The 110,404-nt window shown below is 43.8% G+C and overlaps 4 protein-coding genes, 1 long non-coding RNA gene and 1 pseudogene across 9 annotated transcripts; 2 read left to right on the top strand and 4 right to left on the bottom strand.

Annotated features, from left to right (window-relative positions):
• Positions 1-8,102: 8,102 nt before the first annotated feature.
• On the bottom strand, positions 8,103-12,134 carry LOC132501257 (protein FAM170A-like; the record flags this gene model as incomplete). Its single annotated transcript, XM_060116836.1, has 3 exons — positions 12,065-12,134; positions 9,581-9,721; positions 8,103-8,794 (listed from the first exon to the last, which is right to left on the bottom strand). Coding segments are annotated over exons 1-3 (903 nt in total), but the record flags the coding sequence as incomplete, so codon positions are not given.
• An 8,314-nt stretch (positions 12,135-20,448) lies between these two features.
• Positions 20,449-24,480, bottom strand: LOC132501174 (protein FAM170A-like; annotated as a pseudogene).
• Positions 24,481-55,588: 31,108 nt separating this feature from the next.
• Positions 55,589-93,281, top strand: LOC132502198 (lipoyltransferase 1, mitochondrial-like). Of its 5 annotated transcripts, none has more exons than XM_060118038.1 (3): positions 55,589-55,671; positions 61,537-61,621; positions 83,947-85,163. In XM_060118038.1, exons 2-3 carry the CDS (start codon positions 61,602-61,604, stop codon positions 85,067-85,069), a joined length of 1,143 nt encoding a protein of 380 aa, XP_059974021.1. In that variant the 5' UTR covers positions 55,589-55,671; positions 61,537-61,601; the 3' UTR covers positions 85,070-85,163. The 5 variants fall into 5 exon arrangements, 4 of the variants coding, with proteins under 4 accessions (XP_059974021.1, XP_059974020.1, XP_059974022.1 ...); XR_009534409.1 differs by lacking the exons at positions 55,589-55,671; positions 61,537-61,621; positions 83,947-85,163 and adding exons at positions 79,063-79,166; positions 89,051-89,176; positions 92,928-93,281; XM_060118037.1 differs by lacking the exon at positions 55,589-55,671 and having other exon boundaries at positions 60,683-61,621.
• LOC132502105 (protein FAM170A-like) lies at positions 67,494-77,514 on the bottom strand. The gene is made up of 3 exons (XM_060117910.1): positions 77,472-77,514; positions 69,911-70,662; positions 67,494-67,499 (listed from the first exon to the last, which is right to left on the bottom strand). Exons 1-3 carry the CDS (start codon positions 77,512-77,514, stop codon positions 67,494-67,496), a joined length of 801 nt encoding a protein of 266 aa, XP_059973893.1.
• Positions 91,429-92,799, bottom strand: LOC132502217 (uncharacterized). The gene is made up of 3 exons (XR_009534416.1): positions 92,504-92,799; positions 91,692-91,752; positions 91,429-91,590 (listed from the first exon to the last, which is right to left on the bottom strand). It is a non-coding gene; the product is annotated as an uncharacterized LOC132502217 (long non-coding RNA).
• A 1,836-nt stretch (positions 93,282-95,117) lies between the features above and the next one.
• Positions 95,118-95,396, top strand: LOC132501390 (spindle and kinetochore-associated protein 2-like). The gene has a single exon (XM_060116971.1). It carries the CDS (start codon positions 95,118-95,120, stop codon positions 95,394-95,396), a length of 279 nt encoding a protein of 92 aa, XP_059972954.1.
• Positions 95,397-110,404: the final 15,008 nt, after the last annotated feature.

Raw genomic sequence — 110,404 nt, 5'->3', positions numbered from 1 at the left:
GTTGCCAGGCGCACAGCGGAATTCTGTGACCTCAGTGCTGACATCAGAGCATTCCGTGGACCTGGGTTGAGCACAGTGTCTGCAATAGCACAGGCCCCATTTTCAAGAACAATTCCTTTTTCCCAGCCGAACCTTTCCCGTGAAAGGGAAAGGTTCATACCATATCTATTATAAATTGTATCATACCATGTCTGTTATAAAATTCACATTTTGATTGGAGATCTTTGAATGTCTTTTCTAGAGAGATTTAATATGAATATTTTAAATGGTCTCCAGTTTCCCTGTGGATTATTGACATTTTAAACTCTGCACTTCAATTTTCCCTCAATATGTGTAATTTTGTCACGGCTATTTCTGTACTTAAAGATGAGGAACTATATAATTGATTTCTTCATTTTTTCCCCATCTCTTGCCAAGGTACTGCATTTGATTGTGTCTTGCGCATGAGTGAAAAATGCTAGTCCTTGAGTCAGGACATTGGGCCCTTTACCAAGTAACTCAACCTATCTGGGCTTCAGCTTCTGTATGTGCGATCAAGAGGCTTGGACTAGCTGACTTTTCAAATGCTGTGTTTCTTTGATTCACTCTCACTTACTGATCTGCTCCTTAAGAAGAGGGTCTGTTCTCATAAAGTAACAACAGTCTTTTCCTAACCTTGGGTTGGGCGGAGTTTAACTGTTCGTACTCAGTTTGTTAGTTATATTGCCTTCTACGTATGCTTAGCTCTAAATAATTTATATGGCTCTTGTGACTATGTTTAGATCTTCTTTTTTTCTTATTTTCTTTTACAGTTTCTAATTTGTTATCGCCAGTGTAGAGGAGCCTGACTGATTTTTAAAATGTATTGATCTTGTATGTGTGTGCCTTGTTGAACCGTCTTATTCGTTCCTGCTAGTTTATCTGTGGGTTCTTTTGGGTCTCCTAGATAAATGAGCATATTAAATGTAAATAATGTGTTCTTTGGATAAAGTTTACTTTCTTGCATCTATATATATAGAAGCAATATGTTGAATTGATTTAAATATTTAAATACTTACATACCTGTTATCACAATCTAACGTTCTTTATCTTATTTTCTTTCAATCAATATTATGTTTTCAAGACTTATCCACGTGAATCCATATAGATCTAGGTCTCTGATTTTTGACTGCTTGATATTATTTCATCACATGCATATAGCATCATTTATTTTCCATTCAAGCATTATTGGACAATTGGATTGTTTCCCTCCCTTCTCTAGAACAAACAACATTTCCTAGAATATCCCTGAAGATGTCTGACAGTCGAGAAGGGCCAGGCTGCCCGAAGGATTGCTACTTGCTTTTAGCCACCTTCCAACAGGCCGTCTCCAGCCAGCAATTTGAAGCACAGCTGAAATGAAAACTGCCCCAAATGTGAAGATCTTAGGAGCTTCCTAGAAGGTGGGAGGTTAATGATAGGCATCCTGCTGGGATCCCAGGGGAGTCTGAGCTGGCCTGAAGCTCATCTTCCTCCTCCACCTCTCAAGAGAAATGTGGAGGAAAGAAGACTTCAAAAACTGTGAGTAGGGCCTCCCTGGTGGCGCAATGGTTGAGAGTCCGCCTGCCGATGCAGGGGATACGGGTTCGTGCCCCGGTCTGGGAGGATCCCATATGCCGCGGAGCGGCTGGGCCCGTGAACCATGGCCGCTGGGCCTGCGCATCCGGAGCCTGTGCTCCGCAACGGGAGAGGCCACAGCAGTGAGAGGCCCGCATACCGCAAAAAGAAAAAAAAAAAAAAAAAAAAACTGTGAGCAGGCAGAGGGAGAGAGATTGGGGGCCGAAGCTGTAACTGAGGTCTTGGAGTGGGCTGTGAGCACGCAGAGCCTCTAGAGAGCCAGGCTCTGCCTTCTGAGAACTTCTCCCCTAAGGCTGCTCATAATTCACGTGATACCAGCCATATAGAGCCGACTTGGCCCACACTGTCACAGAAAGCCTTACCAGAATCTCTTCTTCTTCATACACTCTTGTGTCTGTTACTTGGTTATTGCCTTTGGTACTCCACTGATGTGAACCACAGTCGCCAGGGGATGGAGGACACTAGTGACCCATCTTGCTCTGTGGCCTCAGTCCACAGCTTGAGGGTAAGGGAAGAGGCCAAATGAAGGTCAAGAAGGAAAGATGGAGTTTGAAGAGAAGACCTGAGTTAAGGGTGTCTTCTCAAGTCTTGACGACTGAAATGTAGCTCCAGTACCTGAAGTCCTGCTTGTTCTCAAGGCTGACCACGGGGCTGGGTGCACTCAGTGAAGGAACCGTATACACTTAGTATTTCCTTGCTTGCTCACACTTGCCCTCCTCTGATACACCCTCTGCAAGACTGATCTTCCCCTGAAACAACTTTCCACCTGCTACTGTCATCTCATGAACATCTGCTTCCCCTTCCTAGTGCCCCCCTAGAATGCCAGTGCAGCCAATTCATAATTTGATAATCATGCTGCTTACCATAGTCTCAGCAACTTCTGATACATTTTATTCACTTTATTCCATAGTCTTCACCCATCAATAATCTTCCTTAACTTCCTAGCTGCAGGTTAACCCATTCGGAATCATTTCTTTTTCTTTCTCTTCTTTGGCAAATCCTTTCTATCTTTTAAGGTCTTTTTCTTGTCTCTCTACCATCCTGCCTTCCCGAACTTCTTTGTTTTCCGTTTAAGTAACCTTTCAACCTCCTTCCCCAATTTCCTCATAAACATTGAGAGTTTATTCCTCACACGTTAGACAGCGGTTTATGAATGGCCAGGCATAATGGACTCAGAATGAGTTGGCACCCCCGAGGTACCTGTCTTGCTGGGGAGCCACAGGTGAAGGGCTGGCTGCTGGACACATGTTTGCATGGAGTCAGGCTGAGTGGCCTCAGGGTGTTTGCTCTGCACTTGTGTGTGTTTCTCCCTAGTTGGTTTCCTTGTCCAGCCACCTGTGACCTCCCTCCATCCAGCCCAGGGAATCCTTCTCATCACAGGGGTAGGATGTTTATCTCTTTTTCCATCACATCCTTTCCCCAAAGTTTGGTTGTGAGTTGTTCCCATTCCAAAGACCTTTCCTCTTTGAAGAGAAAAGAGAAAATCTTGTCTCTCCTTTCCTCTCACTTCACTTCTGCTCTATTATCTCCTCCGTCCAGAATGGCCCACTCACTCAGATGGGTGTAGATCCAAAGATGGCAAGAACTGCCAGCAATTCTGAGATAATAATACGGATGGATCAGGAAAACTTGAAAACCTTTATCCCACCACATTAAAATAGATTGCACTTCCAGTGTATTCAGAGTCTCAGTGTAGAAACACAAATGATAGAGAAATTGAAATACACTCAAGTTTTTCTTTCCTCCTTTCCTGATTTATTCTAATCCTCAATGCTAACATGATGAACTATTTGTTAGGTAAAGTTTCAGACATTTTCTACCCATGCACACTTTTCTTTTTTTCACATAAGAGTGTGAACTAGGTCACTTTCAACATGCTGTGATTCTGTGATTCACTGTCTCCCACCGAGTCATCCACTGGTAAAGTCATCTGTTTCACGGAGGAATAGTTCCAATAGCTAATAGCCAACGTCTGTGGAGTGCTTACTCTGTGTCGGTTTCTTGTAACTACTTTACAGATCATTTGTACAACGTACCCATGGACCAGGTACAATTATGACCCCCAAGTGACAGATAAGTGCAGGTAAGTACAAATAAATACAGAGGCCAAGTGACTTGCCCAAGACACTGGAGCAAATCAAAATCCATGCCTCTGTAATCATTTTGCTCTATTGCCTCTGTCTGGGAGGCTTGATGATTTGGCAACTAAAACCTTAAATATCATGTTCCATTTTTATATCTGTGACACAAGCGTGGGGCTGTGATATGGGGTAACTAACCTGACTACTTTTGAAAACCCTTATGCACCTGGATGAAAGTAAGCCAGGGACTGCAAGCTATAGATTTAAGGTTTCCTACCAACTTTGAAAAATAGCTTCTTGAATGCAATTTATGTAATGTCAAGTCTAGGATGTAGTCCAAATAGTAACAGAAAAATGGAGATATGTAGAAAAATACTTAAAGTTGACAAGTATTGGGAGTGTAGTATTTTGGGGGCCAGCGTGTAGACCACAGGAAAACTTGCTGTTTCCATCCCAAAGGGAAGAGCCCTACGTTGCAACTGCCAAGGTCCCTGGGGCAGCAAGTGTGCTCACTGCTTAGTAAAGAAGCATCCTCAGTTTGATAGAATCATATGGGAGCCTTACATTTGGTTAGCAGTTCTACATTCTTGATGTAATAATATTTTCAGGGTGTGGGAGGGTATCAAGCTCTGAAAATACCCTTGGAGAGATTTGCTTATTAAGTTTGGCTTTTTCAATCTCCCTACTACTTCTTTACTAAACACCAGGCGGTTTCCTTCACTTTTCAGAACCATGTTGTTTTTCCCTTGTCGAATGAACTTTGAAATACTTTTGGATGAGCTATTAAGTTTGGGAAAAAATAAACATCTCTTTAAAATAAGGAAGATAGGGCTTCCCTGGTGGCGCAGTGGTTGAGAGTCCGCCTGCCGATGCAGAGGACGCGGGTTTGTGCCCCGGTCTGGGAGGATCCCACGTGCCGCGGAGAGGCTGAGCCCGTGAGCCGTGGCCGCTGGGCCTGCGCGTCCGGAGTCTGTGCTCCGCAACGGGAGAGGCCACAGCAGTGAGACGCCCGCGTACCGCAAAAAAAAAAAAAAATAAAAAAAAAATAAATAAATAAAATAAAATAAAATAAAATAAGGAAGATAATAACAATGACAAGTAGAAAAAGCTCTAAAACAGAGAATATCCTCCATTCTAGCCAATGACTGGGAGTGGAAGGTTCGTGCTCGCTGTCCAGGACGTAGAAATAAAAGCTGAGGAGGCGCTGAGGCATCTCCTGGATCTCTATGAGCCTCCATCATTTCTGAAGGGTAGGGTTGACAGATAAAATATAGGCTCTTCAGTTAAATATGAATGTCAGAAAAACAACAAGTATATTTGGAAGATAAGTATGCCCCAAATAGTTCATAGGATCTACTTATACTAAAAGTGATGACTTATTATTCATGTGGAGTTCAAGTTTAACTGGGTATCCTGTACTTTTAGTTACTAAATCTGACAGCCCTACTGATGAGCCACAATGGAGGCAGTTGAGGAGCGGTACGTGCTGGCTCTCGGACAGTCAGAAATGGCTCCAGCAGACCCAGGTACAGTATGAACTGCTCTTTGGATGTAGCTCAGAAGCCATGGCCAGCCCTTGACTGCAAGTACTGCCTCGGGTTTCCCTGAGGTGGGGTAAACCTTCCTCTTAATGGCCTTTGGGTAAGTCTGGAAGACCATATCCAAGGGGAGCCCCAAAGTCAGTTTCATCCTCACAACCATGTCTCCAATTCCTGGAATTGGCTGCATGTGACTCACAAGAGCTGAGGAGGTTTGTGGAAATTGGGAGTGTCATAGCTTGAACCCTTTGTAGGTAAAGTTTTGCTGTTGTGAGAGTTTGAACAGGAGCAATGTGAAAGACTCCAGGTCCCCAGGTAGATAGAAATAATCCTGTTCTACCTGTGTGTATGTGACAAGTCTCTAATAGTTCAGAGAGCAAGTATCTGGTCTTAGAAAGACTGATCCAAGCTTGGATGTTTCTGGTGACAAGGCAAGGTCCTGAGTTTCAAGTTCACCTTTTATGGCTGAGGAGACAATAAGGTGGTCAGAAGGGAAATCATGGAGGAGACCTTGGCTTCATCCATTGTGCAGGCTTGTATATGTGGTTCTATGTAGATTGTGTTTCAAAGGTGGAGCTTGTTTACAACTATGAACATTCTCCGATGTGCTTTTTGGACCTTCATTCCCAGAGCGAGAGCAGTGCCGAGGCTCTAGAAATGCCCTGGATATTCTGAGCTGTCAGTGGCATTTCCCAGGTACTGTTGCCTTGGTGCCGCTCCTTGAAATGTCCAGAGGGATTATCATCTGTCTTGGGGCGGGTCCTAGCATTGTGAAAGGAAGCTGCTGCACCGGGCTCAGAGGATTTCGGATGTGGTGGGAGGAGGAGTAGTACTACGACTCTAAATTGTATCACAGCATATCTATTCCATCTTGAGAGTGGGGTTGGGGGGTTATGAAGGGGGGCTTTTATTGTACTTTTATACATTGTACCCTTGAAACTAATTCAATTTTTTAAAATTAATTAATTTATTTTGGGCTGCATTGGGTCTTTGTTGCTGCTAGCGGGCGTTCTCTAGTTGCAGTGAGCGGGGGCTACTCTTGGCTGTGGTGCACGGGCTTCTCATTGCAGTGGCTTCTCTTGTTGCGGAGCATGGGCTCTAGGCACGCAGGCTTCCGTAGTTGTGGCACGTGGGCTCGGTAGATGTGGCACACGGGCTCTAGAGCGCAGGCTCAGTAGTTGTGGCGCGCGGGCTGAGTTACTCCGTGGCACGTGGGATCTTCCCAGACCAGGGCTCGAACCCATGTCCCCTGCATTCGCAGGCATATTCTTAACCACTGCTCCACCAGGGAAGCCCAATAATTCAGTTTTTTACAAAGAGAAGATTCCTAATATTATTCCAAAATTTAAAAAACATGTAGTTGGAGAACACTATGAAACATTAACTGATATATTCTTTTATTATTTCTCTTTGCTCCCTGGATCTTTTTCCCCATCCAGTCAGCTAGGCACTGTGAGTTCACTGCATTAGGAAGGTAAAGACTCAGCAGAAATGAGGGAGAAAAAAAGAAAATTCTCAGCTTTGGAATGTTCACAACGGAGGCCACAGTAGAACAGGTGAGAATTCTGTGAACAAAAACTAAATGTCGTCTCAAATGCAAAAAAGTATTCTCTGCACTGGGAGGCAGGAGAGGGAGGGAGGGAAGGACTGAAGGAGAGAGATCAGTGTGGCGAGGGACATGGAGACTGTGCTTGAGGACGATATGCCCAGGAAGAGAATCAGAATCTGCAGAAGATTCAGCCTGCACGTGATCATTGCCTCCAGCCAGCCCCCTCATCTCAGACGTTGGGAAATTCAGAGAGAGAGTGGGAGTACGTCAGGAGGGCCACGCGCATAGTCTGTGTGGCAGGGGTTGTGGCCATTCCCTATTTGTGAGGAGTCCCCAGCAATTTGCAGGCCTCTTCTGGAAAATGCTGGCGGACGTCTCTAGTGCTTATGTGAAAGCTTGTTCACAAACCTTGAAAGATACAGATGTAGATGACAGGTAGATGCATAGATAGAAAAATGTAATTAAATAAAAGCTCCAGGAAAGGTTTGGAAAATGCCCTTTATTGCATAGGACGCTTCTATTGTCATATGATGTTAGACTGAGGGCCGGTCCCTTCATCCTCCTTCAGACCACGGCATTCTGTCTGCTACTCTCCCGAGGGTCCTTTCTTCTCCCTGGAAGGGATAAAGCAAATGAGGTAGAACAGGAAGAGACAAGCAGCACTCCAAGCTCTGCTGGTCAGGGTTACCCTCCAGCATTGCCTTAAAGCTCAGAGCCACACACACCACAGGGAGCTTGGCTCCAGATCAACGACCACGCAACGGAGGTTCTGGAACATTTCCATATCTCGGGGGACCTCATTTCCACGTGACTCTCTTTCATATTCCCCTTTGTCACAGAAGGCTAGGTCCAGTGGTCCGGGTGAGATCTCGGCTCAGGCCCAAGGCTCTCAGACCTCAAAGTTCTGGTCCTGCAAGGGCCCCTGTCCTCTCTTGAGACCACTCCTGGCTCTCTCTGCCGAGAAGGAGCTGCTGGCAGTACGTCCTCTGAGAGTTGAGGTCCATCGTGCAGACCCTGAGAAAGCGCCTAGGAAAAGGCTCCACCTTCTTGTTGACGTCAACAGAGGTCAACGCCTTTGGTAGTGCTGGGTGTGTCCCATCGGATGCAACTGCAGAGCCATTAGGTCAACCAGCACATGTGTGCGGCCCCTTCCCTTAGACTCCTCTGGGCCCTCGTGACATAGGCTCAGAAGACTGCCAGCCTCAAGCCTTACCTCTTCCAAGGGACGGCCACACCGTCTTCCAGGATCTTCTGTCCCATGAATCTCAGTTGCTGTTTGCAACTCAAAGGAGAGAAAAGAGCCTGCCTGCGGGGTCTCTTTGGGCTGGGGCCTTCCCCCGTGGGCTGCTCTCCCTCATTCTCCTTTTCTTCTTGCTTCTCTTCCTCCTCCTCCTCCTCCTCCTCCTCCTCCTCCTCCTCAGAGGTGCTCCCGGATTCCACATTGCCCATCAGCTGGGCCATGGCGAGATGAAAGACACGGCAGCTGAAGCCCTCCAGGACGCCGCCCTTCACGTGCTGCTGGAGGATCTCCAAGGTGGGGAAGACCCGGCAGCAGGCCATGCACCTGAAGCCGGTCTTCATGGTCACCATCCAGTCCGGTGTCTTGGCCCTGGGTCTCTCCTCGACGGCAGGTGACCCTGATGGGCTGCCTGGCTCTGCCCTTTCCTCATACTCTTTCTCCTCCCCAGTGGGCTCACTGTCAGACAGGAGGCTTTCGGTGAACACATCAGAGGGGCACGTGCCTACTGTGCACGCATCCTCAGGAAGGGTCACTTCTTCTATCCTCAGCTGCTTTTCAGGCAACTCCAAGGGTTTCTTTGTCTTCCAGGAGACAGCGACACCCTTGTTCACTTGTACCTGCATGTAGTATATTTTCATGCCCCTTTCCTCTTTGTCTGGGTGCAGATCGTTCTTACAGGGTGAAGAGGGCGAGGAGGAGACACAGTGTGATGGGGGAGCGGTCTCCCCTTCTTCCTGAACCTGGGCTAGGGGTGCTGTAAGCCAGGCAGTGTCTCGAAATCTCCGCATTGCTGAAAAAGGAAATTAAAACCATAATAACATGCATGGGCCGTGCCGGAAGCTGAGGGAGCAGGTGTGGTAGACGAGAGAGGGACATTTGCATGACGTAGCTATGTCGTGAGCTTGGTGTCTGTTGGCCGTAGGATGGAGCGGTGTATCTGGTGTCATCTGTGGGCTTTTCATGTGCGTGGGGGGGATACTGGAGCGGTGTCTGTATACAGGGGTGTGGAGTATGGTGGTGAGGGCTGTGGTATGAGAGGGATGCGGCTGGATGCGTGTATGACAAGGAGTGTGAGTTTGGGAATATCGGTGGTGCATTCCTTGTGGAATGGGGCTGTGGTGCTTGGGGCTTCTGTGTGCTCTCAGAAGGGCTGTGCCTGGAGGGCGGATGTATGTGTGAGCTGTGTGGACCTGAGCTGGATGGTCCTGCTCTCAGGCTGGAGGTGTATGATGCAGAACTCTGTCCTTCTCTGGAAGCAAAGGCAAAGGCAAAGACAATGCCTACATTTTCCTCTGAAGATGCTTCATCTGGTCCCTCTTCCCTCCACCTCAAGCCCAGACCTTTCCGGCCCCTGCTCCTTGACTTCCCCACCATGGTACTACCAGTATTCACACCGCCCCCCCAGACTCAGCTGGCATCCACTCCCTCGGAACAGCTCAGCCATCCTGCCCAGGCTCTTCCACAGAGCCCTCATCACCTCTGATGACCCTGGATTTCCTCTCAGCCTCCCTGGGATCTGTGTGCCTCCTGCCTCACAGCCAAGCACCCCCTCACCTGAGGAGCCCCGCGCCCTTACCAGCGTAGCTGAGCTTGAGCGGAGTAGAAGTACAGAAGAAGTATTTAGAGGCAGAGGAGACCTCCCCTGACCCTGGGCTGCAGCCTTGGGCCACCACAGTGGATCCAAGCCGAGGGGGATCCTCTTGTGACTTCGAGATTCCTGAGGGAGGAATGAAAGGCTCAGGGTGGGTTCATCAGTCCTCTGTCCACAAATATTTACTGAGTGTGTGACACGTGTCAGGTGCAGTGAATACACACAGTTGAGAGTGTGGTTCCCAGTGGATCCTCCAGGATTTAATTCTAATCAATACTTATTCTCTCACTGTCTAGTTGGTAATGTAGGCCTCGGTGGTGACTGTGAGTGTGTGGGAAGAGTGAGTGATGTGTATCAGTTAAGTCTGTGGTAAGTGTGGGGTTGGCATGGGGAGCACAGTGCAGATGTGTCTATGTGTGTCTGGCCTTTGTGTGCATGGTTTCTGTTCACAAGTCAGGAATTCTGGGACATGTAACTTTTCCTCATTACATGGTGTGGCTTGTATTTATGGTGCGTGTTCATTCATTCATTCACCAAGATTCAGTAAGCAGCTACTCCTGTGTATCCGGCACTCTTCTATTGTTGTAGTCTTTGGTAACGCTGCACATTCTAATAGGGGAAGATACACACTAAACAAAACTTCAATAAATATATAATACATCAGCTGGTGGTAAGTATATAAGGCTTGCCAGACTTAGCGAACAAGAATACAAGGCACCCAGTTAAATTTCAGTTTCAGATAAACCCAGAATAATTTTTTAGTGTAAGTATTCCCATGCAGTATTTGGCCTGACTTAGTTTTAGTGTGAGTATGGCCCATACAATATGTGGGACATACTGATACTGAAAAATTACTTGTTCTTTATCTGGAATTCAAATTGAACTGGATAGCCCATATTTTCTCTGGCAACCCTGACATGGGTTAGTGAGACTGTGGTTTACTGTGGTTTGTACAAAGCGGGTCTGGCATTACTCAAGAATGTGTTACAAGTGTGGTGGGTATGACACGTGACTGATTCTTACAGAGGTATTTAGCGATGGCTGAAGTTAGCTGTGTTTGTGCAAGAGTTGAGGAGATACATATATATATATAGTGTGTGTGTGTGTGTGTGTGTGTCCTATATATAGTGTGTGTGTGTCTATATACATATCTCATCTCCAGCGTTTGGTGTTGGAGGAGAGGATTGTGATACAGATGGGTTGTATGAGAACGTAGTACAGGAGGGATCCGTGTATATACCTCCATGTGCTGTGTGTGGTTTACTAAGGAAGTTATATGTGGGGTGTGTGATATTTTTGCTGTATCAGAGTGTACATGGGTGTATGAGTTACTGTCTCATAAAACACCCCTAACAAGAAATCTGTATACACTCTTACGTACACCGAGTGTCAGCCAGGTCCAGGCAGGGTGACAAGAACTTTACCACGCAGACTTTATATCTGGTAAGCACTCTACCCCCATTCATCCCGCACTTCTCTGCACTACCACACACACACACACACACACACACACACACACACGCACACACACACAGGAACATAGAGCAAAATATTCTGAATGGTCAGGGGCAGTCATTGCCTTCCCCAGCCTGTCCCAGCCACTGCCTGGAAATCTGCCTGCTGTCTAGACCTCCATTCCCAGGGCCCATCCTACAGTCTCCAGGGCCCTGGGCCTGGTAGGAGCTACTGGGCTCTAATCTGGGGCAGAGGCCTCTAGCTGGAGCTCTGGGGTGACCACCCCTCTCCCAGGGCAAGCTACTCGCCTACATTTAATGCACTCAGACACCACGTGGCCCGTGGCTCTCAGAGCTCCCCCCAGGACCCTGAGGCCCTTTCTCACCCCCGCCCACGCGGTCTCAGTCTCTGGAAAACCCTTCCCTTCCCTTGATCTCCTTTGGGAAATTCTTCCTGTTGAAGGAATAAAACCTCCTTGCTTTCAATATGACACCATCCCTAGACAAACAATCTTCTTTCAAAGTGCATTCCACTTGTCAAGATATTTTTCAACAGGGCCTTCAACTCATGGGGCTTCTCTTTCCACTTTGGTAAAAGAGGCCAAGCAATTCATGGGTCTCTCTCAGCATCCTTGCATCCTTCACATCCCCCACCTCATGACCCCAGGGAAAGATCCAAGAGCATAAGAGAGAAATCGGGGACTGAGAAAAGCTGCACCTCTAGGTCTGTGCAAGCAGGATGCAGCCTGCTGTGAGTGCGACAAAGCTCCAGGCCCGGCTGCCCCAGGAGAGAGTCCTCAGACCAGTGGAGCTGACCTCCCATCTCCCAGGGGGCATCTGGCCGTTCTGTGCCGTCTCACACCACAGGGACCCTCCAGATGGATACGGCAGCATCAGTGAGACCAGGTCTCTCGCTCCCTGCTTCACAGGTGACACGTTCTCAGTCCCCCGCTTCCTAGAGAAGGTTCAGTTTGGCAGAAACCCATGTGCCCCAGACAAGTTGCCCCCCACATACCTCCTCCGTGCTCGGCAGTTTCCTGGGACTCTTCATTTTCCAGATGTTTCCTCTTTTGTCGCCGTTCCATCGTACCAACTAGAAGTCTCCCTTAGAAGATGCCTCAAGAGATGTCCAACTCCTCCTCTTCCCTACAGGTTGGCCCTTGTTGGCTCTTGGGCAATCCGTTGAAATGATTCAATACAAACAAAAATAGTCAAGTCTCCTAAATGGCTGAAAAACTTGTGCCACGTAGTGAACCAGCAGTACTGCCTAGTGCTCACCAGGGCTGTTATGTTTGCAAGGTTGCCAGGCGCACAGCGGAATTCTGTGACCTCAGTGCTGACATCAGAGCATTCCGTGGACCTGGGTTGAGCACAGTGTCTGCAATAGCACAGGCCCCATTTTCAAGAACAATTCCTTTTTCCCAGCCGAACCTTTCCCGTGAAAGGGAAAGGTTCATACCATATCTATTATAAATTGTATCATACCATGTCTGTTATAAAATTCACATTTTGATTGGAGATCTTTGAATGTCTTTTCTAGAGAGATTTAATATGAATATTTTAAATGGTCTCCAGTTTCCCTGTGGATTATTGACATTTTAAACTCTGCACTTCAATTTTCCCTCAATATGTGTAATTTTGTCACGGCTATTTCTGTACTTAAAGATGAGGAACTATATAATTGATTTCTTCATTTTTTCCCCATCTCTTGCCAAGGTACTGCATTTGATTGTGTCTTGCGCATGAGTGAAAAATGCTAGTCCTTGAGTCAGGACATTGGGCCCTTTACCAAGTAACTCAACCTATCTGGGCTTCAGCTTCTGTATGTGCGATCAAGAGGCTTGGACTAGCTGACTTTTCAAATGCTGTGTTTCTTTGATTCACTCTCACTTACTGATCTGCTCCTTAAGAAGAGGGTCTGTTCTCATAAAGTAACAACAGTCTTTTCCTAACCTTGGGTTGGGCGGAGTTTAACTGTTCGTACTCAGTTTGTTAGTTATATTGCCTTCTACGTATGCTTAGCTCTAAATAATTTATATGGCTCTTGTGACTATGTTTAGATCTTCTTTTTTTCTTATTTTCTTTTACAGTTTCTAATTTGTTATCGCCAGTGTAGAGGAGCCTGACTGATTTTTAAAATGTATTGATCTTGTATGTGTGTGCCTTGTTGAACCGTCTTATTCGTTCCTGCTAGTTTATCTGTGGGTTCTTTTGGGTCTCCTAGATAAATGAGCATATTAAATGTAAATAATGTGTTCTTTGGATAAAGTTTACTTTCTTGCATCTATATATATAGAAGCAATATGTTGAATTGATTTAAATATTTAAATACTTACATACCTGTTATCACAATCTAACGTTCTTTATCTTATTTTCTTTCAATCAATATTATGTTTTCAAGACTTATCCACGTGAATCCATATAGATCTAGGTCTCTGATTTTTGACTGCTTGATATTATTTCATCACATGCATATAGCATCATTTATTTTCCATTCAAGCATTATTGGACAATTGGATTGTTTCCCTCCCTTCTCTAGAACAAACAACATTTCCTAGAATATCCCTGAAGATGTCTGACAGTCGAGAAGGGCCAGGCTGCCCGAAGGATTGCTACTTGCTTTTAGCCACCTTCCAACAGGCCGTCTCCAGCCAGCAATTTGAAGCACAGCTGAAATGAAAACTGCCCCAAATGTGAAGATCTTAGGAGCTTCCTAGAAGGTGGGAGGTTAATGATAGGCATCCTGCTGGGATCCCAGGGGAGTCTGAGCTGGCCTGAAGCTCATCTTCCTCCTCCACCTCTCAAGAGAAATGTGGAGGAAAGAAGACTTCAAAAACTGTGAGTAGGGCCTCCCTGGTGGCGCAATGGTTGAGAGTCCGCCTGCCGATGCAGGGGATACGGGTTCGTGCCCCGGTCTGGGAGGATCCCATATGCCGCGGAGCGGCTGGGCCCGTGAACCATGGCCGCTGGGCCTGCGCATCCGGAGCCTGTGCTCCGCAACGGGAGAGGCCACAGCAGTGAGAGGCCCGCATACCGCAAAAAGAAAAAAAAAAAAAAAAAAAACTGTGAGCAGGCAGAGGGAGAGAGATTGGGGGCCGAAGCTGTAACTGAGGTCTTGGAGTGGGCTGTGAGCACGCAGAGCCTCTAGAGAGCCAGGCTCTGCCTTCTGAGAACTTCTCCCCTAAGGCTGCTCATAATTCACGTGATACCAGCCATATAGAGCCGACTTGGCCCACACTGTCACAGAAAGCCTTACCAGAATCTCTTCTTCTTCATACACTCTTGTGTCTGTTACTTGGTTATTGCCTTTGGTACTCCACTGATGTGAACCACAGTCGCCAGGGGATGGAGGACACTAGTGACCCATCTTGCTCTGTGGCCTCAGTCCACAGCTTGAGGGTAAGGGAAGAGGCCAAATGAAGGTCAAGAAGGAAAGATGGAGTTTGAAGAGAAGACCTGAGTTAAGGGTGTCTTCTCAAGTCTTGACGACTGAAATGTAGCTCCAGTACCTGAAGTCCTGCTTGTTCTCAAGGCTGACCACGGGGCTGGGTGCACTCAGTGAAGGAACCGTATACACTTAGTATTTCCTTGCTTGCTCACACTTGCCCTCCTCTGATACACCCTCTGCAAGACTGATCTTCCCCTGAAACAACTTTCCACCTGCTACTGTCATCTCATGAACATCTGCTTCCCCTTCCTAGTGCCCCCCTAGAATGCCAGTGCAGCCAATTCATAATTTGATAATCATGCTGCTTACCATAGTCTCAGCAACTTCTGATACATTTTATTCACTTTATTCCATAGTCTTCACCCATCAATAATCTTCCTTAACTTCCTAGCTGCAGGTTAACCCATTCGGAATCATTTCTTTTTCTTTCTCTTCTTTGGCAAATCCTTTCTATCTTTTAAGGTCTTTTTCTTGTCTCTCTACCATCCTGCCTTCCCGAACTTCTTTGTTTTCCGTTTAAGTAACCTTTCAACCTCCTTCCCCAATTTCCTCATAAACATTGAGAGTTTATTCCTCACACGTTAGACAGCGGTTTATGAATGGCCAGGCATAATGGACTCAGAATGAGTTGGCACCCCCGAGGTACCTGTCTTGCTGGGGAGCCACAGGTGAAGGGCTGGCTGCTGGACACATGTTTGCATGGAGTCAGGCTGAGTGGCCTCAGGGTGTTTGCTCTGCACTTGTGTGTGTTTCTCCCTAGTTGGTTTCCTTGTCCAGCCACCTGTGACCTCCCTCCATCCAGCCCAGGGAATCCTTCTCATCACAGGGGTAGGATGTTTATCTCTTTTTCCATCACATCCTTTCCCCAAAGTTTGGTTGTGAGTTGTTCCCATTCCAAAGACCTTTCCTCTTTGAAGAGAAAAGAGAAAATCTTGTCTCTCCTTTCCTCTCACTTCACTTCTGCTCTATTATCTCCTCCGTCCAGAATGGCCCACTCACTCAGATGGGTGTAGATCCAAAGATGGCAAGAACTGCCAGCAATTCTGAGATAATAATACGGATGGATCAGGAAAACTTGAAAACCTTTATCCCACCACATTAAAATAGATTGCACTTCCAGTGTATTCAGAGTCTCAGTGTAGAAACACAAATGATAGAGAAATTGAAATACACTCAAGTTTTTCTTTCCTCCTTTCCTGATTTATTCTAATCCTCAATGCTAACATGATGAACTATTTGTTAGGTAAAGTTTCAGACATTTTCTACCCATGCACACTTTTCTTTTTTTCACATAAGAGTGTGAACTAGGTCACTTTCAACATGCTGTGATTCTGTGATTCACTGTCTCCCACCGAGTCATCCACTGGTAAAGTCATCTGTTTCACGGAGGAATAGTTCCAATAGCTAATAGCCAACGTCTGTGGAGTGCTTACTCTGTGTCGGTTTCTTGTAACTACTTTACAGATCATTTGTACAACGTACCCATGGACCAGGTACAATTATGACCCCCAAGTGACAGATAAGTGCAGGTAAGTACAAATAAATACAGAGGCCAAGTGACTTGCCCAAGACACTGGAGCAAATCAAAATCCATGCCTCTGTAATCATTTTGCTCTATTGCCTCTGTCTGGGAGGCTTGATGATTTGGCAACTAAAACCTTAAATATCATGTTCCATTTTTATATCTGTGACACAAGCGTGGGGCTGTGATATGGGGTAACTAACCTGACTACTTTTGAAAACCCTTATGCACCTGGATGAAAGTAAGCCAGGGACTGCAAGCTATAGATTTAAGGTTTCCTACCAACTTTGAAAAATAGCTTCTTGAATGCAATTTATGTAATGTCAAGTCTAGGATGTAGTCCAAATAGTAACAGAAAAATGGAGATATGTAGAAAAATACTTAAAGTTGACAAGTATTGGGAGTGTAGTATTTTGGGGGCCAGCGTGTAGACCACAGGAAAACTTGCTGTTTCCATCCCAAAGGGAAGAGCCCTACGTTGCAACTGCCAAGGTCCCTGGGGCAGCAAGTGTGCTCACTGCTTAGTAAAGAAGCATCCTCAGTTTGATAGAATCATATGGGAGCCTTACATTTGGTTAGCAGTTCTACATTCTTGATGTAATAATATTTTCAGGGTGTGGGAGGGTATCAAGCTCTGAAAATACCCTTGGAGAGATTTGCTTATTAAGTTTGGCTTTTTCAATCTCCCTACTACTTCTTTACTAAACACCAGGCGGTTTCCTTCACTTTTCAGAACCATGTTGTTTTTCCCTTGTCGAATGAACTTTGAAATACTTTTGGATGAGCTATTAAGTTTGGGAAAAAATAAACATCTCTTTAAAATAAGGAAGATAGGGCTTCCCTGGTGGCGCAGTGGTTGAGAGTCCGCCTGCCGATGCAGAGGACGCGGGTTTGTGCCCCGGTCTGGGAGGATCCCACGTGCCGCGGAGAGGCTGAGCCCGTGAGCCGTGGCCGCTGGGCCTGCGCGTCCGGAGTCTGTGCTCCGCAACGGGAGAGGCCACAGCAGTGAGACGCCCGCGTACCGCAAAAAAAAAAAAAATAAAAAAAAAAAAAATAAATAAAATAAAATAAAATAAAATAAGGAAGATAATAACAATGACAAGTAGAAAAAGCTCTAAAACAGAGAATATCCTCCATTCTAGCCAATGACTGGGAGTGGAAGGTTCGTGCTCGCTGTCCAGGACGTAGAAATAAAAGCTGAGGAGGCGCTGAGGCATCTCCTGGATCTCTATGAGCCTCCATCATTTCTGAAGGGTAGGGTTGACAGATAAAATATAGGCTCTTCAGTTAAATATGAATGTCAGAAAAACAACAAGTATATTTGGAAGATAAGTATGCCCCAAATAGTTCATAGGATCTACTTATACTAAAAGTGATGACTTATTATTCATGTGGAGTTCAAGTTTAACTGGGTATCCTGTACTTTTAGTTACTAAATCTGACAGCCCTACTGATGAGCCACAATGGAGGCAGTTGAGGAGCGGTACGTGCTGGCTCTCGGACAGTCAGAAATGGCTCCAGCAGACCCAGGTACAGTATGAACTGCTCTTTGGATGTAGCTCAGAAGCCATGGCCAGCCCTTGACTGCAAGTACTGCCTCGGGTTTCCCTGAGGTGGGGTAAACCTTCCTCTTAATGGCCTTTGGGTAAGTCTGGAAGACCATATCCAAGGGGAGCCCCAAAGTCAGTTTCATCCTCACAACCATGTCTCCAATTCCTGGAATTGGCTGCATGTGACTCACAAGAGCTGAGGAGGTTTGTGGAAATTGGGAGTGTCATAGCTTGAACCCTTTGTAGGTAAAGTTTTGCTGTTGTGAGAGTTTGAACAGGAGCAATGTGAAAGACTCCAGGTCCCCAGGTAGATAGAAATAATCCTGTTCTACCTGTGTGTATGTGACAAGTCTCTAATAGTTCAGAGAGCAAGTATCTGGTCTTAGAAAGACTGATCCAAGCTTGGATGTTTCTGGTGACAAGGCAAGGTCCTGAGTTTCAAGTTCACCTTTTATGGCTGAGGAGACAGTAAGGTGGTCAGAAGGGAAATCATGGAGGAGACCTTGGCTTCATCCATTGTGCAGGCTTGTATATGTGGTTCTATGTAGATTGTGTTTCAAAGGTGGAGCTTGTTTACAACTATGAACATTCTCCGATGTGCTTTTTGGACCTTCATTCCCAGAGCGAGAGCAGTGCCGAGGCTCTAGAAATGCCCTGGATATTCTGAGCTGTCAGTGGCATTTCCCAGGTACTGTTGCCTTGGTGCCGCTCCTTGAAATGTCCAGAGGGATTATCATCTGTCTTGGGGCGGGTCCTAGCATTGTGAAAGGAAGCTGCTGCACCGGGCTCAGAGGATTTCGGATGTGGTGGGAGGAGGAGTAGTACTACGACTCTAAATTGTATCACAGCATATCTATTCCATCTTGAGAGTGGGGTTGGGGGGTTATGAAGGGGGGCTTTTATTGTACTTTTATACATTGTACCCTTGAAACTAATTCAATTTTTTAAAATTAATTAATTTATTTTGGGCTGCATTGGGTCTTTGTTGCTGCTAGCGGGCGTTCTCTAGTTGCAGTGAGCGGGGGCTACTCTTGGCTGTGGTGCACGGGCTTCTCATTGCAGTGGCTTCTCTTGTTGCGGAGCATGGGCTCTAGGCACGCAGGCTTCCGTAGTTGTGGCACGTGGGCTCGGTAGATGTGGCACACGGGCTCTAGAGCGCAGGCTCAGTAGTTGTGGCGCGCGGGCTGAGTTACTCCGTGGCACGTGGGATCTTCCCAGACCAGGGCTCGAACCCATGTCCCCTGCATTCGCAGGCATATTCTTAACCACTGCTCCACCAGGGAAGCCCAATAATTCAGTTTTTTACAAAGAGAAGATTCCTAATATTATTCCAAAATTTAAAAAACATGTAGTTGGAGAACACTATGAAACATTAACTGATATATTCTTTTATTATTTCTCTTTGCTCCCTGGATCTTTTTCCCCATCCAGTCAGCTAGGCACTGTGAGTTCACTGCATTAGGAAGGTAAAGACTCAGCAGAAATGAGGGAGAAAAAAAGAAAATTCTCAGCTTTGGAATGTTCACAACGGAGGCCACAGTAGAACAGGTGAGAATTCTGTGAACAAAAACTAAATGTCGTCTCAAATGCAAAAAAGTATTCTCTGCACTGGGAGGCAGGAGAGGGAGGGAGGGAAGGACTGAAGGAGAGAGATCAGTGTGGCGAGGGACATGGAGACTGTGCTTGAGGACGATATGCCCAGGAAGAGAATCAGAATCTGCAGAAGATTCAGCCTGCACGTGATCATTGCCTCCAGCCAGCCCCCTCATCTCAGACGTTGGGAAATTCAGAGAGAGAGTGGGAGTACGTCAGGAGGGCCACGCGCATAGTCTGTGTGGCAGGGGTTGTGGCCATTCCCTATTTGTGAGGAGTCCCCAGCAATTTGCAGGCCTCTTCTGGAAAATGCTGGCGGACGTCTCTAGTGCTTATGTGAAAGCTTGTTCACAAACCTTGAAAGATACAGATGTAGATGACAGGTAGATGCATAGATAGAAAAATGTAATTAAATAAAAGCTCCAGGAAAGGTTTGGAAAATGCCCTTTATTGCATAGGACGCTTCTATTGTCATATGATGTTAGACTGAGGGCCGGTCCCTTCATCCTCCTTCAGACCACGGCATTCTGTCTGCTACTCTCCCGAGGGTCCTTTCTTCTCCCTGGAAGGGATAAAGCAAATGAGGTAGAACAGGAAGAGACAAGCAGCACTCCAAGCTCTGCTGGTCAGGGTTACCCTCCAGCATTGCCTTAAAGCTCAGAGCCACACACACCACAGGGAGCTTGGCTCCAGATCAACGACCACGCAACGGAGGTTCTGGAACATTTCCATATCTCGGGGGACCTCATTTCCACGTGACTCTCTTTCATATTCCCCTTTGTCACAGAAGGCTAGGTCCAGTGGTCCGGGTGAGATCTCGGCTCAGGCCCAAGGCTCTCAGACCTCAAAGTTCTGGTCCTGCAAGGGCCCCTGTCCTCTCTTGAGACCACTCCTGGCTCTCTCTGCTGAGAAGGAGCTGCTGGCAGTACGTCCTCTAAGAGTTGAGGTCCATCGTGCAGACCCTGAGAAAACGCCTAGGAAAAGGCTCCACCTTCTTGTTGACGTCAACAGAGGTCAACGCCTTTGGTAGTGCTGGGTGTATCCCATCGGATGCAACTGCAGAGCCATTAGGTCAACCAGCACATGTGTGCGGCCCCTTCCCTTAGACTCCTCTGGGCCCTCGTGACATAGGCTCAGAAGACTGCCAGCCTCAAGCCTTACCTCTTCCAAGGGACGGCCACACCGTCTTCCAGGATCTTCTGTCCCATGAATCTCAGTTGCTGTTTGCAACTCAAAGGAGAGAAAAGAGCCTGCCTGCGGGGTCTCTTTGGGCTGGGGCCTTCCCCCGTGGGCTGCTCTCCCTCATTCTCCTTTTCTTCTTGCTTCTCTTCCTCCTCCTCCTCCTCCTCCTCCTCCTCCTCCTCCTCAGAGGTGCTCCCGGATTCCACATTGCCCATCAGCTGGGCCATGGCGAGATGAAAGACACGGCAGCTGAAGCCCTCCAGGACGCCGCCCTTCACGTGCTGCTGGAGGATCTCCAAGGTGGGGAAGACCCGGCAGCAGGCCATGCACCTGAAGCCGGTCTTCATGGTCACCATCCAGTCCGGTGTCTTGGCCCTGGGTCTCTCCTCGACGGCAGGTGACCCTGATGGGCTGCCTGGCTCTGCCCTTTCCTCATACTCTTTCTCCTCCCCAGTGGGCTCACTGTCAGACAGGAGGCTTTCGGTGAACACATCAGAGGGGCACGTGCCTACTGTGCACGCATCCTCAGGAAGGGTCACTTATTCTATCCTCAGCTGCTTTTCAGGCAACTCCAAGGGTTTCTTTGTCTTCCAGGAGACAGCGACACCCTTGTTCACTTGTACCTGCATGTAGTATATTTTCATGCCCCTTTCCTCTTTGTCTGGGTGCAGATCGTTCTTACAGGGTGAAGAGGGCGAGGAGGAGACACAGTGTGATGGGGGAGCGGTCTCCCCTTCTTCCTGAACCTGGGCTAGGGGTGCTGTAAGCCAGGCAGTGTCTCGAAATCTCCGCATTGCTGAAAAAGGAAATTAAAACCATAATAACATGCATGGGCCGTGCCGGAAGCTGAGGGAGCAGGTGTGGTAGACGAGAGAGGGACATTTGCATGACGTAGCTATGTCGTGAGCTTGGTGACTTTTGGCCGTAGGATGGAGCGGTGTATCTGGTGTCATCTGTGGGCTTTTCATGTGCGTGGGGGGGATACTGGAGCGGTGTCTGTATACAGGGGTGTGGAGTATGGTGGTGAGGGCTGTGGTATGTGAGGGATGCGGCTGGATGCGTGTATGACAAGGAGTGTGAGTTTGGGAATATCGGTGGTGCATTCCTTGTGGAATGGGGCTGTGGTGCTTGGGGCTTCTGTGTGCTCTCAGAAGGGCTGTGCCTGGAGGGCGGATGTATGTGTGAGCTGTGTGGACCTGAGCTGGATGGTCCTGCTCTCAGGCTGGAGGTGTATGATGCAGAACTCTGTCCTTCTCTGGAAGCAAAGGCAAAGGCAAAGACAATGCCTACATTTTCCTCTGAAGATGCTTCATCTGGTCCCTCTTCCCTCCACCTCAAGCCCAGACCTTTCCGGCCCCTGCTCCTTGACTTCCCCACCATGGTACTACCAGTATTCACACCGCCCCCCCAGACTCAGCTGGCATCCACTCCCTCGGAACAGCTCAGCCATCCTGCCCAGGCTCTTCCACAGAGCCCTCATCACCTCTGATGACCCTGGATTTCCTCTCAGCCTCCCTGGGATCTGTGTGCCTCCTGCCTCACAGCCAAGCACCCCCTCACCTGAGGAGCCCCGCGCCCTTACCAGCGTAGCTGAGCTTGAGCGGAGTAGAAGTACAGAAGAAGTATTTAGAGGCAGAGGAGACCTCCCCTGACCCTGGGCTGCAGCCTTGGGCCACCACAGTGGATCCAAGCCGAGGGGGATCCTCTTGTGACTTCGAGATTCCTGAGGGAGGAATGAAAGGCTCAGGGTGGGTTCATCAGTCCTCTGTCCACAAATATTTACTGAGTGTGTGACACGTGTCAGGTGCAGTGAATACACACAGTTGAGAGTGTGGTTCCCAGTGGATCCTCCAGGATTTAATTCCAATCAATACTTATTCTCTCACTGTCTAGTTGGTAATGTAGGCCTCGGTGGTGACTGTGAGTGTGTGGGAAGAGTGAGTGATGTGTATCAGTTAAGTCTGTGGTAAGTGTGGGGTTGGCATGGGGAGCACAGTGCAGATGTGTCTATGTGTGTCTGTGGCCTTTGTGTGCATGGTTTCTGTTCACAAGTCAGGAATTCTGGGACATGTAACTTTTCCTCATTACATGGTGTGGCTTGTATTTATGGTGCGTGTTCATTCATTCATTCACCAAGATTCAGTAAGCAGCTACTCCTGTGTATCCGGCACTCTTCCATTGTTGTAGTCTTTGGTAACGCTGCACATTCTAGTAGGGGAAGACACACACTAAACAAAACTACAATAAATATGTAATACATCAGCTGGTGGTAAGTATATAAGGGTTGCCAGACTTAGCGAACAAGAATACAAGGCACCCAGTTAAATTTCAGTTTCAGATAAACCCAGAATAATTTTTTAGTGTAAGTATTCCCATGCAGTATTTGGCCTGACTTAGTTTTAGTGTGAGTATGGCCCATACAATATGTGGGACATACTGATACTGAAAAATTACTTGTTGTTTATCTGGAATTCAAATTGAACTGGATAGCCCATATTTTCTCTGGCAACCCTGACATGGGTTAGTGAGACTGTGGTTTACTGTGGTTTGTACAAAGCGGGTCTGGCATTACTCAAGAATGTGTTACAAGTGTGGTGTGTATGACACGTGACTGGTTCTTACAGAGGTATTTAGCGATGGCTGAAGTTAGCTGTGTTTGTGCGAGAGTTGAGGAGATACATATATATATATAGTGTGTGTGTGTGTCCTATATATAGTGTGTGTGTGTCTATATACATATCTCATCTCCAGCGTTTGGTGTTGGAGGAGAGGATTGTGATACAGGTGGGTTGTATGAGAACGTAGTACAGGAGGGATCCGTGTATATACCTCCATGTGCTGTGTGTGGTTTACTAAGGAAGTTATATGTGGGGTGTGTGATATTTTTGCTGTATCAGAGTGTACATGGGTGTATGAGTTACTGTCTCATAAAACACCCCTAACAAGAAATCTGTATACACTCTTACGTACACCGAGTGTCAGCCAGGTCCAGGCAGGGTGACAAGAACTTTACCACGCAGACTTTATATCTGGTAAGCACTCTACCCCCATTCATCCCGCACTTCTCTGCACTACCACACACACACACACACACACACACACACACACACTCACACACCCACACACACACAGGAACATAGAGCAAAATATTCTGAATGGTCAGGGGCAGTCATTGCCTTCCCCAGCCTGTCCCAGCCACTGCCTGGAAATCTGCCTGCTGTCTAGACCTCCATTCCCAGGGCCCATCCTACAGTCTCCAGGGCCCTGGGCCTGGTAGGAGCTACTGGGCTCTAATCTGGGGCAGAGGCCTCTAGCTGGAGCTCTGGGGTGACCACCCCTCTCCCAGGGCAAGCTACTCGCCTACATTTAATGCACGCAGACACCACGTGGCCCGTGGCTCTCAGAGCTCTCCCCAGGACCTTGAGGCCATTTCACACCCCCACCCACGCGGTCTCAGTCTCTGGAAAACCCTTCCCTTCCCTTGATCTCCTTTGGGAAATTCTTCCTGTTGAAGGAATAAAACCTCCTTGCTTTCAATATGACACCATCCCTAGACAAACAATCATCTTTCAAAGTGCATTCCACTTGTCAAGATATTTTTCAACAGGGCCTTCAACTCATGGGGCTTCTCTTTCCACTTTGGTAAAAGAGGCCAAGCAACTCATGGGTCTCTCTCAGCATCCTTGCATCCTTCACATCCCCCACCTCATGACCCCAGGGAAAGATCCAAGAGCATAAGAGAGAAATCGGGGACTGAGAAAAGCTGCACCTCTAGGTCTGTGCAAGCAGGATGCAGCCTGCTGTGAGTGCGACAAAGCTCCAGGCCCGGCTGCCCCAGGAGAGAGTCCTCAGACCAGCGGAGCTGACATCCCATCTCCCAGGGGGCATCTGGCCGTTCTGTGCCGTCTCACACCACAGGGACCCTCCGGATGGATACGGCAGCATCAGTGAGACAAGGTCTCTCGCTCCCTGCTTCACAGGTGACACGTTCTCAGTCCCCCGCTTCCTAGAGAAGGTTCAGTTTGGCAGAAACCCATGTGCCCCAGACAAGTTGCCCCCCACATACCTCCTCCGTTCTCGGCAGTTTCCTGGGACTCTTCATTTTCCAGATGTTTCCTCTTTTGTCGCCGTTTCATGGTACCAACTAGAAGTCTCCCTTAGAAGATGCCTCAAGAGATGTCCAACTCCTCCTCTTCCCTACAGGTTGGCCCTTGTTGGCTCTTGGGCAATCCGTTGAAATGATTCAATACAAACAAAACTAGTCAAGTCTCCTAAATGGCTGAAAAACTTGTGCCACTTAGTGAACCAGCAGTACTGCCTAGTGCTCACCAGGGCTGTTATGTTTGCAAGGTTGCCAGGCGCACAGCGGAATTCTGTGACCTCAGTGCTGACATCAGAGCATTCGGTGGACCTGGGTTGAGCACAGTGTCTGCAATAGCACAGGCCCCATTTTCAAGAACAATTCCTTTTTCCCAGCCGAAGCTTTCCCGTGAAAGGGAAAGGTTCATACCATATCTATTATAAATTGTATCATACCATGTCTGTTATAACATTCACATTTTGATTGGAGATCTTTGAATGTCTTTTCTAGAGAGATTTAATATGAATATTTTAAATGGTCTCCAGTTTCCCTGTGGATTATTGACATTTTAAACTCTGCACTTCAATTTTCCCTCAATACGTGTAATTTTGTCACGGCTATTTCTGTACTTAAAGATGAGGAACTATATAATTGATTTCTTCATTTTTTCCCCATCTCTTGCCAAGGTACTGCATTTGATTGTGTCTTGCGAATGAGTGAAAAATGCTAGTCAAACAAAAAACTGTGATCAGGTAGAGGGAGAGAGATTGGGGGCCGAAGCTGTAACTGAGGTCTTGGAGTGGGCTGTGAGCACGCAGAGCCTCTAGAGAGCCAGGCTCTGCCTTCTGAGAACTTCTCCCCTAAGGCTGCTCATAATTCACGTGATACCAGCCATATAGAGCCGACTTGGCCCACACTGTCACAGAAAGCCTTATCAGAATCTCTTCTTCATACACTCTTGTGTCTGTTACTTGGTTATTGCCTTTGGTACTCCACTGATGTGAACCACAGTCGCCAGGGGATGGAGGACACTAGTGACCCATCTTGCTCTGTGGCCTCAGTCCACAGCTTGAGGGTAAGGGAAGAGGCCAAATGAAGGTCAAGAAGGAAAGATGGAGTTTGAAGAGAAGACCTGAGTTAAGGGTGTCTTCTCAAGTCTTGACGACTGAAATGTAGCTCCAGTACCTGAAGTCCTGCTTGTTCTCAAGGCTGACCACGGGGTTGGGTGCACTCAGTGAAGGAACCATATACACTTAGTATTTCCTTGCTTGCTCACACTTGCCCTCCTCTGATACACCCTCTGCAAGACTGATCTTCCCCTGAAACAACTTTCCACCTGCTACTGTCATCTCATGAACATCTGCTTCCCCTTCCTAGTGCCCCCCTAGAATGCCAGTGCAGCCAATTCATAATTTGATAATCATGCTGCTTACCATAGTCTCAGCAACTTCTGATACATTTTATTCACTTTATTCCATAGTCTTCACCCATCAATAATCTTCCTTAACTTCCTAGCTGCAGGTTAACCCATTCGGAATCATTTCTTTTTCTTTCTCTTCTTTGGCAAATCCTTTCTATCTTTTAAGGTCTTTTTCTTGTCTCTCTACCATCCTGCCTTCCCGAACTTCTTTGTTTTCCGTTTAAGTAACCTTTCAATCTCCTTCCCCAATTTCCTCCTAAACATTGAGAGTTTATTCCTCACACGTTAGACAGCGGTTTATGAATGGCCAGGCATAATGGACTCAGAATGAGTTGGCACCCCCGAGGTACCTGTCTTGCTGGGGAGCCACAGGTGAAGGGCTGGCTGCTGGACACATGTTTGCATGGAGTCAGGCTGAGTGGCCTCAGGGTGTTTGCTCTGCACTTGTGTGTGTTTCTCCCTAGTTGGTTTCCTTGTCCAGCCACCTGTGACCTCCCTCCATCCAGCCCAGGGAATCCTTCTCATCACACGGGTAGGATGTTTGTCTCATTTTCCATCACATCCTTTCCCCAAAGTTTGGTTGTGAGTTGTTCCCATTCCAAAGACCTTTCCTCTTTGAAGAGAAAAGAGAAAATCTTGTCTCTCCTTTCCTCTCACTTCACTTCTGCTCTATTATCTCCTCCGTCCAGAATGGCCCACTCACTCAGATGGGTGTAGATCCAAAGATGGCAAGAACTGCCAGCAATTCTGAGATAATAATACGGATGGATCAGGAGAACTTGAAAACCTTTATCCCGCCACATTAAAATAGATTGCACTTCCAGTGTATTCAGAGTCTCAGTGTAGAAACACAAATGATAGAGAAATTGAAGTACACTCAAGGTTTTCTTTCCTCCTTTCCTGATTTATTCTAATCCTCAATGCTAACATGATGAACTATTTGTTAGGTAAAGTTTCAGACATTTTCTACCCATGCACACTTTTCTTTTTTTCACATAAGAGTGTGAACTAGGTCACTTTCAACATGCTGTGATTCTGTGATTCACTGTCTCCCACCGAGTCATCCACTGGTAAAGTCATCTGTTTCACGGAGGAATAGTTCCAAAAGCTAATAGCCAACGTCTGTGGAGTGCTTACTCTGTGTCGGTTTCTTGTAACTACTTTACAGATCATTTGTACAACGTACCCATGGACTAGGTACAATTATGACCCCCAAGTGACAGATAAGTGCAGGTAAGTACAAATAAATACAGAGGCCAAGTGACTTGCCCAAGACACTGGAGCAAATCAAAATCCATGCCTCTGTAATCATTTTGCTCTATTGCCTCTGTCTGGGAAGCTTGATGATTTTGCAACTAAAACCTTAAATATCATGTTCCATTTTCATATCTGTGACACAAGCGTGGGACTGTGATACGGGGTAACTAACCTGACTACTTTTGAAAACCCTTATGCACCTGGATGAAAGTAAGCCAGGGACTGCAAGCTATAGATATAAGATTTCCTACCAACTTTTAATAATAGCTTCTTGAATGCAATTTATGTAATGTCAAGTCTAGGATGTAGTCCATATAGTAACAGAAAAATGGAGATATGCAGAAAAATACTTAAAGTTGACAAGTATTGGGACTGTAGTATTTTTGGGTCCAGTGTGAAGACCACAGGAAAACTTGCTGTTTCCATCCCAAAGGGAAGAGCCCTACGTTGCAACTGCCAAGGTCCCTGGGGCAGCAAGTGTGCTCACTGCTTAGTAAAGAAGCATCCTCAGTTTGATAGAATCATATGGGAGCCTTACATTTGGTTAGCAGGTTCTACATTCTTGATGTAATAATATTTTCAGGGTGTGGGAGGGTATCAAGCTCTGAAAATACCCTTAGAGAGATTTGCTTATTAAGTTTGGCTTTTTCAATCTCCCCAATACTTCTTTACTAAGCACCAGGCAGTTTCCTTCGCTTGTCAGAATCATGTTGTTTTTCCCTTGTCGAATGAACTTCCAAATACTTTTGGATGAGCTATTAAGTTTGGAAAAAAATATACATCTCTTTAAAATAAGGAAGATAATTACAGTGAGAAGTAGAAAAGACTCTAAAATGGAGAATATATGCCATTACAGGCAATTAATGGGAGTGGGAAGCTCGGGCTCACTCTCCAGGACATAGAAATAAAAGCTGAGGATGCTCTGAGGCTTCTCTTGGATCTCTATAAGCCTCCATCATTTCTGATGAGTAGGGTTGACAGGTAAAATATAGGCTGTTTAGTTAAATATGAATGTCAGAAAAACAACGAGTACATTTTTAAGATAAGTATGCCCCAAATACTACATAGGATCTACTTATACTAAAAGTGATGACTTACTATTCATGTGAAGTTCAAGTTTAACTGGGTATCCTGTACTTTTAGTTACTAAATCTGACAGCCCTACTGATGAGCCACAATGGAGGCAGTTGAGGAGCGGTACACGCTGGCTCTCGGACAGTCAGAAATGGCTCCAGCAGACCCAGGTACAGTATGAACTGCTCTTTGGATGTAGCTCAGAAGCCATGGCCAGCCCTTGACTGCAAGTACTGCCTCGGGTTTCCCTGAGGTGGGGTAAACCTTCCTCTTAATGGCCTTTGGGTAAGTCTGGAAGACCATATCCAAGGGGAGCCCCAAAGTCAGTTTCATCCTCACAACCATGTCTCCAATTCCTGGAATTGGCTGCATGTGACTCACAAGAGCTGAGGAGGTTTGTGAAAATTGGGAGTGTCATAGCTTGAACCCTTTGTAGGTAAAGTTTTGCTGTTGTGAGAGTTTGAACAGGAGCAATGTGAAAGACTCCAGGTCCCCAGGTAGATAGAAATAATCCTGTTCTACCTGTGTGTATGTGACAAGTCTCTAATAGTTCAGAGAGCAAATATCTGGTCTTGGAAAGACTGATCCAAGCTTGGATGTTTCTGGTGACAAGGCAAGGTCGTGAGTTTGAAGTTCACCTTGTATGGTTGAGGAGACAATAAGGTGGTCAGAAGGGCAATCATGGAGGAGACGTTGGCTTCATCCATTGTGCAGGCTTGTATATTTGGTTCTATCTAGATTGTGTTTCAAAGGTGGAGCTTGTTTACAATTATGAACATTCTCTGACATGCTTTTTGGACCTTCATTCCTAGACCGAGAGCAGTGTCGAGGTTCTAGAAATGCCCTGGATATTCTGAGCTGTCAATGGCCTTTCCCAGGTACTCTTCCCTTGGTGCTGCTCCTTAAAATGTGCAAAGGGATTATCATCTGTCTTGTGGCGGGTCCTAGCATTGTGAAAGGAAGCTGCTGCACCGGGCTCAGAGGATTTGGGATGTGGTTGGAGTAGATGGGCCAAATTTAGGTAACTGGTGTCACTATAGACAAGGACAACAAATTATTGGAAGTGGAGTTGTCTGGGATGGGAATGATGTTGCAATTTCACAAATGCTCCAGGACCAAGGAAGACAACCACAAGTACTGGGATTGTTTTAGGTTGCAGGTAAGAGACAGAGGGATGGACTAGAGATTGAGCTCATACAGCTGGTTAGTGTGTTGTTCATTCGTTCATTCATTCATTCATTCATCCAACATATTTACTGAGTTACTATCATGTGTCAGTTAGTCTGTTAGGTTTTGTGATACGATAGTGAAGGAAACAACTTCTCGGTCTTTAAGGAGTGTATAGTTGAGTCAGAGAGACTGATAAAGAAATAGGTAATTACAACATAGGAAATAAGTCATTTGATAGAGGAAGTAGGTGTTTGTGGGTGTAAACAGGAGGGTAAATTTAACTAAGTCCAGTTGTGGAGGTAGGGAATGGGAGACCCAGAGGGACTTCTTGAACAAAGTGATAGTGGAGATCAGCAGGGTGAGTAGCAATTTTCCAGGACCTTCCCAGGCAAAGATGGAAGGAAGGAAGGAAGTTTCAGGCAGAGGGACCACTCTGTACAAAATCCTTAAGCTAAAGAGAATATTGTATGTTCTTCAGCATGGCTGGGGCATGAACTCTGAGAAAGGGGGTTGATAGGAGATATGGCTGGAACGAGAGCCATGGCTCTGTCATTTAGACTTTGTTCTGTAATCAATGGGGATTCATTGAAGGTAAAGGCAGAGGAGTGCCTCCATCAGACTGTGTCCTAGAAAAGCCACTTAGGTGACTGTGTATAGGGTGGGTTTAACTGAGCATCAGCGTGGACAGTAAGCTCAAATTTTTCTGTGTGGGACCAGTGTCACACATGGGACTATGTAGGGCACCAGATTCAATGGGGCAATGAATGTTTTTTGGTTTTTTCCTCCTTTTTTATATGAGGCTAGGCAGATGATGCCATGCCTTCGTTCCATTAAGAGCAATGTGAAATCAGTGAAATCTCCTAAGATTCTGCAAGGCAGATTTTTCTTTGTATTATTTTAAATTCCCCCAAGACCTGAAAGGGCCATTGCTGTAGAAAAGGGGCCTGGTACATGTAACACCTGGATGGAAATAACAGCTTATGGGAAAACATGGAATTTGAGGAATTCTGGGGCAGGATGCTGGAAGTAGATGACCGCAAAAGGCCTTTCCAAGTCACAGCCTTATAGCTCCTGGTCCTCTTTACCTTCTCCTCTTCCTGACCCCAACCTCATGAGGATGAAAGTGTACTCTAGAGACCTTTGATCAAATCCTGCCCACAACAGTCTGTGGTTTGAAAGTTACAAAATTCCCTGAGAATTGGTAAGCTCTCTATCTTCCTCATTAGTCCTTTAGTACCATTTATAATTTCCAAACAGCTACTGTTTATAGAGCCCTTGCTTTCCATTTCTGAGTGTGTTTTATCATTATTCTTTTTGATCTTGGAAATGTAATCTTTAACAAACCACCAATTAACCATGAAATGTCACTGCAGCAAAACATCCGTATTCTCCATGGGGTTTGTTGTACTTGGATTTGACCTTCATTGTTCATTCTTGGACTGTCTTCCTACTTTGTGGCTTATTTGGATTCGCATTTCTTCTTTTTGTTGATTACTTGAAAGCTTTTGTGTAGAAATTAAGCTGGTAAAATAACATAGAAGGCTTTTCCCCTATGATAGTCCCTTTCTTTTGATACCAGTAATTAAAAGTGTGCTGTGATAGCATTAGAGGACTTAAAGTTTGAAGGTTTTAAGAATGACTTGGAGGGCCTCCCTGGTGGCGCAGTGGTTGAGAGTCCGCCTGCCGATGCAGGGGATACGGGTTCGTGCCCCGATCTGGGAGGATCCCATATGCCGCGGAGCGGCTGGGCCCGTGAGCCATGGCCGCTGGGCCTGCGCGTCCGGAGCCTGTGCTCCGCAACGGGAGAGGCCACGACAGTGAGAGGCCCGCATACCGCAAAAAGAAAAAAAAAAAAAAGAATGACTTGGAGACTCAGGAGTGAAAAGGGACTAATACAAGTGAGTATGAATTATTATTTTGCTCAAAATACTATTTAAAAGAGATTAGAATTTAGGTTTATTGAAGAAAATGGTTATATTTGAGCTATTTGAAGTTCTAACAGTCAGATATTCTTTGAAAATCTATTTTAAAGTTCTAACTGGTGATCGTAGAATAAAATTGCCACTTGATGGAATGTGGAATGTGAAGAGGTGAAAGAAAAGTCAGACTGGAATGATGCTACAAAAAAAGAAACTTCCCATCATGACCAGGCAGAGCAAATGGAAATCAGGTGGGAAAGGACATAGAAGCAGAGGTGGTTTTGTGATTCCTGGAGCCTGCAGCTCTTTGAAAGTGCTAACCACCATGGGGCAGGTGCAGAGCACCAAATGAGAGCCTCTCGTAAAAGTCCACGCGGCAGAGATGACGGGGCACCAGGTGGGAAGTCTCTCCATGTTTGGTACACAGGCTGGAATTTCAAAGATATGAAGACACAGGTCTTTCTCTGAAAGGGGCGGACTGTTGACATTTTTTAGATAGAATTTCCAGAGCTAATGACATACTCAAGCTAAAGAAAATATATCTGTCCATCTAGGGACACTGAAAACAGTGGGAGGCAGAAAGAGAAAATATTTTGGCAACTGAGAGACCTGGGCTGGTGTCTGTTACTTCAGTAAATTACTTAATGCCTCTGAGTCCAGCTTCCTCATCTATAAACTGGTGATGTACTAATAAGATTGTTGTGGGCATTAAATGAGATCATGGACGTTGGGCCATTGGTACAGTACCTGGCACATAAGAACTGTTTAATAAGTGGAAACCAGCACTCATTATTCAAATGATAAGAATAGTGCATCTCAGGCTCTTGTTGAGAGAGGTTTCTTATTATCTATTCTAATTGCTAAGATGACTTGTGAAGCCCTCTGAATTTGCATTTGCCAGTTGCCTGCTATTGGCAATTTGTTCAATGTCCCTCTTATATTTCTTAGACCCTACCATTTTGTGCATGTGGCAAACTTTCAATTGCCATTATTTGGCATTTTCCAGCCCAGGAACTTCTGAAGCTGTTGAAGTCTGCTCTGCCTGTGTAGATGGCAGGAAGGAAGTGAGGGGAATTAATAGCTTCCCAGCAGCAGTCCTCAACCAAGGACTGATGGGAGTGGGTATCTAAATGCCCCAGCTCCCTGGCCCTTCAAGTTGGAAGCTTGTGTTTCCCAGAGTTTCTCTGTGGATTACCTCCACTTTTCCACACTGTTACCTGGCTATAACACAGTATTTAATGCTTGCCTTCTCTTCCCTATCTCACTTTCCTATTGGAGTTTCTTCCATTTCTCATATTAACTATTTGAACTGGAATGTTTATGACTGGGTTTGATTCTGGGAGAACCCATAGGAAGTCATTTTCTTGAGAGAAAACAGTTGTCAAGTTGCCTTCTATGAAAAGATATTAAATAATAGAAAAACGTAAGCTTTCTTTATGGTCGATTCATTTTTCCCTATGCACATTAATTGGCTACAGTATTGTTTAAATAATGATATAATATAGAAGTGATTCAAAAAGCAAAAGGACACTGCTGATTTTAGAATATTTGTTTTCATGTTAAGCATCTAAGACACATCAGTTATGTGAAATGAAAACATGATGACCCAAAACCTATGGGATGCAGCAACTGCAGTTCTAAGAGGGAAGTTTAGAGCAATACAATCCTACCTCAAGAAACAGGAAAAATCTCAAATAAACAACCTAACCTTACACCTAAAGCAATTAGAGAAAGAAAAACAAAAAAGACCCAAAGTTAGCAAAAGGAAAGAAATCATTAAGATCACATCAGAAATAAACAAAAAAGAAATGAAGGAAATAGTAGCAAAGATCAATAAAACTAAAAGCTGGTTCTTTGAGAAGAGAAGCAAAATTGATAAACCATTAGTCAGACTCATCAGGAAAAAAAGGGAGAAGATGCAAATCAACAGTTAGAAATGAAGAAGGAGAAGTAACAACTGACACTGCAGAAATACAAAGGATCATGAGAGATGACTACAAGCAACTCTATGCCAATAAAATGGACAACCTGGAAGAAATGGACAAATTATTAGAAAAGCATAACCTTCCGAGACCGAACCAGGAAGGAATAGAAAATATAAACAGACCAATCACAAGTGCTGAAATTGAGACTGTGATTAAAAATCTTCCAAGAAACAAAAGCCCAGGACCAGATGGCTTCACAGGCAAATTCTATCAAACGTTTAGAGAAGAGCTAACACGTCTCCTTCTCAAGCTCTCCCAAAATGTAGCAGAAGGAGCAACACTTCCAAACTCATTCTACAAGGCCACCATCACCGTGATACCAAAACCAGACAAATATGTCACATTGATAGAAAACTACAGGCCAATATCATTGATGAACAGAGATGAAAAAATCCTCAACAAAATACTAGCAAACAGAATCCAGCAGCACATTAAAAGGATCATACACCACGATCAAGTGGGGTTTATCCCAGGATGCAAGGATTCTTCAATATACGCAAATCAATCATTGTGATAAACCATATTAACAAATTGAAGGAGTAAAACAATATGATCATCTCAATAGATGCAGAAAAAGCTTTTGACAAAATTCAACACCCATTTATGATAAAAAAGCATCCAGAAACTAGGCATAGAGGGAACTTACCTCGATATAATAAAGGCCATGTATGACAAACCCATAGCTAACATCGTTCTCAGTGGTGAGAAACTGAAACCCTTTCCTCTAAGATCAGGAACAAGACGAGGTTGTCCACTCTCACCACTGTTGTTCAACATAGTTTTGGAAGTTTTAGCCGCAGCAATCAGAGGAGAAAAAGAAATAAAAGGAATCCAAATTGGAAAAGAAGTAAAGCTGTCACTGTTTGCAGATGACATGCTACTTTACATAGAGAATCCTAAAGATGCTACCAGAAAACTACTAGAGCTAATCAATGAATTTGGTAAAGTAGCAGGATACAAAATGGACAGAAACCTCTTGCATTCCTGTACACTAATGATGAAAAATCTGAAAGAGAAATGAAGGAAACACTCCCATTTACCATTGCAACAAAAAGAATAAAATACCTAGGAATAAACCTACCTAAGGAGACAAAAGACCTGTATGCAGAAAAGTGTAAGACACTGGTGAAAGAAATTAAAGATGATTCAAACAGATGGAGAGGAATACCATGTTCTTGGATTGGAAGAATCAACATTGTGAAAATGACTATACGACCCAAAGCAATCTACAGATTCAGTGCAATTCCCATCAAACTAGCAATGGCATTTTTCACAGAACTAGAACAAAAATTTTCACAATTTGTACGGAAACACAAAAGACCCTGAATAACCAAAGCAATGTTGAGAAAGAAAAACGAGCTGGAGGAATCAGGCTCCCAGACTTCATACTATACTACAAAGCTACAGTAATCAAGACAGTATGGTACTGGCACAAAAACAGAAATATAGATCAGTGGAACAGGACAGAAAGCCCGGAGATAAAGCCACACACATATGGTCACCTTATTTTTGATAAAGGAGGCAAGAATACACAATGGAAAAAAGAGAGCCTCTTCTATAAGTGGTGCTGAGAAAACTGGACAGCTACATGTTAAAGAATGAAATTAGAACACTCCCTAACACCATGCGAAAAATAAAGTCAAAATGGATTAATGACCTAAATATACAGCCAGACACTATAAAACTTTTCAAGGAAAACATAGGCAGAACAGTCTATGACATAAATCACAGCAAGATCCTTTTTGACCCACCTCCTAGAGAAATGGAAATAAAAATAAACAAATGGGACCTAATGAAACGTAAAAGCTTTTGCACATCAAAAGAAACCCTAAACAAGATGAAAAGACCACCCTCAGAATGGGAGAAAATATTTGCAAACGAAGCAACTGACAAAGGATCAATCTCCAAAATTCACAAACATCTCATGCAACTCGATATCAAAAAAACAAAGAACCCAATCCAAAAACGGGCAGAAGGCCTAAATAGACATTTCTCCAAAGAAGATATAGAGATTGCCAACAAACACATGAAAGAATGCTCAACATCACTAATCATTAGAGAAATGCAAATCAAAGCTACAATGAGGTATCACCTCACACCAGTCAGAATGGCCATCATCAAAAAATCTACAAACCGTGAATGCTGCAGAGGCTGTGGAGAAAAGGGAAGCCTCTTGCACTGTTGTTGGGAATGTAAATGGATACAGCCACTATGGAGGTCAGTATGGAGGTTCCTTAAAAAACTAAAAATAGAGCTACCATACGACTCAGCAATCCCACTACTGGGCATATACCCTGAGAAAACCATCATTCAAAAAGAGTCATGTGCCACAATGTTCATTGCAGCTGTATTTACAACAGCCAGGGTATGGAAGCAACCTATGTGTCCATCGATAGATGAATGGATAAAGAAGATGGGGCACATACATACAATGGAATATTACTCAGCCATAAAAAGAAACAAAATTGAGTTATTTGTAGTGAGGTGAATGGAGCTAGAGTCTGTCATACAGAGTGAAGTAAGTCTGAAAGAGAAAAATAAATGCCCTATGCTAACACGTATATATGGTATCTAAAAAAAAAAAAAGGTTCTGAAGAACCTAGGGGCAGGATAGGAATAAAGACACAGATGTAGAGAATGGACTTGAGGACACGGGGAGTGGGAAGGGTAAGCTGGGACGAAGTGAGAGAGTGGCATGGACATATATACACTACCAAATGTGAAATAGATAGCTAGTGGGAAGTGGCCACATAGCAGAGGGAGATCAGCTCGGTGCTTTGTTACCACCTAGAGGGGTGGGATAGGGAGGGTGGGAGGGAGACACAAGAGGGAGGAGATACGGTGATATATGTATATATATAGCTGATTCACTTTTTAATAAAGCATGAACTAACACACCATTTTAAAGTAAGTATAACCCAATAAAGATGTTAAAAAAGAAAAGAAAAGAAAAGATTGAATCTGACCAGGACCCGTGTGTAATCACAGCTCGGCATTTAACAACTGGTTTAATTCCTTATCATAAATATACAACCAGGCCAGAGGCATCCAATATTTATAATAAATATCAGTGACATGATAGTATCATCATGAGACCTCTGTGTATTCTTTCTGATTCAGATGAAACCCAAATTTTCTGTCTCCCCACAAAACTTACTTTTTCTATTTTCATGCATTGACTGCATAATTGATTTTGGAGAGCTGTTCCATCTGTGTTTTGAGTTGGGCTGAAGTAAGCAGTCTCCCTCTCAGTGGGTATGCCTACTCATAACTCAGACAAAATACAGCATGGAATACACATTGGATGTTTTGGTTTTATCTATCAGGTTGATTTACAAATGATGCCAGCGGTTGTATCGTCAAAAGAGCAGCTTTCAAACTTTTTTCCCCCCAGTGATTGATTCCTTTTACAAATATAATTTTCTGTAGAACTCCGAAGTATAAACTATATTATGAATATACTGATCTGACAGGCAGGTCGCTGAAAATGGTAATGGACTGCTGTGTGCTCTCAGGACACTCTGCAGTTATTATTTACCCAGAAACCCATGGGAGGTATAGTAAGAAATCCCATTTCAAAATTGCATCACCAACAATGCCTAACTACTGCTTGTTTTTTTTTTCAAATTTTTATATTTTGCGGTACGCGGGCCTCTCACTGCTGTGGCCTCTCCCTTTGCGGAGCACAGGCTCCGGACGTGCAGGCTCAGTGGCCACGGCTCACGGGCCTAGCCGCTCTGCGGCACGTGGGATCTTCCCAGACCGGGGCACAAATGCGCATCCCCTGCGTTGGCAGGCGGACTCTCAACCACTGCGCCACCAGGGAAGCCCTTGTATTTCTTATCATAAGCGTCAAAGTCAGGGAAGAAGCACACAAAACTTCTAATAAGTACTAAAAGATTTATAACTAAGTAATATTAAAACATTATCTGTTAGAAATTAGTTATTGAGTAATTGACTATGATGTGATAAGACTGGGTTCCAGGTAGATGAGTCTGAATTTTACATGGTATGGAAATTGGAGGGGCATGTTATTGTAGAAGTGGGTTACTGATATGGGAAAACGGAATTCTCTTATTATATAAATCTTAGAGAAGGGACAGTTTACCGTGATAAACTTAAATGATATGTACTTAGCCAGTTGTACCAATAGGCCAGTCTGTGCGATGTTCAAGGAACATGGATTTTCCATTCTCTGAGGTCCTATCCAGTTGCATGAAACCCAGAATGGTGTCTCATCTAACCCTTTATGATCCTGAAAACTGTTTGTCACCCTGAAAATCCAGCATGATTCCCCAACATGATTGCAAAATCTGCCATTAATCAAGCAGCGCTTGTAACCTGGCTCTAGCAGTTTCTCACTATACCACTAGCACCATCTTGCCTCATTGCCCAAAGGTTGCATGATAAGACTAGGTACTGCACATGCCCAGTATGGACTGGTTTAGCATGTAGGCTTTGACAAAGGCTTTCACAGACATGAGGACTTGATTACACATCTTTAGAAATGAGAGCAAACCAGGTACTGCTGTTTTAAAAAAATGACCAGGGCCAATCGACACACTTACTAATAAATAACATATTTAAAGTAAGGTCATTTATATACACAAATTTGGTAGGAGTCTTACACTGAGATTTGCAGACAAGAATGAGTTAACCAGACATGCCTTGCAAGGGGGTTCACCAAAATGTGTTAAAACCTAATGTATATCACTTGTGAGTCAGTGACTCCTAGAATATTCCCACAGTGTTAAAATAGACATTAAAAATAAAAAATTTGGACTAAATTATTTGTATGTAACACCTGAAACAACTATGCAGAATTTTAGGGCTTCTAGAAACATAGCTTAAAAATAAATCCTAAAATGAGGTCCCTGGCTTGGAGAATTTGGATTATTGCCATTTTACCAATGGAGAAAAAGCAAACAAATCAAAAAATGACTTAGGCATGATTACATAGTAACTCAATGGCAGGCCTGAAGAGTGGAACTCAGGGTTTCTGTGCTGAAATCCAGGAATCCAATGAGCTAAACTTCCAGTAAGTAGAGTATAGCACTGAAGTTCCAGACGACAGCTATATCATTGAGTTTGGTGTAAAATAAAATTCATTTCATTCAAGTGAGAACTGTTAGTTGCTCAAAAATAATATTGGGATATAACTTCCTATTACTTTGACTTTGCTCCTAATCCATGTCTGATGGCTTGGTAACGATAAAAAATCCAAGTGTAAAGTTATGTGCAGGAATACTCATTAGACTTGGAGGACAGAACCAGTAATGGGAAGGAATTGTAGGCTACTGTCTTAGGCTGTGAAGTCATTCATAATAAGTTTCTTATTAGCTTTTGGGCCACCATGTTGTACTGAATATCAAGCGTTAATCAACTCAGCTTGTAGACTGTAAAGTGTCTATAGGAAACAGTGTCATTTGATTTTCCCTAAAGTGATGCTGAAGCACATGGGCAATAGATGAACATTTTAAAGGACCATCATTTAAAGAAATGCTTTTCCTCAAAGAGTGAAATTCAGAACAACCTATTCTAGCCTTAAAGTTCGGATGGCTCTTTGTTTGCATCCAACTTCATTCTGATGGGAAATTTTGGACAGTCCCCTTCCCTCATTGTGGAGAGTCAGGGGGAGCTCAGATAAGGTGCTTGCCTTGAAAATGCATGATGAAGTTTGTGTAGTGAAGGAAGATGTAGGGGTGAGTATTCACTAAAGGCGTTTAGTTTTCTCATTCAGAAGATAAGTTCAGATTTTCCCAAAAGGTAGGAAAAGATCTAGAAATGGAAGACAAAGCTGAGAGTAGAAGTAGGACAATGTGAGGTCAGGTGGGCATGGAGCATGGAAGGATCTCTTTTTCTTTTTGTTGATTTTCAACTGGTTTATTGGCTTTATTGGTGTATTAGTTTTGGAGAGAAGGTGTGAACGTAGGCTTTGTGTACGTACAATCTTCTCGTTTCCTTTTACTGAGAATCTCTGGTACAGGGTGGGATTAGGATCAGTGATAGTGGGTATGAGTCAGCAAAGGAACAGATCTCAAGAAATAGTTCAATTGAAGAATTTTAATAACGAACTAATAATTTCATAAGAAGATAGGGCATGTTTCAGCCCACAAAGGGAATATTTTATTGAAAAATATACTCTCTCCATAGTATGTGCTTGTACCCACTGGGGTAATTCTGGGAGTTAGATAATGCTTTGAAGTTAGTTGGGTGGTTTGAAGGTTTCTACCACTCTGTTCCTGAAAAGGTGTTTTTCATCTTTCTTTTTGATAATAATGCTTACAGGCTTTGTAGAGTAGATACAATGATGCAGAATAAACTCAATAGATAGAACAAATAGGTAGCTAAAATACCTCTCAATGGAAGGGGACCAAATGCATTGTGAATAACCAAGTGTTCATTTTATTCCAAGGAGGGGGTTGGGTAAATGACCCTGGTTCTGTGCCAGATGTTGTTTAACAACTGGAGCTAGTGGCGATGGAGTCTTGCTGTGTCACTTCAGAAAGGACGTGTTGACTACCATTGTCAGTCTCTCTGGTGGCAGTCTTTGTCGTCATTCGCCACAGCCGAGAAGGCAGGCGTCTCACACAAAGTTGTTTAGTTGACAGATGTTTCTTGCGTGGAAGCTCTGAGTTAGCTACCTTTGTAGAGTTTCCTGTCCAGCTCAAGCTGGGACTACAGGAACCATTCAGCAAACGAACACTGACTCTACCAGCTGTTCCATCTACAGCACACGGAGGCTTTTCAGCTTGTCTGAAGCCTGGTACAATTTGTCTGCACAGGTGCTGCAGGTGGAAAGGTATATTAGACTCTCATTAACGCTGGCATTTCACTAGAGGCATTCAAGCCTCCCAGAGCTGGAAAGGGTTGCACTCTTAAATGTTAGGATTCAAAGGACATTCAGATCTTAAGGAGAGAAGCAGGGACATGTAGGCAATGGCCCTCTTTGTTTATAATGTCTCCTTGGTTTCTGAACTCATTCAGTGTTTTGTCCTCCCCTGCCGCTCTGGATGCTGCCGTGCCAGATTCATTAACTGATTAACCCCCCTTTTCGTTTTCATGTGAAATGATTCTAACGTTTAAGTAATGAACCCTGGTCTCACTGGTGTGCTGCTGACCTTGGGCTTGTTTTGAATTTGCTAGGTGGCTGCAGTTTACTCTTCAAGCCTTGCCTAAAGTTATCATTCTGTGATGAGATATGAAGAAAATCGGTTAGAAATGGTCCAAAAGACTGAACCATTACAGGAATGGATGATTTTTTTCACCCAAACAGAGATGGAAGAGAGGGAAGTAGGATAACTGCATCTTGGTGGGACATGGCATGTCTGAAGTGAGTGGGAAAGGGAGACGAATATGGAAATTCTTTAGCCCTTGCAGTAGAGACGGGGGGTAGAGGGATAGCTTTAAGTTCCCTTTAGTTTATTTAAGAAATGATTTTATCCTCACATCTGAATGGTCTGAGTACAAATCCAAGTTAATTACAGTGGAACCCGTTGGACTCCTGATGTTATGGTGGGAGTCCTATACCTGCTTTATGAGTTGGCTGCATAAGATGGGTCTTTGATTCTATTCTGTGTTTCTGTTAGAAAGGATGTTAGGATAGTGACGTATCTTAGGGGTATCAGTGCATTGTGCTGTGATACTCCTTCTTGTCTTTCCTTCTCTCCCCACCTTCTTCCTTCTCCTCAGAACATATAGAAGCCAGAAATGTCCTAACCTCTTTTTACCTTCAATCTTTAAAACATTGACCATGTCCCTGGCTCTGTGCCAGGCAGTGTTGCTTCATTACCCCATTTACTATCCTCAGCAAGCAGCAGAAGTAAGCATTATCAGCACCACGTTACAGACAGGAAATTGGGGCTCAGAGAGGTAACGACACTGATGTCCGGTCGTGTAACTAACAAGTGATAAGGCTGAGATTCAGATCCATATCTCACTCCAAAAGCCGCCTTTCCCCCACGTGACTGAGGTGCATGGACTTTCAATCCGTGTTGGCTTTAGAAAACTTTGGAGAGAGACCAAGTCCTTGACTTGGGTTAGAAAGGAGTTTCATAGACCTGCATCTCAAAATGCTTAAATTACTGAAATAACAAACAGTAAGAAGTCCAGACCTTCTCCACATTTGGAATCGTTGTTCTTCCCATAGTCTTGTGTCTGTTTCATCAAATATGAGTTGATTATGTTTCAATAACAAAGGCCACTGAAACGTAAAGCTGGGTGATTTAAAGTCATCTTTCGAGGCTTGACAGTCAGTGAATGTTTTATTCTCCTCTGTTGCTATGTCACAAGGACAAACGTAGATCTGATTATAAAATGCAATTGTGTTCCTCTCCGTATTCTACACAGAAAGTGTTATTAAGCCGTGGTGACCTTTACTCCCAAGAAACGTGGTTGGCGAGTCACAGAAAGTGTGAGCAATTGCTCCCCCATGAAGCCCTGCTCCTGTGAATGGAGAGACGTCTTTTGGTAAAATGTAGCCATCTGGGAGGATTTAGGAAGGTTGAATACTGAGAAGTAAAGTGATGTGGGTCTTATGGATGGTTGTTGTGAAGTAGATCATTTGTCTAAATCCCAAACCCTGAAATGGCTATCTCTATGAAATGGAACATAGCTTTTATGATATGAATATTCAGTGACCTGACATCAATAAAAAGAGGAATAAAAAGAAGAAAAGCACATAGGTCAGTTACATTTTTCCCACCTGGAGAGGTCTTTGCCGCTGAAGCTTGGCATGTCTCTGGACGCAGAGCATCCTTCTGGTGTGTGCTTCAGGCATTGTGCGCAGGTGTCTGGTTCCCATTGTGCTGCCAGTGGGCTGGGGGGCCACTTGCTGATGGAGCTCATTGGCAGCTCTTTGTGTATCTTCCTGCTCCCACGAAGCATCATGTCTTTATCTTCTTCCTTCACTGCCTACCTCAGGCACAGCAGGGGGATTGGATCCTCTAGCACCACCATGAACTTGAGAGCTTTGCCTCTGCTCTTAAATCTTGCCAAAAGCTTAATTGACACGTTTTCTTGAAAATTCTTTTTTACGTTATAACTAAATCTTTTGGAGCTTTTTCCAGGTTACTTTGTTGGAGTTTTCTCTTACTTGCTGTGAATTTGCTCTTAGTTCTCAATTCGTGGAAGTATCAAATTTGGTCTGTCTTTTATTCATGGTTAATTTTACGTTATTCATTATCCATTGATATTGTAACTCCTTTAAGCATATTTAATGGTGGTACACGTCATGCCAAACACGTCTGAGTTTCTCAGATCCATCTGAAGCAGAGAGGATGAAAAAAAAAATCAGAATCTTCACTTTTCCAGAGGAAGGGGGGCCAGACCTTCTAATATTGTAAAATGTGTGAAATCATTGCTGTCTCCAACCGCAAGATTGTTTCAGCATCCATGAGGCAATTTTATGTGTTTTTGGAATGAGATCCTTTAGTTTCTCTCTGTATTACATTTAGTGTCTGATAAACAATCCCTACTGTCTACACTTTTGTCCTGTTAGTAGTCTAAAGACTTCATTCTCACAAACTGTACCAGTTGACTTTTATCTCCCCTGTTACAATAAGTAGTTTGATGTCTGTTATAAGTAGCCTTGCCAGTAATGTTCGAGAATCATCAGGTTCACTAAAATCCCTTTGGGCTGAAATGTTTTCAGTATTCCTGCTCACCTCATTGTGTTCAGCCAGCCCTTCTAAGCTTTCTTTAACGTTTCCATTGATTTCCTTCCTAAGTCACAGTCCCTATGACCAGTCCTGCCATTGCAGGTGCACTCAGAGTTCACCCTGGTGGATCACAGGTTCTCATGTCTATCAAATGAAGTGGGATGATATTGTAAAGAAGAAATACGTTAAGTCCGTACGGCTGGCATCTCATGAAACTCACTTGGCATGTGGGCTAACATGCTTTCATGATTTTATAGTCTTTGTTTTTAAAAAATGTTTGAAAACATTGTGGTAAAATATACATAACATGTAATTTACCATTTTAACCATTTTATAAAAAGGTATACACTTCAGTGGCATTCACACTGTTGTGCAACCATCACTACTATCCACTTCGAGGACGTTTTTCATCTCGTAAGATGGGAACCCGGTACTCATTAAACAATAACTCCTCTTTCCTCCCTTCCCCCAGCCCCTGGCAACTATCATTCTACTTTCTGTCTCTATGAATTTGACTATTCTAGGTATCGTATATAGGTGAGGTAATGTACAGTATTTGTCCTTTTGTGACTGGCTTATTTCACTTCACATACTATCTTCAAGGTTCATCCATGGTGTAGCATGTGTCAGAATTTCTTTCCTTTTTAAGGTTGCATAATATTTCACGCTAGGTGTATACCACATTTTCTTTATCCATGCATGCGTTGATGCACAATTGGGTTGTTTCCTCCTTTTGGCTATTGTGAATACTACTGCTATGAATGTGGGTGGGCAAATATGTTTTCACATCCTTGCTTTCAATTCTTTTGGGTATATATCCAAAAGTGGAATTGTTGGATCAGATAGTAACCCTATTTTTAATTTTTTGAGGAACTGCCATACTACTTTCCACAGTGTCGCACTGTTTTATATTCCCACCAGCAGCGCACAAGAGTTCCGATTTCTCCGCATCTTCACCAATAGTTATTTTCTGTTTTTTTGATAATAACCATTCTGACGAACGGGAAGTGGTGTCTCACTGTGGTTTTGATTTGTATTTCCCTAATAGTAGAGATGTAAAGCCATCTCTTCATGCGCTTATTAGATATTTGTATATTTCCTTGGAAGAAATTCCTATTCAAGTCCTTGGCCCATTTTTAAATTGAGTTGTTTGTTTGTTTTGTTGTTGAGTTGTAGGAGTTCTGTTTATATTCTTGATATTAACCCTTTGTCAGACATATAATTTGCAAATATTTTGTTTCATTCCAAGAGCTGCCTTTTCACTTTGTTGATAGTACAAAAGTTGGATGCATAAAAGTTTTAAATTTTGATATAGTCCAATTTACCTATTTTTTTCTTTTGCTGCTTCTGCAGCCTTTGTCTTTTTATATTCAATCTTTTATAGTGTTTTTATCTTGAAAGAATAATCTTGGTTATTTTACTCTTTCCTCAAGATTCATGTTATAGACCTTTACTTAACCTCACTGCTAAGCATGCTTTTCACTCTCACAGACACTAAAATCTAGCCTGGAGTGTTGCTCCACGCGGAAGGTGAGTGGGCAGGCTGCAAGGGACCTTACATCCCCATGCTTTTACTTAGGCTTTCTCTAGGTTGAAGTTGTGTTATAAACAATAACGTATGATTTGGTTTGTTGGATAGCCTCAGAATTCCACTTTCTTTTCCATCCATGTATTCACTGTTCATTGGTGCTTGTATTTTCTATTTGTGCAGTTACTTTTCTATTAGTGTTATCTGAAAAATTAATGAGTATTCTAGATACCCTCATCTAGGTCAGGGTTTTTGTAACTTCTTTCTTTAAAGCACTTGAACTCCTTTTCTAACCAAAGCTTAAGTAGAAGCTCAGTACAGTGGGTAAGAGCAGTGGTTACTCAGGAGCAGGGAATGAAGATGTTCAGCTCACTGCTTTCCCTCCTCCAGCCCTTGAACCTTTCCCTTTGAACCTGGATGGAGGCTCTGTGGAGCCGAGTTTGCTCGGGACAGAAAAGCCTGTTGATAAGGCAGGAGATGAATTACAGTCATTCACTTCCCACTTCTCCAGTCCTACTTACATCAAAGCAATTCAACTTTTGTATGGTAAATGTATTTAGGAATCCATGTACTATTCAGCTTAAACTACAGGGTTCTCTCAAACTGGAAATCAAATAAACAAACATCCCCCCACCCCCTCAAAAAAACCAGGTTTCTCTGCCTGAAATTGTTGTTCAGAAACCTCCAATCGACTTTACTGACCAAAACGATAACCCACACATGCCAAGGACTTGTAACCATGATACATGATACACTTCTTGGGACACCCCATTGTGCATAGTGACCCATTTTATTGATGAGTATTTCACATAGGAAGATTCAAAAGCCAGAGGAGAGTCCCCTGGTAAGGAGGCCACCTACTGAGACACAGGAAAGTTAATTTTGATCCACAGACATTTTAAACTAGAAAGGAACTTGGAGATCGGTAGCCCAAGAGGCAGCAAGAGTGGTGTGTTTGGTTTGCACAGAATTTAAAAAATTAGTTGCCAGCATTAAAAAAAAACCCAGCAGTGTTTATATAAACATTACAAATAAAGATAAAAATCTTGGGCCTCCCTGGTGGCGCAAGTGGTTGAGAGTCCGCCTGCCGATGCAGGGGATACGGGTTCGTGCCCCGGTCTGGGAGGATCCCATATGCCGCGGAGCGGCTGGGCCCGTGAGCCATGGCCGCTGAGCCTGCGCGTCCGGAGCCTGCGCGTCCGGAGCCTGCGCGTCCGGAGCCTGTGCTCCGCAACGGGGGAGGCCACAACAGTGAGCGGCCCGCATACCGCAAAAAAAAAAAAAAAAAAAAAAAAAAAAAAAGATAAAAATCTTGATTTTAGCCTCTCTTGGAAAAATCATAACATGTGACACTAGGCCCATGGTCCTGTATGGCACTGATGAATTACAGGAGGCCTTTAAAAACTCCCAGTGTCGGGCTTCCTTGGTGGCGCAGTGGTTGAGAGTCCGCCTGCCGATGCAGGGGACACGGGTTCGTGCCCCGGTCCGGGAAGATCCCACATGCCATGGAGCGGCTGGGCCCGTGAGCCATGGCCGCTGAGCCTGCGCCTCCGGAGCCTGTGCTCCGCAACGGGAGAGGCCACAACAGCGAGAGTCCCGCGTACCGCAAAAAAAAATTTAAAAAAATAAAATAAAATCCCAGTGTCCAGTCTGCATCCCAGACAAATTAAATGATATTCTCTGTGGTTAGCACTCAGACGTCAGTATATATTTAAAAAATTGTACTAAAAACACATGACCGTGATTATCATCTAAGTCATTTTAAGCGTACAGTTTAGTGTGTTTTTTTTGGTTTTTTTTTTGTTTTTTTTGTTTTTTTTGTTTTTTTTTTGCGGTACACGGGCCTCTCACTGCTGTGGCCTCTCCCATTGCGGAGCACAGGCTCCAGACGCGCAGGCTTAGCGGCCATGGCTCACGGGCCCAGCCGCTCCGCGGCATGTGGGATCTTCCCAGACCGGGGCACGAACCCGTGTCCCCTGCATCAGCAGGCGGACTCTCAACCACTGTGCCACCAGGGAAGCCCCAGTTTAGTGTTTTAAGTGTATTCACATTGTTGTGCAACAGACTTCTAGAACTTTTTCATCTTGCAGAACTGAAACTCGATACCCATTAAACACTAATTCCCCCACCCTCCTTCTTCCAGCCCTTCCTTGGCAACCACTTTTCTACTTTCTGTTTCTATGATTTTGAGTACTCTACATACTTCATATGAGAGGAGTCATACAGTATTTGTCCTTTTGTGACTGGCTTATTTTGCTTAGCATCATGTCCTCAGGATTCATCCATGTTGTCGCATTTGACAGGATTCCCTTCTTTTTTTTTTAAGGCTGTATAATATTTCATTGTTTGTATGTCCATTCATCTGTGCAGGAATATTTTGTTTGCTTCCACCTCCTGACTATTGTGAATAATGTTGCAGAGTGTGCAGATTTATTTCTGAGATCCTGCTTTGAATTATTTTGCATATAAACCCAGAAGTGGGATTGCTGGATCATATGGTAATTTTATTTTTAATTTTTTGAGGAACTTCTGTACTATTTTCTATAGTGGCTGCACCATTTCTCATTCCCAGCAAGAGGGCACAGGGTTCTAACCTCTCCATGTCCTCTCCAACACTTGTTATTTCTGTTCTTTTGACAGTGGCCATCCCAATGGGTGTGAGATAATGTCTCATTGTGGCCTTGAATTGCATTTCTCTTAAGTTTAGTGATGTTGAGCATCTTTTCATATGCTTGTTGACCATTTGTATATCTTCACTGGAGACTTGTCTATTCAAGTTCTTTGCACTTAAAAAATCAGTTATTTGTGGTTTTTTTTGTTGAGTTGTGGGAGTTCCTCAGATATTTTGGATATTAATCCCACATTAGATATAAGATTTTTAAATATTTTTCCCATTCCAATAGGTTGCCTTGTCATTCTGTTGATTGTTTCCTTACCTGCATGGAAGTTTTAAAATTTGATGTAGTCCTATTTGTCTACTTTTGCATTGTTGTATGTGCTTTTAGTATCATATCCCAGAAATTATTGCCAAATGTAATGTCCTAAAGTTTTTACCCTATGCTTGCTTCTAGGAGTTTTATAGTTTTGGTCCTGTACTTCTTTCTTTCTTTTTTTTTTTTTTTTTTGCGGTACGCGGGCCTCTCATTGTTGTGGCCTGTCCTCTTGTGGAGCACAGGCTCCGCACGCGCAGGCTCAGCGGCCATGGCTCACGGGCCTAGCCGCTCCGCGGCATGTGGGATCGTCCCGGACCAGGGGAACGAACCCATGTCCCCTGCATCGGCAGGTGGACTCTCAACCACTGCGCCACAGGGAACCCCTGTACTTCGTTCTTTAATTTATTCTTTTGCAAGTAGATATCCAGTTTTCCAATATCATTTGTTTAAGAGATTGTGTTTTCCCCATTGTGTATTTTTGGCACCTTTGTCAAAAATCGTTTGGCCATATAAGCAAGGGTTAATTTCTAGGCTCTCTACTCTGTTAAATTGGTCTAAATGTTTTTCTACAAGTACCATACCACTTTGATTGCTGTTGCTTTGTACTGTGTTTTGAAATCAGGAAGTGTGAGGCTTCTTTTACAAGATTGTTATGGCTACTTGAGGCTCCATAAGAATCATAAGATATTTTTCTGCTACTGAGATTTTGATCGGAATTGCATTCAATTTGTAGATTTCTTTGGGTAGCGTGGCCATTTTAACGATATTCCAATCCTTGAGCATGGGATGTCTTTCCATTTATATACAAATACAATCTTCCTTGATATCTTTAAGCAGTGTGTTGTAGTTTTCAATGTACAAGTTTTTCACCTTCTTGGCTAATTTTATACCTAAACATTTTCTCCTTCTTGATGCTGCTGTAAGTGAGATTATTTTCTTAATTCTCTTTCAGATTGATCATTGTTAATATATAAAAATGCAACTGCATTGTGTTTGTTAATTTTGTATTCTGCAACTTTGCTAAAATTATTTCTTGGGTTCAGCAGGTTTGTTTGTGTGGGTGTGTGTGTGTGTGTAATCTTTAGGAATTTTTGTGCCTAATATGTCATCTGTAAACAGAGATCATTTTACTTCTTCCTTTCAAATTTGGATGCCTTTTATTTTATTTTTGTGTGTGTCTGATTTCTCTGGCTAGGACATTTAGTACTATGTTGAATAGTAGTGATGAGAGTGGGTATCTTTTCCGTCTTCCTGGCCTTAGAGGAAAAGCTTTAAGTCTTTCACTGCTGAGTATGATGTTAGCTGTCGGTTTTTCATATATGGCTTTTATTATGTTGAAGTACTTTCCTTCTATTAATAGTTCGCTGTGTTTTTATCAGGAAAGGATATTAAACTTTTGTCAAATGTTTTTTCTACATCAGTTGATATAATCACGTGGTTTTGTCTTTCCTTCTGTTAATTTGCTGTATTACAGTGATTGATTTTCATATGTTTCATCATCACTGCATTTCATTTGGGCATGGTGTATAGTACTTTTTTTTTTTTTTTTTTTTTTTTTTTTTGGCGGTATGTGGGCCTCTCACTGTTGTGTCCTCTCCCGTTGTGGAGCACAGGCTCCGGACGCACAGGCCCAGCGGCCATGGCTCACGGGCCCAGCCGCTCCTCGGCACGTGGGATCCTCCCAGACCGGGGCACGAACCCGCCTCCCCTGCATCGGCAGGCGGACGCTCAACCACCGCGCCACCAGGGAAGCCCGTATAGTACTTTGAATGTGCTGTTAAATTCAGTTCTCAAACTTTTGGGGGTTGTGAATCCCATTGAGAATCTATGAAAGACATAGACTCTCTCTCGGGTAAATGAATTTCAGCACATAGAGTATTTTAGAAATAAGTTTGAAGGCTTCGTAGAGTGCCCGGAAGTTCTTCTTGGGGACCTCTAAGGACAACTAACCTTTGTTGTCTGATTACCATGCTAAGAACTATGTGATGCATGTTACCTGAGTCATCTCAATTAATTCCAGCAATGACCTGATGAGACAGGTTCTATGTTATACTCATTCTATAAGATGAGGAAATGGAGGAAGTAAGCAGAGGAGCTGAGATGAAAACCTAGACAGTCTGGTGCCAGAGCTGGAGACCCATGGAGTTCAGTTTGAGACCCCTTGGTTTGGAGAATTTGATTTGATTCTAGGCTGAATTCTAATCTGAAGGAGCATCAAGAGTATTGGACAATTATGGGGGTTCTGAGTCACCAAGGGACTCAACGGTGTGATCCATAGATCAGCAGCTTTTGACATCACCTGAGTGCTTGTTACAAATGCAAGCACTCAGTTAACACCCCAGAACTCTAGAATTTTAACAAGATCCTTCAGGAGATTTGTGTGCACATTAAAGTTTGAGAAGCATTGGCTTAGGCCCCGTGGCATTAACAATTTTGACACCCTCTGAGACCATTTCGAACTTAAAATTAAATTTTTGGTAGCTTTGGGTGATATTGCTTATTGGTTCCTGGTGAACTGACTGATAGTGATGGTTGTGGGGGAGGTGATATCGGGAGAGGTGGAGTCAGCCCTAAATGAGCGTGTGTGACAGCAACATATTTGCACCCAGTATGTCCCCTTTCTCCGAGGTCACTGTAAGGTCTCTTTCGAATATTCTTTTAAAATGATAGCATTCTAGAATTGAGAAACAAATGGATGAAAGTGCCATTCTGACTTGTTAGCTGCATGCCTTCCAGCAGCACAGGCTGATTCTGGGTAGTACTAGGCTATGGAGAGCCATCAAAGCTTCAAAAGGAAAAGCTTTCATCTCTCGTGAGTATTTCCTGCCAGGCACCATTGCTGTGGTAGGTCTTTAAGGACCAGTGGGGGTGTGTCACTCCTGGGGAGCAGGTGTCCTCTGAGCTGATTGCCTGCGGCCCCCTCCTGATACCCTTACTCTGTGACCCGATTTCTGACCTCCAATGTTGGCTGTTGTCTTAGAGCCCCGCTCAGCTTTGGCGTCAGTGCCTCGCTTGGAATCGATTGCCTCTTGGATTGTTACCGTCTTCAGTTGGATTCTGCAAGTAATCCCTTTCTTGTTTTTGAACTCTAATAAGTTGAACTTCCTATGGCTAAGTGATGGCATATCCCTAAGCCAGAGCTTTTACCAAGCAGTAGTTCTTACACTCAGATCTCCCCTCATGTGGGACCTTCTTTGTCATCGAGAGCAGTCATTATGATTAATTCAGAGGATCACAGGAAAGGACTTTTTTTTAACCCTTTCAGGTACATTGTGGAATGTAGGAACATCCTGTAGAATAGTGAGGTTAAATGAGTACAATGTCCTCACAGACAGGCTTTTTTGATGAGAACTCGAGTCCAGCAAAGAGTTTGTAGTTAATTTAATAGGTTCTGGGATAGAGATTGGACTTTTGGGATGATGAGTGAAGAGATTATCATTTGGAAACTAGGAGAGCTGTGTGTGCTTTTCTTTTCTCTGAGCATGGAGCGTGAAATCTATTTAGAGGTGTAACCATGAGCCCCAAATGAGAAGTCTCTTAGAACAAGAAACAAAAAAGGCACTGCTAATAATTGTGATTCCTGTACCAAGAGTGCTCTGTGAAAGCGGTGCTAAGAACTCCCCTTTAAAAGCATCATATGTCATTAGATTTTAAAGTTCAGTACAACTTCCTCAGCTGATAAAGCTGGAGGACACACAGTTTCAGAATGTTTAATATGGGGTTCTATATTTGAGTTAACTAGACGGGGAACACAGAGAGAAAATTGAAATTATAGACATTTATATGATTACCACTGAAGTATATTGATATTTGGCATGGAAATATTATCCCCTAAAATGCAAGGAAATGCACATCCTGGACATTAGACAAACACAGATACCATTGAATATGTGGGTCCTGAGAATTTTGCTTTTCCTTTAATTACTCATTTGAAACAAGTGATGACTGAAAGAGTAAGCAATATGTAGTCAGCTCTTCAGCTGGGGGAATATTTCAGTGTGAGATGTGGATCCATTAAGGTCTTTTGATGTGTAGATTAATTTTTTTTATTAACTAACCATTGTGCAGAAGTCACAGCAAATGGCTGTTTTCCACAGGAATAGAGGAACCAGTGCAAACCTTGGAAATGTCAATGTGCCAACCACCTTGAAAAGGTTGTTCAATGGAAGGTCTTTTTTAAAAGAAATTTCGGTATAGTTGATGTACAATATTATATAAGTTATGATGCAGTGTTTCACGATTTTTAAAGGTTATACTCATTTACACTTATCATAAAATATTGGCTATATCAATGGGAGATCCTAAATTGCAAGTTTACTTACAGTGCCTGGGAATGTTTCTTCATTGGGAAACACCTAATATAATTAAACTAAACTAAATTAATTCATACTCGGCTTAGTTCCAAAGAAGAGTCAAGCTGTTACAGATGTTGCTTTCCTAAAACATAGGATAATTCAAGGTTGCCTAAGGAGACAAAGCGCATCAGTTGTGGAATCATCTATGTGTCATCTGCTGATGTTTCACTAGTGATCATTGAATCATTCAGAATTCTATAAACAATATTCTTCCACCAGGGTAAAGAAGTCCGCACTGCAGTTCACTGTTTCTTGGCAGTTGTGAAAAATGCAATCGGAGAAGTTGTCAGGGACCTTAATTAAAGCTCCCTGAGTGAATCTCATGCATATGCAAATTATCCTCACTGGAGAAGCCTCTGTTTACATACTGAAGGGTCTGACAAATACTGATTGCAACTGTCCGTGTATTTGGGGGTGTTTGTCTCAAGTACCACAAACACGTTTATTCTAGTGATATTCTGAAGGGAATGGTATGAAAATAAACTCTCTAATGTTTCACAAGCTGATGTGTCAGCAGCCTTGAAATTGAGAAAAATGAGCTTTGAAAGGAAGAAATGGGTGAAGTTGGAGCAGGTGATTGGGGACCAGGAACAAGGGAAAGATAAAACATCAGTGAGTCACAGTGGTGGAAGGGCACTGACATTTTAATGGAAGAGAGTCCAAGGAAAAAGGAAATGAGAGAAACAAAGATAAATGAACAGAGAAGAAGTATTTGTCAATTTTTTCATCAGGATTTAAACTTTTTAAAAAGTATTCTTCTTTCCTTTTTGCGTTAATGTTTCTAAGCACTTGTTGATGCAACTGGCACTGTACTAGATGCTTTATTTTAAATTTTATTATTACAACCCTGTGAGGAGGCTAATAGTGTTTAAATGTGTTTAATAATGATTAAATGTGTGAGCCCTAGAGTTTGATCGTCTGGAGTTGGAATACCTGAGGTGTCACCTATTGGCTCTGTGATCTTGGGCATAGTAAGCTTTTTGTACCCCAGTTTCTTCATCTGCAGAATAGTGGCAATAATAATAATATATAATTATTATTATTATTAATAATAGAATACCAACATTATCATATTATTATGATATACTATATAACTATATATTATTATTAACCTAATCTCTTAATATTATTATATTAGTAATACTATTATTATTATGAATATTATTATTACTATATCTCGCTTTCCGGGCGGCTGGGACGCAGGTGGGCCTGGCGGGTCCGCGTGGCCTCGGGGGCCGGAACCCGGGGTCCCCGCCCGCCCCAGCGTCCGCCGCGCGCCCGCCGCGCGCCAAGCCCCACGCCCCGCGCTTCCGTCCTGGGTCCGCGGGACAGGCGGGCGCCGAGGTCGCTTGTGTTGCTGGTAGTGGTGCGGCGAGGATCCGGCGCCTCCGTGGAGCATGGCGGGTCAGGGGCTGGGGGCGCCGCGCCTTGCTCTGCCCTCCGCACTTTCCCGGCTCTGAAGCCTCGAGAATACGGCCAGGCAGCGGTAGTTTAACAGGGAGTTTGCCTGCTGGGAACTAGGGGCCTGCTGGGGTCTCAGTTCTTGGCTGGCCCCGAACACAAGGTTGCCAAGCGTGTGACGGCAGCAGGTAGGAGTGAGCCGCTGGTGCAGTGATGAGCAGGGAAGGAAGGACACTGGCTGTTGGCCTGTGAACCTAGGCAAGAATGACCAGCCAACACAATCTAGACCAAGGTCCGTGGGCCCAGCTCGGTCCTGTGCGGCTGGTCAGTGGAATAGACCTGCAGGTGTGGCTCTTGTCACTCTAGGGCTGGCTTCAGGACAGATGAGGCCAGGGAACCGTCCTGGATTCTCCAGGAGGGTGCTCCGGAGTGGAGCCGGGGGTGTGTGCCCGGCTCAGCACGGTGGCCACGCACGTCCAGTCTGCCGGCAAGGGCAGTGGGGAGCCGGGGGAAGTCATGGCCTTGGGAGTCTCCTCCTGCTGTAAAAGAACCCGCAGGCTTATCAAATAACTTGTGTGTGGAATGTTGGTGGGTTGAAAAGCAGTTCTGTGTGCTTTTCCCCCTTGGTGTGGATCAGCAGTGCTGAGGCAGCAGGCGTGACACAGAAGTGTGAGCGGAGACCGTCTGGAGTCCCCGAACTCCAGGGAAACTAGAGGGGACAGCCAGCCTAGTGAAGAGGACAGGAGCTGGGGGCGGGGGCGCTGGCAGCAGCCCAGCAGGCACCCCTCGTCTCGGGGCCCTAGTCCTGGATCCAGCCGGTTGGTCAGGGGAGTTGCAAGGTCTTCTGGGTGAGCAGAGCCCACAGTCCTGAGCGGTTCTTCGCTGTGTTTGCGTCGTCTCCCCCCATCCAAGGGGAGAAATCTAGATGAGGTTTAAGAATCAGTGCTTTTAGAATGTGGATCTCATAGGTGAAACCTCGGAACACATGTTTTCAGCACAAGGTGTTAAAGTGAATGGAAGGATTCAATGCCTTTTCCAGGAGAGTGTCTCCATGTGGGCAGAAGTTGAGAATACATGGGTCTTGAATTAAAAAAATATATATATATATATATATATATATATATATATATATATATATCTCTCATAAGGTTACGGTGAGGATTAGAAGGTTAATATATGCAAAGAGTGTACACATGGAAGCACTCAATAATGACTGGCCATTGTTATTACCATTTATATTAATATTCCAGTTAAGTGGTTGAGCATCAGAAGAATCAAGTCACATTCTTAAGGTACACCAGTTAGTTTGAGACCCAGTTGAATGTGGCTTTAGTGCCTGTGCTTTTAATCACATCCCATAAGGAGACAGCAGAGCTATTTTCTAACTGCAACGTTAACTGACTCTTTTTTAAGTTGCTTAAACTCTCTGATTTTGTTTGGGTTCCCCCCTAAAGCAGATTCTATGACAAGGGCTCGATGAATGGTCCCTAGGGAATGTGATGTTTCTTGAAGTGTATATGAACGATTTATTAATTAACGACTGTAGCCAAATCTGATAAAGCAGGATAAGCACAGCAGATTGGGAAGAGTGGAACAGGGAAGAAAGGAAGCCAATCCAAGGATGCAGTTTTAAGAGGGTGGCCGGGTGCAGCTGGGGCTCAATGCTAGCAGGGCCGCACTGGAGTTATACAGAATATGCCTCAGAATCGTCCACCAGGGATGGGGAAAGGTGAGTGTTTATTTCCCAGTTCCTATCCTATGTTAATCAAGCGTTGCTCCAGGGGTGTTAATTTCCTTGTACTTACAGTTTTGCACATGACCCATCACAGCCCAGAATCTCAGTGGACAGAGAAGCTTGGGCCAGAAAGCAAGTGACGGGCACTGCAGCAGAGGTGTGTCATTTTGTCAAAGGTTATATCTGCGGCACAGCTGGTTGCCACAGCCATTTGAGCAAAGCCGTGCGCCAAGGGGTTATAAAGGTGTTTAGCACCTTCTGCCTACTGGAATACACATATTGATTCCATGAGATATTTGCTTCACGTTTGCATAGGTAAATTTTCTGTCATTCACACTCAGTTATTGAGGTGATTCAATGAGATGTGTGTACAAGTGCTCTGAAAGCTATGTCATGTAGACTATTACACTACACATGTGATATTGAGCTCTCCAAAGCTGAAGGTCAAGCAGTGGTTGAACCATTTTTTTAACCCATTAGTCTGTAGGTACTTTTGAACTCAACACCTCTCTCATTTCATGTAAGTAATAAACCTTTCATACCTTCTTGTTGTGTGTCATCAGTCTTGACTTTCCAACCAGATTTTGGGTGGGGGGTTTATTCTGTTTCTTCAGAGTGGTTACAACACAGAGAAATCTGGATTTCAGCCGAAAAAAATCACCTCAAGACCGCAACAGGGCATACTTCACTGAATCCCAAACTGATTGCTGATGTGATCCTTTGGATTGGAAAAGTCCAAACAGTTCATCTGCCCCATCCCTGGTCATTTGGCTACTGGCTGCCTTGGATGCTGGACCCTAATATTCTAAGGTAAAAATAGAAGAGCAGAGAATAAAAGTTTATGCTGACTAGGTTAAAATCTGAGCCAGTCTGGCACTTTCTGTCTTGAGTGGAAATCAATCTGTGTTCTACTTTCAGAGCTAAAATACAGTTATGAAATGTTGAATTTTCTTTTTTAAAAAAATGTCTATCTGTCTGTCTATTTATTTGGCTGTGCCAGGTCTTAGTTGTGACCTGCAGGGTCTTTGTTGCAGCGTGTGGGATCTTTTAATTGCGGCATGCGGGATCTAGTTCCCTGACCAGGGATTGAACCTGGGGCCCCCGCACTGGGAGCAAAGAATCTCAACCGCTGGACCACCAGGGAAGTCCCGAAATGTTGAATTTTCAATGTTATTTTTCTGCTTTGTGTTTGAATTCTCACTTCTTCACTTACCTGCTGTGGGATGTTGGTCACATTACTTCACCTCTTTGGGCTTCAATTTCCTCATTGCAAACTTGAGATAATATTAATAGTAAATCCAAAGAACTGTTACGAGGATGACTGTAATGTGTTTGGAACATAAAGACATTCAATTCATGTTAGCTTCTAATATTATTGTTATTATCATTATATGTTTTGACAAAGATCTGTAGGTTTATTTTTTGAGTGTTTAAATGTAATGGTTATTTCTATTAATTGAATTTAGTGATGAGCTGCTCTAATCTGACATTTATATGAAATACAGAGGCTCTTAGAATTATCTTGATGTCTTGACTGAGAGAGAAGTTTAAATGCTTTTGACCCTCTGGGGAGCCCTCTGACATCATGAAATCACATATCCTTTCTAAAGTTGATTTTCTAAACAGAAAATTGATAGCCCAGTCCATAACTGATTTAGAAACAATTGGAAAATGTCAGGTAACTTGCAAAGGAATAATGATTTTGCTGCTGCTACTGTGTATTAATAGAGGTTGTTTCCCACTTAAAGAGCTGGAAGTGCCTTGTGTTCTTATTCCAGGTACTTGACATGTACCCTGTGAAGGTGATTTGGGCACACATGGTACCTATGTAACAGATCTCTATCTCATAGACTTATGTAAAAGAATGTAAGTGTAGCCCAGTGTAATAGTCTGACCGCATTTTTAAAGCATTTTAATTAATTTATTTTTATTTTTTAAAATTAAAAAAACTTCTAAAAATTTAAAAATTTTTCTATTTTTAACGTTTTTTAAATTAAACAAATTTTAAAAATATTTTAGATTTTATTTACTTTAAATTTTATCTGACCCCATTTATTTGATGTTTGCTGACATCTTAAACCTCATCCTTCCCTCCTCCCCTTGTGCCCCACTTCCGGGAAATCTGATAAGAAAGTCTGAGTGAGGGCTTCCCTGGTGGCGCCAGTGGTTGAGAGTCCGCCTGCCTATGCAGGGGACGCGAGTTCATGCCCCGGTCCGGGAAGATGCCACATGCCACGGAGCGGCTGGGCCCGTGAGCCATGGCCGCTGAGCCTGCGCGTCCGGAGCCTGTGCTCCGCGATGGGAGAGGCCACAACAGTGAGAGGCCCGCGTACCGCAAAAAAAAAAAAAAAAAAACAGAAAAAAAAAGAAAGTCTGAGTGCTTCCACCTTTGGTGTTGATGGGAAGTTCAAGCCACACAAGCCCCTGCCTGTGCACAGAGGCCCTCATACCAGCCTCACCCTCTAACCACCATAAAAGCCCCCGCAGGTCTTCTTCCAGCTCTCACAAACCATTTTCAGTCCAGCTTATGAAGACTACCCTGCTCTCCCCAGAAAGCCTCATTAAGTAAGTAATAAACCTTTCATACCCTCTTCCTGTGTGTCATCAGTCTTGACATTCCAACCAAATTTGGGGTGGGAGATCCATTCTGTTTCATCAGAGTGGTTACAACGCACAGATATTGGCGTGTACTGAAAGGAACCAGGGTTTCTTGGAGAACTAAGTCCAGGTTTGGGGCAAGGACAATACAAGGTAAGTCTGGGATATCTTGTCATACTGTCAAGCAGGGAAGTGCTCCAAGACTAATGGGATCATGTCAAAAGAATAACAGAAGCCAGGATGAAGGGGCTTCCACTTGTCAAAATGGGACAATTTGAGCATTGAAAAGAATAATGATGGTACGAGATTATATCACATTGAACATAAATCTAGAGTGATAGAAAGAAGAGGGGAAAGAGAGGGAGAGAGAAGAAATAAGTAGGAAAGCTCTTCTTTACAGAAGATTATAGTACATGTAGAAAAAGGAGAGAATTTTTTTAAAAATCACCATTTTGCACCTGAATGCAATTCAAGCAAAGATCATCAAAGAATACTAAAACTTTTGAGTAAAATGTTGTTGGAGGTGGCAAGAGGTATTATCCCATGGATTATGTGTTTCCATTGCCAAGGAAAATTAACCTTTAGAATAGATACCTGACCCAATGGGAGGCATACAGTGTCCCCTGTGTGCTATGTAGTACTTATGCCAAAATATTTAACCTGATTCTCGTGGTGAAGAACAATTAAATATAGAATGTGGGGCATAATATAGGACAACTGTCCTGAATTTTTCAATGTTGTGAAAATAGAAACAGAAACAAAAAGAATGCTCTTCAGGAAAAGATGTAAGATACTAAAAGACAGGGCTTCCCTGGTGGCGCAGTGGTTGGGAGTCCGCCTGCCCATGCAGGGGACACGGGTTCGTGCCCCGGTCTGGGAAGATCCCACATGCCGCGGAGCGGCTAGGCCCGTGAGCCATGGCCGCTGAGCCTGCGCGTCTGGAGCCTGTGCTCCGCAACGGGATAGGCCACAACAGTGAGAGGCCCGTGTACAGCAAAAAAAAAAAAAAAAAAGATAAGATACTAAAAGACATAATCAAAGGCAATGTGTGAACCTTGATTTGACCCTAGATTGAAAAAGTAAAACAATTAAAAAAAAAAATTTTGGTCAACTGGGGAAATTTGAATGTGGATATATGAAAGTGATACTCTGATTATATAGGAGAACACTCATTCTTAGCAGATGTGTGATATTTAGGGATGAACTGTCATGGTGTCTGGAACTTATTTTCAAATGGTAGAGCAAGAAAGTATATATATATATACATATATATATGTATATATATATATATATATATTTTTTTTTTTTTTGCGGTACACGGGCCTCTCACTGTTGTGGCCTCTCCCGTTGCGGAGCACAGTCTCCACACGTGCAGGCTCAGCGGCCACGGCCCACGGGCCCAGCTCCTCTGCGGCATGTGGGATCTTCCCGGACCAGGGCATGAACCCGCGTCCCCTGCATCGGCAGGCGGACTCTCAACCACTGCGCCACCAGGGAAGCCCTGAGTATATAATTTTGAAAAGCTCCTCCCACCCAAGGAGTTTCTTCAGACCCCGAGGAAAAGTCTCTAGTTGGGAGGGGAGATGTTTTCCCGTACATGTATTGAGCACCTCATATGTAACAGGTGCAAGTCACCATTCAAAGCGTCCTTTATGTGTGTCATTTAATCCTTAATGATGATAACACACACTTGTATAGAACTTCCTCTGTGCCAGACTCTGTTCTAGTTAGTTTACATACATTCACCCATTTAAATCCTCATCACGAAGTGTATGAAGTTGGTAATATAATGATCTTCCTTTTGCAGGTGACCACTGAACCTTAAAGGAGAAACAAACATAGTGCCCTAGGGCCTAGGGCTGATCTCAATATTCATAAACCAGGACAGGACAATCATCTTCTCTTGACAGATGAGGAAGATGGGGTTCTAACAGGCTAAGGAAAACTGCCCACAGTCACAGAACAAGTAAATAGCACACTTGGAAATCAAACTCACGTCTGATTTGTTCCAGAGCCCCCATTCTTTCCATTTTGCTGCTTTGCCTCCCAGAGACGTTTTTGCTTTGTCATAAACCGCAGAGCAGAGTGTGGCACTTTTAACGAAGGAAGAGTTTGCCAAATGAAAAGCAGATTAATGAGAGATTTGGGATGCTTTGCAGTAAATAAATCTCTTTCAGAATTCTCATGTTCTCCCACTCACATCGTTAAAGCCATAACAGTAACAATTACCTCAGCCTGGTTGAGGCCGTGTGGGAGTGTCTGTCGCCCTGGGAAGACACTGGGGACCCACAAAACTTTCCTTGAGCTGACTGAGCCATAGGTCAGAAATTGGATATATCAGAGGTTGGCTTTCCCCGTCAGAGCCTCGTCTTGCCCCTCCTGTTTCTGGCTGTGTCTTGAAACGCGGTTACCTGATTAAAATTGGGTCAACATTAAGAATATTAGACATGTCAATGTCAACCTGTTCTCCGAGACTTAGAGCACCATTTGAACACGATTGCCCAAGACTTGAGTAGAGTCTATCTTTTTTCTTTTTAATAATAGGTAATCTTAGCTATTCCCTGGGAATTAAAAAATACCCCTTTGAAACTGAGAGGCCAGAGCAGAAATGTCATTATTTCTAGATGATACACAACTGAATTTAAAGCCAAATGCTCACATTTATATTCAAGAGGAATGTGTGTCTACTTAACGCTGGTGTTGAGGGTCTGGGGGATGTGAAGACAAGCAAGTCCCGGGCCCTTTGTCTAAGAGCTAGGGAAATGGGGTGTAAGCTGTAATAATCTGTGCTGCGAGGGGAAACATAGCATTTACTGCCCATCCGCCACAGGCCAGGCATTGTGTCAAGTACTTTATACAAGGCCATGGCAAGATGGATGTCTTAGCCCCATTTCTAGGGGAGGAAAGCAAGACTCAGAAGAAGTTGTCCTGGGCCAACAGCACTTTATGCATATGGCTGAGATTCGGACTCAGGTGACTCTAATGACAGACCTGCACTCTTTCCCCTAGGATTGACTGTTAATTAGGCAGGATCCACTTAATGGTCTAACGCATTAGGTATCCTTCATGGGATTTAAAGATTCACGAAATTAGCTCACCGAGCTGCATAACGTTTTGAGATGACAATTTTTGACCTGGGGTATTTTTTTTTCTTTTCTTTTTTTTTTTTTGTTTTGGCAGTACGCGGGCCTCTCACTGTTGTGGCCTCTCCCGTTGCGGAGCACAGGCTCCGGACGTGCAAGCTCAGCGGCCATGGCTCACGGGCCCAGCCGCTCCGCGGCATGTGGGATCTTCCCGGACCGGGGCATGAACCCGTGTCCCCTGCATCGGCAGGCAGACTCTCAACCACTGCGCCACCGGGGAAGCCCCTGACCTGGGGTATTTTGAGGAGTCTTGGGCGAATCAAATAATTTTCAGCTTTTTCCAAGGAAAGTACAAAACAGAAAACTTTACCCATTTCTTGTGCTTTTATGTTGGTGGGGTGAGGCTTATGGATGGTCTTTGGGTGAGGGATAGAAGAGGTCTGGATAACCCAGATAGCTCCATTACTTGGTGAGAAATAATGGTTTTGAAGTATGACTTGGCTACTTTAAAGTGGCTGTATCAGCTCAGTAGGAGTTAGCAGTTTGATGTGGCTACCAAAAAGCCAGTCTTAAGAGAAGTATCTCTGGTGGGGGAGGTAAGAACCCCACTCTGCTTTGCCTTGGTCAGACCTTAGTTGGAATACTGTGTTAAGTTCTGGGGACTGTAGACTAAGATAAATATAAAGCAACTAGGACCCACATTCAGGAGAAAGTTTGGATCACAATGTGGAAATGAAATCTGGACGTTTAGGGAAATAGGGCTGTGCAGCTGAAGAAAAGACTTGAAGGGCTGAGATAACAGTCTTCAAATATTAGAAGGATTGTCTTGTGGAAGAGGAATGTTGATTTTTTTTTCTCTGTGGCCCTAAAAGATGCAACCAGAAGCCACAGGCTCTGGGGAAGTGGATTTGTCCTTACAAGGAAGAATTTTTTGTTCTATCTGCCTAAATATGTTTTATCTGCCTAAATATGTTGAGTTTTGTTGTTGTTTTAGAAAGTGGTGGATTCCCAGTCCCTGGAGGTCCTAGGACATGTGCCAAGTAATTACTTGGTGGAGCCATGGCAGAGGAAATTCAAAGGTACCGTGGATTGGATTTCACAAGCATCAAAGTCCTTCCCAACCCTGAGCACCTCAGTAGCTGTGGACTGTCCTTCCAGGCTTTGCCTCCACCTTTGTCACTAGGGTTGGGGTATGTTTTGCGGGGATGGATAGATGGATGGGTGATGGGGAATAGGAAGAATGTACAATGGCAAAGCAGTTACTTGGTCCATTCAAATTTGGTCTGCCATTTTTAAATTTTGCCTTTCCTATATACTCATTTGCTTGCCCTAAACTCTGGGCACCTGGAGGCCTTTGCTGTAACTGCTTGTGATCCTCAACATCGTACCCCATCTCATGCAATTGGGTTCTTATAAATGTTATTTGACAGTGATTTTTATCAGGTATCAAGTATTGTCAGGCTCCAATAGTAAGCGAATCTAGCTTCGCTGTATGTACAAACGCTAGGTTTGTAAAGCTTGTGGCTGCCTCCCCTCTCTGGGGAAAGACAGAACCTGAATTCTTTTCCAAATTTCAGTGAGATGGAAATTTTGGGACACCCATGAGACAGAGAACCAGTCAAAGGGCTTCACACTTAAAAGTAGCCTTAAAAATTACCCATATGCCAGTTGCACTACTCCCAGCCCCCTGTCAGGTAGCAATCTTCAACTGTTTTGAAAGATCTCTAGCTCTTTTTATCCAATTAAGGACTGAAAGTGATTGACAGAAGGTTTTTGCTCATAGTCTACAGCTGAACTCTTGTGTCAACAGTAAATATTCCAGCAGAAGGAGTGGGGGTTTGATCATTTTGATTACAGGAAATAGGCTTTTTCATCATGGGATTTGTGAGCATTTCATATCCCTTTCCTCATTATGGATACACTGCCCATCCTTTGGAAGAGACACTAAGGTGTTGGTCAGATCCTGTTAACCTCATTTACTTCCATGAATTCATGTCAAGTGTATTATGTTCATGGAGGAGATTGTCAAAACCCTACCAAATGGGTTTTGAGGAAGATGGGGCTAACTTCAGATGACTTCTTTAGGCCAGAGGTTTTCCTAGGCACCAGTAATCATCTGATTCTGCTTTCTAAGGCTGCTTCCCTTACTTACAATTCATACATAGAAGCTAAGTCCTTGATGCAAAGGTGTTCTTTACAGCTTTGGGTTTTACCTCAATCTCTGGGCTCCTTGAAAAATAAACTTTGAATATTCTTCTCAACCCTAGTTATTTGAACTCTCTGAGTCTCAGCTCAGTTTATTAACATGATTAATTTGCAGTGGATCTCTATGTCTTATGTCCTTAATACATTGCTTCACACAGGGGCACCAGCTCAGGAAGATTTTGTCTGTTGCAAATTTATGAGGAAGTTGAATATTTATTTTTGGTACTTTTTCACCACCTCCCCAACATCTACCTCCTGATCAGATACCATTTCTTCTTCTTCCTGTCTCTACATTTCCAATGCCATTAAAAAATGGCCCAATTCTCAGCCTGTTTTCCCCTAGTCCTTGCTAAAACAGTGGCTGATGATGGTTTAAGTTAAGGCACCACTTCTCATGAGGTTACTTGTATTTTAATAAAAATCTTTGAAGGGTAAACATTCAAAGTCCTGATTCTCTATGGTTAAATTTTAGGCAGTGTAAAAAATAGTTTTAGATGGAGACGAAGGGAGTTGGGTGGATTACACAGGACATGGGATGAACAGGGCTGTCACTTTTTTTGTTTTTTGCGGTACGCGGGCCTCTCACTGTTGTGGCCTCTCCCGTTGCGGAGCACAGGCTCCGGACGTGCAGGCCCAGCGGCCATGGCTCACGGGCCCAGTGGCTCCGCGGCATGCGGGATGCTCCCGGACCGGGGCACGAACCCGTGTCCCCTGCATGGGCAGGCGGACTCCCAACCAGTGCGCCACCAGGGAAGCCCGAGGGCTGTCACTTTTGTTCAGTTACGTGAACATGTTGACAGGCAAGCATAAATGCAGAGATGGCATTCCTGTGCTGGTATGGGGAAAAGGAAGAGAGGCCACTGGTCAGGACATTGTTTTGCCTAGGGAGGAAGAAGATCCAGTACTTTGGTAATTTATTTAAGCTTTTGTGTTTTTTTTTGCGGGATAGAGGAGCAAGTAGGGGAGCTCATACTTGAAGCCGAATCCGGCCTCCGTACCCTGACACTGAATTAAATCTCAAGACAGAGTTGTGGGTGAAGTAGAAGAGAATAGCTTTATTGCTTTGCCAGGCAAAGGGGGCTAGAGCAGGCGATTGCCCTCAAAACTCTGTGTCCCTGACCTGGAGAGGGTAGTGAGGAGTTTTATAGTAATCGTTCAAAGAGGAGAGCATGATCAGCTCATGGACATTTCTCTGATTGGTTGGTGGTGAGGTAAGTGGGTGTCAGCATCATCAACCTTACGGTTCCAACTGGTTCTGGGGTCTGCGTGTTTGTGGGTAGCACACCATTAACTTCTCCCACCTAGTGGGGGTTTCAGTACCTGCAAAACAGCTCAAAGATATTGTTATGTGTATCCCTTAAGGGGGAACCAAGACCCTGCCCCAAGGCTGCACTAGTGTTTCTTTTGACTATTCCTCCCTTGTCTCGCATCCCCTCCCTTCTCTAATTAGCAACTGTTTGAACCTGCTCCTTGGAACTCAGGGAAGGTCATGGAGGCTGAATGAAGCCTATTTCCTGTAATCAAGAAATGGGGGACACCGATACAGGCTTTGTGCCCAGGAGCCCACAGGGTCCTGCTAGGGATCATACTCAGTGCAAGGAGATGTGGAAAATCCAGAGATAAGGAATCATGGCCTCTTACTTTCCAAGGGCTCCTACTCTATGTTGTGGGGGAAATCAGACACATTCATTAAGAGTCTGCCCGATTGAAGGATGTGAAAAGAGTTATCACAGAGGTACAACTAACATGCTGGGAAAATGTGTGGTCCATTCTCACTGGGATATCTGGAAGGGCTTCCTGTAGAAAGTGGGATTTTAATTGAACTTAAAAACAATTTGTACTTTGAAAAATTATACTCTTGAAAGAAATGAGTTGAGCAAGCGCCTGTCCTCTGATGGAGGGAGGGAAGTCTGGCCTAGTTGAGTGGAGGCGGGAAGGTGAGTGTTACGCTTAGTCTGGAAAACTCGGCAGGGTCTTCAACCCTACGGGGCTTTGAACGTTCGGTTGACTATTTTCGGTTTTATTCTTCTCGCATTGGGAAGCCATTTAAGATTTAAGCAGGGGAATAATATTCTTAAAGAAAATAACTATGACCAGGATGAATTGAAGGGAGGGAGAAACGACATACTCATTTATCTACAATTTGGGGAAGAGAGGAAGATTATCTCCAATTCATTAGATGTGCATTGTATCAGCAGGAGGGAAATAAGCAGCATATCTTGATACATAAATCCTCCTCCCATATATGCATTCTTTTTCACCAGGGAGCAAGTATTTGGCAGCCAAGTTATCTTTAAAGTAATAATAAGAAAGCTATTTGGAATAAATGTTTCAGAACCATTTGTTACTTTGCACAGACCTATGAGCAAATAGGATTGAGCTAAAGCATTTACAGTGGTATGTGGTTCTGCAGGGGCCGCCACCCTATTATATATACTTATATCTTGGCTAACCTCCAGCTGTTGCCACTGCTATTAGTCAAAGAACTGAAGTGTCAACGAGCTAATCAAAATAGCAAAGTGGGAGTCAAGAGTTTTTCCGCCCGTTTCCTAAAGTCTTAGGAAGATTGTTTCCTTTTTATTCCTTCTATTCAGAACATAAAAGCCTCCCAGACATCTAATCTTTACTAGGTCAAACATTTCAAAAGGCAGTGGGATTATTTTCCAGTTGCTTTTCAGTTTAAGGCAAGTGTTTTAGGGGCTTCCAAAGCCTCCCTCCTGAATCAATTTATGAAAAAAAAACAAAAACAAAAAATGAAAGGCATTATTAACCCAACTACATTGTCTCGGTGTAAAAATCCTAACATATAGCATAGTGGGAAAAGGTTCTGAATCATGACCTAAGAGATGTGAGTTCTAGACCCAGTTTTGTGAATGCATAGCTTGGTGGTTTTGTCAAGTCTCCTATTTAACAGGGAGGGATTCGAATTTTTCTGTATGGTTTCTGTACTATTCAGTAGTAGTGTTCACAATTACTTTTGCCTAAGGAGTTTAGAGAATGGAGAGACACATGATAATGTTGCAGGAAGAGGGACCTCTTCCAGGGCCCAAGAGTGGGCTCTTGTCTACCACTCAGAAAAGAATTTTCTGAGGAGACACACGTGCTGACAAAGCAACAGACTTCATTGGGAAGGGGTGTCCGGGTGCAGAGCAGGAGGGGAGGGAACCCAGGAGACCTGCTCTGCCGTGTGGCTCGCAGGCTCAGGTGTTATGGTGATGGGGTTCGTTTCTGGGTGGTCTCCGGCCAGTCATTCTGACTCAGGATCCTTTCTGGTGGTGCACACATTGCTCAGCTAAGATAGGTTCCAGAGAGAAGGATTCTGGGAGGTTGGTAGGACATATGGACAGGAGTCTCCTCTGTCCTTTTGACCTTTCCCTAATTCTTCCGGTTGGTGGTAGTTGGTTAGTTCCGCGTTCCTTACCAGGACCTCCTGTTTTACGATAACTCGTGAAAGTGGTTACTATCGGGCCTGGTCAGGGCAGGCAGTTTTGGGCAGTGGTTTCCCTAAAAATAAGATTGTGGTCAACAATTTTGGGTAGAAGTGATGTGTGTTACTTTTGGGCGAGAACTCACACTGCCAGTGTGAGGCTCCAGAATTCTTTCTCTCTACAAAGATGACTGAGAGAGGTGGCTTTGTCAAGCTGGGGGCAGGAATAAGGAAAACGAAGAGCAGAACTCCTAGGCAGCCCATGATGGGCATGTACAACGAGTGGGAAATGAACCTTTGTTGTTTTAAACCACTGAGATTTGGAGGAATGATTCAAGCTTATTCCTTTTTGTTTGTTTGTTTGTTTGTTTTGCAATATGCGGGCCTCTTACTGCTGTGAGAGGAAGATAATAACAATGACAAGTAGCAAAACCTCTAAAATGGAGACTATACTCCATTATAGCCAATTAATGGGAGTGGGAAGCTCGGGCTCACTGTCCAGGACATGGAAATAAAAGCTGAGGATGCTCTGAGGCATCTCTTGGATCTCTATAAGCCTCCATCATTTCTGCTGAGTAGGGTTGACAGATAAAATATAGGCTCTTCAGTTAAATATGAATGTCAGAAAAACAACGAGTACATTTTTGAAGATAAGTATGCCCCAAATAGTTCATAGGATCTACTTATACTAAAAGTGATGACTTATTATTCATGTGGAGTTCAAGTTTAACTGGGTATCCTGTACTTTTAGTTACTAAATCTGACAGCCCTACTGATGAGCCACAATGGAGGCAGTTGAGGAGCGGTACGTGCTGGCTCTCGGACAGTCAGAAATGGCTCCAGCAGACCCAGGTACAGTATGAACTGCTCTTTGGATGTAGCTCAGAAGCCATGGCCAGCCCTTGACTGCAAGTACTGCCTCGGGTTTCCCTGAGGTGGGGTAAACCTTCCTCTTAATGGCCTTTGGGTAAGTCTGGAAGACCATATCCAAGGGGAGCCCCAAAGTCAGTTTCATCCTCACAACCATGTTTCCAATTCCTGGAATTGGCTGCATGTGACTCACAAGAGCTGAGGACGTTTGTGGAAATTGAGAGTGTCATAGCTTGAACCCTTTGTAGGTAAACTTTTGCTGTTGTGAGAGTTTGAACAGGAGCAATGTGAAAGACTCCAGGTCCCCAGGTAGATAGAAATAATCCTGTTCTACCTGTGTGTATGTGACAAGTCTCTAATAGTTCACAGAGCAAATATCTGGTCTTAGACTGATCCAAGCTTGGATGTTTCTGGTGACAAGGCAAGATCGTGAGTCTGAAGTTGACCTTTTATGGCTGAGGAGACAATAAGGTGGTCAGAAGGTCAATCATGGAGGAGACGTTGGCTTCATCCATTGTGCAGGCTTGTATATGTGGTTCTATGTAGATTGTGTTTCAAAGGTGGAGCTTGTTTACAAGTATGAACATTCTCTGACGTGCTTTTTGAACCTTCATACCCAGAGCTAGAGCAGTGCCGAGGCTCTAGAAATGCCCTGGATATTCTGAGCTGTCAGTGGCATTTCCCAGGTACTGTTCCCTTGGTGCTGCTCCTGGAAATGTCCAAAGGGATTATCATCTGTCTTGTGGCGGGTCCTAGCATTGAGAAAGGAAGCTGCTGCACCAGGCTCAGAGGATCTCGGATGTGGTGGGAGGAGTAGTAGTACTACGACTCTAAATTGTATCACAGCATATCTATTCCATCTTGAGAGTGGGGTTGGGGGGTTATGAAGGGGGGCTTTTATTGTACTTTTATACATTGTACCCTTGAAACTAATTCAATTTTTTAAAATTAATTTATTTTCGGCTGCATTGGGTCTTTGTTGCTGCTAACGGGCGTTCTCTAGTTGCAGTGAGCGGGGGCTACTCTTGGCTGTGGTGCACGGGCTTCTCATTGCAGTGGCTTCTCTTGTTGCGGAGCATGGACTCTAGGCACGCAGGCTTCCGTCATTGTGGCACGTGGGCTTGGTAGATGTGGCACACGGGCTCTAGAGCGCAGGCTCAGTAGTTGTGGCGCGCGGGCTTAGTTACTCCGTGGCACGTGGGATCTTCCCAGACCAGGGCTCGAACCCATGTCCCCTGCATTCGCAGGCATATTCTTAACCACTGCTCCACCAGGGAAGCCCAATAATTCAGTTTTTTACAAAGAGAAGATTCCTAATATTATTCCAAAATTTTAAAAACATGTAGTTGGATAACACTATGAAACATTAACTGATATATTCTTTTACTATTTCTCTTTGCTCCCTGGATCTTTTTCCCCATCCAGTCAGCTAGGCACTGTGAGTTCACTGCATTAGGAAGGTAAAGACTCAGCAGAAATGAGGGAGAAAAAAAGAAAATTCTCAGCTTTGGAATGTTCACAACGGAGGCCACAGTAGAACAGGTGAGAATTCTGTGAACAAAAAATAAATGTCGTCTCAAATGCAAAAAAGTATTCTCTGCACTGGGAGGCAGGAGAGGGAGGGAGGGAAGGACTGAAGGAGAGAGATCGGTGTGGCCAGGGACATGGAGACTGTGCTTGAGAACGATATGCCCAGGAAGAGAATCAGAATCTGGAGAAGATTCAGCCTGCACGTGATCATTGCCTCCAGCCAGCCCCCTCATCTCAGATGTTGGGAAATTCAGAGAGAGAGTGGGAGTACGTCAGGAGGGCCACGCGCATAGTCTGTGTGGCAGGGGTTGTGGCCATTCCCTATTTGTGAGGAGTCCCCAGCAATTTGCAGCCTCTTCTGGAAAATGCTGGCGGACGTCTCTAGTGCTTATGTGAAAGCTTGTTCACAAACCTTGAAAGATACAGATGTAGATGACAGGTAGATGCATAGATAGAAAAATGTAATTAAATAAAAGCTCCAGGAAAGGTTTGGAAAATGCCCTTTATTGCATAGGACGCTTCTGTTGTCATATGATGTTAGACTGAGGGCCGGTCCCTTCATCCTCCTTCAGACCATGGCATTCTGTCTGCTACTCTCCCGAGGGTCCTTTCTTCTCCCTGGAAGGGATAAAGCAAATGAGGTAGAACAGGAAGAGACAAGCAGCACTCCAAGCTCTGCTGGTCAGGGTTACCCTCCAGCACTGCCTTAAAGCTCAGAGCCACACACACCACAGGGAGCTTGGCTCCAGATCAACTACCACGCAACGGAGGTTCTGGAACATTTCCATATCTCGGGGGACCTCATTTCCACGTGACTCTCTTTCATATTCCCCTTTGTCACAGAAGGCTAGGTCCAGTGGTCCGGGTGAGATCTCGGCTCAGGCCCAAGGCTCTCAGACCTCAAAGTTCTGGTCCTGCAAGGGCCCCTGTCCTCTCTTGAGACCACTCCTGGCTCTCTCTGCCGAGAAGGAGCTGCTGGCAGTACGTCCTCTAAGAGTTGAGGTCCATCGTGCAGACCCTGAGAAAACGCCTAGGAAAAGGCTCCACCTTCTTGTTGACGTCAACAGAGGTCAACGCCTTTGGTAGTGCTGGGTGTGTCCCATCGGATGCCACTGCAGAGCCATTAGGTCAACCAGCACATGTGTGCGGCCCCTTCCCTTAGACTCCTGTGGGCCCTCGTGACATAGGCTCAGAAGACTGCCAGCCTCAAGCCTTACCTCTTCCAAGGCCACACCGTCTCCAGGATCTTCTGTCCCATGAATCTCAGTTGCTGTGTGGAACTCAAAAGAGAGAAAAGAGCCTGCCTGCGGGGTCTCTTCGGGCTGGGGCCTTCTACCTTCTCTTCCTCGTCCTCCTCATCCTTCTCGTCCTCCTCGTCCTCCTCGTCCTCCTCGTCCTCCTCGTCCTCCTCATCCTCCTCATCCTCCTCATCCTCAGAGGTGGTCTCGGGTTCCACACTGCCCTCCTCCTCAGGTGTGCTCCCGGATTCCACATTGCCCCTCAGCTGGGCCATGGTGAGATGAAAGACACGGCAGCTGAAGCCCTCCAGGACGCCGAACTTCACGTGCTGCTGGAGGATCTCCAAGGTGGGGAAGACCCGGCAGCAGGCCATGCACCTGAAGCCGGTCTCCATGGTCACCATCCAGTCCGGTGTCTTGGCCCTGGGTCTCTCCTCGACGGCAGGTGACCCTGATGGGCTGCCTGGCTCTGCCCTTTCCTCATACTCTTTCTCCTCCCCAGTGGGCTCACTGTCAGACAGGAGGCTTTCGGTGGACACATCAGAAGAGGTGTCAGTGGCTAATGCACACACATCCTCAGGAAGGGTCACTTCTTCTATCCTCAGCTGCTTTTCAGGCAACTCCAAGGGTTTCTTTGTCTTCCAGGAGACAGCTACACCCTTATTCACTTGTACCTGCATGTAGTATATTTTCATGCCCCTTTCCTCTTTGTCTGGGTGCAGATCGTTCTTACAGGGTGAAGAGGGTGAGGAGGAGACACAGTGTGATGGGGGAGCGGTCTCCCCTTTTTCCTGAACCTGGGCTAGGGGTGCGGTAGGCTGGGTAGTGTCTCGATGTGATCTCCGTATTCCTGAAAAAGGAAATTAAAACCATAATAACATGCATGGGCCATGCCGGAAGCTGAGGGAGCAGGTGTGGTAGACGAGGGAGGGACATTTGCATGACGTAGCTATGTCGTGAGCTTGGTGTCTTTTGGCCGTAGGATGGAGCGGTGTATCTGGTGTCATCTGTGGGCTTTTCATGTGCGTGGGGGGGATACTGGAGCGGTGTCTGTATACAGGGGTGTGGAGTATGGTGGTGAGGGCTGTGGTATGTGAGGGATGCGGCTGGATGCGTGTATGACAAGGAGTGTGATTTTGGGAATATCGGTGGTGCATTCCTTGTGGAATGGGGCTGTGGTGCTTGGGGCTTCTGTGTGCTCTCAGAAGGGCTGTGCCTGGAGGGCGGATGTATGTGTGAGCTGTGTGGACCTGAGCTGGATGGTCCTGCTCTCAGGCTGGAGGTGTATGATGCAGAACTCTGTCCTTCTCTGGAAGGAAAGGCAAAGACAAAGCCTACATTTTCTTCTGAAGGTGCTTCATCTGGTCCCTCTTCCCTCCACCTCAAGCCCAGACCTTTCCGGCCCCTGCTCCTTGACTTCCCCACCATGGTAGTACCAGGATTCACACACACCCCCAGACTCAGCTAGGATCCACACCCTCGTAACAGCTCAGCCATCCTTCCCAGGCTCCTCCACAGAGCCCTCATCACCTCTGATGACCCTGGGTTTCCTCTCAGCCTCCCTGGGATCTGTGTGCCTCCTGCCTCACAGCCAAGCACCCCCTCACCTGAGGAGCCCTGCGCCCTTACCAGCGTAGATGAGCTTGCATGGAGAAGAAGCACAGGAGAAGAATGTAGAGGCAGAGGAGACCTCCCCTGACCCTGGGCTGCAGCCTTGGGCCACCACAGTGGATCCAAGCCGAGGGGGATCCTCTTGTGACTTCGAGATTCCTGAGGGGAGAATGAAAGGCTCAGGGTGGGTTCATCAGTCCTCTGTCCAGAAGTATTTACCGAGTGTCTGGCACGTGTCAGGTGCAGTGAATACACACAGTTGAGAGTGTGGTTCCCAGTGGATCCTCCAGTATTTAATTCCAATCAGTACTTACTCTGTCACTGTCTTGTTGGTACTGTAGGCCTCGGTGGTGACTGTGAGTATGTGGGAAGAGTGAGTGATGTGTATCAGTTAAGTCTGTGGTAAGTGTGGGGTTGGCATGGGGAGCACAGTGCAGATGTGTCTTATCTGTGTCTGTGGCCATTGTGTGCATGGTTTCTGTTCACAAGTCAGGAATTCTGGGACATGTAACTTTTCCTCATTACATGGTGTGGCTTGTATTTATGGTGCGTGTTCATTCACCAAGATTCAGTAAGCAGCTACTCCTATGTATCTGGCACTCTTCCATTGTTCTAGTCTCTGGTAATGCTGCACATTCTAGTAGGGGAAGACACAGACTAAACAAAAATACAATAAATATATAATACCTGAGCTGGTGGTAAGTATATAAGGGTTGCCAGACTTAGCGAACAAGAATACAAGGCACCCAGTTAAATTTCAGTTTCAGATAAACCCAGAATAATTTTTTAGTGTAAGTATTCCCATGCAGTATTTGGCCTGACTTAGTTTTAGTGTGAGTATGGCCCATACAATATGTGGGACATACTGATACTGAAAAATTACTTGTTCTTTATCTGGAATTCAAATTGAACTGGATAGCCCATATTTCCTCTGGCAACCCTGACATGGGTTAGTGAGACTGTGGTTTACTGTGGTTTGTAGAAAGCGGGTCTGGCATTACTCAAGAATGTGTTACATGGGCTTCCCTGGTGGCGCAGTGGTTGAGAGTCCGCCTGCCGATGCAGGGGACAAGGGTTCGTGCCCCGGTCCGGGAAGATCCCGCATGCTGCAGAGCGGCTGGGACCGTGAGCCATGGCCGCTGAGCCTACGTGTCCAGAGCCTGTGCTCCGCAACGGGAGAGGCCACAACAGTGAGAGGCCCGCGTACCACAAAAAAAAAAAAAAAAAAGAATGTGTTACAAGTGTGGTGTGTATGACACGTGACTGGTTCTTATAGAGGTATTTAGCGATGGCTGAAGTTAGCTGTGTTTGTGCGAGATTTGAGGAGATAAATATATGTATATAGTGTGTGTGTGTGTCTATATACATATCTCATCTCCAGCGTTTGGTGTTGGAGGCGAGGATTGTGATACAGGTGGGTTGTATGAGAACGTAGTACAGGAGGGATCCGTGTATATATCTCCATATGCTGTGTGTGGTTTACTAAGGAAGTTATATGTGGGGTGTGTGATATTTTTGCTGTATCAGAGTGTACATGGGTGTATGAGTTACTGTCTCATAAAACACCCCTGAGAAGAATTCTGTATACACTCTTACGTACACCGAGTGTCAGCCAGGTCCAGGCAGGGTGACAAGAACTTTACCATGCAGACTTTATATCTGGTAAGCACTCTACCCCCATTCATCCCGCAGTTCTCTGCACTACCACACACACACACACACACACACACACACACACACACACTCACACACACACACACACACACACAGGAACATAGAGCAAAATATTCTGAATGGTCAGGGGCAGTCATTGCCTTCCCCAGCCTGTCCCAGCCACTGCCTGGAAATCTGCCTGCTGTCTAGAGCTCCATTCCCAGGGCCCATCCTACAGTCTCCAGGACCCTGGGCCTGGTAGGAGCTACTGGGCTCTAATCTGGGGCAGAGGCCTCTAGCTGGAGCTCTGGGGTGACCACCCCTCTCCCAGGGCAAGCTACTCGCCTACATTTAATGCACGCAGGCACCCCGTGGCCTGTGGCTCTCAGAGCACCCCCCAGGACCTTGAGGCCATTTCTCACCCCCTCCCACGCCGTCTCAGTCTCTGGAAAACCCTTCCCTTCCCTTGATCTCCTTTGGGAAATTCTTCCTGTTGAAGGAATAAAACCTCCTTGCTTTCAATATGACACCATCCCTAGACAAACAATCTTCTTTCAAAGTGCATTCCACTTGTCAAGATATTTTTCAACAGGGCCTTCAACTCATGGGGCTTCTCTTTCCACTTTGGTAAAAGAGGCCAAGCAACTCATGGGTCTCTCTCAGCATCCTTGCATCCTTCACATCCCCCACCTCATGACCCCAGGGAAAGATCCAAGAGAATAAGAGAGAAATCGGGGACTGAGAAAAGCTGCACCTCTAGGTCTGTGCAAGCAGGATGCAGCCTGCTGTGAGTGCGACAAAGCTCCAGGCCCGGCTGCCCCAGGAGAGAGTCCTCAGACCAGCGGAGCTGACCTCCCATCTCCCAGGGGGCATCTGGCCGTTCTGTGCCATCTCACACCACAGGGACCCTCCGGATGGATACGGCAGCATCAGTGAGACAAGGTCTCTCGCTCCCTGCTTCACAGGTGACACGTTCTCAGTCCCCCGCTTCCTAGAGAAGGTTCAGTTGGGCAGAAACCCATGTGCCCCAGACAAGTTGCCCCCCACATACCTCCTCCGTTCTCGGCAGTTTCCTGGGACTCTTCATTTTCCAGATGTTTCCTCTTTTGTCGCCGTTCCATCGTACCAACTAGAAGTCTCCCTTAGAAGATGCCTCAAGAGATGTCCAACTCCTCCTCTTCCCTACAGGTTGGCCCTTGTTGGCTCTTGGGCAATCCGTTGAAATGATTCAATACAAACAAAACTAGTCAAGTCTCCTAAATGGCTGAAAAACTTGTGCCACTTAGTGAACCAGCAGTACTGCCTAGTGCTCACCAGGGCTGTTATGTTTGCAAGGTTGCCAGGCGCACAGCGGAATTCTGTGACCTCAGTGCTGACATCAGAGCATTCGGTGGACCTGGGTTGAGCACAGTGTCTGCAATAGCTCAGGCCCCATTTTCAAGAACAATTCCTTTTTCCCAGCCGAACCTTTCCCGTGAAAGGGGAAGGTTCATACCATATCTATTATAAATTGTATCATACCATGTCTATTATAACATTCACATTTTGATTGGACATCTTTGAATGTCTTTTCTAGAGAGATTTAATATGAATATTTTAAATGGTCTCCAGTTTCCCTGTGGATTATTGACATTTTAAACTCTGCACTTCAATTTTCCCTCAATACGTGTAATTTTGTCACGGCTATTTCTGTACTTAAAGATGAGGAACTATATAATTGATTTCTTCACTTTTTCCCCATCTCTTGCCAAGGTACTGCATTTGATTGTATCTTATGAATGAGTGAAAAATGCTAGTCCTTGAGTCAGGACATTGGGCCCTTAACCAAGTAACTCAACCTATCTGGGCTTCAGCTTCTGTATGTGCGATCAAGAGGCTTGGACTAGCTGACTTTTCAAATGCTGTGTTTCTTTGATTCACTCTCACTTACTGATCTGCTCCTTAAGAAGAGGGTCTGTTCTCATAAAGAAACAGTCTTTTCCTAACCTTGGGTTGGGCGGAGTTTAACTGTTTGTACTCAGTCTGTTAGTTATATTTCCTTCTACGTATGCTTAGCTCTAAATAATTTATATGGCTCTTGTGACAATTTTTAGATCTTCTTTTTTTCTTATTTTCTTTTACAGTTTCTAATTTGTTATCACCAGTGTAGAGGGGCCTGATTGATTTTCAAAATTTATTGATCTTGTATGTGTGTGCCTTGTTGAACCGTCTTACTAGTTCCTGCTAGTCTATCTGTGGGTTCTTTTGGGTCTCCTAGATAAATGAGCATATTAAATGTAAATAATGTGTTCTTTGGATAAAGTTTATTTTATTTTTTTTTATTAGTTTCTGCTTTATAACAAAGTAAATCAGTTATACATATACATCTGTTCCCACAGTCCTTATCTCATGCATCTCCGTCCCTCCCACCCTCCCCATCCCACCCCTCCAGGCGGTCACAAAGAAAGGATTTCTAGTAAAAAAAAAAAAAAAACAAGCTAGATGCATGGAGGTTCCCTGGGGGAAAGAGCTTGGGAGCATGGGTTTTGGGCATACCTGTTTCTAAGGCAGACAGTTCTATGTATGGAATGAAAAAATACAAATTTTGAAGTTGTATACAGAAATGGTATCTAAAGCTATGGGAATGAAAGAGGTTGCTTATGGTGAATGTATAGTGTGAGACAAAGCAACTACAACACTTAGGAGCTGGGCAGCGCAGGGGGAGCTGGCTAAGGGGACTGAAGAGTTGGCAGAGTTGGTGGAAAACCAAGACAGGATAATGTCAAGATTGCCCACAAAAGTCTTTAAGGTGGAGGCAGTCAGCTGAAAGTGTAGATGAGGACTTGAAAGGTCCACTGGATCTAGCAACATGAATGGCACTAGTGACCTTAGCAAAACCACTTTTTTCTTTAATAGGGTCTTGGCTCAAATATTTACAGACTGGTTTTTCACCTCCATGAATGTCCAACAGGACATTTGATAGTGTGTTGGACGCTGAATTTGGGATGTCCTTCATTGTATGTGATGCCCCATGCATTGCAGGATGTCAAATGTCATAGCACAATCCAGTCATTGAGATGATAACACACGCAAACATTAATTACTCTGATTGAGAACTATTGCTGCTAAGACATCAGAGAATTGGAATCCCAAAATCCAAGCCAAGCCATAGTTTTAGCAGCACACCTGGGAATGGAAATCCACAAAGTCTTCCTGGAAGGGGTGGAATGGAACAAGTTTAATCAGGACAACAGCCTCACTTAGGTGTTTATTTGTTTTATGGAAGAATTCTACAAGCAGAATCCTAAAGTGAACATTTTTCAGAGTTCTGCCGTTGTTTCTGATGAGACACTTTCCATATAAAAATATAGTTCCGGAGAAATAAGGATGTTAGGAGACCTTAGATTCAACATACCTATAAGATAAGACCTATAACACATGCATTGGTATTGCATCTAATGGTGGTGTCATTGATGCCAGTAACAATAGTTATCATTTACTGAGCTGTTGTGTAAGTGGCTGGGTTGAGATTCCCTAGAAGCTGCTTGAGACAAGGACCCAGATGCACATGATTTTTGAGAGTGTGCTCTTTAAGGTAAGCCTGTAAGGGAGTCAGGGAAGCAGAAGGAATCATCGAAGAATGAGCGCTCAGATAAATTCATGGCCTGACTCACAGGGTGCTCTGGAGGGATTATACTGCAGAGTTGTCCCACTGTCCCACTTTGAGGCAAGAGGTGGGACTATGGTAGCCCTAGGCCAGTCAGGCATTGGTTGCCGCCTCCAAGCCAAAGTCGTTAGGCTGGTGGGCAGGGAGGCAGGGTGAATCACTCTGGTGTGCCTGTGCCTGCTAGCTCCTTCATTCACACCAGCTGGAGAATGGATGATGAATTAAGGGTAAAGGGGACCTGGGTGGGGTGCTCACAGTCTTTATTACAATGCCAGACACCTAACATACATTATTTCCCTTTTATTTTGAAACAATCTCAAATTTACAGCAAAGTTGCAAGCATAGTACAAATGGCTTTCCCTCTCCTCCCAACCATTTGAGAGTAAGTAGCTGACCTAATTCTCCATCATCCTTGAGTACTTTTTTAATGATTTACAGAATTTTATTATTTAAAAAAATTTTTTTAATTGAGATATAATTGACATATGACATTATATTAGTTCCAGGTGTGCAACATAATGATTTCATATATATTGCAAAGTGATCACTGTAAGAAGTTAACATCTATCAACACATAGTTATTTTTTTTCCTTGTGATGAGAACTTTTAAGATATATTCACTTAGCAACTTTCAAGTATACAGTACAGTATTTTTATAGTCACCATGCTGTACATTTACATCCCCAGGACTTACTTATCTTATAACTGAAAGTTTGTACATTTTAATCATCTTCACCCATTTTGCTCACCCTGCAAAAAGCACTTTTGGTGGAATAACAGGACAGAATCCATGTTGGAGTAGGTTGGAAAACAAATGGGAAGTGAGGAAGTGGATACTGGATGTGTAGCAACTCCACAAAGAAGCTCAACTCTGAAGGGGAGTAGACAGCATGAGAGATGGAAGATGAGATGGAGGTTGTGTTTGAGTGTCAGCAGAAGGATCGAGTGGAGAAGCTGAAGAAGTAGGAGAGGGGTTAAGGATGACCACAGGATGGAAGTCTAGGAGCAGGGAGGACGGATCCATTCTTGAAATACACTTCGGTAGGAAATTAGGGGGGAAAAATTGTACCACCTCAGATTCCAGAGAAATGGAATTTAGAAAGATGTAATATAAGCAAAGGGCAACAGAATTGCGTGGCTCTTTTTAATGAGAACTTGGAAAACTCCTACTGGGACTAACTATGCACGGAATCCATTCCCACCTGCATAATCCAAGAAAGACTAATTACTCAGTGACTTCAATCAAGAGGGTAATACTAAATAAATAAGGAGCCACTGTGTCTTTATTGTAGCTTTATATGGAGCCCTGGTCATCGTATCGGCATCACCAAATTGTGAACACTGGAGCTTCTTACTCCAAGATGCAAGTCTTGATGGTTTCTATTCGAAGCCAAAAGAGAGATTGATTTCTGTGGAAGACTGAAACAGATGACCACAAATTCTTTGGGCTCCTTTCATCAAGAGGTGGGGTCCATTTCTCCACCCCTTGACTCTGGGCTGCCTTTGCTGGTGCTTTGGACCACAGAATGTGGCCAAAGTGCTCCTTCCAAGGCTAGCCCTGAACGGAGGTGCCCCATCAGCCAGCCAGCACCAACCGCCAAGGGTGTGAATAAGGCCGTCCTGGACCACCCCGCTCAGCCAGCCTGTGCTGAATGAAGGAAGCCACGTGAGCAAGCCTTGACCATATACATGTTAGAATAAATCGTTGTGTTAAGCCACTGGCGTTTGAGGCAGTTTGTTACGCAGCTATAGTTACCTGGAACTTTGCCTGTCGGGGGAATTTCCCATCTGGCTAAGCCACAAGAATTTTCTTGCCAGCTGCACCGAGGGACACCCCAAGTGGTAACGTTCATTGCCCTCAGTGTGTTTGTTCTCCGACCCACTTCTTCCTACCTGTTACCATCTCTGTATTGGGAATACCAGCGTTTATTCCTTTAAATGCCATTTATCTTTTAAAACCGATTTTAGTTTCGTCCCCTTCCAAGTGGAGTTGCCTGCCCTTTGGACTATGAGACGTGCAAAGCCCCGCGCAATGCCTGGATGTTCAGTAAAGAACATCCGACCCGACTGCTCTAGGTACCAAGCGGGCGCCTCTCCAGACTGACTCAACCCCGCTCCTAACCTGTTCCCCGCTAACGCTCTGGGCTGTCACGCAGGGAACCTCCATCTGCCCTGGGGCTCTAGGACTTTCGATATTATTGATACTATTATTCGAACGTGGGCGGCGTCCCTGCCTCTCCTCTGGTTCGGCGCCAGCTCGGCCGGTCGGAAGGACCCTCCGGCACCCCCCGGCGCCGCCCCCACGCAGCGCTTCCGGTGCCCCGCCCCCCGCGGGCCGGGGTGACGGGCGGGTCGGCTGCGTGCGCAGCAGGACGGGCCTGTGGGTCGCACGCGTCCTTCCCCCACGGGCCCGCGCGCTGCTTGGCCGCGACCGGAAGCCTCAGGTGCGTGAAACCGGAGGCGGGGCAAGGCGGGGCGGGGCAGGCAGCGTGGGCCCCGAGGACAGGCAGCGGGCGGGGACCTGAGACCCTGGGGCGGTGCGCACGGCTGGCGCTGCACGCCCTGAAGTGTCCGGTCAGAGCTTGGGAAGACCTAGCTCCACGGTTAGGAACGGATTATCCGGAACACTGGAGGGTCAAAAAATTAGACATGTTGGGTGCCAGCCCTGTGCGCGCCCACCGAGAAGCAAAAAGGCGAAATCAAACAGGCACACGGCTGTCCTGAGACTGGATAAGTTATGTACTAAGAGGTGGCAAGATGGCAAGATAAAACTTGGGGAGGATTTTTTGAAGGCGCTGGGCCTGCCTCGGAGGGTAGGTGGGGTCCTGTTATTTTTTGCTTTCTGTTCGATGATGGAGAAGCAGGTTTGGTAAATGCAAAGTGGTGGTAGAAGTGTCCCCCCAACCCCTGAACATGGAAATATGATTGTCCTCTGATTCAAAAACGATAAAAATGAATAATTAAAAGGTAAGAGTAGAGATATGCCAAGTTAAAGAGACAAAATTTTATCAGGCCTTCAGGACTTGACAGTATCCTGACAACTAAAAAAAGACTGTGCATCATGCAGCTGGAGGTCTGATCTGTTTTTGAAGCATGGAGTAAAAGAGAGGTGCGCCTGACCGGATGAATCCAGGCCTCCTCTGGGAGAGACAGGGTGTCCTGGCGTTAACAGTGGGATCTCTCCGGAGCCCAGGAGCTGAGAGGCGCTTTCCTCAAGGCTCATTCCACCAGACAGTGAAGTCGTATAACTCCATCCTTTTGTCCGGATTCAGTATTCACCAAGCAAACTTATGATGAGAGGGTAGTTGGACAGGCCGATCTGAATATCCGGTTGATAGCCTATAGTTCTCTTTGTAAATTAATAAATTGGCATTCAGGTTTTCTCAGACATCCCTGTGTTCCCACTTTCTCTCACTCTGTGTGTGATTCTTTCTTGTCCTACGAGGCTCAGTGGAAATGTTACATCCTCACAGGGTCCTATTTGTTTATGTGTTCAGGTGCCTAGAACAGTTTCTGGCACATAGTAGGCGCTCAGCCTAACTCCCTTGACTTTCAGTCTGCTTCTCTCTTTTTTTTTTAATTGGAGTATAGTTGCTTTACAATGTTGTGTTAGTCTATGCTGTACAGAAAAGTGAATCCGCTATACGTATACATATATCCCCTCTTTTTTGGATTTCCTTCCTATTTAGGTCACCAAAGAGCACTGAGTAGAATTCCCTGTGCTATACAGTCGGTTCTCATTAGTTATCTGTTTTATACATAGTAGTGTATATATGTCAGTCCCAATCTATCCCACCCCCCCTTTCCCCCTTGGTGTCCATAGGTTTGTTCTCTACATCTCTGTTGATATTTCTGCTTTGCAAATAAGGTCATCTGTACCATTTTTCTAGATTCCACATATATACGTTAATATACGATATTTGTTTTTCTCTTTCTGACTTACTCTCAGTCTGCTTTTTTGGTCACTTTTTTGATGAAGCCTAGCCTGACAACCCTATATGAAATTGCAGCCTGGGGACTTCGCTGGCGGTTCAGTGGTTAAGGCTTGGTGCTTCCACTGCAGGGGGCATGGGTTCAATCCCTTGTAAGGGAACAAAGATCCCACATGCCTCGTGGCCAAAATAAATGAATGAATGAATAAATAAATAATAAATGAAATTAAATTAAATAGCAGCCCAGTTCCTCTCACATACACGTTTCCTACGTTCCCTTTCCTTTTTCATATGGTCCTCATCACCTCCCTGGATTTGGTTGACTGATGAATCCCAAGTGCCAAGAACAATGTCTGTTGCGTAGTAGATGCAAGCTCTCTTGAATTAATATCTTTGCTGTGTTTCACTCACACCGTATCCACAATGCCTGGATGAATACAGATATTTTGAGCACTATTAATACATTAATTGGATCAATTCTGGAGCCCTTAGTTACCATCTCTTCAGCTCTGTGCCATTGGCTGCTGGTAGCCAAAGACTCTCAAGTTCAATGCAGTCAAAACGGACCAGTTATCTTCACCCCATATCTCCTCTTCCTATGAAATCTGTCCTAGGAAATGTCACCTCTTTCCACCCATTTCCCAGGCCAGAAGTCAGGGTATGCATAAAATGAATAAAAGAGGTAACATCCTGTGTACTTTCTATGTGCCAGGCACTCTTAAAAGCACTTTACATGTATTAGTTCATTTAATCCTGATATGAGTCCTGTCGTTACCCACATATTACAGATAAGGGATCTGCGGCACAGAAAAGTCAACTAATCTGCCTTAGCTGGGAAGAGACAGAGTTGGGATTTGAATGCTGGCTCGTAATCATACCATAAAGGACCCTTGACTTCTTTCTGTCACCCTCACTGAACCAATGACCAAATAGCAAGATTCTCCCTGCTTAAATCTCTAGGCAATGTCTCTGAAGTATACATCTGTAAAACTCTTCAGCACCTCCTCATCACCCTCAGGGTGAAGTTCAAGTATTTAACATGGATCTTTTTGGCTGGAGGCTTGTGGGATCTTAGTTCCCGGACCAGGGATCAAACCCATGCCCCCTGCAGTGAAAGCACAGAGTCCTAACCACTGGACCACCAGGGAAGTCCCTAACGTGTATTTTAAGTCTCTTCATAATCTGATCTCTACTTCTGCCTCCTTATCTCTTGCAGCTCCCCATTCCTGCACTCTTAAATACCAGCCAATTGAATTAAATTCTTCGAATTCTTTGAATGGGTCTTCTTTTCCTCCAAGCTATTGTACTTTGTTGGAATACTTTTCCTTACCCCTTCTATGTCTCAACTTCAATGTCACTTCCAATCATGAGAAGGTTAAATGGCCTTCTAATGTACTTACCCTGTCATAGCACTTATGACACCGTATTTTAATTATCACCTTCCTTGGTTTTTAGTGTCTCCCACTAGATAGTGAGTTCCTTGAAGGCAAGGACCAGTCTGTGACCTTAATGTTCTCCTGTCCATCCCTTCTCAGTGTCTGCTACCCTCATTCAGGCCCTCATTATCTCTAACTGGGACAACTGCATGGGTCGGTTAAACCGTCTCCCTGCCCCTAGTCTATCTGTTTTTAATCCATGCTCAACACTGCCAGCAGAAGCAGTTTTGTATAATGGCTGACTTAACACTTTCCCACTTAAAACACCTCACTAGATCCAGCTGCTTTTAGAAAAAGGCCAAATGCTTTAGAATTACATGAATTTGTCTCCTCCCCTTCTTTATTCTACCTTGTGCCTAGTAGGCACTCCATAAACATTTGTTCAGTGAAGGAGGGACTGTATCAAATTTGGTCAAACAGAACCAAGAACAAAGAGTTTAACCAAAGAAACGGCATCTGGCTGCAGAGGCTTCCTAGGACAGCACAGCCAAAGATTTCAGTGGAGCTGGAAGACTGGTAGTGGAAGTCCTTTGAGGAGGGAGTCCCCAAGACATGCCTTACTGTTGGAGGACTCTCTGTCTTTGCATTTGCCTGGAACATGCTACACCCATCAACGTGGTAAAAAACATCAGATTTCGAGACTCAGTTCAAGTATCCCTTCCTCTGTTACACCTCTCCTGACCTTTCTAGATAGAGTGTAAATTGGTTCAGCTTTTCTGTAGCATAATTTATCAAGATATGTCAAGAGTGATGAAAATATGAAGACTTGTTACCCTAGGAATTGTGCATCTAGGATATAACTACAAAAGAATGTGGCCTAGTTCTGGGCTTTAATAACCCAGTCCTTCCCAGGTCTTTAACCTAAAGGAAAATTATGACCATTCTAAGAAATGAAATCGGAATAGAATGGTTTCTTTACAACCATAACTAGTCAAAATACTTCATTATTATAGCTAGTATTTTCAGCCTTTTCATCAGCACTGCTAACACAAATAATGTGTAAAGTGTCAAAACATAATAAAATTGTTCCTAGCCTTTCTATTTAACCTTGCTACTCTGACCACCTCTCCCCTGACTTCAGGGGGTCCATCCTAATTTAATATTGATCTAAATAAAACAGGCTGCCAGTAAACATGTATCTCAAAGTTAAATAGGAATTATTTTTAATGTACTACAAGGACATAATTAAAGCTTTTCAGACAGATGTTCATGAATACATTGTTAATAACATAGAAAAACTAGAGACCATCTAAACTTACAAACTGAGAGATTGGTTGAGTAAACGGTGGTGTTATCTTGACAATGGAATGTAACACGACATTAAAACGGATGTAAAAATAGGTTTAGCATTGAATGAAATGAGTATGGTTCCACTTTTGGTGGGGAAAAGTGTGTGTGTGTATTTTACACATGCACATAAAAAAAATGGGTACACACTGAAGTGTTAATTGGGATTATCTCCGGGTGGTCATGTTATGGTTTCTTTTATTTTGCTCTTTTTGCTTGTCTGTATTTTCTCATTTTTCTCAAATAATGTGTATTACCTGTGAATTCAAAATAATTTGTTTGTCTTTGAGATATATTACATAATGTATTTTCAGCTTTATTATTTGAAAAATCTGTGCCCTTATTCCACTTCAACTAAAACAGTTTGAGGTTTGTCTGATTTATTTCCTTTGAGTACTCTGTTGTACAATTTTTGCTAAAGACTAATGATAAGGCTAAAAGGCAAGAAAAGCAACCAGACTGGATACTTAAATAAGTTTGGATTAAATAACCAAGAACTGATAGCTACAAACTAGAATTTAATTTTCTTTTTCTCAATCATTAATTTGTTTGTCTTCCATTTTTAAAAGCATGCTGATCCCATTTTCAATGAAGAATTGCTTCCAGTTACTTTGTAACCTCAAGGTCCCAGCAGCTGGTTTTAAAGACACAGTTAAAAGTGGGCTCATTTTACAGTCAGTTTCCAATGATGTTTACCAAAACCTGGCTGTAGAAGACTGGATCCATGACCATATGAATCTAGAAGCCAAGCCGGTTCTTTTCTTTTGGAGGAATTCTCCCTCTGTTGTAATTGGTCGGCATCAGAACCCTTGGCAGGAATGTAACCTGAATCTGATGAGAGAAGAAGGTGTAAAACTAGCTCGGAGGAGAAGTGGAGGAGGAACAGTCTACCATGATATGGGTAACATCAACTTGACTTCTTTTACAACCAAAAAAAAGTACAATAGGATGCAAAATCTAAAATTAGTTGTTAAAGCTCTGAAGGCTGTCCAGCCGCAGCTGGATGTGCAGGCTACCAAAAGGTTTGACCTTTTCCTTGATGGACAGTTTAAAATCTCAGGAACAGCTTCCAAGATTGGCCAGACCGCTGCTTATCACCACTGCACTTTGCTATGCAGTACCAATGGGACCTTCTTGTCATCTTTGCTGAAGAGCCCTTACCAAGGGATCAGGAGCACTGCCACTGCGAGCACACCTGCCTTAGTAAAAAATCCTATGGAAAAAGATCCCACTCTGACCTGTGAAGTAGTGATAAATGCTATTGCCACAGAGTATGCTGCATCTCATCAAATCGATAATCACATTCACCTAATAAACCCAACAGACGAGACGCTGTTTCCTGGAATAAACAGCATAGCCAAAGAACTACAGGCCTGGGAATGGATATATGGCAAAACTCCAAAGTTCAGTGTAAACACTTCCTTCACTGTGTTATATGAACATTCACACTTGGAAATTAAAGTATTCCTAGACATAAAGAACGGAAGAATTGAAATCTGTAATATTGAAGCACCTGACCATTGGTTGCCACTGGAAATACGTGACAAGTTAAATTCAGGTTTTATTGGTAGTAAATTTTGCCCAATTGAAACGACTGTGCTTACAAGTATATTACATAGAACATGTCCAGAAGATGATGAACTACACAGTAAATGGAATATGCTCTGTGAAAAAATTAAGGGAATAATGTGATTCCAAGTAAATTTCTTAATATTGACAGTTTCAATGAGAGAATTTAAAATGTCTACAGTACATTGTATGTCTCTTAAAATAAAAAAGATCTAGTCTCCTTCAGTAACTTCTCCCTATTTGAAATTGTCTATCACCTATCCTAGTCCATATTTTCCATTGACCTCTAAGATACTCTCTGTCTTTATTGATTTTAATACCTGGCTGCATCTGTATTTCACCTCCTTTCTCTGTTACCATCTTGGGGTTGTATACCATATGGGACACTCTGACCTCAGAGTTAGTTCTCTTTCTTACCACTAGGGAATATAACCCCAGCTTCTTGCCACCTGATACCTTAAACTCTCAAATTCTCCCATTTCATTGTTTCCTTATCCTTCCATCCTCTCCCATTAAATCAAGCTTATTGCACTTTTCTAAGCCAATAACTTTTCCTCAGTCTCTTGCTTCAACTCCACTTCTTACCAGCATTCTCATTTGTTTCTCTTGACCTATCATAGCCACCCTTTTTTTTTTTTTTTCCAACAATTGATTTCCACTCCTATACCCAGATGGCAGGCAATGCTAGAAGAAAATTCACATCATCTATAGTTTTCAACTTGTATTTCTTTGTTCTGTTGGTGCCAGATTCGACTCACCCGTTGACTCCCCCTCATTCTTCAGAGGCCTTATTCATAAATGTTCCCACTCTTCCTAAGCTCAGAATTCCATTACTCTTGATCTGGTCGCAAACCTTGATTTATAACTTGAGAGAGTGGAGGCTTTCAGAAATGAGCTCCTTCAGCGCCCCCATGTTCTCTACTTCAACTTTTCTCATTTCATTCAATCTCAAAGAATTGGCTTGAGAATTGGCTTGTGGCTTTTTCCTCTCCAGCTTGTTTGTGCTTTGTATGTACTGTCAGTTATTTATCTCCTTTATCTTGCCTAACTCTCTCTCGACTTTTACTGGATCTTTAGCCTTAGTGAATAGACATGCTCATGTCTCCCCTTTCCCGAAGACTCCTGCTCAAGGCTTTACTCTGTTTATCTCCTACTCTGTTTATCTCCATCACTTCATTGCCAAACTTCTTCAAAGGGTACCACCACTGCCAACCATTTCCTGTCTCTACAGTTCACTCACATACTCCTCTTATTTCTACAGTAGTTCCTACATGTTTATTGAGTGTCTACTCAGGTACTTTGCTAGTTGTTGGATGTTCATGGTGAGTGAAAGCGACATGCTCACTGAGCTTAAGAACTGACAGTTTATAGTAGTGGTTTCAAACTTTTTAAAAACTGGAGTAAAAAATGTATTTTGTACTGTGCACCAGCACACACATATGTTGCCTATACCTAACAAGTTTCACAATACGATGCTTATCCTTTACTACTTACTTATCTGATATTTTATATTCAATTTTATTTCTTTAAAAATTGACTTTATGACCCATTAATAGGTCAAGACTTGAGTTTTTTAAAACTAGGGAAAGAAATCAGTAAATGCTTACAAAATGAGAAAAGTATGAAAGAAAAGTCCAGGCAGTTAGACAATACGGGCTCCCTAGCTAGAGCGATCAGGGACCTGACATTGAAGCTGAGCCCTGAGGAATGAGAAGTGGAGCAGGCAGGAGAGTAATACGGATTTACCGGTTATCTATTGCTACGTAACAAGCCACTCCAAAACTTGGTAGCTTAAAATAACAACAGTCATTTATTCAGTCCAAGATCAAGGTGACGGCAGGTTTGGTTTCTTCTTCTTTTTTTAAAAAATTATGTTTTAATTTGGCCACACCTGGCAGCTTGTGGGATCGTAGCTCCCTGACCAGGAATTGAACCCGGGCCCTAACAGTGAAAGCGCCAAGTCCTAACCACTGGACCGGCAGGGAATTCCCAGGTTTGATTTCTTCTGAGGCCTGTCTCCTTGGCTTACAGGTGGCAACTTCTTGCTGTGCCCTCACATAGTCTTTCCTCTGTGTGCGTATCTGTGTCCAGATGTCCATTTCTTATAAGGACACCAGTCATGTGGGATTAGGGCCACCCTAAAGACATCATTTTAACTTATTTCTTTGAAGACCTTATTTCCAAATATGGTTACATTCTGAGGTACCAGGGGCTGGGATTTCAACGTGTGAATTTCTTGGGGGGGGGGCCTGCGGTTTGCACAATTCAACACATAACAGGGGTTTCAGGACTCAGAGACCTTCAGACATCTTCGCCTGAAACAACCAGTGTTTGGCTATCACATTAATTTCAGTCCTCTTAGGAGATCTTCTCCTTTCATGTATCTCAGTGGATCCAGATCCCATCCTTGTTTCTGAGTGGCTGTGGGGAGCAGGGGTGGACATACAGGGTTTTGCTGCAGCTGGTTATCTCAAAATGGGAGCAGGGTAAGGGAAGGGGATTTTTCAAGTTGCTCCTGGGACAAACACAGGTGCCAGGCTAGCTGTTCTTCATTTGAGGCAGGTTTCATGGGCAGGCCCCATTGTTCTTTGCAATATTAAATACCAAGTAAACAAAATTCTGAAGGGGTTGTTCATGGGCCCGTTTTTAAGCACTACATTTGTCACAACAACTGAAAATTATTTTCTAAGAAAGGTATAAAAACCCTGACATGATGTGCTTGGTGCCATAAAGCAGCCATGATTTTCTGATACCCTTTGTTTCTCGAGAGAGAGGACGACATCAGGTGAAGGCTTCAGGTTCCAAAAGGGAAATCTGACGGGCATTCCTGGAACACATGGATTAAAGGCATGTTTTGCAGGTCGATTCTGCAGAACTTTCTGTATGTCTGCATATGAGGATGAAGGGGAGGGAGGAATCAAGAATGACTCCTAGATTTCTTACTTAAGCAACTGGACGGATGGGGGCACATGGGAGCAGTGGGGGAGTGTGTATCCAAAGTTCAGTTGGGACCTGTTATGTTTGAAATGCTTGTGTTTCTGAGGTGCCAGGTGAAATACCAAATAGGCAGCTGAATATGTGAGATTCGAATTCCAAGAAGTCTTGGCTTAATAGGAGTTGACAGCATGTAAATCGTATCGTATATCATGAAAATGGATAATTGTGGACTTTTGTAATTCATCTAAAGTTTAAAGGTTTAGCATCCAAGACCCCCATGTTTGGGGAATCCTCCAACTTACAAATCTTGGTGGGAGGTGGAGCCCACCTTTTGGAGGAGGCCATCAAGAGGATGTGACCGCCAGCTGTCCTTCAAACTGGACCCAGGCAATCAGAGGCTCCTAACCTCCTCCCCTGTCCTTGGAATGTATGTTCTGCCCACTGTTCCTGTACCAGGAGTCCACCAGGTCTGGCTTAACTCAAGCTTTCCCCTGTTGCCATGCAGAGCAGGCTGCCACCGTAAGGGCATTCGAGAAGCTGAGTACCATTTATGGATACCCTTGTCCAACATACAGTGACTGGGCAGTCACATTTTAAAGGTCATGATATGCAAGTGTAAAACAAAAAATGTTGCCCACCATCCAGCTCTACAAGGCTCAAGTCATTAGCCACTGCAGTCGCTGACTGATGGTGCACCCTGAAAGGAATTCAGGACGAAAAACAGGATGAGAACGTATATGCTTTGGAAAAACGGGCCCCTTAGATAGTTAGATACATCTCAGGAAGATTTTTAAAAGGAATTCAGGACGCAAAACAGGATGAGAATATATATGCTTTGGAAAAACGGGCCCCTTAGATAGTTAGATATATCTCAGGAAGATTTTTAGAGAACCCAGATTCTTGCATCTTCGCATACACAGAAAAAGCACTAACATCAGTAACTAATATATCTGTTCCTCATGACCAGCACTAACCTTCTGCTGAGATGTATACTTGACTGCACGGTTTCCCTGGCCAAAATTACATATATACTGGCTTCTCCCCCTGTGTCTTGGGGAGCAGTCCCCTCTGGGCTACCAAGAGGCTGTTTCCCAAGCTATAGTCCTCACTAAGTTTTCCAAATAAAACTGAAACTAACAACTCTTATGTTGTGCCTTTTTCTTTCAGTCAACACAAGATTGGGCGAAGGACCATGACACTGATGGAGGTTCTGTCTCTCCTACAAGCTACAACCAGCAGAGTCGGTAGAAAGGAAGAATGAAACATTAAGGCAGCAGATTGAATTACTCACAGGTAAAACCCACCTTGGCCAGACGGACTGAAGTACTATCCCAGGCTTTAAGATACTTGAGTGATCAACCAGTAGGGCCTGCTGCCCCACAGGCCAGATGGGAGACCCTTGCTCAGACACACGATACCCACATTAAGGTATGGAAATTGCAGGAGACAGCCATTTCCCTCTCACTGTGGATCTACGAGCTATGCTGCTGAGAACACCAAGCCCCATCACACCTGGGAAGGGAGTTTGCAGTGGGATTTGTAAAGGGACATCCCACCAAGATGGGTGAGTTACTTTGCATCCCTGTTTGAGGAGGAATGACTCATTCTCCACTGGGATGCTGATGTTCTGCTGCAAACCAGACCCATCCAGGTACTACACCTGGAACAGGACACACATCTTTGAAAAAGGGGAGAAGGTGGGAGTCCTGGCCTGGCAGATCCTGCCCTGTCCATCTCCTCACACCTGATAGTGCTTCCTCCCCCAGCCAACATGGAAGGTACACACAACTAGGTCAAGTTCCTAAAGCTGCAGCCACATTAACATCTAATTATCAGGCCACAGTGTAATTCTTTTTTACTTATTTATTAATTTTTTTCCCCATAAGTGTAATTCTTATAGGGGAAGACCTCCCCATACAAGTTCCTACTAAAAAAAAGGTTACTACCTAATACCTAGTTTAGGAGAACTCCAATATTTAAAAGGTAGGGTGGAGGAGAAGCAAAGTGTGTTACATGGAAGTTGAGGTTCAAGAAGGGAGCGGCCAGGGACTTCACTGGTGGTGCAGTGGTTACGAATCCGCCTGCCAATGCAGGGGACTTGGGTTCGAGCCCTGGTCCAGGAAGATTCCACATGCTGTGGAGCACCTAAGCCCGTGCGCCACAACTACTGAGCCTGTGCTCTAGAGCCCGCGAGCCACAACTACTGAAGCCCGCGCACCTAGAGCCTGTGCTCCGCAACAAGAGAAGCCTGCTCGCTGCAACGAAGAGTAGCCCCCACTCGCTGTAACGAAGAGTAGCCCCCACTCGCCGTAACTAGAGAAAGCCCGTGTGCAGCAGCGAAGACCCAATGCAGCCAAAAATAAATAAAATGAAATACAAATAAATTTTAAAATGCTGTGAATTCAGAACACAATGATAAAAAAAATTACAAAAAAAAAAAAGGAGTGGCCAGCTGGGTCTAATACTCCTGAAACAAGTAACACGAGGGTTAAAAAGTGTCCATTGGATATGGTGGTATGGAGGTCACTGCTGACCTTGATAAGAGCAATTTCAGTGGAGTGACTGGGTAGCCGGATAGAAGTGAATTGAAGTGTGAATAGGTGGTGAGGAAAGGGGAAAAAACTGGATAGAGAACTCCAAGAAATTTGTTCATGAAGAACAAAGAAACAGGGTGTATCTGGATGGGAATGTATGTACCACAGGAACAAGCCAGTAGAGAGAGATTGCTCAAAGGACCAAATCCTTGGTCAGGTCAAACTTGCTGAAAATGTGGCAATATTCCTTATATGTTAGGACTATTAACCCTTTTCCTGTATGTTGTAAATTTGATCTCATATGTTTTTAACTTTTTTATGGTTCCCTTTATTCAAGTTTTAAATATTTATATGATCATTTGCTCTTTACTTTCCTTGATAATTCCTGGGTTTTGTGTTATGCTTAGTACATTCAGTGGAGTTAAAAAAAAGTGTTTGGATATTTCATTTCATTAGCTCTTTAACCCATTTAGAATAATTTCTCTATGTGGCATAAGGTAGAGATCTAATGTTAGCTTTTGCAAACTTTTATTGGCTAGTCTACTCGTTTCCCACTAATTTGAAAGACCTTTATTATCTATTATGTGCCTATATATATATATATATATATATATATATAGGTAAATGTCTGCTAAAGACACAATTGTAACGAAATTTTCGGTGGTTATTTTTTTCTGGCTGTTAGACCCACAAGCCCATCTGTCTCTTAAGAGTACTCTAATTCATGATTTTTCTTCCTGGACTCTACATTCTCAGGGACAAGATTAAAGCATCCAATTCATCTTCTTAATAGGTGCTCATTACGTGTTGATTCACTCTCCAACAGGCAAATAGAGAAAATCTGGTAAAATGTTTAAATTAACCATATGACTTGAAACACTATAACTCTACTGAGTAATATATTTATAAAAATACTTAGGATTGGTCACACAACTGAACAATGAATCCATAAATTAGTAGGAATGTAAAAGTTTATTGTTAAATTCATACATTATAGGAATGATCTGTCCAAAGTAAAAAAAAAATCGAATATTCATTTAAAATAGAAATATATAATGTAAATTAGGCTACTACCCATCATATTTTTTGTGTGTGCTTATTATGAAAAATGTCCACTGTCGTTTCATGACATGGTCTTAAATCAAAATCACAATATCCAAGGGAAAAACGACTCTAAGAAGAGAAGAAAAGAAATTTTTTTAACAAAAAGGACCAAAGCCATTTTGTTAAAATAAAAAGAGTGCTCCACAGTCGCTCATAAGACTATATCCTACCTGTGGTTTCTTAAAATAATCAAGTCCCCTTCCGATCTTAATCATCCATCCATTGTTGAACCTATTGAAATTAGTATATAGTATTACACTCCAGACATTTAAGTCAGACAATGACCAAAGCTGTAATGTATTAAGTGTCAGCTAAATTTCCCCCTAACGAATAAAATCACTTCCTCCAGTGGCAAGAGTTGAACCAAACCTGGGTTTACCCATGGGCTGTGTCTACAGTGAAACAAAACGTCCATTAGCTGATAAAGAGTTTCACAATTCAATTAAACCTTCCTCCTGAATTTCACCTTGCTGGTAAAGCTTCCCAGTTCTGCTAAGAAGTGGCTTCCAAGTGTACTCAGGCAGACTGGGGTGATGTTTCAGGGGTCCCCCTGCCTAGAGGTGGGGGACATAAGCAGGGGGAGCCCTGGCAGGCATGACACGACGTCCTGTCATGCCTCCTAGAATATTTAAAAGACCATGAGAAGTACAACCACATTAAGTCAATGTTAGTATCACTGGAAAAGGAAATTATCCCAATGCCATAACACTGTGTATAGCTGAATGACAGAAAAGCACTTCCTCTTCTCACATGACACAGAACATGTAAATTTTATTCCATTAGGAAATAGGAAACTCACATACAGGACAAAATCAGCCAGATTTTTTTTTCCTTCAAAAGTGAAAAGATATGAAAATGGAGCTTTATTTAAATCTTTAATATTTAAATTGAATATTGTATGTAATTATATATAACGTATTATGAGAAATAAAAATAAGTATTTTTCAACTGCATAAAAATTAAAATATTACTATACACTAACCTAATTTCCCGGTCGTGTATCAAAGAAGAGTATTCTAATTCCAACTGCACTCCATGATTCCTGAGTGACTCTCTTATTTCTTCCAGGCCACTACTTTGCTGTTCTTTCCCACTGCCCTGTTAATAGGAAAAATACAACTTTTTGCCTCAGTTATTAATATTTTAAATTATTCCTAAACTATGCAATGTGTATCATAGGTAAATTAAAATGAAAAGATTCTATACTAGTTTCATTGTCCATTATTGCAAACAAGCAACCGAAGAAGATGAAGTAGTTTAAGAGCAACTGTTTTTATCAAAATAATTGTTTTTTTCTCTAACGTGAACATAACACAACTCTGTCCTATCTCCTAAAATGTATTTTATTACATTAGCATTCTGTGGCTTGGCAAATCTGTAAATTTTTTTTTTTTTTTTTTTTTCAGTACGCGGGCTTCTCACTGTTGTGGCCTCTCCCGCTGTGGAACATAGGCTCCGGACGCGCAGGCTCAGTGACCATGGCTCACGGGCCCAGCCGCTCCACGGCATGTGGGATCTTCCCGGACCGGGGCACGAACCCGTGTCCCCTGCATCGGCAGGCGGACTCTCAACCACTGCGCCACCAGGGAAGCCCTGTGTAAATATTTTTTATAATTTCTAGAGATGCATGCTTTTTCATAGTAAATTCTTCAGCATGGCACAGGACTCGTTTACTAATAAACCCAGATATCTTTAGTTTTTCTGTAAAAGGAAGTGAAAGTGAATAAACCTATATTCAATTAAAGAATAAATAAAATGTATTTTAATGGTGCTGTTTCGTTACTCAGATGGGGCTTCCTTCTTCTCAAATTAATCCTAGAAATATGAATTCTTTAGAAGCATTCCTATTTAAATCAAAATCAAGATGACAGAAATTGTCAATAATGCAGACAGTGTGATTGCCTCATAGAATATCCAAGAAACTGAGAAACTACTTGAACAAGAGAGTTTAGCAAAGTGGCCAAATCTTCTGGGTGAGCAGAGCCCACAGTCCTGAGCTGTTCTTCGCTGTGTTTGCGTCGTCTCCCCCCATCCAAGGGGAGAAATCTAGATGAGGTTTAAGAATCAGTGCTTTAAGAATGTGGATCTCATAGGTGAAACCTCGGAACACATGTTTTCAGCACAAGGTGTTAAAGTGAATGGAAGGATTCAATGCCTTTTCCAGGAGATTGTCTCCATGTGGGCAGAATTAGAGAATAAATGGGTCTTGAATTAAAAAAAAAAAAAATATATATATATATATATATATATATATATATATATATCTCATAAGGTCACGGTGAGGATTAGAAGGTTAATATATGCAAAGAGTGTACACATGGAAGCACTCAATAATGACTGGCCATTGTTATTACCATTTATATTAATATTCCAGTTAAGTGGTTGAGCATCAGAAGAATCAAGTCACATTCTTAAGGTACACCAGTTAGTTTGAGACCCAGTTGAATGTGGCTTTAGTGCCTGTGCTTTTAATCACATCCCATAAGGAGACAGCAGAGCTATTTTCTAACTGCAACGTTAACTGACTCTTTTTTAAGTTACTTAAACTCTCTGATTTTGTTTGGGTTCCCCCCTAAAGCAGATTCTATGACAAGGGCTTGATGAATGGTCCCTAGGGAATGTGATGTTTCTTGAAGTGTATATGAACGATTTATTAATTAACGACTGTAGCCAAATCTGATAAAGCAGGATAAGCACAGCAGATTGGGAAGAGTGGAACAGGGAAGAAAGGAAGCCAATCCAAGGATGCAGTTTTAAGAGGGTGGCCGGGTGCAGCTGGGGCTCAATGCTAGCAGGGCCGCACTGGAGTTATACAGAATATGCCTCAGAATCGTCCACCAGGGATGGGGAAAGGTGAGTGTTTATTTCCCAGTTCCTATCCTATGTTAATCAAGCGTTGCTCCAGGGGTGTTAATTTCCTTGTACTTACAGTTTTGCACATGACCCATCACAGCCCAGAATCTCAGTGGACAGAGAAGCTTGGGCCAGAAAGCAAGTGACGAGCAGTGCAGCAGAGGTGTGTCATTTTGTCAAAGGTTATATCTGCGGCACAGCTGGTTGCCACAGCCATTTGAGCAAAGCCGTGTGCCAAGGGGTTATAAAGGTGTTTAGCACCTTCTGCCTACTGGAATACACATATTGATTCCATGAGATATTTGCTTCACGTTTGCATAGGTAAATTTTCTGTCATTCACACTCAGTTATTGAGGTGATTCAATGAGATGTGTGTACAAGTGCTCTGAAAGCTATGTCATGTAGACTATTACACTACACATGTGATATTGAGCTCTCCAAAGCTGAAGGTCAAGCAGTGGTTGAACCATTTTTTTAACCCATTAGTCTGTAGGTACTTTTGAACTCAACACCTCTCTCATTTCATGTAAGTAAGAAACCTTTCATACCTTCTTGTTGTGTGTCATCAGTCTTGACTTTCCAACCAGATTTTGGGTGGGGGGTTTATTCTGTTTCTTCAGAGTGGTTACAACACAGAGCAATCTGGATTTCAGCCGAAAAAAATCACCTCAAGACTGCAACAGGGAGTAGTACGGTTTGCGGCTTAAGCGCCGCCGCGGTCTGAGGAATGTCAACTATTCAACATGGAGGCGGAGGTCGATAAGCTGGAACTGATGAAAAATCCTGTTACACTCTTAAAGGAATTGTCAGCAATAAAGTCTCGATATCAAACTTTGCACGCACGCTTTAAACCAATTGCTGTCGAGCATAAAGAGACTAAGAGCCGCATTTGTGCTACTTTCAATAAGACTATGACCTTGATACAAGAACTACAAAAGCAAACAGACCTGAAGCTGTTACCACTGACTGAAGAAGAGAAAACTGCGGCAGAGCAATTAAGAGCTCACATGTCAGACTTATGATGAAGAAATGGACTTGCAAAAGGGAACTCTAATGGGGAAGAGATCAATTCCAGAGAGATTTAGGAAGCTGTCCTGTTAGCATTTGATGACTGTTGGTGGGGGGATGACAAAGGAGATTTGGCTTGGGTTACTGGATAGTGATGCCTTCCACGAGAGAGGGGAATACAAGAAGGGCAGATATTGTACACATAATGTTCAGCCAAAGGGATGGAATGGAAATAAAGAGATTTACAAATATATATGCGTATACACTTAGTCTTGTAATTTCAGGCAAGTAAGTCTCAACACCATTTTGTATCTGTTTTTGTATAATCAGGATAACACGGATGTCCTGGCCTATTGTAAAAGAAAATTATTTACTATCAGTCAGTCAAATGTGAATGAACATGCTTTGGAAATGAAAGGATAGAAAAAAAATTTGTATTATGTTATACATATGTATATAATTTTATTATTGAAAATTCTGATTGCAGATGTGGTCACATTATTGGTGAGACTGCTAATGTGTGACTTAACAGTCTGCCATAAAACCTAACTTAGTAATAAGCTGGCTTTTCTGTGACAGCCTCACGTTTATCTTTGTCCTATTCCCTCTTCCTGCTAATGTTGAACAGCATGAGCTCTGCTTTCAAACGCGGTTTTAGATTGTCCCTGTTATACTTCAATACTACCTTTGTTCTCCTCTGGTCTGTATTACTGTAATTGTTCATTCTACTGTATATGAAAGCTAAGAAACTGAAATGAGAGGATCACTGGCAACCGCTACTTGCCAGTTTGTTTTGTGTGTGCGCGCGCGCGCGTCAACTTCCCTATTTATTAAAAAAAAGAAAAAACTAATGGCAAGTAAATATGAAAGTAAATCATGGTATATCTATACAACAGAAGGTCAAGTTACCAGTAAATTATTACTGGTATTAATGTTCTGGGAAATGCTAAAGCTATGCTAAATAGGTAAGAGGAGAAGCAGATATTGTAGCTTTGTCGTCAAGATTGGGCTTTGGGCTCATACCGGATATGTAAACACAGGTTTTAAATTCTAGCTGTACGACCCTAAGCAAACCACTTGACTTGTGTGTGTCAGGATGGCTGGAAGCACAAAAAGATGGTAAACTATTAGGGTTTGATATTTAGTAATCCTTCAATAAATATTTCTATATATGTCATAAAAACAAGGCATTGAAAGATTAGGAAAAGTGTATCAAATGTTAGTTTTACAGGTTATAGAATTATACTTTAATGTAATTTTTAAAGAATTTTTTCTGTTATTAACAAACATAATAGCTGACAGACAGGGTTGGAAGAGTAGCTTCAGTTAAAGTTGTCTTGTCTCTTCTGAATATCTGGAGAACAGAAAGTAACCGCCCCCCCTTTTAAATTACAGATAAATAAGTCACACCTTAGTAACAGATATTTTTTTTCTTCAGTACTCAGGCAATTAATATTGAGGAAGTTCCTGTCATGGTATGGCTCTGTGATGTGATGGTGATGGTGGGATTGAAAAATGGTGGTATCATGAAGAGGTCTTAACAAGTTACTGGTGTTAAAGGGTTTTGCTTTCAATCAGAAAAAAAACTAGATTGTACTGTTTTTCCACTATGACTTCCTTCACAAGTTACCTTCTAAATGTTGGTTCTTCCCCTCATCCCTCTTAAAATTGCTCTTGTTTATATATTCATTTATTGCCCTTTTGGGGAATGATTCCCAAGTATAACTTATTTCACTAGATCTAGATCCAAATTTCCAATAAAAATCTCTACCTGAATATTCAAGTTGAACATGTCCAGAATACTTAACTGATTTTCTTATTTTGTTAACAGCAACTATTCTGTTAGCTGGAATTAAAGTTTGCATCCCTTTATCTTCTTAGTTAATAAAATCTATAATTCTTTGAAATGTATAATTCTTTGAAATGTTTGTTGTATCCAACCTTCACTTTACCTTCACTCTTACTACCTAATTTAGACCTTTTTTATTTCTCATCTGGATAATTGTTTTCTCCTATGTGACTACTAGTGTTTTTATGTCTTAAGTTGTGATACAAATTAATTTTAATTAGGTTGTATTTTAAATACAACTTTAATTTTAAGAAATTAAAAAATATAAGTATGCTTATTTTCCCAAATAATTGCAACTTTTTCAGATGTTGCTACATGTATACAAATTAAAAAACATTTTAAACAAAACAAACAAACAAAAAAAAGACTGCAACAGGGCATACTTCACTGAATTCCAAACTGATTGCTGATGTGATCCTTTGGATTGGAAAAGTCCAAACAGTTCATCTGCCCCATCCCTGGTCATTTGGCTACTGGCTGTCTTGGATGCTGGACCCTAATATTCTAAGGAAAAATAGAAGAGCAGAGAATAAAAGTTTATGCTGACTAGGTTAAAATCTGAGCCAGTCTGGCACTTTCTGTCTTGAGTGGAAATCAATCTGTGTTCTACTTTCAGAGCTAAAATACAGTTATGAAATGTTGAATTTTCTTTTTAAAAAAAATATCTATCTGTCTGTCTATTTATTTGGCTGTGCCAGGTCTTAGTTGTGACCTGCAGGGTCTTTGTTGCAGCGTGTGGGATCTTTTAATTGCGGCATGCGGGATCTAGTTCCCTGACCAGGGATTGAACCTGGGGCCCCCGCACTGGGAGCAAAGAATCTCAACCGCTGGACCACCAGGGAAGTCCCGAAATGTTGAATTTTCGATGTTATTTTTCTGCTTTGTGTTTGAATTCTCACTTCTTCACTTACCTGCTGTGGGGTGTTGGTCACATTACTTCACCTCTTTGGGCTTCAATTTCCTCATTGCAAACTTGAGATAATATTAAGAGTAAATCCAAAGAACTGTTACGAGGATGACTGTAATGTGTTTGGAACATAAAGACATTCAGTTCATGTTAGCTGCTAATATTATTGTTATTATCATTATATGTTTTGACAAAGATCTGTAGGTTTATTTTTTGAGTGTTTAAATGTAATGGTTATTTCTATTAATTGAATTTAGTGATGAGCTGCTCTAATCTGACATTTATATGAAATACAGAGGCTCTTAGAATTATCTTGATGTCTTGACTGAGAGAGAAGTTTAAATGCTTTTGACCCTCTGGGGAGCCCTCTGACATCACGAAATCACATATCCTTTCTAAAGTTGATTTTCTAAACAGAAAATTGATAGCCTGGTCCATAACTGATTTAGAAACAATTGGAAAATGTCAGGTAACTTGCAAAGGAATAATGATTTTGCTGCTGCTACTGTGTATTAATAGAGGTTGTTTCCCACTTAAAGAGCTGGAAGTGCCTTGTGTTCTTATTCCAGGTACTTGACATGTACCCTGTGAAGCTGATTTGGGCACACATGGTACCTATGTAACAGATCTCTATCTCATAGACTTATGTAAAAGAATGTAAGTGTAGCCCAGTGTAATAGTCTGACCGCATTTTTAAAGCATTTTAATTAATTTATTTTTATTTTTTAAAATTAAAAAAACTTCTAAAAATTTAAAAATTTTTCTATTTTTAACGTTTTTTAAATTAAACAAATTTTAAAAATATTTTAGATTTTATTTACTTTAAATTTTATCTGACCCCATTTATTTGATGTTTGCTGACATCTTAAACCTCATCCTTCCCTCCTCCCCTTGTGCCCCACTTCCGGGAAATCTGATAAGAAAGTCTGAGTGAGGGCTTCCCTGGTGGCGCCAGTGGTTGAGAGTCCGCCTGCCTATGCAGGGGACGCGGGTTCATGCCCCGGTCCGGGAAGATGCCACATGCCGCGGAGCGGCTGGGCCCGTGAGCCATGGCCGCTGAGCCTGCGCGTCCGGAGCCTGTGCTCCGCGATGGGAGAGGCCACAACAGTGAGAGGCCCGCGTACCACACACACAAAAAAAAAAACAGAAAAAAAAAGAAAGTCTGAGTGCTTCCACCTTTGGTGTTTATGGGAAGTTCAAGCCACACAAGCCCCTGCCTGTGCACAGAGGCCCTCATACCAGCCTCACCCTCTAACCACCATAAAAGCCCCCGCAGGTCTTCTTCCAGCTCTCACAAACCATTTTCAGTCCAGCTTATGAAGACTACCCTGCTCTCCCCAGAAAGCCTCATTCAGTAAGTAATAAACCTTTCATACCCTCTTCCTGTGTGTCATCAGTCTTCACATTCCAACCAAATTTGGGGTGGGAGATCCATTCTGTTTCATCAGAGTGGTTACAACGCACAGATATTGGCGTGTACTGAAAGGAACCAGGGTTTCTTGGAGAACTAAGTCCAGGTTTGGGGCAAGGACAATACAAGGTAAGTCTGGGATATCTTGTCATACTGTCAAGCAGGGAAGTGCTCCAAGACTAATGGGATCATGTCAAAAGAATAACAGAAGCCAGGATGAAGGGGCTTCCACTTGTCAAAATGGGACAATTTGAGCATTGAAAAGAATAATGATGGTACGAGATTATATCACATTGAACATAAATCTAGAGTGATAGAAAGAAGAGGGGAAAGAGAGGGAGAGAGAAGAAATAAGTAGGAAAGCTCTTCTTTACAGAAGCTTATAGTACATGTAGAAAAAGGAGAGAATTTTTTAAAAAATCACCATTTTGCACCTGAATGCAATTCAAGCAGAGATCATCAAAGAATACTAAAACTTTTTTTTTTTTTTTTTGCGGTACGCAGGCCTCTCACTGCTGTGGCCTCTCCCCGTTGCGGAGCACAGGCTCCGGACGCGCAGGCTCAGCGGCCATGGCTCACGGGCCCAGCCGCTCCGCAGCATGTGGGATCTTCCCGGACCGGGGCACGAACCCGTGTCCCCTGTATCGGCAGGCGGACTCTCAACCACTGCGCCACCAGGGAAGCCCAAAGAATACTAAAACTTTTGAGTAAAATGTTGTTGGAGGTGGCAAGAGGTATTATCCCATGGATTATGTGTTTCCATTGCCAAGGAAAATTAACCTTTAGAATAGATACCTGACCCAATGGGAGGCATACAGTGTCCCCTGTGTGCTATGTAGTACTTATGCCAAAATATTTAACCTGATTCTCGTGGTGAAGAACAATTAAATATAGAATGTGGGGCATAATATAGGACAACTGTCCTGAATTTTTCAATGTTGTGAAAATAGAAACAGAAACAAAAAGAATGCTCTTCAGGAAAAGATGTAAGATACTAAAAGACAGGGCTTCCCTGGTGGCGCAGTGGTTGGGAGTCCGCCTGCCCATGCAGGGGACACGGGTTCGTGCCCCGGTCTGGGAAGATCCCACATGCCGCGGAGCGGCTAGGCCCGTGAGCCATGGCCGCTGAGCCTGCGCGTGTGGAGCCTGTGCTGCGCAACGGGAGAGGCCACAACAGTGAGAGGCCCGCGTACAGCAAAAAAAAAAAAAAAAAAAGATAAGATACTAAAAGACATAATCAAAGGCAATGTGTGAACCTTGATTTGACCCTAGATTGAAAAAGTAAAACAATTAAAAAAAACAATTTTGGTCAACTGGGGAAATTTCAATGTGGATATATGAAAGTGATACTCTGATTATATAGGAGAACACTCATTCTTAGCAGATGTGTGATATTTAGGGATGAACTGTCATGGTGTCTGGAACTTATTTTCAAATGGTAGAGCAAGAAAGTATATATATATACACACACATATATATATGTATATATATATATATATATATATATATATATACATATATATATGTGTGTGTATATATATATATATATATATACATATATATATATATATATATTTTTTTTTTGCGGTACACGGGCCTCTCACTGTTGTGGCCTCTCCCGTTGCGGAGCACAGTCTCCACACGTGCAGGCTCAGCGGCCACGGCCCACGGGCCCAGCCCCTCTGCGGCATGTGGGATCTTCCCGGACAAGGGCATGAACCCGCGTCCCCTGCATCGGCAGGCGGACTCTCAACCACTGCGCCACCAGGGAAGCCCTGAGTATATAATTTTGAAAAGCTCCTCCCACCCAAGGAGTTTCTTCAGACCCCGCGGAAAAGTCTCTAGTTGGGAGGGGAGATGTTTTCCCGTACATGTATTGAGCACCTCATATGTAACAGGTGCAAGTCACCATTCAAAGCGTCCTTTATGTGTGTCATTTAATCCTTAATGATGATAACTCACACTTGTATAGAACTTCCTCTGTGCCAGACTCTGTTCTAGTTAGTTTACATACATTCACCCATTTAAATCCTCATCACGAAGTGTATGAAGTTGGTAATATAATGATCTTCCTTTTGCAGGTGACCACTGAACCTTAAAGGAGAAACAAACATAGTGCCCTAGGGCCTAGGGCTGATCTCAATATTCATAAACTAGGACAGGACAATCATCTTCTCTTGACAGATGAAGAAGATGGGGTTCTAACAGGCTAAGGAAAACTGCCCACAGTCACAGAACAAGTAAATAGCACACTTGGAAATCAAACTCACGTCTGATTTGTTCCAGAGCCCCCATTCTTTCCACTTTGCTGCTTTGCCTCCCAGAGACGTTTTTGCTTTGTCATAAACCGCAGAGCAGAGTGTGGCACTTTTAACGAAGGAAGAGTTTGCCAAATGAAAAGCAGATTAATGAGAGATTTGGGATGCTTTGCAGTAAATAAATCTCTTTCAGAATTCTCATGTTCTCCCACTCACATCGTTAAAGCCATAACAGTAACAATTACCTCAGCCTGGTTGAGGCCGTGTGGGAGTGTCTGTCGCCCTGGGAAGACACTGGGGACCCACAAAACTTTCCTTGAGCTGACTGAGCCATAGGTCAGAAATTGGATATATCAGAGGTTGGCTTTCCCCGTCAGAGCCTCGTCTTGCCCCTCCTGTTTCTGGCTGTGTCTTGAAACGCGGTTACCTGATTAAAATTGGGTCAACATTAAGAATATTAGACATGTCAATGTCAACCTGTTCTCCGAGACTTAGAGCACCATTTGAACACGATTGCCCAAGACTTGAGTAGAGTCTATCTTTTTTCTTTTTAATAATAGGTAATCTTAGCTATTCCCTGGGAATTAAAAAATACCCCTTTGAAACTGAGAGGCCAGAGCAGAAATGTCATTATTTCTAGATGATACACAACTGAATTTAAAGCCAAATGCTCACATTTATATTCAAGAGGAATGTGTGTCTACTTAACGCTGGTGTTGAGGGTCTGGGGGATGTGAAGACAAGCAAGTCCCGGGCCCTTTGTCTAAGAGCTAGGGAAATGGGGTGTAAGCTGTAATAATCTGTGCTGCGAGGGGAAACATAGCATTTACTGCCCATCCGCCACAGGCCAGGCATTGTGTCAAGTACTTTATACAAGGCCATGGCAAGATGGATGTCTTAGCCCCATTTCTAGGGGAGGAAAGCAAGACTCAGAAGAAGTTGTCCTGGGCCAACAGCACTTTATGCATATGGCTGAGATTCGGACTCAGGTGACTCTAATGACAGACCTGCACTCTTTCCCCTAGGATTGACTGTTAATTAGGCAGGATCCACTTAATGGTCTAACGCATTAGGTATCCTTCATGGGATTTAAAGATTCACGAAATTAGCTCACCGAGCTGCATAACGTTTTGAGATGACAATTTTTGACCTGGGGTATTTTTTTTTCTTTTCTTTTTTTTTTTTTGTTTTGGCAGTACGCGGGCCTCTCACTGTTGTGGCCTCTCCCGTTGCGGAGCACAGGCTCCGGACGTGCAAGCTCAGCGGCCATGGCTCACGGGCCCAGCCGCTCCGCGGCATGTGGGATCTTCCCGGACCGGGGCATGAACCCGTGTCCCCTGCATCGGCAGGCAGACTCTCAAGCACTGCGCCACCGGGGAAGCCCCTGACCTGGGGTATTTTGAGGAGTCTTGGGCGAATCAAATAATTTTCAGCTTTTTCCAAGGAAAGTACAAAACAGAAAACTTTACCCATTTCTTGTGCTTTTATGTTGGTGGGGTGAGGCTTATGGATGGTCTTTGGGTGAGGGATAGAAGAGGTCTGGATAACCCAGATAGCTCCATTACTTGGTGAGAAATAATGGTTTTGAAGTATGACTTGGCTGCTTTAAAGTGGCTGTATCAGCTCAGTAGGAGTTAGCAGTTTGATGTGGCTACCAAAAAGCCAGTCTTAAGAGAAGTGTCTCTGGTGGGGGAGGTAAGAACCCCACTCTGCTTTGCCTTGGTCAGACCTTAGTTGGAATACTGTGTTAAGTTCTGGGGACGGTAGACTAAGATAAATATAAAGCAACTAGGACCCACATTCAGGAGAAAGTTTGGATCACAATGTGGAAATGAAATCTGGACGTTTAGGGAAATAGGGCTGTGCAGCTGAAGAAAAGACTTGAAGGGCTGAGATAACAGTCTTCAAATATTAGAAGGATTGTCTTGTGGAAGAGGAATGTTGATTTTTTTTCCTCTGTGGCCCTAAAAGATGCAACCAGAAGCCACAGGCTCTGGGGAAGTGGATTTGTCCTTACAAGGAAGAATTTTTTGTTCTATCTGCCTAAATATGTTTTATCTGCCTAAATATGTTGAGTTTTGTTGTTGTTTTAGAAAGTGGTGGATTCCCAGTCCCTGAAGGTCCTAGGACATGTGCCAAGTAATTACTTGGTGGAGCCATGGCAGAGGAAATTCAAAGGTACCGTGGATTGGATTTCACAAGCATCAAAGTCCTTCCCAACCCTGAGCATCTCAGTACCTGTGGACTGTCCTTCCAGGCTTTGCCTCCACCTTTGTCACTAGGGTTGGGGTATGTTTTGGGGGGATGGATAGATGGATGGGTGATGGGGAATAGGAAGAATGTACAATGGCAAAGCAGTTACTTGGTCCATTCAAATTTGGTCTGCCATTTTTAAATTTTGCCTTTCCTATATACTCATTTGCTTGCCCTAAACTCTGGGCACCTGGAGGCCTTTGCTGTAACTGCTTGTGATCCTCAACATCGTACCCCATCTCATGCAATTGGGTTCTTATAAATGTTATTTGACAGTGATTTTTATCAGGTATCGAGTATTGTCAGGCTCCAATAGTAAGCGAATCTAGCTTCGCTGTATGTACAAACGCTAGGTTTGTAAAGCTTGTGGCTGCCTCCCCTCTCTGGGGAAAGACAGAACCTGAATTCTTTTCCAAATTTCAGTGAGATGGAAATTTTGGGACACCCATGAGACAGAGAACCAGTCAAAGGGCTTCACACTTAAAAGTAGCCTTAAAAATTACCCATATGCCAGTTGCACTACTCCCAGCCCCCTGTCAGGTAGCAATCTTCAACTGTTTTGAAAGATCTCTAGCTCTTTTTATCCAATTAAGGACTGAAAGTGATTGACAGAAGGTTTTTGCTCATAGTCTACAGCTGAACTCTTGTGTCAACAGTAAATATTCCAGCAGAAGGAGTGAGGGTTTGATCATTTTACTGCTTTCTGCAGGGCAGACTCTGTGGGCTCATGGCAACATCTAATCTTCAGTGACCCCAGTTGTCACACCCAGGAGTAGGTTTCTCTCTAATCCTTTTCAGAGCTATGAACAGCAGGGAAACATGATTTATAGACCAAGAGGCATTTTCATCATGGGATTTGTGAGCATTTCATATCCCTTTCCTCATTATGGATACACTGCCCATCCTTTGGAAGAGACACTAAGGTGTTGGTCAGATCCTGTTAACCTCATTTACTTCCATGAATTCATGTCAAGTGTATTATGTTCATGGAGGAGATTGTCAAAACCCTACCAAATGGGTTTAGAGGAAGATGGGGCTAACTTCAGATGACTTCTTTAGGCCAGAGGTTTTCCTAGGCACCAGTAATCATCTGATTCTGCTTTCTAAGGCTGCTTCCCTTACTTACAATTCATACATAGAAGCTAAGTCCTTGATGCAAAGGTGTTCTTTACAGCTGTGGGTTTTACCTCAATCTCTGGGCTCCTTGAAAAATAAACTTGGAATATTCTTCTCAACCCTAGTTATTTGAACTCTCTGAGTCTCAGCTCAGTTTATTAACATGATTAATTTGCAGTGGATCTCTATGTCTTATGTCCTTAATACATTGCTTCACACAGGGGCACCAGCTCAGGAAGATTTTGTCTGTTGCAAATTTATGAGGAAGTTGAATATTTATTTTTGGTACTTTTTCACCACCTCCCCAACATCTACCTCCTGATCAGATACCATTTCTTCTTCTTCCTGTCTCTACATTTCCAATGCCATTAAAAAATGGCCCAATTCTCAGCCTGTTTTCCCCTAGTCCTTGCTAAAACAGTGGCTGATGATGGTTTAAGTTAAGGCACCACTTCTCATGAGGTTACTTGTATTTTAATAAAAATCTTTGAAGGGTAAACATTCAAAGTCCTGATTCTCTATGGTTAAATTTTAGGCAGTGTAAAAAATAGTTTTAGATGGAGACGAAGGGAGTTGGGTGGATTACACAGGACATGGGATGAACAGGGCTGTCACTTTTTTTGTTTTTTGCGGTACGCGGGCCTCTCACTGTTGTGGCCTCTCCCGTTGCGGAGCACAGGCTCCGGACGTGCAGGCCCAGCGGCCATGGCTCACGGGCCCAGCGGCTCCGCGGCATGCGGGATGCTCCCGGACCGGGGCACGAACCCGTGTCCCCTGCATGGGCAGGCGGACTCCCAACCACTGCGCCACCAGGGAAGCCCGAGGGCTGTCACTTTTGTTCAGTTACGTGAACATGGTGACAGGCAAGCATAAATGCAGAGATGGCATTCCTGTGCTGGTATGGGGAAAAGGAAGAGAGGCCACTGGTCAGGACATTGTTTTGCCTAGGGAGGAAGAAGATCCAGTACTTTGGTAATTTATTTAAGCTTTTGGTTTTTTTTGCGGGATAGAGGAGCAAGTAGGGGAGCTCATACTTGAAGCCGAATCCGGCCTCCGTACCCTGACACTGAATTAAATCTCAAGACAGAGTTGTGGGTGAAGTAGAAGAGAATAGCTTTATTGCTTTGCCAGGCAAAGGGGGCTAGAGCAGGCGATTGCCCTCAAAACTCTGTGTCCCTGACCTGGAGAGGGTAGTGAGGAGTTTTATAGTAATCGTTCAAAGAGGAGAGCATGATCAGCTCATGGACATTTCTCTGATTGGTTGGTGGTGAGGTAAGTGGGTGTCAGCATCATCAACCTTACGGTTCCAACTGGTTCTGGGGTCTGCGTGTTTGTGGGTAGCACACCATTAACTTCTCCCACCTAGTGGGGGTTTAAGTATCTGCAAAACAGCTCAAAGATATTGTTATGTGTATCCCTTAAGGGGGAACCAAGACCCTGCCCCAAGGCTGCACTAGCGTTTCTTTTGACTATTCCTCCCTTGTCTTGCATCCCCTCCCTTCTCTAATTAGCAACTGTTTGAACCTGCTCCTTGGAACTCAGGGAAGGTCATGGAGGCTGAATGAAGCCTATTTCCTGTAATCAAGAAATGGGGGACACCGATACAGGCTTTGTGCCCAGGAGCCCACAGGGTCCTGCTAGGGATCATACTCAGTGCAAGGAGATGTGGAAAATCCAGAGATAAGGAATCATGGCCTCTTACTTTCCAAGGGCTCCTACTCTATGTTGTGGGGGAAATCAGACACATTCATTAAGAGTCTGCCCGATTGAAGGATGTGAAAAGAGTTATCACAGAGGTACAACTAACATGCTGGGAAAATGTGTGGTCCATTCTCACTGGGATATCTGGAAGGGCTTCCTGTAGAAAGTGGGATATTAATTGAACTTAAAAAAACAATTTGTACTTTGAAAAATTATAATCTTGAAAGAAATGAGTTGAGCAAGCGCCTGTCCTCTGATGGAGGGAGGGAAGTCTGGCCTAGTTGAGTGGAGGCGGGAAGGTGAGTGTTACGCTTAGTCTGGAAAACTCGGCAGGGTCTTCAACCCTACGGGGCTTTGAACGTTCGGTTGACTATTTTCGGTTTTATTCTTCTCGCATTGGGAAGCCATTTAAGATTTAAGCAGGGGAATAATATTCTTAAAGAAAATAACTATGACCAGGATGAATTGAAGGGAGGGAGAAACGACATACTCATTTATCTACAATTTGGGGAAGAGAGGAAGATTATCTCCAATTCATTAGATGTGCATTGTATCAGCAGGAGGGAAATAAGCAGCATATCTTGATACATAAATCCTCCTCCCATATATGCATTCTTTTTCACCAGGGAGCAAGTATTTGGCAGCCAAGTTATCTTTAAAGTAATAATAAGAAAGCTATTTGGAATAAATGTTTCAGAACCATTTGTTACTTTGCACAGACCTATGAGCAAATAGGATTGAGCTAAAGCATTTACAGTGGTATGTGGTTCTGCAGGGGCCGCCACCCTATTATATATACTTATATCTTGGCTAACCTCCAGCTGTTGCCACTGCTATTAGTCAAAGAACTGAAGTGTCAACGAGCTAATCAAAATAGCAAAGTGGGAGTCAAGAGTTTTTCCGCCCGTTTCCTAAAGTCTTAGGAAGATTGTTTCCTTTTTATTCCTTCTATTCAGAACATAAAAGCCTCCCAGACATCTAATCTTTACTAGGTCAAACATTTCAAAAGGCAGTGGGATTATTTTCCAGTTGCTTTTCAGTTTAAGGCAAGTGTTTTAGGGGCTTCCAAAGCCTCCCTCCTGAATCAATTTATGAAAAAAAAAGAAAAACAAAAAATGAAAGGCATTATTAACCCAACTACATTGTCTCGGTGTAAAAATCCTAACATATAGCATAGTGGGAAAAGGTTCTGAATCATGACCTAAGAGATGTGAGTTCTAGACCCAGTTTTGTGAATGCATAGCTTGGTGGTTTTGTCAAGTCTCCTATTTAACAGGGAGGGATTCGAATTTTCCTGTATGGTTTCTGTACTATGCAGTAGTAGTGTTCACAATTACTTTTGCCTAAGGAGTTTAGAAAATGGAGAGACACATGAAAATGTTGCAGGAAGAGGGACCTCTTCCAGGGCCCAAGAGTGGGCTCTTGTCTACCACTCAGAAAAGAATTTTCTGAGGAGACACACGTGCTGACAAAGCAACAGACTTCATTGGGAAGGGGTGTCCGGGTGCAGAGCAGGAGGGGAGGGAACCCAGGAGACCTGCTCTGCCATGTGGCTCGCAGGCTCAGGTGTTATGGTGATGGGGTTCGTTTCTGGGTGGTCTCCGGCCAGTCATTCTGACTCAGGATCCTTTCTGGTGGTGCACACATTGCTCAGCTAAGATAGGTTCCAGAGAGAAGGATTCTGGGAGGTTGGTAGGACATATGGACAGGAGTCTCCTCTGTCCTTTTGACCTTTCCCTAATTCTTCCGGTTGGTGGTAGTTGGTTAGTTCCACGTTCCTTACCAGGACCTCCTGTTTTACGATAACTCGTGAAAGTGGTTACTATCGGGCCTGGTCAGGGCAGGCAGTTTTGGGCAGTGGTTTCCCTAAAAATAAGATTGTGGTCAACAATTTTGGGTGGAAGTGATGTGTGTTACTTTTGGGCGAGAACTCACACTGCCAGTGTGAGGCTCCAGAATTCTTTCTCTCTACAAAGATGACTGAGAGAGGTGGCTTTGTCAAGCTGGGGGCAGGAATAAGGAAAACGAAGAGCAGAACTCCTAGGCAGCCCATGATGGGCATGTACAACGAGCGGGAAATGAACCTTTGTTGTTTTAAACCACTGAGATTTGGAGGAATGATTCAAGCTTATTCCTTTTTGTTTGTTTGTTTGTTTGTTTTGCAATATGCGGGCCTCTCACTGCTGTGAGAGGAAGATAATAACAATGACAAGTAGCAAAACCTCTAAAATGGAGACTATACTCCATTATAGCCAATTAATGGGAGTGGGAAGCTCGGGCTCACTGTCCAGGACATGGAAATAAAAGCTGAGGATGCTCTGAGGCATCTCTTGGATCTCTATAAGCCTCCATCATTTCTGCTGAGTAGGGTTGACAGATAAAATATAGGCTCTTCAGTTAAATATGAATGTCAGAAAAACAACGAGTACATTTGGAAGATAAGTATGCCCCAAATAGTTCATAGGATCTACTTATACTAAAAGTGATGACTTATTATTCATGTGGAGTTCAAGTTTAACTGGGTATCCTGTACTTTTAGTTACTAAATCTGACAGCCCTACTGATGAGCCACAATGGAGGCAGTTGAGGAGCGGTACGTGCTGGCTCTCGGACAGTCAGAAATGGCTCCAGCAGACCCAGGTACAGTATGAACTGCTCTTTGGATGTAGCTCAGAAGCCATGGCCAGCCCTTGACTGCAAGTACTGCCTCGGGTTTCCCTGAGGTGGGGTAAACCTTCCTCTTAATGGCCTTTGGGTAAGTCTGGAAGACCATATCCAAGGGGAGCCCCAAAGTCAGTTTCATCCTCACAACCATGTTTCCAATTCCTGGAATTGGCTGCATGTGACTCACAAGAGCTGAGGAGGTTTGTGGAAATTGGGAGTGTCATAGCTTGAACCCTCTGTAGGTAAAGTTTTGCTGTTGTGAGAGTTTGAACAGGAGCAATGTGAAAGACTCCAGGTCCCCAGGTAGATAGAAATAATCCTGTTCTACCTGTGTGTATGTGACAAGTCTCTAATAGTTCAGAGAGCAAGTACCTGGTCTTAGAAAGACTGATCCAAGCTTGGATGTTTCTGGTGACAAGGCAAGGTCCTGAGTTTCAAGTTCACCTTTTATGGCTGAGGAGACAATAAGGTGGTCAGAAGGGAAATCATGGAGGAGACCTTGGCTTCATCCATTGTGCAGGCTTGTATATGTGGTTCTATGTAGATTGTGTTTCAAAGGTGGAGCTTGTTTACAACTATGAACATTCTCCGATGTGCTTTTTGGACCTTCATTCCCAGAGCGAGAGCAGTGCCGAGGCTCTAGAAATGCCCTGGATATTCTGAGCTGTCAGTGGCATTTCCCAGGTACTGTTGCCTTGGTGCCGCTCCTTGAAATGTCCAGAGGGATTATCATCTGTCTTGTGGCGGGTCCTAGCATTGTGAAAGGAAGCTGCTGCACCGGGCTCAGAGGATTTCGGATGTGGTGGGAGGAGGAGTAGTACTACGACTCTAAATTGTATCACAGCATATCTATTCCATCTTGA

The sequence above is a fragment of the Mesoplodon densirostris genome, chromosome 14 (assembly GCF_025265405.1).
Source record: "Mesoplodon densirostris isolate mMesDen1 chromosome 14, mMesDen1 primary haplotype, whole genome shotgun sequence".
NCBI lineage: Eukaryota > Metazoa > Chordata > Mammalia > Artiodactyla > Ziphiidae > Mesoplodon > Mesoplodon densirostris.
This window is presented reverse-complemented; position numbering and strand designations above follow the sequence as displayed.

Excerpts from the sequence above, each read along its gene's own strand:
- LOC132502198 (XM_060118038.1), top strand. The coding sequence starts at position 61,602 with ATGGCAGAGGAAATTCAAAG. Across the intron at positions 61,622-83,946 it reads ATGGCAGAGGAAATTCAAAG|CATGCTGATCCCATTTTCAA; the intron begins GTACCGTGGATT and ends CATTTTTAAAAG.
- LOC132502105 (XM_060117910.1), bottom strand. The coding sequence starts at position 77,514 with ATGGATTCTGTCCTGTTATTCCACCAAAAGTGCTTTTTGCAGG. Across the intron at positions 70,663-77,471 it reads CCAAAAGTGCTTTTTGCAGG|GAATACGGAGATCACATCGA; the intron begins GTGAGCAAAATG and ends TTCCTTTTTCAG.
- LOC132501390 (XM_060116971.1), top strand. The coding sequence starts at position 95,118 with ATGGAGGCGGAGGTCGATAAGCTGGAACTGATGAAAAATCCTGTTACA.